At 32.3% G+C, this 126,141-nt stretch overlaps 16 protein-coding genes across 18 annotated transcripts; 5 read left to right on the top strand and 11 right to left on the bottom strand.

The window, feature by feature from the left end:
* Window positions 1–6,276: 6,276 nt before the first annotated feature.
* Window positions 6,277–7,829, top strand: LOC135133480 (uncharacterized). Its single transcript, XM_064061901.1, has 2 exons — window positions 6,277–6,441; window positions 6,490–7,829. The coding sequence occupies exon 2, from the start codon at window positions 6,493–6,495 to the stop codon at window positions 7,723–7,725; it is 1,233 nt and encodes a 410-aa protein (XP_063917971.1). The 5' UTR covers window positions 6,277–6,441; window positions 6,490–6,492; the 3' UTR covers window positions 7,726–7,829.
* Window positions 7,830–12,720: 4,891 nt separating this feature from the next.
* LOC135133826 (uncharacterized) lies at window positions 12,721–13,941 on the top strand. The gene has a single exon (XM_064062346.1). The coding sequence runs from the start codon at window positions 12,721–12,723 to the stop codon at window positions 13,939–13,941; it is 1,221 nt and encodes a 406-aa protein (XP_063918416.1).
* A 4,953-nt stretch (window positions 13,942–18,894) lies between these two features.
* On the top strand, window positions 18,895–20,115 carry LOC135133825 (uncharacterized). Its single transcript, XM_064062345.1, has one exon. It carries the CDS (start codon window positions 18,895–18,897, stop codon window positions 20,113–20,115), a length of 1,221 nt encoding a protein of 406 aa, XP_063918415.1.
* Window positions 20,116–24,952: 4,837 nt separating this feature from the next.
* Window positions 24,953–26,333, top strand: LOC135133550 (uncharacterized). The gene has a single exon (XM_064062004.1). The coding sequence runs from the start codon at window positions 25,010–25,012 to the stop codon at window positions 26,237–26,239; it is 1,230 nt and encodes a 409-aa protein (XP_063918074.1). The 5' UTR covers window positions 24,953–25,009; the 3' UTR covers window positions 26,240–26,333.
* LOC135133551 (NADH dehydrogenase [ubiquinone] 1 alpha subcomplex assembly factor 3) lies at window positions 26,320–27,262 on the bottom strand. The gene is made up of 4 exons (XM_064062005.1): window positions 27,000–27,262; window positions 26,826–26,949; window positions 26,719–26,777; window positions 26,320–26,672 (listed from the first exon to the last, which is right to left on the bottom strand). The coding sequence occupies exons 1-4, from the start codon at window positions 27,050–27,052 to the stop codon at window positions 26,333–26,335; spliced, it is 576 nt and encodes a 191-aa protein (XP_063918075.1). The 5' UTR covers window positions 27,053–27,262; the 3' UTR covers window positions 26,320–26,332.
* A 2,360-nt stretch (window positions 27,263–29,622) lies between these two features.
* Window positions 29,623–30,590, top strand: LOC135133552 (zinc finger protein-like). Of its 2 annotated transcripts, none has more exons than XM_064062007.1 (4): window positions 29,623–29,795; window positions 29,929–30,015; window positions 30,064–30,147; window positions 30,245–30,590. In XM_064062007.1, exons 1-4 carry the CDS (start codon window positions 29,745–29,747, stop codon window positions 30,563–30,565), a joined length of 543 nt encoding a protein of 180 aa, XP_063918077.1. In that variant the 5' UTR covers window positions 29,623–29,744; the 3' UTR covers window positions 30,566–30,590. The 2 variants fall into 2 exon arrangements, with proteins under 2 accessions (XP_063918077.1, XP_063918076.1); XM_064062006.1 differs by having other exon boundaries at window positions 30,242–30,590.
* Window positions 30,591–30,638: 48 nt separating this feature from the next.
* LOC135133549 (zinc finger protein 436-like) lies at window positions 30,639–37,573 on the bottom strand. Its single transcript, XM_064062003.1, has 7 exons — window positions 37,374–37,573; window positions 36,945–37,320; window positions 36,738–36,892; window positions 36,597–36,692; window positions 36,253–36,551; window positions 31,350–31,480; window positions 30,639–31,303 (listed from the first exon to the last, which is right to left on the bottom strand). The coding sequence occupies exons 1-7, from the start codon at window positions 37,518–37,520 to the stop codon at window positions 30,879–30,881; spliced, it is 1,629 nt and encodes a 542-aa protein (XP_063918073.1). The 5' UTR covers window positions 37,521–37,573; the 3' UTR covers window positions 30,639–30,878.
* Window positions 37,574–37,703: 130 nt separating this feature from the next.
* LOC135133824 (gustatory receptor for sugar taste 64f-like) lies at window positions 37,704–46,509 on the bottom strand. The gene is made up of 6 exons (XM_064062344.1): window positions 46,054–46,509; window positions 45,854–46,008; window positions 45,538–45,809; window positions 45,329–45,491; window positions 45,191–45,280; window positions 37,704–37,796 (listed from the first exon to the last, which is right to left on the bottom strand). The coding sequence occupies exons 1-6, from the start codon at window positions 46,502–46,504 to the stop codon at window positions 37,704–37,706; spliced, it is 1,224 nt and encodes a 407-aa protein (XP_063918414.1). The 5' UTR covers window positions 46,505–46,509.
* Window positions 46,510–47,101: 592 nt separating this feature from the next.
* LOC135133823 (gustatory receptor for sugar taste 64e-like) lies at window positions 47,102–62,201 on the bottom strand. The gene is made up of 6 exons (XM_064062343.1): window positions 62,018–62,201; window positions 53,461–53,705; window positions 53,226–53,380; window positions 53,000–53,162; window positions 52,797–52,886; window positions 47,102–47,170 (listed from the first exon to the last, which is right to left on the bottom strand). The coding sequence occupies exons 1-6, from the start codon at window positions 62,199–62,201 to the stop codon at window positions 47,102–47,104; spliced, it is 906 nt and encodes a 301-aa protein (XP_063918413.1).
* A 177-nt stretch (window positions 62,202–62,378) lies between these two features.
* Window positions 62,379–69,168, bottom strand: LOC135133822 (gustatory receptor for sugar taste 64a-like). Its single transcript, XM_064062341.1, has 7 exons — window positions 68,889–69,168; window positions 68,506–68,840; window positions 68,292–68,450; window positions 68,059–68,198; window positions 62,670–62,832; window positions 62,529–62,618; window positions 62,379–62,477 (listed from the first exon to the last, which is right to left on the bottom strand). The coding sequence occupies exons 1-7, from the start codon at window positions 69,166–69,168 to the stop codon at window positions 62,379–62,381; spliced, it is 1,266 nt and encodes a 421-aa protein (XP_063918411.1).
* An 8,962-nt stretch (window positions 69,169–78,130) lies between these two features.
* Window positions 78,131–79,240, bottom strand: LOC135133446 (gustatory receptor for sugar taste 64e-like). Of its 2 annotated transcripts, XM_064061837.1 has the most exons (6): window positions 79,194–79,240; window positions 79,023–79,145; window positions 78,825–78,979; window positions 78,614–78,776; window positions 78,479–78,568; window positions 78,131–78,429 (listed from the first exon to the last, which is right to left on the bottom strand). In XM_064061837.1, the coding sequence occupies exons 1-6, from the start codon at window positions 79,197–79,199 to the stop codon at window positions 78,364–78,366; spliced, it is 603 nt and encodes a 200-aa protein (XP_063917907.1). In that variant the 5' UTR covers window positions 79,200–79,240; the 3' UTR covers window positions 78,131–78,363. The 2 variants fall into 2 exon arrangements, with proteins under 2 accessions (XP_063917907.1, XP_063917906.1); XM_064061836.1 differs by having other exon boundaries at window positions 78,479–78,776.
* Window positions 79,241–89,404: 10,164 nt separating this feature from the next.
* Window positions 89,405–90,769, bottom strand: LOC135133443 (chymotrypsin-1-like). The gene is made up of 3 exons (XM_064061832.1): window positions 90,653–90,769; window positions 90,448–90,601; window positions 89,405–90,392 (listed from the first exon to the last, which is right to left on the bottom strand). Exons 1-3 carry the CDS (start codon window positions 90,696–90,698, stop codon window positions 89,816–89,818), a joined length of 777 nt encoding a protein of 258 aa, XP_063917902.1. The 5' UTR covers window positions 90,699–90,769; the 3' UTR covers window positions 89,405–89,815.
* A 15,009-nt stretch (window positions 90,770–105,778) lies between these two features.
* LOC135133445 (chymotrypsin-1-like) lies at window positions 105,779–106,749 on the bottom strand. Its single transcript, XM_064061834.1, has 3 exons — window positions 106,641–106,749; window positions 106,431–106,593; window positions 105,779–106,381 (listed from the first exon to the last, which is right to left on the bottom strand). The coding sequence occupies exons 1-3, from the start codon at window positions 106,687–106,689 to the stop codon at window positions 105,832–105,834; spliced, it is 762 nt and encodes a 253-aa protein (XP_063917904.1). The 5' UTR covers window positions 106,690–106,749; the 3' UTR covers window positions 105,779–105,831.
* Window positions 106,750–106,892: 143 nt separating this feature from the next.
* LOC135133444 (chymotrypsin-1-like) lies at window positions 106,893–107,910 on the bottom strand. Its single transcript, XM_064061833.1, has 3 exons — window positions 107,803–107,910; window positions 107,585–107,753; window positions 106,893–107,531 (listed from the first exon to the last, which is right to left on the bottom strand). The coding sequence occupies exons 1-3, from the start codon at window positions 107,852–107,854 to the stop codon at window positions 106,979–106,981; spliced, it is 774 nt and encodes a 257-aa protein (XP_063917903.1). The 5' UTR covers window positions 107,855–107,910; the 3' UTR covers window positions 106,893–106,978.
* A 5,618-nt stretch (window positions 107,911–113,528) lies between these two features.
* Window positions 113,529–114,437, bottom strand: LOC135133821 (gustatory receptor for sugar taste 64a-like). The gene is made up of 5 exons (XM_064062340.1): window positions 114,204–114,437; window positions 114,001–114,158; window positions 113,791–113,956; window positions 113,657–113,746; window positions 113,529–113,606 (listed from the first exon to the last, which is right to left on the bottom strand). The coding sequence occupies exons 1-5, from the start codon at window positions 114,435–114,437 to the stop codon at window positions 113,529–113,531; spliced, it is 726 nt and encodes a 241-aa protein (XP_063918410.1).
* A 698-nt stretch (window positions 114,438–115,135) lies between these two features.
* LOC135133441 (protein Wnt-4-like) lies at window positions 115,136–121,556 on the bottom strand. The gene is made up of 4 exons (XM_064061831.1): window positions 121,379–121,556; window positions 120,905–121,111; window positions 120,490–120,848; window positions 115,136–115,654 (listed from the first exon to the last, which is right to left on the bottom strand). The coding sequence occupies exons 1-4, from the start codon at window positions 121,441–121,443 to the stop codon at window positions 115,293–115,295; spliced, it is 993 nt and encodes a 330-aa protein (XP_063917901.1). The 5' UTR covers window positions 121,444–121,556; the 3' UTR covers window positions 115,136–115,292.
* Window positions 121,557–126,141: the final 4,585 nt, after the last annotated feature.

Raw genomic sequence — 126,141 nt, 5'->3', positions numbered from 1 at the left:
CGAATTTGCAAAAAAAGAACGGACAAGTTTGACATTAAACGTGCGACCACAGAGTTGCACCCACAACTCTATGAAAGCTTTTATCCTGTGATAGTAACAAAATACGTATTATTATAATTTGCCAATTTTTTGCGCAAATTTGGACGTTTAGAGAAAAAATTCGTAGACCACAAACAGAGAAATATATTATTGTATATAGGGGCGGAGCCTAATTGCAAAACCCACATTTCCTTACAAAAATTTACCTGTTTAAACGTGTTTTAAACGATACTCAAAAACATGTTTTTTATTTCTTGTAGAGAAATAACGATTTTGCAATTAAGCTTCGCCGTCTTGGCTCACGACGAATAAAAGAATCATCACAATTGAGATAGGGCGGGTGGGCGGGGCTTATATTTTGCCTTTTTTTCTTAATATGTGCAGTCGTCTTTTCACAACAAGAAACTTAAAACATGTTTAAAATGGTAAATTTGTATAGGGAAATATCGATTTTGCAATTACGCTCCGACCCTTGGTCTGACAACGAATAAAAAAAGCCATCATAATTGAGATAGGACGGGTGGGCGGGGCTTATATTTTGCCTTTTCTTTTCTTAATATACATTGCCTTATTTTCACAACAAAAAACTTAGAACATATTGCAATCGATATTTCCTTGTACAAATTTTCCATTTAAAACATGTTTTAAGTTTCATGTTGTGAAAAGAAGTCTACACCCATATTAAAACAAAACGGCAAAATGTAAGCCCGACCACCCGCCCTCTCTCAATTGTGATGATTTTTTTTATTCGTCGCGAGTCAAGGGGGCGGGGCTTAACTGCAAAATCCCTATTTCTCTACGAGTTGGTATAAAAACATGTTTTTCAGTATCGTGTTGGTCAAAGAATGCTATGTATATTACGAAAAAATTAAATCCCACCCATACCTGGTCTGATCTAAATAGTAATGAAGTTTTCATTCGCTGGCAGACCTAGGGGCGGAGTCTAATTGCAAAATCCACATTTAACATTTTAAACGTGGTTTAAGTTTTAAGAGTAAAAAAATCATCACAATTGAGATGGAATGGGTGGGCGGGGTTTATATTTTGCCTTTTTTTCTTAATGTACATCGTATTCTTTGAATAACACGATACTCAAAAATATGTTTTTAATTCTTTGTAAAAAAAATAAATATTTTGCAGTTAAGCTCCTTAAGTTAAGCTTGGTTAACGGCGAATAAAAAAAATCATTACAATTGAGACAGGGTGGGTGGGCGGGCTTATATTTTAACTTTTTGTTTGTTTTTGTGTAGACTTCTTTTCACAACATGAAACTTAAAATATATTTAAAATGGAAAATTTGTATAAGGAAATATCGATTTTGTAATTAGGCTCCGCCCCATAAATGCAAAATCCTATTATTTCTCCACAAGAAATTTGCGTATCTTGTTAGTCAAAGAATGTACTACGTATATTAAGAAAAAATTAAGGCAAAAGATTAGGCCCCACCAATATATTTAAAGCAGATAACATACGGGAAAAATGTCCTCTCAGTAATGATGACATGCTTAACTTCGAGTGTTTATTTTTATAATTCCCAAGAAGGCGACGAATAGCACGGTCATTTATCAAGTATCAGCGGTGTTCAAGAGAAATATGAACTATCTTGCATAGATTTTTTACCAAGTTCGAAGCGGGTTTGCTTATATTTAGCAAATTAATAGAGAAAAAGAAAAAATTAATTTTCCAAAAAAATTTTGAAGAATGTTCCTACTATTATGGAACAAACACTAATACATGAAGAACTCTTAGTCGATTCTGAATCTAAAGTTATTTTATTTTCAAACGTCATATAACTGACACTTATATGACGCTTTTACTTATACTCCGCCGGCGTATAAATATGTGAAAATAATAGTGGTTGTCAATCATAGTAACCATGGTAAGTGAAATCAAGGCAATTCCTTAATGAAGCAAGAAGATAGGAAATAATCATTTCAAAAGAAGATTAATCGTTTGAAAATAAAATATTGTATTTCATTCGGAGTTTAAGTGACTTCATGTGACTCGTATAGACTTAATTAATCGTCCATACTCGACACATAAAGTATCACTTAAACTCCTAATAAAATAAATATCTATTGGCCATATTTTTTCAAATAAATGCTAAAAACTGAACAAATTTTCAAAAATTTTCCAAAAAAAAAAATATATTAAAATCTCTTAGGAAGAAAATGCTGGATTGTCAAGTATTTTCCTTAAATTACAAATTTGAAATTATTTTAAATAAAACTCGTCACCCATAGTCATCACATAGCGAGAAAAATACGAAAATATTAAAAAAAAAATTCCAAACGAACTTGAAACTTGTCTTTATTATCATGGAAAAACACTAGTGCGTGAAAAATTCTTCGTAGATTCCGAATCTCGAAAAGGTTACTTTGACTATATTTCTCCAAATAAATGCTAAAAGCTGCGAAATAAATTGCAAAAGTTTAACAAAAAAAAGGGAAAAAATGTTGGATTATTAAATATTTTCTGTAATTTACAAATTTGAAATCATTTTTAATAAAACTCCTCAATTAAGTGGGAAAAATGGAAAAATATTTCCAAAGTGTTAAAAAAAACTAAATTTTTTGTACACTTCGAACTAAACTTAGTCGTAGTTAGCTAAATAATAGAGAAAAGGAAAAAATAAATTCCGAAAATTTCAAAAAAAAATGTTTAACATGTTTTATTGGCATGAAAAAAACACTAGTAAAAGAAAAATAAATTCTTCGTCGATTCCAAATCTAAAGGTACTTTGGAAATATTTCCTCGAATAAATGTTAAAAACACCGTGAAATAATTTCCAAAAATTATCCAAAAAAAAACTAAATTTAAAACGTGCTACAATCTAAGAGAATAAATGCTAGATTTTTAAATACATATTTTCCGCAAATTACAAAGCTTGGCATTAAACGTGAGACCACAGGGTCGTACAGATAATAATTACCGACAACTCTATGAAGGCTTTTATCCCGTGTTAGTAATAAAATACATATTATTATAATTTGCTAATTTTTTTGCGAAAATTTGGACGTTTAGAAAAAAAATTCGTAGAGCACAAACACAGAAATATATTATTGTATATATAGGGGGGGAGCCTAATTGCAAAATCCATATTTCCTTAAAAAAAATTACCATTTGAAACGTGTTTTAAGTTTCCAAGAATAAAAAAACCATCACAATTGAGATGGGGTGGGTGGGCGGGGTTTATATTTGTTTTTTTTTTCTTACTATACATTATTTTTTGAACAACATGATGCCCAAAAATATGTGTATAATTCTTTGTAAAGAAATAAGTATTTTGCAGTTAACCTTATGTTAAGCTTGGTTAACGGCGAATAAAAAAATCATTACAATTGAGATAGGGCGGGTGGGCGGGCTTATATTTTGACTTTTTTTTTAATATATGTAGACTTCTTTTCACAACATGAAACTTAAAATATATTTAAAATGGAAAATTTGTATAAGGAAATATCGATTTTGCAATTAGGCTCCGCCCCATAAATGCAAAATCTGGTCTGCCAGCGAATGAAAACTTTATTACTATTTAGATCAGGGCAGGTATGGGTGGGGTTTAATTTTTTCTTAATATACATTGCATTCTTTGACCAACACAATACTGAAAAACGTGTTTTTATACTAACTCATAGAGAAATAGGGATTTTGCAGTTAAGCCCCGCCCCCTTGGCTCACGACGAATAAAAAAAATCATCACAATGGAGACAGGGCGGGTGGGCGGGCTTACATTTTGCCTTTTTGTTTTAAAATGTGTGTAGACTTCTTTTCACAACATGAAACTTAAAACTTGTTTTAAATGGAAAATTTGTACAAGGAAATATCGATTTTGCAATTAAACTCCGCCCCATAATTGCAAAATCGGTATTTCCTTGCAAAAATGTACCATTTTAACTATGTTCTAAGTTTTTTGTTGTGAAAATATGGCTATGTATATTAAGAAAAGAAAAGGCAAAATATAAGCCCCGCCCACCCGCCCTATCTCAATTCTGATGACTTTTTTTATTCGTTGTCAGACCAAGGGGCGGAGCGTAATTGCAAAATCGATATTTCCCTATACAGATTTACCATTTTAACATATTTTAAGCTTCTTGTTGTGAAAAGATGACTACACATATTAAGAAAAATAGGCAAAATATAAACCCCGCCCACCCGCCCTATCTCAATTGTGATGATTTTTTTATTCGTCGTGAGCCAAGAGGGCGAAGCTTAATTGCAAAATTCTTATTTCTCTACAAGAAATAAAAAACATGTTTTTGAGTATCGTTTAAAACACGTTTAAAGTGGTAAATTTTTGTAAGGAAATATGGGTTTTGCAATTAGGCTTCGCCCCTATGTATACAATAATATATTTCTCTGTTCGTGGTTTGTGAATTTTTTCTTTAAACGTCCAAATTTTCGCAAAAAAATTAGCAAATGATAATAATATGTATTTTATTACTAACACGGGATAAAAGGCTTTATAGAGTTGTGGGTAATTATCTACGACTAAAATCAGTTCGAAGTGTACAAAAAATTTAGTTTTTTTAACACTTTGTTTGGAAATATTTTTCCATTTGTCCCACTTAATTGAGGAACTTTATTAAAAATGATTTCAAATTTGTAAATTACAGAAAATATTTAATAATTCATCATTTTCTCCCTTTGTTTTTGTAAAACTTTTGCAATTTATTTCACAGCTTTTAGCATTTATTTGAAGAAATATAGTCAAAGTAACCTTTTCGAGATTCGGAATCTAGGAAGAATTTTTCACGCACTAGTGTTTTTCCATGATAATAAAGACAAGTTTCAACTTCGTTTGAAAATTTTTCAAAAATATTTTCGGATTTTTCTCGCTGTGTGATGACTATGACTGACGAGTTTTATTTAAAATAATTCCAAATTTGTAATTTAAGGAAAATACTTGATAATCCAGCATTTTCTTCCTAAGACATTTTAATATTTTTTTTTTTAAATTTTTGGAAATTTTTTCAGTTTTTACCATTTATTTGAAAAAATATGGCCAAAATAACTTTAGATTCAGAATCGACTAAGAGTTCTTCATGTATTAGTGTTTGTTCCACAATAGTAGGAACATTCTTCAAATTTTTTTTAGAAAATTAATGTTTTTCTTTTTCTCCATTAATTTGCTAAATATAACTAAAACCGCTTCGAACTTGATAACAATTCTATACAAGATAGTTCATATTCCTCTTGAACACCGCTGATACTTGATAAATGACCGTGCTAATCGTGGGTTTCTTTGAATTATAAAAATAAACACTCGAAGTTAAGCATGTCATCATTACTGAGAGAACATTTTTCCCGTATGTTATCTGCTTTAAATATATTGGTTTTGCATTCTCCGTAGTGTGAATTGGGGATGGATATAGGTGGGGCTTAATTTTTGACTTGTTTTTTTCTTAATATATCTAGTATTCTTTGAACAACACAATACTCAAAAACATGTTTTCTATTTCTTGTAGAAAAATAGGGGTTTTGCAATTAAGCTCCGCCCTCTTGACTTACGCGAATAAAAAATTCATCAGAATTAAGATAGGGTGAGTGGGCGGGGCTGATATTTTGCCTTTTTTTTTTCTTAATATACATAGCCATCTTTTCACAACAAGAAATTTAAAACATGTTTAAAATGGTAAATTTGTATAGTAAAATATCGATTTTGCAAAGGCAAACACCTTGATCTTGTTTTCACCCCTTATCCCATAAATTCGTAGCATTTAATTTTTTATTCTTTATATTGTTCCATATTCCCCTAAGTCATGAAACCTTTAAGAATGAACTTGGTATCATTAAACAAATTGCCATTAGTATTAGTAGTAAATTTCCCTTACACCTAGTTATAAAAGTTTTCTATAAAACCCTATATCAACATAAACTCTCCCTTAAATTTACGCCGACTTCTAATTACAGGTTATCTCCTTCTTTACTCTCTATCTCCTTCTTTGATTTTCCTTCTGTGTCCATTTTCAAAATTTTCAAAAAACTAAATCATAACATTGCCTTTAAGACCTCCTTGAACCTTTTTTCTTTGTTTGTATTTAGGTTGGCATTAGTCTTGTCACTAATAAGTGTCAAATTCGTACAAAAGTGCATTTTTTACCATTTTAAACTGAAAATTGCCGAGCTATAACAATAACACTAGTTAGGACAATAATTTTTTTATATCAATAATTAATTATTTATAATAAAACGTTAATTAGATCTTGGAAGAGAAATTGCACTTTGATAATGTCATACGCTACTTGTCAATTGTCATTTTCAGATTTGGCAGTGCCAAAACATTTTTTTGTGTGAAATTTTTTCCCACCCGCGCCTAGTGACATTCCCTCTTCAAGTTGGCAACCTGTCGCGCCAATTCTTATCGCCATTGCCTCCTTTGATTTTTTGCGACATCAATTTCACGTAAGTTTCAAACACCTCCAAAGCCCCCCAAACTAACTCCTCTCGTAGAAAATGTCCGCAATGAGCTTCTTCTACTTCTCCGTGTGCCACGTGTGCAAAATCGAGAGCGCCACTTTGAAAAAATGCAGCAAATGCAAGCTAGTCCACTACTGCAGTCAAGAGCACCAGCGGCAGGATTGGCAGGCCCACAAAGACCTCTGCAAGGTGATAACCGACACAAGCACGCGGTTCAGGTTCACCGGGCGCAGCCCCACGGCGTTCAACCGGTTCAAGATCGTCACTGGGGTGCTGTGGCACTTCGAGCTCGGGCGAGACCTCAGCGTGAGCGAGCACGAAATGTGGATGTACCCAAAAGTCTGCGCCGTCTGCTACAAGGGTTTGGTGAACATCGTGTGCACCAAGTGCTGGAGCGTCGTTTACTGCTCCGAAACGCACCGCATGCTGCACGAGACGCAGCACAAGGAGTTCTGCTCCAAGCTGAAGCTGTGTCTGAAGATCCACCAGGTGATGTTCAGCGAAGAGCGGGAGTGGGAGCGGTTGAGTTTTGATTTTGACGACTCTGTGTTGGAGCTGCCGGATAATATTTGCGACGTCGTGAGGATGATAAAGTTTAAGAACGACGTTGACTACTGGAAAAAAGCTTTGGATTTGATTCTGATGACGGAGTTTTTCTGTTCTGCGGTCAATGTAGTCTACGCTTTGGAGACGTGTAAGTTCGTGGAGAGGCGTATTGCTATTAAAACTAAGTTGGTTATTCATACTACAACGACTGAGATTAGCGAGAACACGAGCTGGGGGGTGCTCATGGAGTTTTTGTCCCACTGGATTTATAATCTGGAAGGGGTTAAAATTTACGTCGTCAGTACTGCTTTGCACAAAGAGCGACGCTTGTCGTTTAGTCTCAATTGTGGCGCTTGTAGAGAAAAGCGATTTAACTCTTCGGTGATGTTTATTAAGGCGGAATATCACGAAGTTGTTGGTAAAATTCCTTGCCCCGATTTGATCGTTATGTTTAATCCATGTCTCCCGGATGTGGGTTTGGTTGAGTGGAGTGAAACCGTCCCAAAGCTGCTGGCATACCAAAACGCCCCCATCATTCTCACGTCTTATACTATGGAAGAGTTGCAAAAGTCCGTCGGGAAGTTCCCTCCACCATGGATCAAGTCCTATGTCAAACCTCAAGAAAATCTGTACAGTAGCTTGAGACCTGTCAGGAATTCCGAGGAGGGGTCTGATCCTGTTATCTACCGCAACAATTTCGTCTCAATTATTGCCAAAAATTAAAACATAATTTAGGTTTACCCTGGGTTGGTCTTATTGCATATAATTTTATTTTTGATGTTTTTCAAGTTTTCTTTGTTCATTAAAATACTACATTACTACCATAATTTATTCTTTCATATAAATTTTGATACCTTAATTTAGTCTGTAGTTCGTGACACAAGACTGACTTTAAATAGGAATTATTCCTGTGATACCTACAACTATGAAATTACCTTGGGAATATTACCATTGGACCAAAGATTGTAGTCACTGTTTAACTGAAACCCCATCTAGAAAAGGTTTAATATTATTGTGTCGTTATATTTGATAAGAGTGTACTTGACTGAATTCGTTGATCATTAATATGTCATTAATCCTAGTTCGGTATCATAGTTTAAAATATTCACGGGTGAACATAACCTCTTATTTGCATGCACAAATCGCCTGGAGTTTTTTCACTAAGACAGAGGAAGTCTGAGGAAGAGCATTTGCGACTTAATTAACTCATTAATGTGAGTTTTAGTCGTGTTTATTAAATTTAAAGTGTTTCGAAACATTTTAGAAAAAAGTAGGGTTATGTGATAATTCTCTAAATGACAAGTGACAGATGTGGTACTGTATTGCGCGGGCAAAATTAGTCTGGAAACTGATTTTGGAAAATGTTTTTTGACCAAATAATTTTAACATTAATTTAATTAACATTTTTTGTTAAAATCTCGACTGTTCGTCTTGAAATAAATATAATTGTGTATCTCAAAATATTCTAATTTTTTCCCCAAAAAAAGTCCAACTTGACAGATTTCGATAAAAATAATACGATATCCTAAGGAAAAAATAAAAATCTTACGATACTATCACTATAAATCACCGAACATAGGCCACCAAGTGTTTGCTAGAGTGGAAATAGTTTGAGATGAATACACCATCCGCTTGTATGTTTGTCCGTTTCTTTTGATTGATTGAACGGTCTAGCTACAAAAATACATACTCCTTCTTCATTTCACTGGCTTAATATATCTACAGTAAAATGGGAATTGAATTCTGATTTAACAAGCGGTAGAATCTACACCCTTCTCCGGTTTTGATTACTGATTTATTGGTTTGTAGATTGACAAATAATAGATTTTAGGACTACATTTTTTTTATAAAATTTTGTTTTTTGTTAAAAAACGCCTTTATCGTCACCATTTACATTGAAATAATTAAAAATCTATGAAGTACGCACAATGAAGTAGAATTATAGACACCACCCCTCTTCTTAATAGAATGATTTATTAAGGTGGAGTTTGAGCGAGTGGGAGGAGCATCGGTAGTATTGATTTTTACATATAATTCTCACGTCTGGTATACTTATTTAACACCAGCTGGATACGTTTTAGGTGCTTTGTTCACAATTTATGTATTTTTTCACCAACGGTGTAACAGATTTGTCTAAAATTCTAATAAATTGATAATGTTGTAATCAATTATCAGTATTAAGAGTGGTCACTAGAATCAAGAGGGGGCGGGTGGGCGGGGCTATTCCTTGCTAAGAAGACTGGAAAAACTAAAGTTAGCTCCGCCCACCTCCTTTCTCAATTTCACTGACTTATTTTTATCTACTCTGATAAAATCAACCTCTAAAATTTTTATAGAAGTCACTTGACTTGACCTGACGTAACCTGACCTGACCCGCCATGACGTATAAAATTTTTATCTTTTGACTTTTGCATTTTTGAAGTCTATTTTCGAATAAACATGAATTTTTGAAAAAGAGATCTACTTTGTGTAAAAATGTCCCTCCAAATAAGGAAAAAACCAACTTAAAAGTGGGTTTATATTTAAATTTGCGCTATTATATAGATTTTTGAAATTTTTTTCTCAAAAAATTCAGCAATTCAAAAATAAATAATGCTATAATCTTGAAAAAAAAGAATTATTTGTTACAAATAAATTGGTTACGTCTACGTTTATACAAGTATGATTTTTAATAAACAGCTCGAGTTCGGAGGAACAGTTGAAGTGGAAAAACCCGGCAATCGTTCTAGCTATTGTATCTATAATTAATATTTGAAAAAACAAATATTTTACCGTTAAAAATAATAAAATAGAATTAGCAGTTGTCAAATAATTTACTCTTCAAACAAAAAAGTGATGTAATTCTTGGCTGAATGCTGGTCTCCACTTATTATTCTTTAAACAAAATTTAGTATCCGAACTCAGATTTTTAACCTAGATCTAACATCTAACATACGAGGAAAACCAAAAAATGTACAAATAAATAATACTTCTGGTATTTTCAAGACATTTTTTGAAATGTTAAAATTAGTGGCAACTACGTGGGAAAAATTTTCCGAGATAGAGAATTACTTTGTTCCACATAAATTGATTTTTTTATATTTAGCATCTTTTCTTTTAATGTTTTTTCAAATGTAGATTTACTTTCACCTCATGCAATTTTATATTTTACTTTGTTTTTATTACACGAAGTCTTCTTTTCACAAGAACCTTCAAACGGGTTTAAAATGGTAAATTTTCGTAGGGAAATATGGATTTTGCAATTACGCTCCACCCTTCGGTCTAACAACCAGTAAAAAATTAATCACAATTGAGGTAGGGCGGGTGGGTGGGGCTTATATTTTACTTTTTTTTAATATATGAAGTCTTCTTTTCACAACAAGAAACTTCAAACGTGTTCAAAATGGTAAATTTTTGTAAGAAATATGGATTTTGCAGTTACGCTCCACCCTTCGGTCTAACAACCAGTAAAAAATTCATCACAATTGAGATAGGGCGGGTGGGTGGGGCTTATATTTTATTTTTTTAAATATACGAAGCCTTCTTTTCACAAGAAGAAACTTCAAACGTGTTCAAAATGGTAAAATTTTATAGGAAAATATGGATTTTGTAATTATGCTTCGCCTCTCGATCTGACAACAAATGAAAAATTAATTACAATCGAGATAGGGCGGGTGGGTGGGGCATATATTTTCCTTTTTTTAATATACGTACAAGAAACTTGGTTTTAAGTATTGTGTTGTTAAAAAAAACTATATATATTAAGAACAAAACAGAAATGTTAAACTCCCCTCCCCCAGATCTCAATTGTGATGAATTTTTCGTTCGTTTTCAGACCGAGGGACGGAGTGTAATTGCAAAATGCAGATTTCCATCCCCCAAAAATTTACCATTTTAAATATATTTTAGGTTTCTTCTTGGGAAAAGAAAACTACGTATATTAAAAAAAAGGGACAAAATATAAGCCCCACCCACCCACCCATTCCAATTCTGATGATTTTTTTATTCGTTGTGAGCCGGAGGGGTGGAGTTTAATTGCAAAAATCCTTATTTTTCTACAAGAAATTACCACGTGGAACATGTGTTTAAGTAATCGCGTTCTTAAAAAACAACCATATGGATATGTATGACATAAAAAAGGATGTCAAAGATTAAACCCCACCTGTACCCGCCCCAATATCAAAAATTTACGATTTTGAACACGTTTGAAGTTGCTTGTTGTGAAAAGAAGACTTCATATATTAAACAAAAGGAAAATATGAGCCCCACCCACCCACCCTGTCTCAATTGTGATGAATTTTTACTGGTTGTTAGACTGAAGGGTGGAGCGTAATTGCAAAATCCATATTTCCCTACGAAAATTTACCATTTTAAACCCGTTTGAAGGTTCTTGTTGTGAAAAGAAGACTTCGTGTAATAAAAAAAAAAAGTAAAATATAAAATTGCACGAGGTAGAAGAAAATCTACATTTGAAAAAAACATTAAAAGAAAAGGATGCTCAATATAAAAAAATCAAGTTCTGTGGAACAAAACAATTCTTTATATCGGAAATTTTTTTCCCACGTAGTTACCACTAATTTTAAAATTTTCAAAAATTTCTTGAAAATATATTATTTTTTGGGTTTCCTCGTATCTTAGATGTTAGATCTAAGTTAAAAATCTGAGTTCGGATTTATCATCTACAGAAAATATTCAGCCGTACGATGCTTTGTTTTGGTTAGACATTGGTAAATTTAATATTTAAAACAATTTTTGAAGGATAATTTTTTCCTCAAAAATTACGTGGTCAAAAACCATTTTCCAAAATCAGTTTGTAGACTAATTTTGCTCAGCTGAGTCCGTTTCTGCCACTTATTGTTGAAAATTTTCACTATTTTAACTCATACAAACCAAATTTTGAGTTTGAGTTGAGCGGAGAAAGTTCGGGATTTCTCGAAAATTAAAAAAATTAATAAATAAAAACATCGGGAGCCATCCTACAATTTTTTGAGACCATAATCTTATTCAGGAGGTTCGAATTAACTAATGGAGCAATTTTTAGTCAAATCGGGGTCCGTTTAAGCCAGATAGCTTGTTATGGCTTAAAACCGAAAATTTGGGCAACAGAAAATTTGTCCAAAAAAATTAAAGTTTTCCAGTCTGCCTGAAATTCCGTTTCTTGACTAATTTAGCCCCGCTGAGTCCGTTTCTGGCATCAGTTGTTGAAAATTTTCGCAATTTTAAACGAAATCCTTCTTTAATCTTTATTAAAAATTTAATTTTTTTGTTTGACGGTCCATAACTGCCGAGCGGCCAAAATTGGCGTATTTGGATTTTCCTGATTTATACGAAGATGTCTAGTAAAAACAAGCACAAATTTGTAATCTGTGACAAATATTCCACACGCTACAAAATTATATTGAAAATGAATTATTATCGTTTTCCTCATTTTCTTGGACAAGTCACCCAAGAAACAAAAAACGCAAAAGTGCATCATAAAATCATTCCCAATGGTTCTTTACTACCATAAATGCAATCTAAGTAATTCGTTTTTCCTATTTGGAATCAAAAATATTTCCCTTGCAAAACATTTTGTTTGTGAAAATTTTTCCCACCCGCGCCTGGTTACATTCCCTCTTCAGGTTGGCAACCTGTCGCGCCAAATCTTATCGCCTTTGATTTTTTGCGACACCAATTTCACGCAAGTTTAAAACACCTCCATAGCCCCCACACTACCTCCCCTCGTAGAAACTGTCCGCAATGAGCTTCTTCTACTTCTCTGTGTGCCACGTGTGTAAAAAAGAGAGCACCACTTTGAAAAAATGCAGCAAATGCAATCTAGTCCACTACTGCAGTCAAGAGCACCAGCGCCAGGACTGGCGGACCCACAAAGACATCTGCAAGGTGATAAGCGAAACCAACACGCCACTGACGTTCTCCGGCGAGGGCCCCATCGAGTTCGACAAGTTCAAGATCATCACTGGGGCGCTGTGGCACTTAAGGCTCGGACGACGCCTCAGCGTGAGCGAGCTTGAAATGTGGATGTTCCCGAAAGTCTGCGCCGTCTGCTACAAGGGCTCAGTGAACATGGTGTGCACCACGTGCTGGAGCGTCGCTTACTGTTCCGACACGCACCGCATAGTCCACGAGAAGCAGCACGCGGAGTTCTGCCAGAAGCTGAAGCTGTGTCTGGAGATCCACCAGAAGATGTTCAACCAAGAGCCAGAGTGGGAGCGCATGAGGTTTGATTTTAGTAAATCTGTGGTGACGCTGCCTGAGAGTATTTGCGACGTCGTGAAGATAATGGAGTTTAAGAGTGACGTCGACTTCTGGAAAAAAGCTGTGAACTTGATTCCGATGACTGAGTTTTTTTCTTCTGCAGTCAATGTAGTCTACGCTTTGGAGAAGTCAAAGTTCGTGGAGAAGCGTTTTGCTAAAAAAAGTCAGTTAGTTATTCATACTACAACGACGGAGTTTTACAAGAACATGAGCTGGCGCGTTCTCATGGAGTTTTTGTCCCACTGGATTCTTAATCTGCAAGGGCTTAGAATTTACGTCATCAGTCCTGGTGTGGACAAAGAGGAACGCTTGGAGTTTACGCTCAATTGTGACGCCGGTAGAAAAAAGCAATTCAATTCTTCAGTCATGTTTCTTCAGCGGAAATATCACGAATTTATTAGTACAATTCCGCGTCCCGATTTGGTCGTTATGTTTAATGGATCTCTCCCGAAATTGGGTACAGTTGAGTGGAGTGAAACCACCTCAAAGCTTCTAGCATACAAAAACGCCTTCATCATTCTCACTTCTCATACTATGGAAGGTTTGAAAAGTTCCGTCGGTAAGTTTCCTCCACCATGGGTCACGTATCTCAAACCTCAAGAAAATCTGTACGGTAGCTTGAGACCTGTCAGGAATGGCAAGGAAGGGTCTGATCCTGTTGTCTATTGCAACAAATTCGTGTCAATTATTGCCAAAAAGTAAAACGTAATTTAGTTTCACGCTGCGTTTGTCTTTTTACAAATATTTTATTTTTGACGTTTTTCAAATTTTCTTTGTTCATTAAAATACTAGCTTACAACCACAATTTATTCTCTCTGCAAAATCCAAAAATCGTGAAACAAAAGTGGGAAACTGCCAAATGTGATTTAAAAATTAAAAAAAATAAGGTAAAAGTTTTGTTTCGTTTTTCAGTTGCCATAATTTGTGGACGTGGATGCAACTGCAAAATTCTGCAGAATGCTAAATAACATCTTTGGCGTGCTGAACTCCAGAAATTTTTGAACCAAGAGCACTTATTTCTCTAAATCTGGTGAAATTCATAGTTTGTTCAATAGTTTTTCCGTTTCAAATTACTGCGCTATAAAATTTTCGACGTTTGTAAGGATAAAAAGAGTGTCCATTTTGTGTATTAGCGATAAGATTAAATAAATATTTGTTTTTCGCAATGTTTTTTGTGTTAAGTAGTTGCAAAACAAACATTAATAAGTAACTTTGGCGTTTGATATTTTCCTCTAGTGCAGTTTCCTCCCCCTGAAGTGGCCTCAACTGAACGCTTTTACGTTTACTGTGACGCCAAAGTGTTTCCACTATATAAACATCAACAATAAAAAAATAGCCCTAGAAAAAAATTGCAATAATAAATATACAATAACAATAACATAATATGTATTGTCAGTCTGTCATCGGAAGGCACATTTTATTCACATTTTTACATTACCTTTAGATTGATTTTAACTTTCTCAAATAAAATCTTCACTGAGCCTTTCGATTTTACTGCAATATTCTAAAACTGTTTTTCTCAAGGACAACGAAACGTTGTGTTTTTAGTTTTCCAGCAATTTTTATAACATTTTGTAACATTTATAACTCACATGGGAAAATAAATATTTTGTTCACTTGAAACGTTTTCTAGGTACATTTTTCTAACATTCAATTCGAACTGAGTCAAAACGATAAAGAAAAATTATTAAACAAACCGCTGGCTCCGACATCCCTGTCTCTTTGACTTATGAAATTCAGACCTCCGATGATTCAAAATTTGTACCTTTCGACCCATTTCTTAAAAAAAGCTCCGATATTCCAAAAAATATTAGTATTGATTATTTAAATTACCATTTGAACATGTTTGGAGTATAGGCTGGGTGGGCGGGGCTTATATTTTATTTTTTTAATATACGAAGTCTTCTTTTCACAACAAGAAACTTCAAACGTGTTCAAAATGGTAAAATTTTGTAGGAAAATATGGATTTTGTAATTACGCTTCGCCTCTCGATCTGACAACGAATGAAAAATTAATTACAATCGAGATAGGGTGGATGGGTGGGGCATATATTTTAAATATAGTTTCTTGTTGTGAAAAGAAAACTACGTATATTAAAAGAAAGGGGCAAAATATAAGCCCCACCCACCTATTTCAATCATGATGATTTCTTTTTATTCGTTGTGAGCCGGAGAGGAAAATATAAAAAAAAACAAAGATTAAGCCCCACCTGCTCATATGGAAATTTTTTGTAGAGGAATAACCATTTGCAACTAAACTCCGCCCTTCTGCTCACTATGAATAAAACATTCATCACAACTGGGAAGGGGTGGGTGGGCGGTGCTTATATTTTGTCCATTTTTTCTTAATGTACGAAGTCTTTTTTTCCCAACAAAAAACTGAAAACATGTTTAACTATCCTGTGGTTGAAAGAAAACTCTGTATATTAAAAAAAACGAAGATTAAGCCCCACCCATCCGCCCCAATCTCAATTGTGATGAATTTCATATGGAAATTTTTTGTAGAGGAATGAGGATTTGCAACTAAACTCTGCCCTTCTGCTCACTATGAATAAAACATTCATCACAATTGCGAAGGGGTGGGTGGGCGGGGCTTATATTTTGTCCATTTTTTCTTAATGTACGAAGTCTTTTTTTCCCAACAAGAAACTGAAAACATGTTTAACTATCCTGTGGTTGAAATAAAACTCCATATATTAAAAAAAAAAGATTAAGCCCCACCCGCCCTCCCCAATCTCATTGTGATGAATTTCATATGGTAATTTCTTGTAGAGGAATCAAGATTTGCAAGTAAATTCCTCCCTTCTGCTCACTATGAATAAAACATGTATCGCAATTGAGAAGGGGTGGGTGGGCGGGGCTTATATTTTGTCCATTTTTTCTTAATGTACGAAGTCTTTTTTTCCCAACAAGAAACTGAAAACATGTTTAACTATCCTGTGGTTGAAATAAAACTCTATACATTAAAAAAAAAGATTAAGCCCCACCCGCCCGCCCCAATCTCATTGTGATGAATTTCATATGGTAATTTCTTGTAGAGGAATCAAGATTTGCAAGTAAATTCCTCCCTTCTGCTCACTATGAATAAAACATGTATCGCAATTGAGAAGGGGTGGGTGGACGGGGCTTATATTTTGTCCATTTTTTCTTAAAATACGAAGTCTACTTTTCCCAAAAAGAAACTGAAAACATGTTAAACTATCCTGTGGTTGACAGAAAACTCTGTATATTATAAAAAAAAACAAAGATTAAGCCCCACATATCCGCCCCAGTCTCAATTGTGATGAATTTCATATGGTAATTTCTTGTAGAGGAATCAAGATTTGCAAGTAAATTCCGCCCTTCTGCTCACTATGAATAAAACATTTATCGCAATTGAGAAGGGGTGGGTGGGCGGGGCTTATATTTTGTCCATTTTTTCTTAATATACGAAGTCTACTTTTCCCAAAAAGAAACTGAAAACATGTTAAACTATCCTGTGGTTGACAGAAAACTTTGTATATTATAAAAAAAAACAAAGATTAAGCCCCACCCACCCGCCCCAATCTCAACTGTGATGAATTTCATATGGAAATTTTTTGTAGAGGAATCAAGATTTGCAAGTAAATTCCTCCCTTCTGCTCACTATGAATAAAACATGTATCGCAATTGAGAAGGGGTGGGTGGCCGGGGCTTATATTTTTTCCATTTTTTCTTATTGTACGAAATATTTTTTTCCCAACAAGAAACTGAAAACACATTTAACTATCCTGTGGTTGAAATAAAACTCTATACATTAAAAAAAAAAGATTAAGCCCCACCCGCCCGCCCCAATCTCATTGTGATGAATTTCATATGGTAATTTCTTGTAGAGGAATCAAGATTTGCAAGTAAATTCCGCCCTTCTGCTCACAATGAATAAAACATTTATCGCAATTGAGAAGGGGTGGGTGGGCGGGGCTTATATTTTGTCCAATTTTTCTTAATATACGAAGTCTACTTTTCCCAAAAAGAAACTGAAAACATGTTAAAATATCCCGTGGTTGAAAGAAAACTCTGTATATTATAAAAAAAAACAAAGATATTAAGATTTTATAGGAGTTTAATTGCAAAAATCCTTGTTTTTCAACAAGAAATTACCATGTGGAACATTAGTCTAAGTAATCGCGTTGTCCAAAAAAAACTATATGTATGACATAAAAAAGAATGCTACCTGTACCCGCCCCAATATCAACTGCGATGAAGTTTTCATTTGTTGTCAGACCGAGGCGTGGACCATAATTGCAAAATCCATATTTTCCTAGAAAAATTTACCATTTTGAACACGTTTGAAGTTACTTGTTGTGAAAAGAAGACTTCGTATAATAAAAAAAAGGTAAAACATAAAATTGCATGAGGAAGAAGAAAATCTACTTTTGAGAAAAACATTAAAAGAAAAGGATGCTCAATATAAAAAAATCAAGTTATGTGGAACCAAGCAATTCTTTATATTGGAAATTTTTTCCCACGTAGTTGCCACTAATTTTAAAATTTTCAAAAATTTCTTGTACATTTTTTGGTTTTCCTCTTATGTTAGAATGTTAGATCTAAGTTAAAAATCTGAATTCGGATTATCATCTACAAAAATATTCAGCCGTACGATGCTTTCTTTTGGTTAGACATTAGTAAATTTAATATTTAAAACAATTTTTGGAGGATAATTTTTTCCTCAAAAATTACGTGGTCAAAAACCATTTTCCAAAATAAGTTTCTAGACTAATTTTGCTCGGCTGAGTCCGTTTCTGCCACCTATTGTTGAAAATTTTCACTATTTTAACTCATACAAACCAAATTTTGAGTTTGAGTTGAGCGGAGAAAGTTCGGGATTTCTCGAAAATTAAAAAAATTAATAAATAAAAAAATCGGGAGCCATCCTACAATTTTTTGAGACCATAATCTTATTCAGGAGGTTCGAATTAACTAATGGAGCAATTTTTAGACAAATCGGGGTCCGTTTAAGCCAGATAGCTTGTTATGGCTTAAAACCGAAAATTTGGGCAACAGAAAATTTGTCCAAAAAAATTAAAGTTTTCCAGTCTGCCTGAAATTCCGTTTCTTGACTAATTTAGCCCCGCTGAGTCCGTTTCTGGCATCAGTTGTTGAAAATTTTCGCAATTTTAAACGAAATCCTTCTTTAATCTTTATTAAAAATTTAATTTTTTTGTTTGACGGTCCATAACTGCCGAACGGCCAAAATTGGCGTATTTGGATTTTCCTGATTTATACGAAGATGTCTAGTAAAAACAAGCGCAAATTTGTAATCTGTGACAAATATTCCACACGCTACAAAATTATATTGAAAATGAATTATTATCGTTTTCCTCATTTTCTTGGACAAGTCACCCAAGAAACAAAAAACGCAAAAGTGCATCATAAAATCATTCCCAATGGTTCTTTACTACCATAAATGCAATCTAAGTAATTCGTTTTTCCTATTTGGAATCAAAAATATTTCCCTTGCAAAACATTTTGTTTGTGAAATTTTTTTCCACCCGCGCCTAGTGACATTCCCTCTTCAGGTTGGCAACCTGTCGCGCCAATTGTTATCGCCTTTGATTTTTTGCGACTTCAATTTCACGCAAGTTTAAAACACCTCCATAGTCCCCACACTACCTCCCCTCGTAGAAACCGTCCGCAATGAGCTTCTTCTACTTCTCTGTGTGCCACGTGTGTAAAAAAGAGAGCACCACTTTGAAAAAATGCAGCAAATGCAAGCTAGTCCACTACTGCAGTCAAGAGCACCAGCGCCAGGACTGGCGGACCCACAAAGACATCTGCAAGGTGATAAGCGAAACCAACACGCCACTGACGTTCTCCGGCGAGGGCCCCATCGAGTTCGACAAGTTCAAGATCATCACTGGGGCGCTGTGGCACTTAAGGCTCGGACGACGCCTCAGCGTGAGCGAGCTTGAAATGTGGATGTTCCCGAAGGTCTGCGGCGTCTGCTACAAGGGCTCAGTGAACATGGTCTGCACCACGTGCTGGAGCGTCGCTTACTGTTCCGACACGCACCGCATAGTCCACGAGAAGCAGCACGCGGAGTTCTGCCAGAAGCTGAAGCTGTGTCTGGAGATCCACCAGAAGATGTTCAACCAAGAGCCGGAGTGGGAGCGCATGAAGTTTGATTTTAGTAAATCTGTGGTGACGCTGCCTGAGAGTATTTGCGACGTCGTGAAGATAATGGAGTTTAAGAGTGACGTCGACTTCTGGAAAAAAGCTGTGAACTTGATTCCGATGACTGAGTTTTTTTGTTCTGCAGTCAATGTAGTCTACGCTTTGGAGAAGTCAAAGTTCGTGGAGAAGCGTTTTGCCAAAAAAACTCAGTTAGTTATTCATGCTACAACGACGGAGTTTTACAAGAACATGAGCTGGCGCGTGCTCATGGAGTTTTTGTCCCACTGGATTCTTAATCTGCAAGGGGTTAGAATTTACGTCATCAGTCCTGGTGTGGACAAAGAGGAATGCTTGGAGTTTACGCTCAGTTGTGACGCCGGTAGAAAAAAGCAATTCAATTCTTCAGTCATGTTTCTTCAGCGGAAATATCACGAATTTATTAGTACAATTCCGCGTCCCGATTTGGTCGTTATGTTTAATAGATCTCTCCCGAAAGTGGGTACAGTTGAGTGGAGTGAAACCACCTCAAAGCTTCTAGCATACAAAAACGCCTTCATCATTCTCACTTCTTACACTATGGAAGGTTTGAAAAGTTCCGTCGGTAAGTTTCCTCCACCATGGGTCACGTATCTCAAACCTCAAGAAAATCTGTACGGTAGCTTGAGACCTGTCAGGAATGGCAAGGAAGGGTCTGATCCTGTTGTCTATTGCAACAAATTCGTTTCAATTATTGCCAAAAAGTAAAACGTAATTTAGTTTCACGCTGTGTTTGTCTTTTTACAAATATTTTATTTTTGACGTTTTTCAAATTTTCTTTGTTCATTAAAATACTAGCTTACTATCACAATTTATTCTCTGAAGAACATCACCTGCAAAATCCAAAAATCGTGAACCAAAAGTGGGAAACTGCCAAATGTGATTTAAAAATTAAAAAAAATAAGGTAAAAGTTTTGTTTTGTTCTTCAGTTGCCATAATTTGTGGACGTGGATGCAACTGCAAAATTCCGTAGAATGCTAAATAACATCTTTGGCGTGCTGAACTCCAGAAATTTTTTAAGCAAGGGCACTTATTTCTCGGAATCTGTTGAAATTCATAGTTTGTTCAATAGTTTTTCCGTTTCAAATTAATGTGCTATAAAATTTTCGACGTTTGTAACGATAAAAAGAGTGTCTTTTTTGTGTATTAGCGATAAGATTAAATAAATATTTGTTTCTCGTAATGTTTTTTGTGTTAATTAGTTGAAAAACAAACATTAATAAGTAACTTTGGCGTTTGATATTTTCCTGTAGTGTAGTTTCCTCCCCCTGAAGTGGCCTCAACTGAACGCTTTTACGTTTACTGTGGCGCCAAAGTGTTTCCACTATATAAACATCAACAATAAAAAAATAACCCTAGAAAAAAATTGCAGTAATAAATACATATACGATAACAATAACATAATATGTATTGTCTGTCTGTCATCGAATGGCACATTTTATTCACATTTTTACATTATTTTTAGATTGATTTTAACTTTCTCAAATAAAATCTACACTGAGCCTTTGGATTTTACTGCAATATTCTAAAACTGTTTTTCTCAAGGACAACGAAACGTTATGTTTTTAGTTTTCCAGCAATTTTTATAACATTTTGTAACATTTATAACTCACATGGGAAAATAAATATTTTGTTCACTTAAAACGTTTTCTAGGTACATTTCTAACATTCAATTCGAACTGAGTCAAAACGATAAAGAAAAATTATTAAACAAACCGCTGGCTCCGATATCCCTGTCTCTTTGACTTATGAAATTCAGACCTCCGATCATTCAAAATTTGTACCTTTCGTCCCATTTTCTGAAAAAGGCTCCGATATTCCAAAAAATATTAGTATTGATTATTCAAATTGCCATTTGAACATGTTTGGAGTATATGGTGGGTGGGCGGGGCTTATATATTTTTTTTTAAATACGAAGTCTTCTTTTCACAACAAGAAACTTCAAACGTGTCAAAATGGTAAAATTTTGTAGGAAAATATGGATTTTGTAATTACGCTTCTTCTCTCGACCTGACAACGAATGAAAAATTAATTACAATCGAGATAGGGCGGGTGGGTGGGGCATATATTTTCCTTTTTTTAATATACGTACAAGAAACTTGGTTTTAAGTATTAAAAAATACATATTTCCATCCTCCAAAAATTTACCATTTTAAATAAATTTTAAGTTTTTTCTTGTGAAAAGAAGACTGGTACGTTAAAAAGGGGCAAAATATAAGCCCCACCCACCCACCCATTTCAAGTCTGATGATTTTTTTTATTCGTTGTGAGCCGGAGGGGGGGGGGGGAGTTTAATTGCAAAAATCTTTATTTTTCTATAAGAAATTACCATGTGGAACATGTGTTTAAGCAATCACCTTGTTGAAAAAAAAACTATATGTACTACATAAAAAAGAAAGCCAAAGATTAAACGCCAGCTACACCCGCCCCGACCTCAAGTGTGATGAATTTTTCATTCGTTGTCAGACCGAGGGGCGGAGCGTAGTTGCAAAATCCATATTTTCCTACAAAAATTTAGCATTTTGAACACGATTGAAGTTACTTGTTGTGAAAAGAAGACTTCGTATATTAAAAAAAGTAAAATATAAGTCCCACCCATCCGCCTTATCTCAATTTTGATGAATTTTCCACTGATTGTTAGACCCAACGATGCAGCATAATTGCAAAATCCATATTTCCCACTAAAAATTTACCACGTTTGAAGTTTCTTGTTGTGAAAAGAAAAATCACAAGATAATTGCGTGTACAAAAATGAGAATTTTGCAATTAAGCTCGCCCCTCCATCTCACGACGAATAAAAAATATCATCACAAGCGAGATAGGGTGGGTAGGCGGGGCTTATATATATTTTTTTTGATATACGAAGTCTTCTTTTCATAACAAGAAACTTCAAACGTGTTCAAAATGGTAAAATTGTGTAGGAAAATATGGATTTTGTAACTACGGTTCGCCTCTCGATCTGACAACGAATGAAAAATTAATTACAATCGAGATAGGGCGGGTGGGTGGGGCATATATTTTCTTTTTTTTAATATACGTACAAGAAACTTGGTTTTAAGTATATATATTTTTTATATACGAAGTCTTCTTTTCATAACAAGAAACTTCAAACGTGTTCAAAATGGTAAAATTTTGTAGGAAAATATGGATTTTGTAATTACGCTTCTTCTGTCGACCTGACAACGTATGAAAAATTAATTACAATCGAGATAGGCTGGGTGGGTGGGGCATATATTTTAAATATAGTCTCTTGTTGTGAAAAGAAAACTACGTATATTAAAAAAAAGGGGCAAAATATAAGCCCCACCCACCCATTTCAATCCTGATGATTACTTTTTATTCGTTGTGGGCCGGAGAGGAAAATATAAAAAAAAACAAAGATTAAGCCCCACCTGCTCATATGGAATTTTTTTGTAGAGGAATAAGCATTTGCAACTAAACTCCGCCCTTCTGCTCACTATGAATAAAACATTCATCACAATAGCGAAGGGGTGGGTGGGCGGGGCCTATATTTTGTCCATTTTTTCTTAATGTCCGAAGTCTTTTTTTCCCAACAAGAAACTGAAAACATGTTTTACTATCCTGTTGTTGAAATAAAACTCTGTACATTAACAAAAAAAGATTAAGCCCCACCCGCCCGCCCCAATCTCATTGTGATGAATTTCATATGGTAATTTCTTGTAGAGGAATCAAGATTTGCAAGTAAATTCCGCCCTTCTGCTCACTATGAATAAAACATTTATCGCAATTGAGAAGGGGTGGGTGGGCGGGGCTTATATTTTGTCCGTTTTTTCTTAATATAGGAAGTCTACTTTTCCCAAAAAGAAACTGAAAACATGTTAAAATATCCTGTGGTTGAAAGAAAACTCTGTATGTTATAAAAAAAAACAAAGATAATAAGATTATATAGGAGTTTAATTGCAAAAATCCTTGTTTTTCAACAAGAAATTACCATGTGGAACATTAGTTTAAGTAATCGCGTTGTCCAAAAAAAACTATATGTATGACATAAAAAAAATGCTACCTGTACCCGCCCCAATATCAACTGCGATGAAGTTTTCATTTGTTGTCAGACCGAGGCGTGGACCATAATTGCAAAATCCATATTTTCCTAGAAAAATTTACCATTTTGAACACGTTTGAAGTTACTTGTTGTGAAAAGAAGACTTCGTATATTAAACAAAAGTAAAATATAAGCCCCACCCACCCATCCTGTCTCAATTGTGATGAATTTTTACTGGTTGTTAATACCAAAGGGTGGAGCGTAATTGCAAAATCCATATTTCCCTACGAAAATTTATCATTTTGAACACGTTTGAAGGTTCTTGTTGTGAAAAAAAGACTTCCTATAATAAAAAAAAGTAAAATATAAAATTGCATGAGGTAGAAAAAAATCTACTTTTGAAAAAAACATTAAAAGACGATGCTCAATATAATAAATCAAGTTCTATGGAACAAAGCAATTCTTTATATCCGAAATTTTTTCCCACGTAGTTGCCACTAATTTTAAAATTTTCAAAAATTTCTTGAAAATATATTATTTTTTGGTTTTCCTCGTATGTTAGATGTTAGATCTAAGTTAAAAATCTGAGTTCGGATTTATCATCTACAGAAATATTCAGCCGTACGATGCTTTCTTTTGGTTGGACATTAGTAAATTTAATATTTAAAAAAATTTTTGAAGGATAATTTTTTCCTCAAAAATTGCGTGGTCAAAAACCATTTTCCAAAATCAGTTTCTAGACTAATTTTGCTCAGCTGAGTCCGTTTCTGCCACCTATTGTTGAAAATTTTCACTATTTTAACTCATACAAACCAAATTTTGAGTTTGAGTTGAGCGGAGAAAGTTCGGGATTTCTCGAAAATGAAAAAAATAAATAAATAAAAAAATCCGGAGCCATCCTACAATTTTTTGAGACCATAATCTTATTCAGGAGGTTCGAATTAACTAATGGAGCAATTTTCAGACAAATCGGGGTCCGTTTAAGCGAGATAGCTTGTTATGGCTTAAAACCGAAAATTTGGGCAACAGAAAATTTGTCCAAAAAAATTAAAGTTTTCCAGTCTGCCTGAAATTCCGTTTCTTAACTAATTTAGCCCCGCTAAGTCCGTTTCTGGCATCAGTTGTTGAAAATGTTCGCAATTTTAAACGAAATCCCAAAAATTGGCGTATTTGGATTTTCCTGATTTATACGTAGATGTCTAGTAAAAACAAGCGCAAATTTGTAATCTGTGACAAATATTCCACACGCTACAAAATTATATTGAAAATGAATTATTTTCGTTTTCGTCATTTTCTTGGACAAGTCACCCAACAAAAAAAAAACGCAAAAGTGCATCATAAAATCATTCCCAATGTTTCTTTACTACCATAAATGAGATCTAAGTCATTTAAAAATATTTCCCATGGAAAAACGTTAATTTTGTTTGTGAAAATTTTTCCCACCCGCGCCTAGTGACATTCCCTCTTCACGTTGGCAACCTGTCGCGCCAAATCTTATCGCCACTGCCTCCTTTGATTTTTTGCGACTTCAATTTCACGCAAGTTTAAAACACCTCCAGAGCCCCCCACACCAACTCCCCTCGTACAAACCGTCCGCCATGAGCTTCTTCTACTTCGCCGTGTGCCACGTGTGCAAAAACGAGGGCCCCACTTTGAAAAAATGCGGCAAATGCAAGCTAGTCCACTACTGCAATCAAGAGCACCAGCGCCAGGACTGGCGGACCCACAAAGACATCTGCAGGGTGATAACCGAGACCAACACGCTGCTAGAGTTCTCCGGCGAGGGCCCCATCGAGTTCAACAAGTTCAAGATCATCACAGCGGTTCTGTGGCACTTCGAGCTCGGACGAGACCTCAGCGTGAGCGAGCACGAAATGTGGATGTTCCCCAAAGTCTGCGCCGTCTGCTACAAGACTGCGGTGAACATCGTGTGCACCACGTGCTGGAGCGTCGCTTACTGCAACAACAAGCACCGCATGCTCCATGAGAAGCAGCACAAGGAGTTCTGCCAGAAGCTGAAGCTGTGTCTGGAGATCCACCAGAATATGTTCAACGAAGAGCCGGAGTGGGAGCGCATGAGTTTTGATTTTAGCAGCTCTGTGCTGAAGCTGCCTGATAATATTTGCGACGTCGTGAAGATAATCAAGTTTAAGAGCAACATCGACTATTGGAGAAAAGCGATGAACTTGATTCTGATGACGGAGTTTTTTTGTTCTGCGGTCAATGTAGTTTACGCTTTGGAGATGTGTAAGTTCGTGGAGAAGCGTCTGGGTAAAAAAAATAAGATTGTTATTCATACTACGACGATGGAGATTTGCGAGAACATGAGCTGGGGGGTGCTCATGGAGTTTTTGGCCCATTGGATTTATAATCTGAAAGGAGTTAAAATTTACGTGATTAGTCCTAATTTGAATGAAGAGCACCGCTTGTCGTTTACGCTCAATTGTGACGCCTGTAGGAAAAAGCGATTCAATTCTTCGGTGGTATTTCTTAAGGGGCAATATCACGAATTTACTGGTACAATTCCGCGTCCCGATTTGGTCGTTATGTTTAATGCAGCTCTCCCGGATGTGGGTACAGTTGAGTGGAGCGAAACCGTCCCTAAGTTTTTAGCATACAAAAATGTCCCCATCCTTCTCACTTCTTATACTATGGAAGAGTTGAAAAAGTCCATCAGTAAATTCCCTTCACCATGGATCAAGTCCTATCTCAAACCTCAACAAAATCTGTATGGTAGCTTGAGACCAGTCAGGAATTCTGAGGAAGGGTTTGATCCTGTTGTCTACCGCAACAGTTTCATGTCAATTATTGCAAAAAGTAAAACATAATTTAGGTTCACGTTCGTTTGTCTTATTGCATATATTTTATTTTTATTTTTCAAGTTTTCTTTGTTCATTAAAATACTACATTACTACCACAATTTATTCTCTTTCATATAAATTTTGATACCTTAATTTAGTCTGGAGTTCGTCATCTTGGTCTACTGTGAGAGTCTGTGGTGGAATTAGCGCCCCCGCGATATTCCTTCCTTCCGAACTGAGAAAATTAAAAGTGGCGCAAGCCTGCTCAGTTGGGAGTACTTCAAACGCGATTCTATATTTACGAGAAAAAGGAATAATTTTTCTATAAAAACTCAAGTCTTGTTGTGGGTCACCAGTTCCTACTACCAGTATATCTAATTTGGGTTCTAAAATTGTCAACAAACTAAGGGATTCTTCTGTGATTTCATCACAGTTGGTAACTGACCACGATAAGACTGACCTGAAACGAGGAATTACTCTTATGGTACTTACAACTACGAAATTACCTTGGGAATATCACCATTGAACCTAACACTGTCAAGTCATTGTTTAACCGAAACCCCACCTAGAAAGGGCTCAATATTATTGTGTCGTTACATTTGATAGGGTTTACTTGACTGAATCCGTTGATCATTAATCCCAGTTCGGTTTCATTGTTTAAAATATTCACAGTCGTTTTTCCCTCTGCGTCATAGGCACCGGGTGAACATAACCTCTTGTTTGCATGCACAAGTCGCCTGGAATTTTTTCAGTAAGAAAGAGGAAGAGCATTTGCCACTTAATTAACTTATTAAGGTGAGTTTTACTGGTGTTTATTAAATTTAAAGTGTGTCGTAACATTTTATGCAAAAGTAGGGTTATGTGACAATTATCAAGTTTGTTATTTTAAATTGACAAGTGACAGATCTCAAAGCCATTCGGAACGGTTTCAAATAGTTTGGAAATTTTGGGGATTTTTTTGAACATTTTTCCCGCAGTTCTCAGTTATTTGGAGACAAATTGTCAAAAATATTTTAGATTCGTAATCCGCGAAAAATTATCTACATCTATTATAAGCCAACTATTTTCCGTTGAGTCAGATCGTCTTTTAACTGTTTCAGACAAAAAAATTTTGGAAATTACGAAAAATGTTTCCCACTTTTCTCGCTAATGTTCGGAAATAGTTGAAACATTGTCGGAAATTCAAAAGTGTGAAAATTGGTATTATCTTATCAAAAACTAGCCCCGCCCACCCACCCTCTATTTTCTTGGAAGGTATGTGATTTGCCGAAATCAGTCTTATCTTAGCAACCACTAGCCCCACCCACCCGCCCTCTGTTTTTTTGGAAGGTATATGATATGCCAAAATCAGTTTTATCTTAGCAAGTACTATTTAATTATTATTTAATAATTTATTTAGTTATTTCAATATAGAATATAGTACTTAAAATAAGACTGAAATTGGCAAATCACATACCTTCCAAGAAAATAGAGGGCGGGTGGGCGGGGCTAGTATTTGCTGAGGTAAGACGGATTTTGGCAAATCACATATCTTGTAAGAAAATAGAAGGTGGGTGGGCGGGGCTAGGATTTCATAAGATAAATTTGCGATTAATACCCGATAAAACTAGAAACTCAACGTTTTCCTCTCAAAGCCATTTGGAACGGTTTCAAATTTTTTGGAAATTTTGGGTTTTTTTTTTTGAACATTTTTCCCGCAGTTCTACAGTTATTTGAAGACAAAATCGTCTTTTAAGTGTTTCAAACAAAAAAATTTTGGAAATTACGAAAAATGTTTCTCACTTTTCTCGCTAATTTTCGGAAATAGTTGAAAAATAGTCGGAAATATCAAAAGTGCGAAAATTAGTATTATCTTATCAAATATTAGCCCCGCCCACCTACCCTCTATTTTCTTGGAACGTATGTGATTTGCCAAAATCAGCCCTATCTTAGCAGGTACTAGCCCCGCCCACCTGCCCTCTGTTTTCTGGGAAGGTATTTGATATGCCAAAATCGGTTTTATCTTTTTTTAGCAAGTACTATTTAATTATTATTTAATAATTTATTTGGCCATTTCAATATAGAATATAGTACTTAAGATAAAACTGAAATTGGCAAATCACATACCTTCCCAGAAAATAGAGGGCGGGTGGGCGGGGCTAGTATTTGCTGAGGTAAGAAGGATTGTGGCAAATCACATTTCTTGTAAGAAAATGAGGGTGGGTGGGCGGGGCTAAGATTTCATAAGATAAATTTGCGATTAATACCCTATAAAACAAGAAACTCAACGTTTTCCTCTCAAAGCCATTCGAAACGGTTTCAAATTTTTTGGAAATTTTGTGGATTTTTTTGAACATTTTCCCCGCAGTTCTCAGTTATTTGAAGACAAATTGTCAAAAATATTTTAGATTCGTTATCCACGAAAAATTATTTATAAGCCGACTATTTTCCGTTGAAACAGATCGTCTTTTAACTGTTTCAAACAAAAAAATTTTGGAAAATACGAAAAATGTTTCTCACTTTTCTCGCTAATTTTCGGAAATAGTTGGAACATGGTCGGAAATTCAAAAGTACGAAAATTAGTATTATTTTATCAAATATCATACCCGCCCACCCGCCCTCTGTTTTCTTGGAAGATATGTGATATGCCAAAATCAGTTTTATCTTAGCAAGTACTATTTAATTATTATTTAATAATTTTTTTAGCCATTTCAATATAGAATATAGTACTTAAGATAAGACTGAAATTGGCAAATCACATACTTTCCAAGAAAGTAGAGGGCGGGTGGGCGGGGCTAGTATTTGCTGAGGTAAGACGGATTTTGGCAAATCACATTTCTTGTAAGAAAATGAGGGTGGGTGGGCGGAGCTAGGATTTCATAAGATAAATTTGCGATTAATACCCAATTAAACTAGAAACCAACGTTGTCCGCTGAAAGCCATTTGGAACGATTTAAAATTTTTTGGAAATTTTGGGAATTGTTTTTGAACATTTTCCCCGCAGTTCTTAGTTATTTGAAGACAAATTGTCAAAAATATTTTAGATTCATAATACGCGCAAAATTATCTATAAGCCAACTATTTTCCGCTGAGTCAGATCGTCTTTTAACTGTTTCAAACAAAAAAAAATTTGGAAATTACGAAAAATATTTCTCACTTTTATCGCTAATTTTCGTGAATAGTTGAAAAATAGTCGGAAATGTCAAAAGTACGAAAATTAGTATCATCTTATCAAATACTAGGTGCGCATGCGCTTGATTTGAAAGTTGATTTTTAAAAACAATTAAGTCAATGCTTTTAAAAAGTGTCGACGTATATGATAGTTTCTACGTTTGTTCCAATCAACATTAGTCACTTTTTGGTAATTTATTAGTTTGCATGAAGAACTTTTTCAAATTTTAATAGCGCCATCTGTTACAAAAACTGTCAATTTCATCTGTCAAATTCCGAAAAGTCAAAACAATGTCAAAATGGCACCAACAATTTGAAAGATCTGTGCCTCCATTTATGTTATTTTTATCAATTTATCGTCATTATTCGTAGCAGTTTTACCATGAGTGGAAGGCAGAGCTGCTACGCCGCTTTTTTTTCGGAGTTCTCGGCGGTAAGTATATGTATCATATTGTTTGGTTATAAAAGGGGGCCCCCAAATACCGACACAACCATTTCACCACGTACCCCATTTTGTTAATTAACAATACTCATTGGAATATTTCTTGTCTCGCAACAACTTGAAGAGAGCCGAGAACAAGATTTTGAGTTTTTCTGAAAAAGCGCGTAAGGCTGGAGCCGAATGGCGGTCCATGGACGTAACGGAAAAACAAGTGAGTTTTCACCATCAGTGCGACTTTTACTCATTGCCGTGCTTGCAGAAGTACAAATCGCCGCCCTTTGCAGACACCACAGACTTCGTACACTTACTCCCGAAGGACGAGAGTCTGGAGCTCGTCAAACTGGTATGAAAGTCACTGAATGACGTCAGCCTTTGTTTAAGTAAATAAAAGTTGATGTCATTTGCTGTGAAACTGAGAGTGATTTTTTGTTTCCAAGCAGCTGGTTTGCGCGAACTGCGGACGCACCTTTAAGGAGTCGTTTCGTCTCAGGTACCATTTGAGCAAGTGCGGTGAAGTTAAGTGCGACCTCTGTGATAAAATTCTTAAAAATGAAGACACCCTTAAAAAACACGTGCGGTTTGTGCACTCCAAGGAGAAGTTGTTTAATTGCCCCACGTGCGAGAAGGGGTTTTCGTGTAGGGCTGACTTAAGGGCGCACTATAATATACATAGGGGGGTGAGGTTCACTTGTGATACTTGTAATCAGACGTTTTCAAATACTTCCAACTTGGCAAGGCATTGTAAGAAGTATGTACATTAGTGTAAATAAATCTAGTAACGACGAACTGCGCCATTTTTGTGTCTAATGTAAGATGTAGAGTGAAAAGCGCCGCTAAAATATACTAAAAATTTATGTACTTACATCATACATTAAAAAATAATACAAGCTCTACTACTTAAGACAGACCTGTTTATCCTAATATACATAACAGCTTATTCTTCATCCTATAATTCCTCAAAAAAGAAAAAACGTCATTCTCTCCCCACTCACTCCCACCTTGTGATGCTAAAATTTCCACCCCTCAAACAATCAACAACTTAAGTAACGCCCCTCAAACCCCCATCTCGTAATACTATGACGCATGCGTCTTCATATGCGTCGATAGAGGTCCAGTTTGTGAAAAAGCCTTATTACAAATATTGCAACTGTACGGTTTTTCACCGGTATGAATCCTGAGATGCACTTTCAGCGTCGACGCTTGATAGAAGCCCTTTTTGCAAATCGTGCAAATGTGGTTTCTATCACCCGTGTGAGTTTTTATGTGAATCCTGAGATCTTCGCTTCGCGGGAAAGCTTTCGGGCACAAGTTGCACTGGTACGGTTTTTCCCCCGTGTGGATGCGTCGGTGTTTCTTCAGTTGCGAAGAACTGACGCAGCCCCGGCCGCAGTCGTTGCATACGTAGGGTTTTTCCCCGCTATGAGATCGCGCGTGAACTGTGAGACGGGAGGGGTCGGGGAAGCCTTTGCCGCACTCGTTGCAGACGTAGGGGCGTTCACCTGTAATGCGACTAATTAAACACGAAGGATCTGGGGGGGCTACAACCTGTGTGGGTCCGTTTGTGGATGATTAGGTTGCTGGGGGTCGTGAAACCTTTCCCGCAGTAGGGACAGATGTGGTCTTTGACGCCCGTGTGGGTTTTCATGTGCATTGCGAGCGACCCCGAGCCGCACAACCTGCGAAAATATGCAACCAGTATTACTTAGAGTATCTATTAAATAATATTTTGGCGTTGCTTGTCAAACTTTGAACAGCCAAATTCAACTTGTTTTAAGTGGGATTTATAAATTTGCTGTTGACGTTGAAGTTCCCGCTGATGTTGCTTTTAGAGCTGAAAATTATCATTATAACCTCCGTTGTCAAGTGACCGTCGATAGCAACTTTGATGTTCAACTTTTGCCATATTTAAAGGAGTTATAGTTAAGTTTCTTGTTGTCGAAATAAGTCTACACATATTCAGAAAAAAACGGCAAAGTGGAGCCCCGCCCACCCACCCTATCTCAATTGTGATGATTTTTTTTATTCGTCGTGAGCCAATGGGGGCGGAGCTTAACTGCAAAATACTTATTTCTTTACGAAGTATTCTTTGAAAAACACGATACTCAAAAACATGCTTTTAATTTCTTGTAAAGAAATACGTATTTTGCAGTTAAGCTCCGCCCCCTTGGTTCACGGCGAATAAAAAAAAAATCATCACAATTGAGACTGGGCGGGTGGGCGGGCTAACATTTTGCCTCTTTGTTTTAATATGTGCAGACTTCTTTTCACAACATGGAACTTAAAACATGTTTAAAATGGAAAATTTGTTGGGAAAAAAAATAGACCTAGTACGATTTCTAAAGTTTTGTGAGCTAAAAATAGTGGTGACAACCCCGTTCCAAAATTTCCATAAATAACTGAAATATTGATTTTTTAAAATACGTGATGCAAAAATTTCAACAAAATTAAAAAAATATATGATAATAAATTGTTTAAAAAAAACTGTTCTCCTAGTTATGTAGTGAAAGTTGTAGACAAGTTACATTTAAAATTTCATAATCGTAGGTGTGTTAATAATGGAAATATTACATTCTGAAAACACCATAAGACCCAAACGTAGCGACTCCTCTTAAGCAAAAGGAAGGGAAAATATAAGCCCCGCCCACCCGCCCTGTCTCAATTCTGATGATTTTTTTTATTCGTCGTAAGCCGAGGGGCGGAGCTTAATTGTAAAATCCTTATTTTTCTACGAGAAATTACCATGTGAGACATGTTTTTGAGTAAATATCGTGTTCAAAGAAAAAAATGAAGCCAAGAATTAAGCCTCACCCATATCCATCCTAAGCTCAATTGTGATGAATTTTTCATTCGTTCTCAGACCGAGGGCGGAGCTTAATTGCAAAATCCATATTTCCTTACAAAAAATTTCCATTTTAAACATGTTTTAAGTTTCTAAGAATTAAAAAAATCATAACAATTGAGACCGGGTGGGTGGGTGGGGTTTAAATTTTAGCTTTTTTTCTTAATATACATAGTAATAACAATACTCAAAATACATGCTTTTAATTTCTTGTAAAGAAATAAGTATTTTACAGTTAAGCTCCGCCCCCGTGGTTCACGCCGAATAAAAAAAATCATCACAATTGAGATAGGGCGGGTGGGCGGGCTTACATTTTGCCTTTTTGTTTTAATGTGTGCAGATTTCTTTATACACCATGAAACTGATTTTGCAATTAGGCTCCGCCCCATAATTGCAAAATCTATATTTCCTTGCAACCATTTTAACCATGTTTTAAGTTTGTTGTTGTGAAAAGGTGGCTATGTATATTAAGAAAAGAAACGGAAAAATATAAGCCCCGCCCACCCGCCCTGTCTCAATTCTGATGATTTTTTTTTATTCGTCGTAAGCCGAGGGCAGAGCTTTTATATTTGGCTTTTTTTCTTAATATACATACAATTCTTTGAATAACTCGATACTCAAAAACATGTTTTTAATTTCTTGTAAAGAAATAGGGATTTTGTAGTTAAGATCCGCCCCCTTGATTCACAGCGAATAAAAAAATCATCACAATTGAGACAGGGCGGGTGGGCGGGCTTACATTTTGTCTTTTTGTTTTAATATGTGTGTAGTCTTATTTTCACACCATGAAATTTAAAACATGTTTAAAATGGAAAATTTGTGTAATTCAATTAGGCTTTGTCCCATAATTGCAAAATCATTATTTCCTTGCAACAATGTAACCACGCCCACCCACCCTATCTCAATTTTGATTATTCTTTTTTATTCGTTGTAATCCGAGGGACGAAGTTTTTGTAAAATCCTACGAGAAATTCTTGTTGTCAAAATAAGTCTACACATATTAAGAAAAACAAAGGCAAAATGGAGCCCCGCCCACCCACCCTGTTTCAATTGTGATGATTTTTTTTATTCGTCGTGAGCTAAGAGGGTGGAGCTTAACTGCAAAATCCTTCTTTCTCGACGAAGTATTCTTTGAACAACACGATACTCAAAAACATGTTTTTAATTTCTTGTAAAGGAATAAGTATTTTGCAGTGAGGCTCCGCCCTCTTGGTTCGCGGCGAATAAAAAAATCATCAGAATTAAGAACGGGCGGGTGGGCGGGTTTACATTTTGCCTTTGTATTTTAATATGTGTGGACTTCTTTTCACAATATGAAACTTAAAACATGTTTAAAATCGAAAATTTTTATGTATAAGGAAATATCGATTTTGCAATTAGTCCCTAAAAATAAAGTCAAAAAAAGACCTAGTAGGATTTCTAAAGTTTTGTAAGCTGAAAACAGTGGTGACAACTCCGTTCCAAAATTTCCATAAATAACTGAAATATTGATTTTTTAAAATACGTGATACAAAAATTTTAACAAAATTAAAAAAATATATGATAATAAATTGTTTAAAAAAACTGACCTCCTAGTTATGTAGTGAAAGTTGTAGACAAGTTACATTTAAAATTTCATAACTGTAGGTGTGTTAATAATGGAGATATTACATTCTGAAAACACCATAAGACCCAAACGTAGCGACTCCTCTTAAGAAAAAGGAAGGGAAAATATAAGCCCCGCCCACCCGCCCTATCTCAATTCGGATGATTTTTTTTTATTCGCCGTAAGCCGAGGGGCGGAGCTTAATTGTAAAATACTTATTTTTCTACGAGAAATTACCATGTGAAATTAAGTAATTGTGTTATATAAAGAAATAGAAATGTATTAATTAAAAAAGAAAACTAAGCTCCACCTATTCGTCTCGATCTGAATCGTGATGAATTTTTCATTCGTTGTCAGACTGAGGGGCGGAGCGTAGTTGCCAAATCGATATTTCCCTATACAAATTTACCATTTTAAACATGGTTTAAGTTTCTAAGAATAAAAAAAAATCACAAATGAGATGGGGTGGGTGGGCGGGGTTTATATTTTGGCTGTTTTTCTCAATATATGTACATAGTATTCTTTGAACAACCCGATACTCAAAAACATGTTTTAAATGGTCTTGTAAAGAAATAAGTATTTTGCAGTTTAGCTCCGCCCCCTGGATTCACGCTGAATAAAAAAAAAACATCACAGTTGAGATAGGGCGGGTGGGCGGGGTTACATTTTGCCTTTTTGTTTTAATATGTGTGCAGATTTCTTTTCACAACATGAAACTGATTTTGCAATTAGGCTCCGCTCCATAATTGAAAAATCCATATTTCCTTGCAACCATTTCAACCATGTTTTAAGTTTGTTGTTGTGAAAAGATGGCTATGTATATTAAGAAAAGAAAAGGCAAAATATAAGCCCCGCCCACCCGCCCTGTCTCAATTCTGATGATTTTTTTTTTCGTCGTAAGCCGAGGGGCAGAGCTTAATTGTAAAATTCGTATTTTTCTATGAGAAATTACAATGTGTTTGTTCTTAAGTAATCGTGTTAGACAAAGAAAACTAATTATTATGAATTACAAAAGAAAACCAGAAGAGAAGCCCCACCCATCTGTCTCGATCTCAATCGTGATGAATTTTTCATTCGTTGTCAGACCGAGGGGCGGAGCGTAATTGCAAAATCGATATTTCCCTATACAAGTTTACCATTTTAAACATGTTTTAAGTTTCTTGTTGTGAAAAGATGACTGCACATATTAAGACAAAAAGGGAAAATATTAGCCCCGCCCACCCGCCCTATCTCACTTGTGATGATTTTTTCATTTGTTGTCAGACCGAGGGGCGGAGTTTATTTGCAAAATCGATACCTTCCTACAAAAATTTACCATTTTAGAAATGTTTTACCTATTCTTGTTGTGAAAAGAAGACTACACATATTAAGAAAAAAGGGCAAAATGTAAGCCCTTGTATATAGTTATAATACCTAATCTGTTTTTGAGACGAATAGCTATAAATCTTGTTGATTTAAATGTCGAGAACTATCTTTAACAATGCATAAGTACTGACAGACAGCTATAGTGTGTATCTCTATCAAAATTTGATTTTCGTGGAATTAGTGGTATCAACCAGAAAAATGTCCCCTACTTTAGGGGATTTTCCTTCATGTTGGCAGCACTGCACACCACCGCAATTTGATTGGTTGAAAACCCAACGTCAACGGCAACGTAACGGCGAACAGCAACGACAGCGACAAGTTTATAAATCGACGCAACTCGAAATCACTGGTAATTTAAAAAAACGAACCACTTAGCTCCACATCCAAAACATAACCTCATTTTTTGTAAATTTTCAAAATTGACAAAACCATGGCTTTTTCGATAAAAAAAAATTAACTTTGACCCTATTTCGTTAAAGAAAATGCAGCAGGGAGCACTAGTTAAAATATCTACCAATGAATTTTTGAGGTTAGTGGACTCAATCAAAGATTTACCCAGGACACCAGATTTTAGTTGGCCATGATGCAGGAAAATTGAACAGTGGTGCCAACTCGTAAGTCGCAAATCAAAAACCCCTACTCTAAAAATACAAAGTTACCTCTTCCCACACACTCCACAAGCGTGGCTTTTGATGCCGCTGTGCGTTTTGTTGTGAGCCGCCAGGCTCGTATACCGTGAAAACGCCTTCCCACACACCGAACAAATAAAACTTTTTTCGTTGGCGTGGGCTCTCATGTGCTCTAATAAACGGAACGACTGCGCAAAAGATTTCCCACATAATTTACAAGGAAAGGGTTTTTCGCCAGTGTGCGTCCGTATATGTCGTGTGAGATCATCCGACCTTGCAAACCCTTTACCACACTCGCTACACAAATGTCTTTTGGCACCATCGTGAACCTGAAATTCGTATTCTATAATTTGGCATTCGCTCGAAAAAAGTACCTTCATGTGTCGACACAGCGTGCTGGCACTGGCAAATCCCTGATTACAGATTTTACAAATGTGTCTGCTCATTTTGGGGTGCGTTTTGGCGTGTGCCTGAAATTTGGCGTGATTATTTCCCTTAAAACCGATTCTGTGTACCTTTAAGTCAACCATGGTGGTGAAACACTGTGTACACTCTTCACAAGGGTAAATGGGCTGGTCTGTGTCATCTTTGATTTTCTTTTTCTTCGGAGATTTCTTTTGTTCGTTTAGTTTAATCTCTCCGTCGCTGCCGCAGGATTCGATTCCACCAACTACGACCAAATCACAATTATCGTTACAAAAAACAACCAGTTGAGCGCTTACGCCCCAAGACGTCGTTCTCCGCGAACTCTAGCTTCATCTTCAAGTCCGGCGCCTCGTCCGACTTGAACGAATTATTAATGTGAATACTATTTACACTGATAGAGTCCACAGCACTGTTCAAGACCTCCGAAACTGAAGCCGATACTGCGTGCATGTTCTCGGTGACCGTGTTCATGACGTCGCTGAAAGTTTGATCGTGCGTGTCTGCACTCAGCAGCGGCTTCAGTTCCATTAAGGTGGTCTGCATGGGTTTCCCCAGTAGCTGCCGTAAAGTAGCATCTGATCTCTCACACAACTGTTTGAACGAGAAAGCACGGGTTATGTAATGAACACATTGTAAACACACTTGGCTCGGCAAGCCGTCGTTCTCCAGAACCTGCAAACAGACCCCGTCGAAGCCCCAAATTCAAAAAATGCCAGCCGATTTACCTGTACGGCAGCACACGACATAAGCATTTCAAACAGGCGCATTGTTTCGCCGATGGACTCGTCGATGCTGAAGACGGATCGCATGTCACCTTCCTCTGAAAGACACGTGCGGCAGATTTTTTCTATGTGGAGGGTTTCGAAGGACATTTTAGAGGGGTTTGTTTATTAGTGATTTAGGTTATTATTGTGACAGACGGACATTTTGTGTACAGCATAAGCTAAATGGAGAGGAGGTAGGCAACCATTTATACAGTTTATTGAATGAAGATACATTTTTTTGGTTTTTTAGAAAAGTATAAAAAAATATAAATTAAATGTGGCTGGGGGTGGCTAAATTACGCACTCTGATGTTGTTGAGCCTGGGCGCACTAAGGGACCGAACTGGAGGAACATTAGTTCGAATGTGACAATGGTTGAGGCCATCTGCAACGAAGAATATTTTTTGTTTTTTAAATAATTTAAAATAAGTTGAACATAAATTTAACCATTAAGTACTGGCCAGGTCAACTTAAGTCAACTTGCGGTAGGGTCAAATCATGACAAGTCAGGCCAAGTCAGATCAGATCAAGGTCAAGTCAGGTTCATGGGGGTTTTTGAATTAAAACAAAGATTAATTCAGGTCAGGTCAAGTCAGAGGGAGGGGCTTTTGAAGGTTTCCCCATCCAAATAAAAAAAACTTCAGGTCAATTTTGGAGGGGCTTTCGAAGATTTTTCCTTCCAATTAAAAAGAACATCAAGTCAGGTCAGATTCGAGGCTTTTGAAGGTTTTCCCAACCAAAAAAAAGGTCAACTCAGGTCAGATCAGGTCAGGTAAGGTAAGTTCAGATCCGGGGGGCTTTTGAAGGTTTTCCCACCTAATAAAGAAAGTCAGATTAAGTCAGGGGTTTTTCGAAGATTTTTCCGCCTGATTAAAAAAATGAAGTCAGGTTAGCTCAGATCAATTAAAAAAACTCTCAGGTCAGGTCGGGTTAGGTCCGTGGGGACTTTTGAAGGTTTCCCCACTAAACATAAAAAAGGTCAGGTCAAAGGCTTTTCGAAGATTTTTCCGCCCCATTAAAAAAGTCAAGTCAGGCCAATTAAAAAAAACTGTCAGATCCGGATCGGGCTTTTAAAGGTTTTCTCAAACATTTAGAAAAAAGGTCATGTGAGGTTCGGAGAGCGTTTGAACATTTTTCCCTCCCAATTAAAAAAAAATAGTAAGTTAGGTCAGGCTGGGGCTGGGGGCCTTTTTTAAGGTTTTCTCCTCATACGAAGAGATTAAGCCAAGTCAGGTCCGGGGTGCTTTTGAAGGTTTCCCTATCCAATAAAAAAGACAGGTCAGGTTCTCGGGGCTTTTGAAGGTTTTTCCAACTAAAAAAAGGTCAAGTCAAGTAAGATCAAGTCAGGTCAGGTTTGAAGGTTTCCCCACCCAATTAAAAAAAATGTCAAGTCAGTTTGGGGGACCTTTTGAAGTTTTTTTTCTTCCAATTAAAAAGACCATCGAGTCAAATCAGGCTTGGGGCTTTTGAAAATTTCCCCAAGGAAAAAAAGTCAGGTCAGGTCAGATAAGAAAAGTTCAGATTAGGGGGGTCTTTTGAAGGTTTTCCGTACCAAATATAAACAAGGTCAGGTCAGGTCAGAGGCCTTTTGAAGATTTTTCCGCTCAATTAAAAAACGATAAAGTCCGGTCAGGTCAATTAAAAAACTGTCAGGTCAGGTTGGGTTAGGTCTGGGTGGGGCTTTTGAAGGTTTTCCCAACCATTTAGCAAAAAGGTCATGTCAGGTCTGGGGACCTTTTGAAGATTTTTCAATCCCAATTAAAAAAAGATCAAGTCAGGTCAGGCTTGGGGATTTTGAAGGTTTTTCCAATCAAAAACGGTCTGGTCAAGACATGTAAGGTAAGGTTAGATCTGGGACCCTTTGAAGGTTTTTCCAACCAAAAAGAGGTCAAGTCAGGTCAGATAGAAGATTGTTCCCTGCTAATTCAAAAAAAGATCAAGTCAGGTAAGGTCCGATTTAGGGATCTCCTCGAGATTTCCCCACCCAATCAAAAAAAGGTCAGGTCATGTTCGGGGGTCTTTTGAAGATTTTCCCTTCCAATTAAAAAAGAAAATCAGGTCAGGTCAGGTCCGGGGCCTTTTGAAGGTTTTTTCCAACCAAAAAAAATTTCAAGTCAGGTCAAATCAGGCCAGATCCAGGGAACCTTTTGAAGATTTTCCCACTCAATAATAAAAAAGTCAGGTCAGGTTCGGGGAGCCTTTTGAAGGCTTTCCGGTTCAATTAAAAAAGGTTAGGTCATGTTCGGGGGCCTTCAGAAAAGGCCAAAATCAGGTCAAGTACGGGTCCTTTTGAAGGTTTTCCCAACTAAATAAAAAGGTCAGGCCAGATCAGTTAAGATCAGATCCGGGAGGCCTTTTGAAGGTTTCCCCACCCAATAAAAAGAGGTCAAATTCTGGGGAGTTTTTGAAGTTTTGGCCACCCAAAAAAAAAATCAAGTCAGGTCCGGTCAGGAGGATCTTTTGAATAATAAATAATAAAAAATGGTTAGCTCCGGGGCATTTGGAAGATTTTTCCCAATCAAAAAAGAAGGTTAAATCAGGTCAGGTAAAGTCAGATCCTTTTGGAGGTTTCCTCATCCAAGAAAAAAAGGTCAAGTTAGGTTAGCGGGGCCTTTTTAAGATTTTCTCTTCACTTAAAAAAGAGATTAGGTCACGTCAGGTCCGGGGGGCTTTTGAAGGTTTCTTTATCCAATAAAAAGACAGGTAAGGTTCTGGGGCCTTTTGAAGACTTTCCCACTCAATTAAAAGAAAACGTCAAGTCAGGTTAGGTGCGAAACATTTTGAAGGTTTTTCCTACAAAAAAGGCCAACTCAGGTCAGGTTCGGGGAGTCTTTTAAATATTTTTCCCTCCCACTTAAAAAAACAATTCCCCATCCAATTAAAAGAAAGGTCAGGTCACGTTCGGAGGCCTTTTGAAGATTTCCCCTTCCAATTAAAAAAGAAGGTAAAGTCAGGTCAGGTCCGGGGACATTTAAAGGTTTTTCCCAACCAAAAAAATGTCAAGTCAGATCCAGGGGCCTTTTGAAGATTTTCCAGCCGAATTAAAAAAAAGATCAGTTCAGTTCAGGTCAGCTCGGGAGGTTTAAAGGTTTCCCCACTCAATTAAAAAAAGGTTAGGTCAGGTTCGAGAACCTTTTGAAGATTTTCCCGCCTAGTTAAAAAAAAAGATCGAGTTAAGTCGGGTCCGGAGGACCTTTTGAAAGTTTGCCCACCTAATTAAAAAAAAGGTCGGGTCAGTTCGGGAAGCCTTTTGAAGATTTTCCCTTCCAATTAAAAAAGAAGATTCAAGTCAGGTCAGGTCCGGGGTTTTTTCAAGATTTCCCGATTCAATAATAAAATAAGGTCAGGTCAGGTTCGGAAGCGTTTTGAAGATTTTCTCTTCCAATTAAAAAAGAAGATCAAGTTCGGTCAGGCCCGGCGCCTTTTGAAGGTTTTTCCTAACCAAAAAATGTTAAGTCAGGTGAGATAAGGTTAGATTCAGGTCAACTCAGGTCCGGGGCCTTTTGAAGGTTTTTCCCAATCAAAAAATGTCAAGTCAGGTAAGATAAAATCAGATCCGGGAAGCCTTTTGAAGATTTCCCCACTCAATAATAAAAAAGGTTAAGTTAGGTTCAGGAGCCTTTTGAAGGTTTTCTCGTCCATTTAAGAAAAGATTAGGTCATGTCCAGGGGCTTTTTGAGGATTTTTTCTTCTCAACTAAAAAAAGATCAAGTCAGGTCAAATGCGAGGTCTTTTGAAGATTTTCCTAACCAAATAAAAAGGTCAAGTCAGGTCAGGTAAGATCAGATCCGGAAGGCCTTTTGAAAGTTTCCCCACTCAATAAAAAAAGGTCAGGTTCGGGGGGGGCTTTTAAAGTTTTGCCCACCTAAAAAAGGGTTAAGTCAGGTCCGAGAGCTTTTTAAGATTTTCCGGCCAAAAGAAGTCAGGTCAGGTCAGGTCAAGTCAGACAAGGTCCGGGAAGTCTTTCGAAGGTTTCCCCACCCAACAAATAAGGTCAAGGTCAGGTCCGGGGTGTTTAAAAGTTTCCCCACTCAATAAAAAACGGTTAGGTCACGTCCGGGAACCTTTTGAAGATTTTCCTACCCAGTTAAAAAAAGATTGACTCAAGTCGGATCCGGAGGACCTTTTGAATGTTTCCCTATCGAATTAAAAAAAAAGGTCAGGTCAGGTCAGGTCAGATGTAGAGGACCTTTTGAAGGTTCCCCACCAAATTAAAAAAAAACTCAGGCCTTTTGTAGATTTTCCCTCTCAATTAAAAAAGAAGATCAGGTATGGTTCCCAGCCTTTTGAAGGTTTTCTCAACTAAAAAAAGGTCAAGTAAGATCAGGTAAGAACAGGTCTGGGGACCTTTTGAAGATTTCCCTACTCAATTAAAAAAAAGTTCAGGTTATGTTTGGAGGCCTTTTGAAGATTTTCCCTTCCAATTAAAAAATAAGATTTAAGTCAAGTCAGGTCCGGGGCTTTTTGAAGGTTTTCCAACCAGGTGAGATAAGGTCAGATCCGGGGAGCCTTTTGAAGATTTTCCCACTCAGTACTAAAAAATGCTCAGATCAGGTTCGGGCAGCTCTTTGAAGGTTTTCCCGCCTAATTAAAAAAAGGTCAGGTCATGTCCGGGGTCCTTTTAAAGATTTTCCCTTCCAGTTAGAAAAAAATGTAAAGTCCGGTCAGGTCAGGGCATTTTGAAAATTTTCCCAATCAAAAAAAAAGGTCAGATCAGGTAAGATCAGATCCGGGAGGCCTTTTGAAAGCTGAAATATGAAGTCAGGTCAGATACGGTCAGATCCGGGAAGTTTCAATAATAAAAAAGGTCAGATAAGGTTGGGGGAGCATTTTGGAGGTTTTCCCTTTCAGTTAAAAAAAGGTTAGGTCATGTCCAGGGGCCTTTTGAGGAATTTTCCTTCTCAACTAAAAAAAGATCAAGTCAAATTAAATTCGACAGGGTTTTTGAAGGTTTTCCCACCCAACAAAAAAGGTCAAGTCAGATCCAGGGGCCTTCTGAAAATTTTCCAGCCGAATTAAAAAAAAAGATCAGTTTAGGTCAGGTCAGGTTTGGGGGGAGGGTTTTTGAAAGTTTCCCCACCCAATTAAAAAAAGGTTAGGTCAGGTCCGGGAATTTTTTGAAGATTTTTCTGTCCAGTTAAAAAAAGATTGACTCAAGTCGGGTCCGGAGGACCTCTTGAAGGTTTCCCTGCCCAATTAAAAAAAGGTCAGCTCAGTTCGGGAGGCCTTTTGAAGATTTTCCCTTCCAATTATAAAGAACATCAAATCAGATCAGGTTTGGGGGCCTTTGAAAATTTTCCCAACAAAAAAATATGTCAAAAAAGCTCAGGTCATGTCCACGGGCCTTTTGTAGATTTTCCATATCAAATAAAAAAGATCAGGTAAGTTTCGGAGCCTTTTGAAGGTTTTGCCAACTAAAAAAAGGTCAAGTCAGGTCAGGTAAGGTCAGGTCCGGGGACCTTTTGAAGATTTCCCCACCCAATTAAAAGAAAGTTCAGGTCATGTTCGTAGGCCTTTTGAAGATTTTCCCTTCCAATTAAGAAAGAAGACTAAAGTCAGCCAAAAGAAATGTCAAGTCAGGTCAGATAAGGTCAGATCCGGGAAGCCTTTTGAAGATTTCTCCACTCAATAATAAAAAAAGATTAAGTACAGTTTGGGAGCCTTTTGAAAATTTTCCTTTCCAATGAAAAAAGAAGATTCAAGTCAGCACAGGTCTGGGGCCTTTTGAAGATTTTTCCCAACAAAAAAAAAATGTTAAGTCAGGTGAGATAAGGTCAAATCCGAAGAGCCTTTTGAAGATTTTTCCATCCAATCAAAAAGAACATCAAATCAGATCAAGTTTGGGGGTTTTGAAAATTTTCCCAAGAAAAGAAAATGTCACATCAGGTCAGGTCAGGTCAGGTCAGGTCAGATGTAGACGACCTTTTGAAGGTTCCCCCACCAAATTAAAGAAGAGCTCAGATCATGTCCACGGGTCTTTTGTAGATGTTCCCTCTCAGTTAAAAAAGAAGATCAGGTAAGATTCGGCGCCTTTTGAAGATTTCCCCACCCAATTAAAAGAAAGTTCAGGTCATGTTCGGAGAAGATTTTCCCTTGCAATTAAAAAAGAAGATTCAAGTCGGGTCAGATCCGGGGCCTTTTGAAGGTTTTTCCCAACCAAAAAAAGGTGCGATAAGGTTAGATCCGGGAAGCCTTTTGAAGATTTCCCCACTCAATAATAAAAAAAGATCAAGTAAAGTTCGGGAGCCTTATGAAAATTTTCCCTTCCAGGTCAGGTCAATTAAAAAACTGTCAGGTCAAGTTGGGTTAGGTCCGGGTGGGATTTTGAAGGTTTTCCCAACCATTTAGCAAAAAGGTCATGTCAGGACCGGGGACCTTTTGAAGATTTTTCATTCCCAATTGAAAAAAAGATCAAGTCAGCTCAGGTCCGGGGCCTTTTGAAGGTTTTTCCCAGCCAAAAAAAGAATGTCAAATCAGGTGAGATAAGGTCAGATCCGAAGAGCTTTTTGAAGATTTTCCCACTCAATAATAAAAAAAGCTAAGGTCAGGTTCGGGAGCCTTTGAAGATTTTCCCGTCCAATTTTTTAGAAAAAGGTTAGGTCATGTTCGAAGGCCTTTTGAGGATTTTTCCTTCTCAACTAAAAAAAGATCAAGTCAGGTCAATGTTTTCCTAACCAAATAAGGTCAGGTCAGGTCAAATAAGATTAGATCCGGGACGCCTTCTGGAGGTTTCCCCACCTAATAAAAAGGTCAGGTTAGGTTTTTTTGAAGATTTTCCTGACAAAAAAAAGGTCAGTGCGGGGGCCTTTTCAAAAGGTTTTCGAACAAAGAAAGGTTAAGTCAAGTCAGGCTAGATCAGGTCCGGGAAGTTTTTTGAAGGTTCCTCACTCAGTTACAGAAAAAACTGAGGTCAGATCAGGTAAGGTCAGATCAAGTCAGGTAAGGTCAAATTATGTTAAGCCAGATTAGGTCAGGTCAAGTCAGCAAGTCAGTTCAGATCAGGTCAAATCATGTCAAATCAGGTTAAATCGGGTTAGGTCAAGTTAAGTCAGCTTATGTTATGTCAAATCAGATCAGGTCTGGTCAGACCAGCTTTAAGACTGTTTTTGTAATAATTTAAAATAAGTTAAACATAATTATTACCCATTAAGTCAGTAATAGTCAGGTCAGGTCAGGTGAAATTATGTCAAGTCAGGCTAAATGTCAAATCAGGTGAAGCATCAAATCAAGTCAAGTCAGGTGATATTTGGCCAAGTTAGTTTAAGTCAAGTCAGATCAAGTAAAGTTTCTTTAATAAAAACTTTAGGTCAAGTGTTAATTGTTTACTATTTTTGAATAAATTATTTTGTTGAAGTTATAATTAATCTATTGGTTGGAAAATTTCACTTACTTTATTATTCATTTGATTAGAAATAAATATTTCAAATTAAATGTTTCTGGATTGAGTTTCAATTTATGTTCAATAACGCTATTTATCATCAATTGTAAAGTACAAAATGTCGAACAAAAATGATAAACAATAATTAAGTTTCAAATTAGTTTGTTGTTGTCGTTAAAGTCTGAGTTAATACCTATTAATTTGGAGTATGGTTGAAATACGTTTTTTTAGTACATACACAATATCAAAATATTACGTCATCAGCTGCTTAAGGCTGTTCTTACACCAAAATAGAGAGGAAACGGCAGCGACATTTCATTACCCCTAGTTGATTGATGTTTAAAAAAATGCGTCGTAAGTGGGTCCTCAATTGAATACTAGATAACACTACACTCACTCACCTTTAGGAGAAAGCTTCTAGTTATCATAAAAAATCTCGATCCTGTTATCCCAACAGGCGAAGCGTTAATTTGGTGAATCATGCGAGCAATCTAAAACGACCCATTAGTATAACAGCTCCTGGAAACAAAATTAAGTACCTCTTCACAGTAATATTCCGATGGAATCGAATGAAGAACTTCAAGTGGCTTCCTACTCTCATCGTTAATCCAAGCCCCATACAGCGTCACCGCTATAGTCCTAGCCACCAGAAACCCAAACGAATAAAAATAATAAATAGTCTCCACTGGAGTAGACCGAATCCTGAAATCCCACCTTACAAAACAACCAACCACACCTCGGATCTTACTTCAAACTATTGTACAACTGCACGCAAAGAAAGAAGGCGTTGTTAAAGAAGGAGATGGTGACCAAAGCCGCTAGATGTTTATCCACAACTTGCACCAAATGAGCCACTTTGCTATAATCCTCGCGGATTTCCTTCCAGAATTTCTCGTGCATGACCCGATTTGTCTTAAGTCTGCGATTAATTTGAGCGAAGCGAGCCGCTAGAGAGCAACTGATTAGCATGATGAAGAGGTCGGTGTAGTTCCAAGTGACGGTGCTGATGACGTTCGCCAACTACGACTCTGAGTTAGAGAAAGTCAAGCTTGTGGGGGACTTACCTCGACGAAGAAGGCCTTCCAAGGGGAGTATTCGATGACTTTGAAAACCGACGGGAAAGCTAGCTCGAAGTAGATTTCGTCAGAGGAATCCAGGCTGAAGTTGCCGCAGTGTTGCCCCATGGTGAAGGCGTTGCCTATGAAGAGTAGGTGCTCAGCTGGAAGTCCAAAATGAGGGTTGACCAACTAGACGAGATACTCACCGAGGGCTAGAGTCATCACCACCGTGGTCATTATCATGTGGCGTCGCTTCATGGTGACCACGGAGCCGTAGCCCCGCATGGACATCTCCATCAAGGACCACTCCTTGAGCACGTTGGACCAGTTCTTAGCCAGGACTATGAACTGGACGGCGCCGCAGAAATTGAGGATGTAGAAGGACGTGGGACCTGCTTGATCCAGCATCAAGCCGTGGAGGGCGAACTTGAGGATGCAAAATGCTCCCATTACGAAGGCCCCAGCGATGTTGTAGCAGGCGTAGAGGAAGCGGAAGGACTTCCACTTGAACTGGACGTCTTGTATGTTTTTTCTGGTCATGCCGTAGAGAGGCATGATGCCGAAGAACTGCCCGAACACTATCACGAAGGAGAAGCTTTCGTGGAAGCTGTGTTGGGGGTAGGCCAGGGTGGGATCCGGCTCTATTGTGAGTGCCATGTCTGACTTCATCTTCCGGATTACTCTCATTGTGGATTTTGTCTAAAGCGCATAGTAAAGAAAGCCGGTTACTGGATGGAGTGACGCAGTCGAGCGCTTTTTCTGTACATTTGTTGACTAATGTTATCACTCTATCGGTCAATATGGAAATAATTATAAAAATATCGCTGCTGTTCATCAATATTAAAAGTTGTGTAAATATTGACGAAAGGCGGTGTAAGATGAAGAGTGCTGCGTGGGAGGGACGCGTGACTTTGTTTTGAAGTTTCTGTGATTTGGATATCGATCTGTTTTGTGTAAAGTTGTAGGAACTAATGAGTTGTGTAAATAAAGGAGGAAAATATCACTAAATAAAACTTATTTGCCTTCTCAACCTAATCCAATAAATTATGAATTATGCATAGTCAACAACAGTCATTTGTTGACCTCACGCGATAAAAACACCTCCAACACCTGTTGGTTCCCGCTTGCATTGATTTGTTTTCGAAAAATCACCAATCTTATCGTTACATCACTAATAATGTTTATTATTTGCGCAGTTTTGCAATTAAGGTGGGTGTTTGAAATAATCAAAGAATCGTTTAGTTAGGATTTATTTCAAAAGTAATTAATCGCACCGTTTGATTGGATCAGGAAAAGCTCGTAGGTGACGATGCTTCCAGCCATCTGAAACAAAGGCATTAAAAAATTGGTCGAAGGTTGTTGCGATGGAATTTCCCTTGCTCCTAAAGTGCACTTAATAAAACTATGAAAAATTATAAAAAATGTTCGCGATTTTTTTGTTTCTTCAGTTCTTCGTTTGCAATTTTTCGAGTTTTCAAGTTTAAATTTTTCAGTTTTTTAATTTTCCAACTTCTGAATTTTTCAATTTTTCGATTTGAGTGTCTGAAGTTTTCAATTTTCAATTCTTTATTGGTTAGATTTGCCATTTTCCGTTTTTCATTTTATTTATTTTTTCAACTATAAAATTGAAACATCGAAAAACTGAATAAACAAAAACAAAAAAAAAATTTTGTTTTTTCAATTTTAATTTTTTTCAATTTTTCGATTTTTAAGTTTTTTTTGTTTCTCAATTTGTAAATTTTGCAATTTTTCGAGACTTTAATTTTGCATTTTCATTTTGCAGTTTTAGGTTTCGGTTTTTTATTTTCCTTATTTTTACAAATTTTTCGATTTTTCACTGTTCCGATGTTATAATTTTTGCTTCTTCAGTTTTACGAAATGCATCTTTTCGAGTTTTCATTTTTAAATTTCTGTTTTCTGATTTTACAACTTTTGGATGCTTCAATTTTTAGACTTTGCAATGTTTCTATTTGCAATTTGACGAGTTTTCAATTTTTCAATTTTAAAGTTTTGGATTTTTCAATTTGTCATTTCTTCAATTTTTCGATTTGCGATTTTTCAATTTTTCATTTTTTCTTGTTTCTTCAATTTTTACACTTTGCAATTTTTCGATTGACAGTTTTTCGAGATTTCTTTTAGAATTTTTCTGTTTTCCGAGTTTCGAACTTCTGGATTTTGCAATTTTTCGATTCGCAATTTCAAGAATTCTCAATTTTTAGGTTTTTCATTTTTCCGTTTCTTGAATTTATCAATATAAAGTTTCTCGAATTTTCAATTTTTCGATTGGTTAATTTTTTATTTATTCAAATTTTCGGTTTCCAGTTCTTGGTTTCTTTTTTTCGTTTTTTTTATTTTTACAATTTTTTGATTTTTTATGTTCAGATTTTATAATATTTGTGTTTTCAATTTTTTTAATTTGCACTTGTTCCAGTTTTCATTTTTCAATTTTTCTGCTTTCCGAATTTCGAACTTTTAGATTTTGCATTTTTTCGATTTGCAATTTCAAGAGTTCTCAATTTTTAGGTTTTTCTTTTAATAATTTTTCATTTTTTTAAATTTTCTATTTACAATTTTTTTTCTTTATTTTTACAATTGCTCAATTTTTCAATGTTCCGACTGTACAATTTTTTGTATTTTCAATTGTTCGATTTGCAATTTTTCAGTTTTTAATTTTTTTTGTTACGTCAATTTTTTGATTTGTAAATTTTCGTTTCTGTTTTTATTTTCATTATTTTTAAAATATAGCGATTTTTCTGTTTTGATTTTCTAATTTTTCTTGTTATCAATGTGAAATTTTTAATTTTATAATTTTTCTTTTTTTTAATGTGAAATGTTCCAGTTTTTCGATTTTTTAATTTTTAAATTAAATTGAGTTTCTCAAGTTTTCAATTTCTTATTTTTCAATTTTTCGATTTGCAATTTTTGGTTTCGGTTTTTATTATTTTTATTTTTACAATTTTTCCGTTTTTTAATGTTCCAACGTTATAATTTTCTGTTTCTTCAATTTTATGATATGTGTCTTTCCGAATTTTCATTTTAAAATTTTTCATGTTTCAGATTTTCCAGCTTTTGGATGTTTCAGTTTTCAATTTTGCAATTTTTCCTTTTTTAATTTTTCGATTTGCGATTCTTCCATTCTTCATTTTTTTTTGTTGCTCCAAGTTTTACACTTTGCAATTTTTCGTTTTAAAGTTTCTCAAGTTATCAGTTTGCAATTTTTCAGATTTTCATTATTTTCTTGTTTCTTCAATTTTTACATTTTGCAATTTTTCGTTTTAAAGTTTCTCGAGTTTTCAATTTTTCGATTTTTAACTTTTCATTTCTTCAAATTTTCGATTTGCAATTTTTGGTTTCGGTTTTTTATTTTCTTTGTTTTTACAATTTTTCGATTTTTCAATGTTCCCACTGTAGAATTGTTTGCTTTTACAATTTTCGTTTTTTCAATTTTTCGAATTGCGATTTTTCAATTTTACATTTTTTTTTGTTTCTTCAATTTTTACATTTTGCAATTTTTCGTTCTAAGCTTTCTCGAGTTTTCAATTTTTCATTTCTTCAATTTTTCGATTGCAATTTTTCATGTTTTCATTTTTTTCTTGTTTCTTTATATTTTTCATTTTGTTATTTTCTTTTTCGATTTAAAGTTTCTCGAGTTTCCAATTTTTTATTTCTTCAATTTTTCGATTTGCGAATTTTTAAAATTTCAATTTTTTTGGATTTTCATTTTCTTTTTATTCTTGAAATTTTACATTTTCCAATTTTTCGATTTGAAGTTTCTTGAGTTTTCGATTCCTTAATTTTTCATTTTTTCAAATTTTCGATCTGCAATTTTTGGTTTCGTTTTTTTATTTTTTTATTTTTTACAATTTTTCGATTTTTCAATGTTTCTACTGCATAATTTTTTGTTTTTTCAATTTCTGTTTTTTCAGTTTTTCGATTCGCAGTTTCTCAATTTTTAATTTTTTTGTTTCTTCAATTTTTCGATTTGTAAATTTTGATTTCTGTTTTAATTTTCTTTATTTTTTAAATTTATCGGTTTTTCAACGTTTTGATTTAATTTTTTTTTTCAATGTGAAATTGTTCAATTTTTGTGGGTTTCCAATTTTTAGATTTTGCAATTTTTCGATTTGAATTTCCTAAGTTTTCAGTTTTTTATTTTTCGATTTGTTGATTTGCAGTTTCTTCAGTTTTTCGATTTGCGATTTTTCATTTCTTCAGTTTTTCGATTTGTGACTTTTAGTTTTTCATTTTTTTTGTTTCTTCAATTTTTCGATTTGTAAATTTTCATTTCTGTTTTTTTTTATTTTCTTAATTTATCGTTTTTCAATGTTTTGACTTTTTAGTGTTTCTTTTTTCAATGCGAAATTTTTCAGTTTTTTATTTCTTCAATTTTTGGATAGCAATTTTTCAGATTTTCAATCTTTTTCTTGTTTCAATTTTTTGATTTTGCAAATTTTTCGATTTAAAGTTTCTCGATTTCTCAATTTTCATTTCTTCAATTTTTATATTTTTCAATTTTTCGATTTAAAGTTTCTCGAGTTTTCAATTTTTCGATTCTTTAGTTTTTCGATTTGTAATTTTTCAATTTTTCATTTTTTTTTTTTGTTTTTTCAATGTTTCGATTTGTAAATTTTCATTTCTGTTTTTATTTTTTTATTTTTAAAATATAGCGGTTTTTCAATGTACCGACCTTTTAATTTTTCGTTTTAACACTGCGAGATTTCTCAATATTTTATTTTTTTTGTTTCTTTAATTTTTCGATTTGTAAATTTTCATTTTTGTTTTTATTTTCTTCATTTTTGAAATATAGCGGTGTTTCAATGTTCTGAGTTTAAAATTTTCTCTTTTTTCAACATGAAATTTTTCAGTTTTTGGATTTTTTAATTTTTCGGTTTGCAGTTTTTAGTTTCGATTTATTGTTTTCTTTATTTTTACAATTTTTCGATTTTTTAATGTTCCGACTATATAATTTAAAAATTTTTCATTTTTTGTTTCTTCAATTTTTTGATTTATAAATTTTCCTTTCTGTTTTTATTCTCTTCATTTTTAAAATAGCAGGTTTTTGTTCTGATTTTCTAATTTTTCTTTTTTTCTATGTGAATTTTTGGATTTTTCAAGTTTTCAGTTTGCAATTCCTTAATTTTCCACTTTTTTTATTTTTTCAAATTTTCGATTTATAAATTTTCCTTTCTGTTTTTATTCTCTTCATTTTAAAAATATTTCGGTTTTTCAATGTTCTGATTTTCTAATTTTTCTTTTTTTCAATGTGAATTTTTGGATTTTTCAAGTTTTCAGTTTGCAATTCCTTAAACTTTTAGTGTTTTTTCGAATTTTCGATTTGTTAATTTTCGTTTCTGTCTTTATTTTCTTTATTTTTAAAATACATACTTATAGCGATTTTTCAATGTTCTGATTTTCTAATTTTCCTTTTTATTAATCTAAAATTTTTCAATTTTTGGATTTTTAATTTTTCGATTTGTAAATTTTCATTTTTGTTTTTATTTTCTTCATTTTTAAAATATAGCGGTTTTTCGGTGTTCTGATTTTCAAATTTTTATTTTTCTCAATTTTTTAATTTTTGGATTTTTCAATTTTTCGATTTGGAATTTATCAATTCTTTATTGTTTCATTTCTTCAAATTTTCGTTTCTCTTTATATTTTCTTCATTTTTAAAATATAGCGGTGTTTCAATGTTCTCATTTTCAAATTTTTTCTTTTTTCAACTTGAAATTTTTCAGTTTTTGGAGTTTTTTAATTTTTCGGTTTGCGGTTTTTAGTTTCGATTTTTGTTTTCTTTATTTTTACAATTTTTCGATTTTTTAATGTTCCGACTGTATAATTTTAAAATTTTTTGATTTTTTGTTTCTTCAGTTTTTTGATTTATAAAATTTCCTTTCTGTTTTTATTCTCTTTATTCTTAAAATATTTCGGTTTTTCTATGTTCTGATTTTTCTTTTTTTTAATGTGAATTTTTGGATTTTTCAAGTTTTCAGTTTGCAATTCCTTAATTTTTCACTTTTTTTGTTTTTTCACATTTTCGCTTTGTAAATTTTCGTTTCTGTCTTTATTTTCTTTATTTTTAAAATACATATGTATAGCGATTTTTCAATGTTCTGATTTTCCAATTTTCCTTTTTATTAACCTGAAATTTTTCTATTTTTGGATTTTTAAATTTTTCGATTTGCAATTTCTCAATTTTTCATTTTTTTATTTCTTCTTATTTTCGATTTGTAAATTTTCGTTTTCTAATTTTTCTGGTTTTAAATGTGAAATTTTTCAAATTTTGGATTTTTCAGTTTTTTGAATTGGAATTTTTCGAATTTTTTAATTTTCGGTTTTTTCAATTTTAGTTTTTTCAGTGTTTTGATTTTTCAAATTTTGGTTTCTTCACTTTTTGATTTACTATTTTAAATATGTATGTAATAATAGTTATAATTTTTAAAACATTTCACTTTTTCAATTTTACGATTTTAGAATTTTACCATTTTTCAATTATTGGATTTTAAAACTTTTTCATTTATTCGATTTTTCAATTTTTCGATCTTGCAGTGTTACGGTTTTTCGACTTTACAATTTTTACTTTTTCAACGTTTGAATTTTTCGTTTCTTCAGTTCTTCCGATTTGCATTTTTTTGCAGTTTTTTGATTTTCCAATTTTTACTGGTTTTTTTAGTTTTTTGATTTTTAATTTTTCGATTTTTCAACTTTTCGAAAAAAAAAGGAAAATATTGAAAAATCTAAAAATTGGATGTCAAGAACTTGAAAATTTGAAAAATGGAAAAATTAAAAATTGAGAAACTTAAAAAAATGAAAAATTGCAATATAAAAAAAGTGTCAAACCGAAGAGAAAGGAAAAACGAAAAATGCGATATCAAAAATAAAAATCCGGACAGACGGTAGATAGACAGACAGACAGACGGAAACCGAGACCCATTTCTTCCTATTAACTCACCCCCAAGAGAAGCCCCTTGGTTATAGTAAAAAAATCATTGCCGGTCAACGCCACGGGCTGACAATGTATCTGATAGGCGAACCTCTCGATCTGCAAAGCAGACGTGACGTGGTTAATCCATTACGGGTGAGCGGCACGCGGTCCGCTATGCCACTCGAGAAGCAACCTCACAGCGGTCCGCCGTGCCGCTCGCTTTGCATTACCTCAGAACTATAGGCGTCAGAATTCAGCGACAACAAATAACTCATCGACTTCTTGCTTTCGTCATTGATATTTGAAGCGAATAGAATTACAGCGACGGTTCTAAGCACCAGAAGCCCGAAGGAAAAGAAGAAGTAGATGCTTTCGATAGCTGTCGACTTGTGGCTATTATTACACAATTAATTATTAATTATTATTATTATTTTTTAAATTTATGTATTTAGTTACCTAAGACTCCAATATAGTTGTGACGTGATGAAAAACATATTCGTAGCGAAAGACACTATGATAAGAGTGGATATTTCCTTGTTGACAGTTTTACACAAAATGGAAATTTTGTTATAGTCTTCTCGAATTTTCATCCAGTGGTGTTTTACGTGAATCTATTAATTATATTACGTTTTACTTAGTGTGGAGTTAATTAGTTTTATTTTCTTACTTTGGTACTATAGGCGACTGTGACCCTTCTGGTTACCTCCTGGAACTTTTGAGACAGCCCGAGACTTATTATCATGAGAAAAGCGTCCAGAAAGTTCCAGGAAAACACGTTCAAAAAATTCATTACCACAGCGAAAACTGCCAGAGGGGCGGAAAATTCAAAAAAGTCAAACAAATGTGGATAATTCCGGGAAAAATAAGTCAGATATTTGTCTGGATCGTCGCCAGGTATTTGCGAACAAACGTAAATTATAGACAAAACGTGTTCAACTAAAATTTCAAAAATTTGACAAAAATATTGGTTTATTTTTAAAGGTAAACCTATTGCGGCGGTCATAACTATTATTATTATTGAATAAAATTTCCGTTTTATGTTCCGGTTAGTGTTCCAGCCACCCAGAGATGACTCCACCTGGCTCCATTTTTTTATAAGTTTGGGCCAGTTTTTCGCCAGGTTGAAGAAAATTATCCCTCCTATGGTACTGTTTGCGTTAAAAATAAAACTACCTGAAAAGTTTAAACTGTACTGAATTCAATTAGAGAAACGTCACGTTGTGAAAATAAACGAAGTTTACATTAAGTGTGTGAGCTAATATTACATATTTTTTTAGATAAAATTATGTTAACATTTTTTTTTGTATAACGGTTATGAAAACAGGTTTAGAACCATTCATTATGTGTTTATCTATTATTTATTGAGATTATCTCTTTATCTACACCACACAGTAAAAGATAAACACAAAAACCTATAATTTATAGTCGTAATCAAATACCGTACACTGTAAGTGTGACGGATTACAATGACTTAGCAAAATAAGCAATTAAAGCCGTTAATGTGAAGTCATTCATAAAAGGACAAACAATGTATTATTAAAGAACAAAAACACGTAAACACACACATTAAATAAATAGTAGACAATCAGTAAATAAAAACAAACTCACTCATTCGGTGCAAAGTATACCCGACTAGAAAAATTCTGTAAAGAGACATAACCATAGTAAAAGTCGAACCAATAATGACCACTAAAGCCAAAGCGACTCTTTTGGAACACCACGTAAATACCAAATTCTCCAACTTATGCGAAGTGACCCCTCTAACTGGCAACAGTCCAAAAATCTGTGCCATAACTAAAATCCACCTAATATTGACGTGAAAAAGCGCCATTTGCTTGTTCGACTGCAACATTTATGACAATTTTCCGAAGAATGTCGGATGATTATATCTCTACGGGAAAAGTCAGAGGCATTTCGCCCGATTTTTATCGCCCTGTGTGGAACTTATTGTAATTAAAGAACGGAGAAAATTGTCGATGCTTTGATTAAATTTGTGACAACATATTAAATATTCTATGATTATGTCACGTTACCGTATAATTTTATAATATGTCGTTTTGTGTGGCGCTTAAATAAATTTGTTATTGGACAAATATTTTCGGAGCTAGGCAACACATTTTAATTATGTGACGATTCTGGGAAATGTTTTGTAACGTATGTGTGTTTCAAATGTAGTCGTAAAATAGCCATTAAAATTATCAGGTGTGTAATTGTCAAAACTGTAAATGTTGTGACATTGTGATTGATTTAAAGTGATAAAAAAGGGGATCGATATTAGATTAATATTAAATGGTAATTTAATTTTTCGAATTTCGAATGAGATTTGAAAAAAATTGAAATTATAAGGGTTCAATTTTGAGTGATTTATGGTTAAAAAATGATGAATTTTTAAATTTTAAAGTTTCGATTTTTTTCCAGATTTTTTTCATTCTACTTCAATACTGAAAATTACAATTTGACTTTTTCAAAGTAAAGATTAACATCAATCTCTTATTAATTATCAATGCTTTTGACTTTTCAAAATCGAAATTTCTACATTTTTTGGCAATTTTTCGAAAAAAAAATCTCAATTTTACAATATCCTATGATATTTTTTGCCTTTTTTTTGACCATTTTCCAAATTGCCCAAAAAGAATTTTTTTGTAGATTGCGCTCTCGAGAATTTTTGTTTGGCACCGTTTCCTTGAAAATTCCCTCAGTCTATAAAAATGAAAAATGACAATTTTCGGGATATTTTAAAAAACTCGAATTTGTAACCGAATATTTTGAAAATCTTGATTCTGACGCTATATATTTCGATTTAGTTTGTCGATATCGATGTCCTAGATTTTTTTGTGAATTTTTGGCAACTTAGCCAAATTTTTCCATGAAATGAATTTGGAAATTTCGCTGAGGGAAAAAAGATATATTTTTTTTATAAATATATAAAATCTTGGTCCGGGACCATAAATATGCCACATTTTTCAAATCAGCACGTCGAGATCTACTTATATCCCAGAATATTTTGGAAGTTGGGCAACTTTTCTAAAAATTCAATTTTTCAATATAAAAATTTCGACTTTTTTCGACCACCAGATTCATAACTTCAGCTTCATTTCTTCAAAAATTGCCACTATTTTTCGGGAATATTAAAAATGAAAAATGGACATTTTTGGAGCATTTTAAACATTTCAGTTTGAAATTGAATACTCGGAAAATCTTGGTCCTTGGTGTTTGAAAAATCCGTCTTCAACTTTTTAACTACCGAATTAATTTTAAATTTCCGAGTTTTAAATGCTTGAGAGCTCAACTTAAAAAAGGCAACGATCATTCTCAAAGCGAATTTGAAACGAAATATTTGGAAATTTTAATCCGGTACCATTTTTTGTACATTTTTAGGCAACTTTTCCAAATATCTCAATTTTTCAAAATGTTATGAAATTTTTGACCTTTTTTGACTAAGTATTTTCGAAATTGTCCAAATTCGTCGAAAATTGCTACCATTTTTCCGAATCGTCAAAATAAAAAATGGTAATTTTTGGGATGTTTAAAAAATTCGAATTTGAAACTCAATATTTGAAAATCTTGGTCTGGCGCCATAAACATGTTATATTTTCGAATCAGCACATAGAGATCTATATACCAGAATTTTTTGAAAATTGTTGGGCAACTTTTCTAAAAATTCTGTTTTTCAGTATGAAAATTTCGACCTTTTTCGATCACCTATGAATATTATCTAAAGAGATTTTTCTGTAGATACATACCTCCAGAATATATTTCGACCTCATTTCTTTGAAAATTGCGACTATTTTTTCGAAATATCCAAAATGAAATAAGTTGAATATTTGGAAAATTTTGGTTTTTGGTTTTTTGTTGTTTTTTAAATATCAAGCTCTTTTAACTGTCTAATTAACTTAAAATTTTCAACTTTCCAAAGCGCGAAGACCCAACTTAAAAAAAGTCATAATTATTACATTATTTTCACAGCTTCAACTTTTCAAAAATCGAAATTTTTGGTGGTTTATACCTAGTTTATTAAATAAGTAATTGAAAATGATGATAACATTTTGTATTTTATTTTTTAGCAATTTAAAAAAAAATGTGCTAGTAATACTTATTCAAGAATATTATAAAAATCTTAATTTGTAAATGAGTATTTTGAAAATTTTGGTCCGGGACTGTCAACATGTTATATTTTTCGAAGTAGTACATTGAGATGTATATCCAAAATTTTTAAGTGGATTTTTAGCCAGATTTTCGAACGAAACAAAATTTTTCAATACTCGCCCTTATGAAATTTTTGACCTTTTTTTGACCATTTTCGAACTCGAAAGAATGAAAAATGTCAATTTTTGGGATATTTTAAAAATTCGAGCTTGAAACTGAATATTTGGAAAATCTTGATCCCGAACTCGAGATCTAAGTTCTCGATTTTTGTGAATTTTTGGGCCACTTTGTTAGAAGTTCAAATTTTTGAACGAAATGAAATTTTTGACTTCTTCCTGAGAACTTTTTTTATTGATTTCGACCTCCACAAGTGTTTTTCGACTTCATTTCTTTCAAAATTCGTTTGCTAAGACGAAAAATGACATTTTTTGGGATGCATTGAAAATTGGATTTTGGAACAGAATATTTGGAAAACTTTGGGCCGGGACCATTTTTTTGTAAATTTTTACTCAATTTTTCAAAATCTTATGGATTTTTTTATCTCTTTTTTGACCATTTTGTGAATTGCCCAAACAGAATTTTTGGTTCCACTTCTTTGAAAATTCCTACGCTTGTTCCGTAATCTATAAAAAATTTAAAAATGACAATTTTTGGGGCAATTTAAAAATTCGAGGTTGAAACCGAATATTCTGAAAATCTTGATTTGGACGCTATTTAAGTTATCTAAGTTCATAGAGATCTATGTCCTAGATTTTTTTGTAAAAAGTTCAAATTCTTCCTTGACATGAAATTGTTTCACTTTCGCTGAGCGCCTTCGAAATTTAGCGAAAAAAGATATGTTTTTTTGATTTCGACCTCCACAAGTGTTTTTCATTTCTTCAAATATTCTTACAATTTTTCCGAATCTCCAAAATGAAAAATGGAAATTTTTGGGTTATTTTAAAAAATCCAATTTGAAACTGGATATTGAAAATGTTGGTCCAGGATCATAAACATGGCATATTTTTCGAATCAGAACGGCAAGATCTATATCTCTGAATTTTTTGGGAATTGTTGAGCAACTTTTCTAAAAATTAAATTTTTCGATATGAAAATTTTGACTTTTTACGACCAACAAACTCTTTAGGCAATACGTATTTCCTAAAAAGATTTTTCTGTAGATTCGTATCTCCAGAAGGTATTTCGGCTTCATTTCTTTGAAAATTGCCACCATTTTTTCGGAAAATCAAAAATGAAAACTGGAAATTTTTGGGATATTTAAAAAATTCGAGTTTGAAATCGAATATTTGGAAAATCTTGATCAGAAACTAAAGTATGATATATTTTTCGATTGACCTCGTCGATGTCCTAAATTTGTTTGTCAATTTTTGGGCAACTTTGGCAATTTTGTTATTCTGCTGTCTCATTTGACTAATTTTCTGTATATACATAATATATTCTGTAGAACGTTTATACACACATGCATAATATCTATGGTCATATATTTATGTTTATTTTTATGTTTATGTTACTGTTCCGTGTGTTTTGTTGCTATATTTGACGTGTTCAATGATCTTTATTGATCCTAATGAATAAATCACCATTATTATTATTAAAAGCTCAAATTCTTCCTCAATGAAATGAAATTTTTGACCATTGGCTGAGCACCTTCGAAATTTAGCAAAAGACATCCTTTTGTTGATTTCGACCTTCACAACTGTTTTTCCATTCCATTTCTCCCAAAATTCCTACCATTTTTTTCCGAATCGCCAAAATCAAAAATGGCAATTTTTGGGATATTTTAAAAACTCGAATTTGAAACTGCATACTTGAAAATTTTGGTCCAGGATCATAAACGTCGTATATTTTTTGAATCAGCACGTCAAGATCTATATCCCAGAATTTTTTGGAAATTGTTGGGCAACTTTTCTGAAATTCAATTTTCCACTATGAAAATTTCGACTCTTTTCCACCATTAATCTCTTTAGGCAATATTCGCATTACCTAGAGATTCTCGAGAAGGTATTTCGGCTTTATTTTCTTCGATTATTGCCACGATTTTTCAGGAATATCAAAAATGAACAATACAAAATTTTTTTGGAACATTTAAAAAAATCAGTTTGAAACTATACTTGGAATTCTTGGAAAATCTTGGTCCTTGGTTTTTTAAAAATCCGTCTTCAACCTTTTAACTATCGAATTAATTTTAAATTTCCAACTTTTCAAAGCGCAAAGGCTCATCTTAAAAAAGTCACAACTCTGACATCATTCTCAAAAGTTTAAATTTCGATTTTTAAACACTGTACATTTGTCCAGGTTTTGCTTTTTGAAATCGTCTTTTTTACTTTTTAAGTTTCGACTTTTAATAAAGTGGAAATTATTCTCAAGACGTTTGACTTTTCAAAAATCGAAATTTTTGCTGATTTATGGTTTATTAAATAAGAAACCGAAAATGATGATTTTATTATCAACGTAAGATTTTTTATTTTATTTTGTAGTAATTTAACAAAAAAAAAAAAAACGTTCTGATTGCTCAAGAAAATAAGTACATATTTCGAAAATATTGATCTGGGGCCACAAACATGCTATATTTTTCGAATTAACAGGTTGTAATTTGTGTCCTCCATTTTTTGAGGATTTTTGGGCAACTTTTCCAAACACTCAGTTTTTCAATAGTTCCACTATTTGAAATTTTGACTTTTTAAACCATTTGCGAAATTGCTCAGAGACATTTTTTTCTTTGAAAATTTCTACAATTGTTCCGTCATCTATAAAAATGAAAAATGACAATTTTTGTGAAATTTTATTAACTCGAGTTTGAAACCAAATACTCAGAAAATTTTGATCTGAACGCTATATTATTTATATTTAATTAGTTCGCCGAGATCGATGTCTTGGAATTCTTAATTTTTCAGTTTCTCGATTTCTAATTTTTCGATTTTTGGATCTTTTCATTTTTATTTTATATTTTTCAATTTTTCGAATTGTAGCATCTGTTTTAATTTTCTTCGGTTCAAGTTTTCGGTGTTTATTTTTCGTTCCTAACATTTTTGGATTTTCGATACACTTGATTTTAGATTTTTTAGTTTTCTCGAGCTTCCCTGTATTTCAATTTTTAACTAATTTTAATTCTTGGTTTTCTTAATTTCTTGAATTTCGTTTCTCGATTTTTAATTGTTCCATTTTTTAATGTTAAGGGCCGGTTGCATAAACGCAAATCAAATTTAATCTCTGATTAAGAACAATGGTAACTATGATAATAACAATCGTTACTATGGAGTTAATCAGAGATTAAATTTGATTTGCGTTTATGCAACCGGCCCTAAATTTTTCAATTTTAATTTTCTTTTTTTTGGATAATTTTATCTTTCAATTTCTTGAATTTGCAATTTTTCGTTTTTACGATTAGACATTTTAATTTTTAGATTTTTCGTTTCTCGATTTTAATTTTGCGCTTCTCCAGTTGTTTGATTTTTCAGTTTAGGGTTTTACTTTTACATTTTTCATTTATTTCGGTATTTTAACTATAAATTTATTACTTTCTCAAATTGTAATTTTTCAATTTTCCGATTTTTCTTCACTATTTTTCGATTTTAAATTTTTCATCTACACGATTTTAATTCTGAAATTTATAGTTTTTACGATTTTTGGATGTTTTAATTTTTGCTTTTTTCGATTTTCCGAATTTTTGTATCTCTCTTTTCGGTTTTACGACTTTTAATTTTTTAATTTCTGGGTATTGAATTTTTGATAGCCTTGATTTTAAATTTTTAGATTTTTAAATTTTTTCGAGGTTTCCCCTATTTCATTTTTTAATTAATTTTCTATTCTTGGTTTTCTTAATTTTTCGAATTTTGTTTCTCGATTTTTAATTGTTCGATTTTTCGTCAAATTTTTCAATTTTAATTTTTTTTAACTTTTGAGTTTCCAGACTTTTAATTTTTCGGTGTTTCGATTTTTCAATAATTTCATCTTTCGATTTCTTGATTTTGCAATTTTTCGTTTTTACAATTTATAGATATTTTAATTTGTACCTTTTTCAGTTTTTAGATTTTTGATTTCTTAAGTTTAAATTTTGGTCTGGGGCCATAAACATGTTTTATTTTTCGAATTAACACGTTGGAATTTATATCCTCCATTTTTTAAGATTTTTGGGCAACTTTTCCAAAAAAACTCAATTTTTCAACACTCCCACTATTTGAAATTTTTTACTTTCTTTTTACCATTTTCGAAATTGCTCAAAGAGACTTTTAGTAAATTACGCCCTCGATAATTTATTTTTGGCTACAATTCTTTTATAGTCCAAATGAAAAATCCCAATTTTTGAGACAAAATTTCTTCTTGTCAAAACGAAAAGTGGCAATTTTTGAGAGATTTTAAAAATTCAAATTTGAAGCTGGGTATTTGAAAATCTTGGTCTGGGATCATAAACATGCTATATTTTTCGAATTAGCACTTTGAGATCTATAATTCGGAATTTTTTGGAAACGTTTCTAAAAATCAGCTTTTCAGTTTCAAAATTTCGACTTTTTTAACTACGATACTGTTTTTCGACTTTTTGATTTTTTGATAATTTGATTTTTCCATTTCTCAATTTCTCGATGTTTCGTTTCCTAGATTTCCCGATTTTTCGATTTTCAATTTTTTAGCTCTTCAATTTTCCAATTTTTCAAAATTTCGGCATTTTGATATTGAATTTTTTTCTACCAATCTCCAAATTATGAAAGCCTAGAAAGGGCTTTTCAGTAGAAAAATTGAAGCTTCAAAACCAGTTTCCAGGCTTTGGTTTTTCAAGAGAAAATTTGTGTGACCGAATTTTTTTATATATATTTTTTAAATCTACTTCTGTTTTAAAATACTAAAATATTAATATCCGATATTAATTTTTCCTGAAACTTGAATTTTACTTTAAAATTTTCAACATCAATACTAAAGCTTACAGTTTTAAATCGCAAAGCTCTATTTCGTTAAAAAAATCGCTACTTGGACACTCTTCTCAAAATTTTGACTTTTAAAAGTGCAAACTTCAACTCGAATCTCCTTTAAAATTTCAGTTTAAATCAACATCTTTAGCATTTTTGACAATTATTCTCAAAAAAGTAACATTTTCCACTAATACTTACTCAAGTTGCTCAAACTATACTCAACGTAGACCATTCTAAAGAACGCCACCACGGCCACAAAACACGACCCAAAAATAAGCACCTGCGAATAAAAAACCCTCTTCAAGTACCAACTGAAACTCAAATCGTTGTAATTTTCCCCAGTGACTCCCCGAACCGGCAAAAGCCCAAAGCTCTGCGCCATCACCAAAACCCATCTAACTCTCTGGTGAAAAAATTTTTCATCACCCTGTTTGCCACAAACCCACTTCATTTTTTCCACAACTCTCTCTCTCATTTAACCCCAAACCAGAATTCCCTGCACAAAAATATTTTTATTGAGTTACTACTTAGATTAATCACAATTATTTTATATTTTTATTCAAAAACAAATAGTCTCGTTGGCTGTCATGTACTTGTTCAGCGTGGCTTGGTTAAACTGGATCAACACCAGCTCGTAGGTGATAATGGCAGCTGCCACCTTGAAGAAAAACATTTAGAACTTGGAGACGTGTTTACGTTGGCTACGTACACTTAGCACGAGTCCTTTTGTGACCCGAAAGAAATTGTGTCCTGTCAGAGCCACCGAATCGACGTGTATTTGTGTTATCAATCGTTGTATCTACGGAAAAAGGTGTGAGTTTTTGTGGTGGGTGAAGGGTCGGGGATGAACCTCTTCGTTGTAGAATTCGCTGGGGAGGGAGGTGAGGTATGGCAGGGCTGCTTGGCTTTCCTCGTTGATGAAGGCGCCGAAGATTGAGACGAAGACAATTCGGCTGATGACGAAGCCGAAGGAGTAGAAGAAGTAGATGCCTTCGATAATGGAGCCCATTTGCCTGGAACGGTTTGTTCTAGAAATTTTTCTTTATTTTTTTACTTCCCGAGCGTAAGCTAAGGAGTAAACTGTTTATTTTTATAAAACAAGATACATTTGGATTTTTTTTTGGAAAAAAATGTCAAAATTTTTGGAATTTGACTTTGACACTGCAAAACCGAGTGCTCTGAAATTTTGTAAAAGTTTTGAGGTTATCGGAAGCATGGTAAATCGTTAATAAAAATTTCTTCCTTTATTGCCTTCCAAAAAATGGATGACGTCATTATAAAATTTTGTAATGGAAACTAATTTAAAAAATTACATTGACTGTAACATTACTTTCGAAAACTCTGGATTCATTTACCTTCGACCGATTTTTTGAAATCACAATTTTTTGCTTTTTCATTTTCTTTCATTTTTCAACATTTCCATTTTTCAATGCTTCGGTTTCATAATTTTTCGTTTTCTAAACTAGAATTTTTCTATTTTTGAATTTTCTGCCTTCCAAATTTTTCAGGTTTTCGTTTCTTCAAATTTTTCGATTTGCAGTTTTTCAATTTTGCAATTTTTCGGTATCACAATTTTTCAGTTTCTTAATTTTTACTTTTCTAACTTTCAAATTTTTCAACTTCTTGACTTCTATTTTTCATTTTCTGCAGTTTTTAACTTTCATTTTCTCTATTTAATATCACAATTTTTCGTTTTTTCATTTCCTTTATCGTGTTTCTTTCGATGTTATAATTTTTCGTTTATTCAATTTTTCGAAATTTTAATCTTTGATTCACCAATTTTAAAATTTTTCGATTTCCACATTTTGGATTTCCAATTATCCGATTTTCCGATATCTTTAATTTTCATTATTTTTTTACGATACATATTTTGTTTTTAGATTTTGCACTTTTTCGATTTTAAGTTTCTCAATTTTTAATCTTTCGATTTTTCCATTTTTGGTTTCTTCAATTTTTCAAGTTTTTGATTTCGACTTTTAGATTTTCAGACTTTTCATTTTATACTTTTTCGTTTTTTCATTTGTTACAATTTTGTAATTTTTCCATTTTTTTTAAAGGAATGGAAAAATCGAAAAATTGCAAAATCGAAAATGTGGAAAATCTAAAAATTGTAAAAAAAAGAACTGAAGTAACGAAAGATCGAAATATGATAAATGAAAAAATTGGTAAGAAGAAATTGATCAAGTAGAAAAATTGATCACATGGAAAAATTATTACAGAAACGTCAAAATTTTGAAGTCGAAAAACTGGGACATTCAAAGACCGAAAAATTGACAATTAAATGTCGAGAAATTGAAAAATACAAAATCAAAAATTGAAAAATCAATTAAATGAAAAAGTTTTAAAATCCAATAATTGAAAAACGAAAAATTCTACAATCATAAAATTGAAAAAGCCAAAAATTAAAAAAAAATATACTTAATACATTAAAATCAAAGCTACAAAAATCTCTTATCAGCAATTGAAGAAGCGAAAAACTGAAAAATCGAGAAACTGAAAAATCTAAAATTGAAAACACGCAAAATTGAAGAAATAAAGAAAATAAATCGAAACGAAAATTGCAAATGGAAAAATGAAACTTCGTGGAATAGCAAAATCTAAATATTGAAACATCCAAAAATTGGAAAATTGGAAAACAGAAAAATTGAAAAATAAAAACTCTGAGAGAAGCATACTAAAGAATAAAAAAAAAGAAAAATTGCAATTCGAAAAAATGAAGAAACGAAAAATTTAAAAAATTTGAATTGAAAAAACAAAAAATTATTAAATCGGAAAATTGTAAAAATAAAGAAAATTAAAAAACGGATTTAAATAAAAAAATTGCAAAATCTAAAAACCGAAGAAACAAAAAAAAAATAAAAAATTGAATAATTGCAAATCGAATAATTGAAAAAATTAAAATTGAAAAAACAAAAAATTATAAACTTAGCACCTTTGAAAATCGAAAAATTGTTAAAATAAAGAAAATGAAAAACCGAAATAAAAACTTGCAAATTGAAAAATTGAAGAAATGAAAAATTTAGAACTCATGAAATTGCAAATCGCAAAACTGAAACATCTAAAAGTTGGAAAATCGGAAGAGTGAAACACTTTTTTACAATAAAACTCCTAAAATTGAAGAAACAAAAAAAATAAATATTTGTAAATCGAAAAATTGAAAAAATTGAGATTGAACAAAAAAGAAAACTATAAAATTGGAACACTGAAAAATTAAGCAATTGTGAAAATAAAGAAAATAATAACCGAAACCAAAAATCGCAAATGAAAAATCAGAAGAAATGAAAAATTAAAGAATCAAAAAATTGAAAACTTGAGAAATTTAAAATCGAAATATTGCAAAATCTAAAATTTGAAGAAAGAAAAAAAATTGAAAAATAGAAATCGAAAAATTAAAAATATTAAAATTGAAAAAGCAAAAAATTATAAAATCCAAGCATTGAAAAACCGAAAGTTGCAAATAGAAAAATTGAAGAAATGAAAAACTGAAAAATCTAAAAGTTAGAAAGTCGGAAAACTAAAACATTTTAAAATGAACACTCGTAAAATACCTCCTAAAATTGAGGAAGCAAAAAAAAAAATGAAAAAGTGTAAATTGAAAAACTAAAATAATTGAGATTGAACAAAAAAAATTAGAAAATTGCAACATTGAAAAATTAAAAAATTGTAAAAATAAAGAAAATAAGAACCGAAACCAAAAATCGCAAAATCGAAAATTTGAAGAAATGAAAAATTAAATTTCAAAAAATTGAAAATTCGAAAAATGTTAAATCGAAATATTGCAAAATCTAAAATTTGAAGAAAGACGAAAATATAAAAAATTGAAAAATCGAAATCGAAAAATTGAAAATATTAAAATTGAAAAGACAAAAAATTATAAATCGAATTCAAAAAAAAAAAAATGAGATTGAACAAAAAAAATATAAAATTGGAGCATTGAAAAATTAAACAATTGTAAAAATAAAGAAAATAAAAAACTGAAACCAAAAATCGCAGACGAAAAATTTGAAGAAATGAAAAATTAAAGATTCAAAAAATTGAGAATTATAAATAAAACTGATAACTGAAGAAATTTCAACTCGAAATATTGCAAAATCTAGAAACTGAAGAAAGAAAAAAACTGAAAAAATTAAAATTGCAAAAACAAAAAGTTATAAAATCTAAAGAACGAAAATGAAAAGTTGCAAATGGAGAAATTGAAGAAATGAAAAACTGAAAAATCTAAAAGGTGAAAAATTAAAAATTGAAAATTCATGAAATTGCAAAATCTAAAAATTCCAACATCTAAAAGCTAGAAAGTCGAAAAACTGAAACATTTTAAAATGAAAACTCGAAAAATAAATTCTAAAATTGAGGAAACAAAAAAAAATAAAACAATTTAAATCGAAAAATTGAAAAAATTGAGACTGAACAAAAAAAAATAATACAATTGAAAGAAAACCATTGAAAAATTTAGAAATTGTAAAAATAAATAAAATGAAGCACTGAAACCAAAAATCGGTAATGGAAAATTTGAAGAAATAAAAAATTTAATTTCAAAAAATTGAAAATTTACAAATTGAAACTCGAGTAACGTTAAATTCAAATATTGCAAAATCTAAAAATTGAAGAAAGAAAAAAAATATTATAACATCTAAACATTGATAAAATTGAATAATTTAATAAAGAACAGAAGTGAAAGGTTGCAAATTCATGAAATTGCAACTGAAACATCTAAAAGTGGGAAAGTCGGAAAGTTGAAATATTTAAAAATAAAAACTAGGGAAAAAAAACTCTTAAACTGAAGAAACAAAAAAAATTACAAAATTGTAAATTGAAATATCGAAAAAATTGAGATTAAAAAAAATATATATATAAAATTGGAACATTGAAAAATTAAGAAATTGAAAAATAAAGAAAATAGAAAACCTAAACCAAAAATCGCAAATAAAAAAATTGAGGAAATAAAAAATTAAAGATTCAAAAAATTGAAAATTTAAAAACTGAAAACTCGAGAAATTTTAAACCGAAATATTGTAAAAAATATAAATTGAAGAAAGAAAAAATTTTAAAAACTGAATAATCGCAAATAGAATAATTGAAAAACTGAAATTGAAAAAACAAAAAAGTATAAAATCCAAGGATTGAAAAATCGAATAACTGAAAAATTAAAGAACCGAAAGAAAAGTTGCAAATAGAAAAATTGAAGAAATGAAAAATTGAAAATCGAAAACTTGAAGAATTAAAACCAGAAAACTCCTGAAACTACAAATCGAAAAATACAAAATTTAAAAACTGAAACATCTAAAAGTTGGAAAGTCGGAAAACTGAACCATTTAAAAATGAAAGCTCGAAAAGACTTCTAAAATCGAAGAAATAAAAAAAAATAAGAAATTGTAAAAATAATGAAGATAAAAAGCCGAAACCAAAACTCGCAAATCGAAAATTTGAAGAAATGAAAAATTAAATTTCCGAAAACTGAAAATTTAAAAATTGAATAATTGAAAAACTTTTAAATCGAAATACTGCAAAATTTATAAATTGAAATTTCTAAAAGTTGGGAAGTCAGGAAACGGAAACATTTAAAAATGAAAACTCAAAAAAAGCTCCTATAATTGAAGAAAAAAAACTTAAAAAATTGTAAATCGAAAAATTAAAAAAATTTAAACTGAAAAATAAAAAAATTATAAAATTAGAACACTGGAAAATTAAGAAATTGTAAAAATAAAGAAAATAAAAACCGAAATCAGATTTAAAAAACTGAAAATTTAAAAAATGAAAACTTGAGAAATGTTAAATTGAAATATGGCAAAATCTAAAAATTGAAGAAACAAAAAAAAAGAAAAAATTGAAAAGTCGCAAATCGAAAAAATGAACAAAAAAAAAAACGAAAAATCAGAAGAATTATAAAATCGAAATATTGAAAAATCGAATAATTGGTAAAAATAAAGAACATAAATAAAAAAATAAAATTTTAAATCAAAATATTGCAAAAATTAGAGAAACAAAAAAATAGAAAATTGAAAAATCGATATAGAAATATTGAAAAAATTAAAATTGAAAAAAAAAATTGTAAAATCGCAAATAAGAGTTACAAATGAAAAATTGCAAAATTCAAGAGAAGAAAGTTGAAAAACTGAAGAAACAGAAAAAAAGAAAAATTGAAGAATTGGAAAATTCAACTAAAAAAATTATAATTTTTCATACAGGCGGAATTTATTGGACTGCCCTTTAGAGGCGAGAAAAGTTCGTTTTTTACTAACCTCAAACTGTTGAATAATTGTATCAAGATGAAAGTGAGATTGCACGAATAAGACAAAAGAACCAAATTAGAGAGCAGTTGATCCAGAGAACGCATTATGTTGTTCATGTTGTCGTAGTCTTCACGAATCTGACGCCAAAGCTTATATTCAGTTTTCTAAAAAAAAATATAATTTATCCTCACTTAAACCCTGGTTTATTTACCGGTGTTTGAGGGTACTTTAATAAAACTAGCAGCTTTTCCATCCGCGCTATTATATCTGGTACAAATTTCTTCAGTTGTGATCTTCATTTTGAGATTGATTTGTCGGAATCGCTCGGTCATAATAATACTAATCAGAATGATAAAAATATCGCCAAAATTCCACACCACAGTGGCTGTCCAACTTATAAACTGAAATTCCACTACATAGGTACACAAAATGCAACCAAATTTTAGTTCTACTCACCGTCAAAACGAGCCCAGACACGAAATTATACGGCATATAAGTAAAAATGAAATGAAACTGTTTCTTGAAAATATGTTCCGCACCTTCCGCATCATTCTGACAAGTGGAAGAGTAGACATAGTTACAAACAGACAAAGCGTGCTCTAATAAAGCCACGATAACCATAGCTACCCCAGAGTATTGAATTCTTTTATATAAATCTGCAGTCGTTTTGTAGTTTTTCAGAACGTGGTCTTCGATTTTCGTCCAGTGGGTCAGAAAGTCGGGCCATTTGTAGGCAAGGTTGTAGAAACACAACGAAGTGATAAACGCGTGTATGAAGAAAAGTGGAGAAACTAAAAAATCAAAAACTAGAAACGAAAAAACGGATTTTGCTTACTTACTGAGTTGATTTAGCAAAATCCCTACTGTCATCGACTTGTAGAACGAAAACCCTCCACAAAACAAAAATCCAAACGAAATTAAAAAAGCGTATAGTATTTTCCAGGATTTGAAGCGAAATTCCACTTTAGAAGGATCCGAATTCCTTACATTACCCACGGGAAAAATCCCCACGATTTGGGCAAGCGTGAGGACGTTTTTGAGACAATTATGCGTAATCGGCGCCCTTTCACCCGATTTATTATTGTTCCCGCTGAGCCTCCTCCAAAAATTCAGCCACATTCTGTCCATCAAACTTTATCACCGTTCCTGTCACGCACCCTCCACGCATTAGTCTAATACAATTTAAACACACAGTAAACACGCTTATCAGTCCTTTTATTGTCGATTACCATAATTTTTTTAGTGTCTTTTTGTTTGTTTTGCTGAGCTTTATGACGTTATCGGTTTGAGTGAATTATAATCGGAAAGTTTGTAATTGTGCTAAAAGCCGGACGAGATCGATCGGGGTATTTTTTGAATGTCCATCACTTGAACGCAGTGCTTGTTTACTGTTATTGTTTCCGAGTTAATTTGTTTTCTTTCAATTTAAACTCACGATTCTGGCAGCGATTAAAAAAATATTTACTGGGGGTGAATAATTCAGTTGTTGTGGTAGCGGGAAATTGTTTACGTCGCGAATTGAGGGAAACGAGGAACGAAAACATGGTGGGTTTGACAGCGGACATGATGAACTTGGAAAGTGTAATTAATTATAGGCATAGTACGGGAAATGGAATTTCTAGCACATGATTGTGACGTTTAATAATACGATTTATATAGTGAACTATTTATTACACAGAAATAAAAAAAAATGTATTCGAAAAAAATATGGTCAAAGTAAATCTCTCTAACGAACGAGAAAATAACACAAAAATGGTACTGAGAAATTGAGAAATAATATTATTATTTTATTTGTTAATACGTGTTTTTCGGCCTCGTTCCTTGGAAAATTCCTACAATTTTCTTTGAATGATCTAAGTGAATATGGCAATTTTTGGGAGAGTTTAAAAATTTGTCGATATACTAGATTTTTTTTTATTTTTAGGCAACTTTACCAAAAACTCAAGTTGTTCAATGAAATAACCTCTTCCTGACCACTTTCAAAAATTAGCAACAGAGTTTTTTTTGTTGATTTGCAACCCCAGAAGTGTTTTTAAATTTATTTTTTTCGAAAACTTGTAACATTTAATATCTTAGAATTTTTTTGAAATTTTTAGTCAAGTTTTTTAAAAGTTCAGTTTTTCTTCCTCTTTTGAAAATATTTACTTTTTTCCGAACACCTTCGAAAATTATTCAGACACTTTTTTGTAGATTGGATCTTCCAGAATTTATTTACGCCTTGTTTAAATTTTTTTAAAATTTTCAATTTTTCCGTAATCGATAAAAATAAAAAATGTCAATTTTTGGGTATTTTAACAATCTGATTTTGAAACCGAATAGTTGGAAAATTTCAATTTAAAATTTAGCAAAAAACATTTTTCTGTTGAATTTGACTTTCAGAAGTATTTTTCGGCTTTATCTTTTTGAAAATTTCTAATATTTTTCCGAATTGCCAAATTAAAAAATGGTAATTTTTAGAATAATTAAAAATGAATTTGAAAGTGAACTTTTCGAAAATATTGGTTTAAGATCATAAACGCGTTATATTTTTCCAATTACCATTTTCTGTGATTTTTTCGGCAACTTTTCAAAAAGTTCAAGTTCCTCAATAAAATGAAATTATTTTAGGTCTTCTTCGGTTGCTTACCTTTGGAAAAACAGCTAAATTTTTTAAGATTTTGTCCAGAATCGCAAGAGATATTTGCAACTTAAAGTTGTCGCGTGCCGGTAATCCCCACATGTTAGAAAGCAGAATAATTCAGGTCCGGAAGGGACCATCGTTACGCTCGAATGAAAATGAGCATTATTTTATGAGTACAACTAACTACCTGCTAAATGTTCTCCGACAAATTCAGGTGAACTGGTGTAAGCCATAACTATTTCTTACCATTGTACTACTGTCCGTCTCGTGATTTTCAATAAAATTTTATAGGCTACAATAAAATTTCCAAAACTATACTACTGTTCGTCTCGTTATTTGCAATAAAATTTTATAGGGTAGAATAAAATTTCCAAAACTATACTAGTATGGTAATGTTTGGGATATTTTAGAAATTTGAATTTGGAACTGAATATTTCGAAAATCTTCTAAGATATCCTAGAATTTTTTGGAAATTTTAGGTCAAGTTTTTAAAAGTTCAGTTTTTCAGTACTCCCCCTTTTCAAAATAATTACCTTTTTCCTACCACCTATGAAAATTATTCAAAAAGACTTTTTGTAGATTGGAACTTCCGAAATTTATTTACGGATGGCTTAAAACTTTCTAAAATTTTCAGTTTTTTCGTAACCGATGAAAATAAAAAATGTCAATTTTTGGGTATTTTAAAAATCTGATTTTGAAACCGAATATTTGGAAAATCTCAATATAAAATTTAGCAAAGAACATTTTTCTGTTCATTTCGACTTCCAGAAGTATTTTTCGGCTTTACCTTTTTGAAAATTTCTAATATTTTTCCGAATTGCCAAATTAAAAAATGGTAATTTTTAGAATAATTAAAAGCTCTGAATTTGAAAGTGAGCTTTTCGAAAATATTGGTTTAAGATCATAAACGCGTTATATTTTTCCAATTAGCATTTTTTGTGATTTTTTCGGCAACTTTTTAAAAAGTTCAAGTTCCTCAATGACATGAAATTATTTTAGGTCTTCTTCGGTTGCCTACCTTTGGAAAAACAGCTAATTTTTTTAAGATTCTGTCCGTTTTTTAAGGTGCCAAATACCTTGGTCCACAAGTAACATTTTATATATAGTTTTGGAAATTTCATTCTACCCTATAAAATTTTATTGGCAATAACGAGACGGACAGTAGTAGAATAGCAAGAGGTATTTACAAGTTAAAGTTGTCGCGTGCCGGTAATCCCCAGATGTTAGAAAGCAGAATAATCCAGCTCCGGACAGGGACTATCGTTACTCTCGAACGAAAATGAGCATTATTTTATGAGTACAACTAACTACCTGCTAAATGTTCTCCGACAAATTCAGGTGAACTGGTGTAAGCCATAAATATTTCTTACCATTGTACTACTGTCCGTCTCGTGATTTTCAATAAAATTTTATAGGGTACAATAAAATTTCCAAAACTATACTACTGTCCGTTTCGGTATTTTCAATAAAATTTATAGGGTAGAATCAAATTTTCAAAACTATACTACTATGGTAATGTTTGGGATATTTTAGAAATTTGAATTTGGAACTGAATATTTCGAAAATCTCTAAGATATCCTAGAATTTTTTGGAAATTTTAGGTCAAGATCTTAAAAGTTCAGTTTTTCAGTACTCCCCCTTTTGAAATTAATTACCTTTTTCCCACCACCTACGAAAATTATTCAAAGAGACTTTTTGTAGGTTGGAACTTCCGAAATTTATTAATGATGGCTTAAATTTTTTTTTAATTTTCAGTTTTTTCGTAATCGATGAAAATAAAATTTTTGGGTATTTTAAAAATTTGTGTTTGAAAGCGAATATGTGGAAAATCTCAATACGAAATTTAGCAAAAAACATTTTTTTGTTGATTTCGTTCTCTAGAAGTGTTTTTCGGCTTCATTTTTTTGAAAATTTTTGGTTAATTTTTTTAAAAGTTCAGTTCTTCAGTACTTCCGCTTTTGAAAATAATTACCTTTTTCCCATCGTCTACGAAAATTATTCAAAGAGACTTTTGTGTAGATTGGAACTTCCAGAATTTATTTACGCATGGCTTAATTTTTTTTTAATTTTCAATATTTTCGTAATCGATAAATAACAAATGCCTATCTCTGGGTATATAAAAATTCAAAATTTAGCAAAAAAAAATTGTTTGTCGATTTCGACCTCCAGAAGGTTTTTCGGCTTCATTTTTTTTTTTAAATTTCTAACATTTTTCCGAATTGTCAGAATAAAAATGGTAATTTTTGAGCTGTTTAAAAATTGGAATTTGAGTCCGAATATGTATTTTGAAAATCTTGGTTTTGGACCATAAACACGCTATATTTTTCGAAACAGTACGTCGAGATCTATATCCTCGAATTTTTTGGAAATTCTTGCGCTACTTTTCCATAATTCAATTTTTCAACATTCTTATGAAAATTACGACTTTTTCGACCGAAAAAGTGGTCTCAATATTTTCAAAAAACTCCGGGTTATAAATCCTGACGCGTTGATTCGAAAAATATATCGTGCTTAGGGTCACGGAGCAATATTTTCTAAAGCTAGTACCTGCTAAAATAAGACTGATTTTGGCAGGTGATATAACCCCTAAAAAAGGAGAGGGAGGGTGGGCGGGGCTAGCACATACTAAGGTAAGACTGACTTTGGCAAATGACGTACCCCCTAAGAAAATAGAGGGCGGGTGGGTGGGGCTAGTACCTTCTAAGATAAGACTGATTTTGGCAAATGATACACCCTTTACGAAAAAAGAGGGCGGGTGGGCGAGGCTAGTACTTGCGAATCATAAAACGAAAATATCGGAAAGTTGAAAAATCGAAGAAAAATTAAAAATCGAAAAATTGAAAAATTGAGAAATTGAAACATCGAAAAATCGAGAATTTGAAAATAAAAAAATCAACATCTAAAAATTGAAAAATTGAAGAATTGAAAAACTGAAAAATTGAGAAATCGAGAGGTCGAGTAATCGAAAAGTCGAAACACCAAAAGAGCGATTAACCGAGAAATTGAGAAATCAAAAAATCAAAAATTCAGAAACGTTAAAAATTGAAAAATTGAAAAATTTTAAAAATGGCGAAATCGAATCAAAGAATCGTAAAGTAGAAAAACTGAAAAATCGAGAAATCGAAAAATCTAAAAATTGAAAAATCCAAAAACCGAAACATCAAAAAATCGCATAAATGAAGAAAAAAAAAACTCAAAAATCGAGAAATCGAGGAATTCCAAAACTAAAATGACGAAAAATTAGAGTATCGAAAAATTGAAAATTGGGAACATTGAAAAATTGTAAAATCGAAAAGCGAAACATCGAAAAATCGAGAATTTGGAAATAAAAAAATCGTAACGTCAAAAATTGAAAAATTGAAGAATGGAAACATTCGAGAATTGAAAAACTGAAAAAACGAGAAATCGAGAAGTCGAGTAATCGAAAAGTCGAAACACCAAAAGAGCAATTAACTGAGAAATTGAGAAATCAAAAAATCGAAAATTTAAAAACGTCAAAAATTTTAAAAATCGGAAAACCGAGATGTCAAGAAATCGAATCAAAGAATCGTAAAGTAGAAAAATTGAAAAATCGAGAAATCAAAAAATTTAAAAATTGAAAAATCTAAAAACCGAAACATCAAAAAATCGGATAAATGAAAAAAAAATCCAGAAATCGAGGAATTCCAAAACTGAAATGACGAAAAATTAGAGTATCGAAAAATTTAAAACTGGAAACATTGAAAAATTGGAAAATCGAAAAGCGAAACATCGAAAAATGGAAACATGGAGAAACGAAAATCAACACATCGAGAAATCGATAAGTCGAAAAGTAAAAAAATCGAAAAATTGAGAGATCGAAACGGTCCAACAATCAAATAAACGCAAATTAAAAAACTGAAAAATAAAAAAATTTAAAATAAAAAATCAACAAATCGAAAAAATTAAAAATCGAAAAACTGAAAAATAGAAAAATTTAAAAACAGAAAAATTAGAAAAAAGTCAAAATTTTAAGATTTGCAAAAACCTTTTCAGTCAAAAATTCGAAATTTTCATAAGGGTATTGAAAAATTGAATTTTGGAAAAATACGCCAAAAATTTACAAAAAATTCCAGGATATAGATCTCGACCTACTGATTTGAAAAATATAACGTGTTTATGGTTCAAAACCTAGATTTCAAAATATTCAGACTCAAATTCCAATTTTTAAATATCCCAAAAATTGCTTTTTTTATTGTGGCAATTCGAAAAAATGTCAGAACTTAAAAAAAATGAGGCCGGAAACAATTCTGGAGATGGGAATCAACAAAAAAATGTTTATTGCTAAATTTCGAATTGAAATTTTCCAAATACTCAGTTCCAAACTCAAATTTTTAAAATACCCAAAATTTGACACTTTTGATTTTTATTGATTATGGAAATTTTTTTAAAAATTTAAGCCATCCGTAAATAAATTCTAAAAGTTTTCATAAAAGTCTGTTTGAATAATTTTCAAAATAAATATATATTTTTAAAATACTTGACCAAAAATTTACAAAAAAATTATAGGAAATTTTAGGAGATTTTCTGAATATTCAGTTTCAAATTTAAATTTCTGAAATATTCCAAACGTTACCATAGTAGTATATAAAATGCTCCTCTGGGTTAAGGCCGAAGGGGCAGAATCTTAAAAAAATCAGCTGTTTTTGCAAAGGCAAGTAACCTAAGAAGACCTAAAAAAATTTAACTTCATTGAGGAATTTAAGCTTTTTGAAAAATTGTCGAAAAATTAAAAAAAAATCGAGAATATGCATTGGAAAAGTATAGCGCCTTTATGGTCCCAGACCAATATTTTCGAAATAAGTATTCAGTTTCAAATTCATATTTTTTAATTATTCTAAAAATTATCATCTTTTAATTTGTCAATTTGGAAAAATTTTCATAAAATGACGTCGAAGAATACTTCTGAAAGTCGAAATCAACAAAAAAAATGGTTTGTGCTAAATTTTAAATTGAGATTTTCCAAATCTTCGGTTTCAAACTCAAATTTTTAAAATACCCAAAAATAGGCATTTTTTATTTTTATTTTTAGCGATTACAGAAAAACTGACAATTTAAGATTTTTTTAAAGAAGCCGTAAATAAAGTTCCAATCTACAAAAAAGTCTCTTTGAATAATTTTCGAAAGTGGCTGAAAAAAGGTAAATATTTTCAAAAGGGGAGTACTGAAAACTGAACTTTTAAAAAATTTGACTAAAATTTTCTGAAAAATTCGAGGGTATTTTAGGAGATCTTTGAAATATTCAGTTTCAAATTAAAATTTCTAAAATATCCCAAACATTACCATAGTAGTATAGAAAATGCTACTTCTGGTGTTCTGGACCAGGGTATTTGGCACCTTAAAAAACGGGCAGAATCTAAAAAATTTAGCTGTTTTTCCAAAAGTAAGCAAGCGAAGAACTAAAAAATTTCATTTCATAGAAAAATTCGACCTGAGTCGAAATTTGCCTAAGTGGAAGTATACACAGTGGAAAAATTCATTTTTGAAAGTGTCGTCTAAAAATTCTCAAAAAATTGAGGCTAACAGATCTTGACGTGCGGATTCCAAAAATATAGCGCGGTTAAAGTTACGGCCCGATAATTTTTAAATATTCGGAGTGAAATTCGAATTTTATGAAATTTTAAAAAATTGCGATACTTCAAAGGGCGATTTTGGAAAAACGGTTGGATTTCTCGAAGAAATGAGGCCGGAAGTGACTTCTGTGGCCCGAAATGTACAAGAAAATATGTTTAATTATATTACGAAAATCGTCGAAAATGGACCGAAATTTGCATACATAGTGGAAAATTTCATTTTTGAAAAAGATAAGACTGACTTTGGCAAATGGTACACCCTGTAAGAAAAGAAAGGGCGGGTGGGCGGGTTTAGTGCCTGCTAAAATAAGACTGATTTTGGCAAATGATATAAAAATTAAAAGTTCGAAAAACATAATATATATAATATTGAATAATTGAGGAATCGAGAAATGGAAATTTCAAAAAATTCAAAAAGTCGTCTAAAAATTCTCAAAAAATTCAGGCTTATAAACCTTGACATGCTGATTCCAAAAATATAGGGTTTTTAGGGTCACCGAGCAATATTTTTGAAATATTTGAGTGAAATTCGAATTTTTTGAGATTTTTAAAAATTGCAATTTTCAGTGAGCGATTTTGGAAAAACGGTTCGAGTTATCGAAGAAATGAAGCAGGAAGTGACTTCTGCGATCCGAAATCTATGAGAAAATGTGTTTATTTAAATTTTGAAAATCGTCGAAAATGGGCCGAAATTTGCATACATTGTGGAAAATTTTTGAAAAAGATAAGAAAAGACTGATTTTGGCAAATGATATACTCTCTAAGAAAAGAGAGGGCGGGTGGGTGGGGTTAGTGCCTGCTAAGATAAGACTGATTTTGGAAAATGATATACTCTCTAAGAAAAGACAGGACGGGTGGGCGGGGCTAGTATCTAATAACATGAGAAAACTGATAATTTGAAAATTTTTGTGTTGGCAATTCTGAATTATTGGTATCCGTGCTAGTAGTCAGTTTATAGTCAATTTTGACATGAGCAGGTACGAAAAACGCTTAGATTGGATGAGATGATAGCAGCTCTTCTAAATATTATTTTGACAATCAGGAATGCCATCATAAAAGAAAAAAACAAACATTAAAAATCAATATAACGAATAAATCGAAAGATCGAGAAAACAAAACATCAAAAAACTAAAAAATCTAAAATTTGAAAGTTCGAAAAATTGAAAAATAGAAATATTGAAATATCGAAAAGTCGAGAAATGAAAACATCAAAAAATCCAAAAACCTTTCATTTTTGAAAAAGTCGTCTTGAATGTTATAGATCTTGAGAGTGAAATTCGATTTTTCGAAATTTTTAAAAATCGTCGAAAATGGATCGAATGTGAATATATGTACATCAAATAATAAGATTTTTCTGTAGTATTTATCCAGAATATCCAAAATAAGAAAAAATAGCCATTTTTGGAACATCTTAAAAATTCGAGTCTGAAACCGAATATTTAGAAAATCTTGGTCCGGGACTAAAACACACTAATAGTATGCTTTTGCATTTAGCACGTCTAGAATTTTTTGTGAATTTTTGAGCACTTTCAACCTCCACAAATGTTTTTCGGATTCATTTTTCCGACTCGCGAAAATGAAAAATGGTAATTTTTTGGAATATTTTAACAATTTGAATTTGAAATTGAATCTTCCAGAAATCTTGGTCTGGCGCGATATTTTTCCAACAGGCAAGTCGAGTTTTAGAACTTTTTGGAAATTTTTGGGCAACGTTTCCAAAAATTATAATAAATTGATATACATATAGATAAATAATTATTTAATTTAATTAGTATTACAATTAATGAATATTTTGTGAATTGCAAAATGTACTACAAAAAAATACTTTTCACCCTTAAAAATCATTTTCTCTTTCAAAATAAAACAAAACCAACCTGATTTAATGGTCGTTTAGTTGTACCACAATGAATACTAACACCAATTTAATATCCTGTAACATTTAAAGCTACACATAAACTAACACTGGCACCCTCAGAAACGATAATCTACATTAAAACAGTCTCTAGCGTGAGATCAACTTACACCTAAGAGATTAAAAGCATCGATTAAAAAATTACATGACGCAAATGCAAACACTGCACTTTCTTGCTAATCTAATAACATCTACTGGACTTTCGTGTCATTGAATTGAATGATCACGAGTTCATACGTAACAATAGCACCAGCAACCTGAAAATGCAAATTAATTACAGTTTTCTCAACACCAAAAAAAAAATACATTTAGTAGCAGCCCCCGAGTCACTTTGAACATTCTATTTCCAGTGATTCCAACATCGTTGAAACTAATTTGAAGCAAAAGTCGCCGAATCTGGAACTCAAATTTGGAAAATCTGGCCCAAAAAATTTGGCTTACCTCTAGATTGTAAGTAGCCGACGGGACACAATGAAGAATATTCGCCGGTCCTTTACTCTCATCGATAATCCAAGCCCCGTACAAAGAAACCATCACGACCCTCAAAATCAGAAACGAAAACGAATAGGTGTAGTACAAAATTTGGACTTCGTGGTTTAAGTGCCTAAAAACCTGACATTTCCCAATCACGTTTACAACGTCGCTGATTTACCCAATGACGTTCGACAGTTGGATCAACAGGAAAAAAATGTTCGCCGAGTAGGATAGCAGCACGATGTGGGAAAAGTACTTCTCGAGCTTCCTGGATAAGTGGACCAAGCGGTCGTAGTCAGCGCGGATTTCGGTCCAGTAGTTGTTGGAGTTCGACTACAAGAAAAATTTTATTCGGGAATTGTACAAGTTTTCTCACCTTTTTTTCGTCTAGGCACAATCGATTTGTTATTTGTTTGAAACGCAGGGCCAAGGCCGAACTAATCGCGACTATAAACAGGTCATTAAACGACCAAATCAAATGTCCGAGCAGACTGGTGGCCTACAAAACAACAATGTTTATTTTTACCGACGTTGTAAATGTTTTCACCGTCATGAAAAAGGCTGCCAGGCCATTGAAAGGAACCAATGAAAACCACTCCCGGAAGGCGAGTAAATAGTAATTTTTCAAGCTGAGTTTGTCGTGTCTGATGATAAATATGACTTGGTAGAGAAGTAGGAGGAAGAATTCACCTATAAACAACTTTCTACAACTTGTTTTCGTATTTATGACACCTACCAAACGATAAAATCAGCGCTATGATACTTAGTAGTCTGATTCTGAAGTCCAAATTTTTGGGATAGCCATACACCTTGGACATTTTCCTATCCACTTCATCCCAAAGTCGGGAAAATTTCGGCCACTTCTTCGCCAGACGCAAATACAAAATCATGCATGTAAAAGCGTTAATTTGATTGATTTGTCGCACTAAAAACCCAAATAAACCCAAATTTCGTCAAAAATTTGGCTTACCAAGCACCCGAAAGTTGAACCGGACGGAAGTCCAGTTGATCATGCAAATAATCGTGTTAGCAACGAAAATAGCAGTAGCCAGGATGGTATAAATGGTTTTGAAAGACCTCCACTGGAACTTGATTTCGGCCACCGATGATAGCCCATTTAGGGGCAACAAACCCAACCCATTGGCCACTTTAATCAAAAAATTAAAAGAATCGTGGAACGATTTCCCCGGAATTGGTTTATTTTTGTCCTGACTAACATAAATCATGGCTGGGCAACAAGTCAACAACTTTGAATAAAATGGTTAATGGTCGATGGTCGTGGCGTGGTGATAATCACACGGTTTGAGGAAAAGCAAATAATTGAAAACATTAATGTTCGGGGTGGGTTGATAAATCTAACGCATTTATTTTTTACGAGGTATTTTTATGGAATCGATGAAAGAAAAATTCCACTTTGGCTAAGTAGCGTCTATCTAAAAAAAGTATTAAAAAATATTGGTTGAAATAAATGAAAATAATTACCGTCAGGGGTGTCTTTGGTGGTCCGTTATTAAAAAAAAGTTGGTTCGAAAAAGGAAAACCAACATTAGTCTCGAACATACTGTTTGCTTGTACACCCTGCCACGGTTTAGCGGTAAGCAATCTATTACTCTAAATTTTGTTTTAGACTAATATCGGCTTAATTTATCAATGCACTTGTTGCTATTTAAACTGATATAATTAAAAAAAAAACGCTATCTATTAGATGAACTTTTAGTACGTAGGTATAGTAAGATAACGATATTTGTAAGAGCAGTGTGGAATTTAAAAATTTGTAGCTGAAAATTTTTGACTAATTTTGAGTTTGCAGTGGAGGTGAATAAATTAACTAAAAAGTAGGGCTCCCGTTTCAGTTTGTCTGCCTTCTGTCGTCTGTCAGCGATTTTGTTAGAGGAAGGAGGTTGTATACGTGCAGACAATTTTTTTGTAAAGTAATCGTGATAGAAATCAAGGCGGATTAATAAACCACAAGTACAGGATAACTATTTGCCGGACTTATTAAGTACTGTGTCCACAAATTTTCATTTTAAAGGTAAAGGTTCGAGGGTAAAAACTCAACACGGATTCATAAACTACAAGTGGAGGAGTATGTTATCTTATAAAATTTAAATAACATAAATATCATTTACTGTTGTACAGACAGACGGAAACGACAGACCTACGTTTTCCTATTCTAGGAACCACGAAACGTCGGAAAAACATAAAAGTAGCCAGTCACCTGCACTCGATTACAATACTTCCTTAGCTTATGCTTGGGAAGTGAAAAGGTCCAAAAGCACACAAAAAATGAGAATAAAACCATTATAATAAGTTACTGGAAAAGGGAGGCAAAAACTGTAATATAAAAAGTCCACAAAGAAGACTACAAAAACAAAGGACAAAACAATTCAACAAAAAAAGGCGACAACCAAAAGTGAAAGAGAAAGTCAATAAAAATGGAGAAAAATAATGCAAAAAAAGTGGCTACTAAAAAAGTGACAAAAATACAATAAAAAAGGTTTCAAAAAAGATAAAAAAAGTAAATTAAAAAAGAACAAACAGTCTTCAAAAACGGACTAAAATGGGACAACAGAGCACAGAAAATCATATAAAAATGGGAAAAAAATCAAAATAAAAATGTTTTTATATTTTTTCTTTTTCTCAATTTGAAATTTTTCAGTTTTTGGATTTTTCAATTTTTTTTTGTTTTCAATTTTTCGTTTCTTCAATTTTTGATTTGCAGGTTTTCTAATTTTCATTTTAGATATGTAATAATAATTATAATTTTTATTAGAGTTGTTCACTTTTTCAATTTTTCGTTTTTGGAATTTTTTAATTTTTCGATCTTTGAATGCTAGTTTTTGGACTTTACGAACATTTCTCGATTTAATTCGTTCTTTGATTCATTAATTTTTCCTCGATTTCTAGTTTTTCTATGTTTCTATTTTTCGTTTCTTCAGTTCTACAATTTTGTCAAATAAATGTTATATAAATTAAAAAAAAAGCAACAGTGTACCTATGGTCTATGAATCCGTGTTGAATTTTTATCTTCGAACTCGAAATTTTTGTGGAAAAATAAAGCAAAATTGAATTACAATTTTTCGATTTCTTGATTTCTCGATTTTTAGTTTACTTAATTTTTCGATATTTCAGTTTTACAATTTTTGCAATTTAAAAAGAAAACATTTTTACATTTCTCAAATTCTCTATTAATCAATTCTTTGATTTTTCGACTTTTCCTCTTTACAATTTATTGATTTTTCAGTTTTTCGGTTTCTCAAGTTTTCGTTGTTCCAATTTTGGGATTTTTCAATATCTCCAATTTTTTAATTTAAAATTTTTCACTTTTTTGATATATCGATTTCTCGATCTTTCGATTTTTAAAATTTCTGATTTTTCGAATTTTGAATATTTTGATTTATCGTTTTTTTTTTAGTTTAAATATATATTTCAGTTTTAAATTTTCCGGTTTTTCGATTTCGGGCTATTTCGATTTCTCCATTTCTCGGATCTTTTGATGTCTCAATTTTTTAATTTCGACTTCTCGGCCTTTCCATTTTTCAATTTTTTATTTCTTCAAGTTTTTAGATTTTTAAAATTCTCCATATTTCGATTTTATGTTTTGTTATGCTTCGATCTCCCGATTTTAACCTTTTTAACGTGTATTCCAATTTTTCGATTTTGGAATTTTCGATTTCTTACATCTCGATTTTTCGTTTTTTCGATTTTAAAATGTTTTTACTTTTCGTTCTTTTTTCCGGTTCTGGATTTTTCAAGTTTTCAATTTCTCAATTTTTCAACATTTCAATTTTGAGAATGTCTTATTTTTCAGTTTTTTGATATTTTCATTTTTCAACTTTTTAAATTTTGATTTTTCGACTTACCGCAAATCGATTTTTGGGTTTTTCAATTTTTCGACTTTTCAGTTTTGAGATTTTTCAATTTGTCGATTTTTTGGTTTTTCATTTCTTCAGTTTTTCGGTTTTCAAGTTTTCGCATTTTTAAATTTAAAGTTTTTTAATTTTTCGGTTTTATTTTTTTTACGTTCCGAATATACCCGATTTTAATTTTTTTTATGCTTTTCAATTTTTGGTTTTTCTAAATTTTCATTTTTCCATATCCCAATTTCTCGATTTTTCGACTTTTTGATTTTGTGTTTTTTGTAAATGTTAAATTTTTCGTTATTGTAATTTTTCTATTTTTTAAATTTTAGATATTTAGGTAGATTTTTCGACATATTGATTTCTCGATCTTTTTTCAGTTTGAATTCCTCGGTTTTTCGATTTTCCAAGATTACGATTTTTCAATCTTTCGATTTTTGAAAATTTTCGATTTCTTGATTTTTCAGTTTTTGATTTTCCAACTTTTAGATGTTTCAAATTTTAGAGTTTGCAAATTTCACGAGTTTACAGTCTTTAATTTCGTCAATTTTTCCTGTGGGTTTTTAATTTTCTTTATTTTTTCAATTTTCTGCTTTCAATTTTCCGTTTTTTTAATTTTTCATTTGCAGTTTTTCTAGTTTTCATTTTAATTATGTAACACTCCTAATAATTATAATTTTTAAAGTTGTTCACTTTTTCAGTTTTTCGTTTTTGGAATTTTTCAATTTTTCGGTATTTGAATGTCACAGTTTTTGGACTTTACAATTTTCAAGATTCTATAATTTTTCGATTTTACAATTTTTTGATTTTCCAATTTTTCAATTCGAATGGTTTTTCTTCTTTCCTATTCTTCGATTCATTAATTTTTTTTTAGAATTTTAAGTTTCTCGGTTTTTAGTTTTTCGGGTTTTTAACTTTTCGAATAAACAAAATCGAAAAATTATAAAATGGAAAAATTGTAAAACTGAAAAAGTACAAAATGAAAGCTTCGAAATATAAAAAAATTGGAAATCAAGGACTTAAAAAATCAAAGATTGAAAATGGAAAAAATTGAACAAACAAAAAATTATAAAATCCAAAGAAACATTGAAAAAATAAAGATAATGGAAAAATAAAAAATTGTGATATAAAATCAAGAAAATGAAAATTACAAAATCGGGAAAATGAAAATATCGAAAATCTGAAAAATATAGAAATTGAAAAATTCCCGAAATTGCGATGTTTAAAATTGAGATAGCGAAAACTTAAAAATCGAGAAATCGAAAAATTTTTAAAATTGGAAAATTGAGATATGAGAAATCGAAAATTCCAAAAATGGAAAAATTGAAACACATTAAAAAATTAAAATCGGGAAATCGAAACATGAAGATTGTAAAAGGGAAAAATGAAAAATTTAAAAAATCGAAAATTTAAAATATATACTAGAAATCGAAAACTTGAGACTTCAAAAGATCGAGAAATCGAAATAGGCCGAAATCGGAAAATTCAAAATTGAAATATTTACTTAAAAAAAAGATAAACGGAAAAATCGAAAAACTCAAAAAATCGATAAACCTAGAGATATGAGAAACAGAAAATTCCAAAAACGAAAAATTGAAATACAGATTAAAAAGTTTAAAAAATCGAAGTTAAAAAATCGTAAAAACAAATTCCATTCGATTTTCCGTTTTATCGATTTTGCAATTTTTTGTTTCTTCAATTTTTTCCAATTTTTTAATTTTCCGATTTTTCAATTTTTCGCATTTTCTACTTTCCGAATAAACAAAATTGAAAAGTTATAAAACAGAAAAATTGTAAAATTGAAAAATCAAAATGAAAAAACGCAAAAGTATAAAATGAAGGCTTCGAGAAATCTAAAAACTTGAGAAATTGAAGAAACGGAAAATTCAAAAATCGAAAAATTAGCAAATGTGGTTTATAAATACATTATTGAGATTATTCGGCGTTTCGAATTCTCGATTTGTCAACTTAAGAAGATTCAACTTTTCAATATTTCAATTTTGGACATTTTCAATTTTTCCATTCTTTAAATTTTCGGTTTTTCCATTTTGTTATTTTTCGATTTTTCAATTTTCCGATGTTTCAATGATACAATTTCTCAATTTTTATCCTCTTTTTGAATTTTTCAAATTTTGACGTTTTTAAATTTTCAGTTTTTCCGTTTCTGAAGTAATCTTTTTTTATTTTTCCATTTCTTCCCAAAGTTTCGATTTTTCACTTCTTCAATACTTCAATTTTTCGATTTTTTGATGTATCAATTTTTCGATTTCGCAGATTTTTGATTTTTCAATTTTTAGATTTTTTAATCTTACGATTTTTCGACTTCTGGATTTCCCGATTTTCAGTTTTTCGTTTTTTAAACTTTGGGTTTTTCAATTTTTCGGCTGTTTTATGTTTCGATTTCTCGATTTTTCAACTTTTCGATATTTTAATTTTTCAATTTTTTAAAATTCTAGATTTTTGATTTCTCGAGTTTTCAGTTCCTCTATATTTCAATATTTCAATTTTCGGGATTTTTAAAATTTTCGATTTTCCATCTTTTTTTTTCGACTTTTTAAATTCTCAATTTTTCGATGGTTCGATTTCCAGATTTTTTAATTTTTCTTAGGTTTTTGAACTTCTCAATATTTTAGTTTTGTGATTTTTCAATATTTTGATTCCTCAGTTTTTTGATTTTTTAATTTATCGACTTTTTGCTATCCAGATTTTTCTTTTCTTATTTAGATTTTTCGATTACTCAGTTTTACGATGTCAGTTTTTCGATTAAATTTGTGGATTTTTAAATTTCTCGATTTATCAGTTTTTCAATTTTTGACATTCGTGAATTTTCGATTTTTCAATTTCTCAATTTCTCGATTTCTTGATTTCAGTTTTTCCATTCAATTCTTCGATTCTTGAATTTTTCTTCGATTTTTCAATTTTTCGATATTTCAGTTTTGAGATTGTGCAATGCTTCGACTCCTCAATTTTTCGACTTTTTAAATTCTCAGTTTTTCGATGGTTCGATTTCCAGATTTTTCAATTTTTCTTAGGTTTTTCAACTTCTCGATATTTTAGTTTTGTGATTTTTCAATATTTTGATTCCTCAGTTTTTTGATTTTTTAATTTATCGACTTTTTGCTATCCAGATTTTTCTTTTTTATTTAGATTTTTCGATTTTTCTGTTTCTGCTCCTCGATTTTTCTTCGATTTTACAATTTTTCAATGATTTAGTTCTGTGATTTTTCAGTATTTTAGTTCGTCAGTTTTTCGATTTTTAATTTCTTGATTTTTTCCTTTTTCAATTTTGTTTTTAATTTAAGACTCCACAATTTTTCAATTTTTCCGGTTTTTTGGTGTTTCCAATTTTCGATTTTTCAGTTTCTCGATTTCCAGTTTTTCGATTACTCAGTTTTACGATGTCAGTTTTTCGATTAAATTTTTGGATTTTTAAATTTCTCGATTTATCAGTTTTTCAATTTTTGACATTTCTGAATTTTCGATTTCTTGGTTTCAGTTTTTCCATTCTTCAATTCTTCGATTCTTGAATTTTTCTTCGATTTTTCAATTTTTCGATATTTCAGTTTTGAGATTGTGCCATGCTTCGACTCCTCAATTTTTCGACTTTTTAAATTCTCAATTTTTCGATGGTTCGATTTTAGTTTTGTGATTTTTCAATATTCTGATTCGTCAGTTTTTTAATTTTTCGATTTATCGATTTTTTACTATCTAGGTTTTTCTTTTTTTATTTAGATTTTCCGATTCCTCGATTTTTAATTTTCGATATTTAATTTTTGTGATTTTTCAGTATTTAAGTTTGTCAGGTCTCTATTTTTCGATTTCTTGATTTTTTTGTTTTTTCGATTTTTCATTTTTTTATTAATTTAAGACTCACCAATTTTTCAGATTTTTCGATTTTTTGATGTTTCTATTTTTCTATTTTTCAGTTATCAATTTTTCAATATTTTAATTTTAGATTTCTCGATTTTTCAGTTCTTCAATATTTCTATTTTTTAATTTTTTGAACATCTAAATTTTAGTTTTTTTTTAGTTTTTTGATGTTTCGATTTCTCGATCTTTCGATTATTAATTATAAATTAATTATTTTTAATATTTGGTATTTTTTTTAACAGGTTGGCAACCTATTTAAAATTTTATGATGGCATACCTCAACACTTCAATTTTCTTAGAGAGTACATCACTTGCCAAAATCAGTATTATACTAGCCCCGCCCACCCGCCTTCTATTTTCTTAGAAGGTATATCATTTGCCAAAATCAGTCTTACCTTTACAATTACTAGCCCCACCCACCTGCTCTCTATTGTCTTAGAGGGTATGTCATTTGCCAAAATCAGTCTTATCTTAGGAAGTACTAGCCCCGCCCACCCGCCCTATCGTTTCTTAAAGGATGTATCATTTGCCAAAATCAGTCTCAGTAGTAGCCAAATCCAATTTTTCAGTTTTTTAATTGCCGTTTTTTTGATTTTGGACTACATATTTCGATTTTCGATTTATGGGTTTTTCGATATTTTCGCTTTTCAATTTTTCCATTTTTTAAAATTTTGGATTTCTTGATTTCTTGGTTTTTCGACTTTTCGACTTTAAAATTTTTCGACTTTTAGATTTTTCGATTTTTCGATTTTTCAAGTTTTCAATTTTTCAGTTTTTCGATAATTATGTGAATTTTATGAATTTCTGGATTTTTAAAATTTTTCAATGTTTTAATTTTACGATTTTTCGGCTGCTCCTCCATTTTTCTATTTTTCGACTTTTCGTATTTCAATTTTTCCGAATTCTCCATTTATCCAATTTTTCAATTTTTCGATTTTTTAAATTTTGGTTTTCCCAATTTCTCGGTTTTTCAACTTTTCGACTTTTCAATTTTAAAATCTTTCAATTTTTCGATTTTACGATTTTTCGATTCGATTTCTTAACATCTCGGTTTTTCAATTTTCCGATTCTTAAAATTTTTGAAATTTGGTTTTTACAATTTTTCGGTTTTTAAATCCTTCTATTTTCCAGTTTTTCGATTTTTCAATTTTGTGATTGCTCGATTTCTCGATTTTTCAATTTTTCGATTTACTGTTTTTTTTTATCTTCAATTTTTCAATTTTTACTTTGGATTTTTCAATTTTGGACTATTTCGATCTCTCAGTTTTTCGATTTTTCGACTTCTCAACTCAGTAATTTATTCATATTTCGAATTTCGATTTATGGGTTTCTAGATCCATTTATTCGATGTTCCCGTTTTTGAATTTTTCGATTTTCTAATTTTTCTGAATTCTTCATTTATCCGATTTTTCAATTTTTCGATTTTTTAAATTTTGAACCTCTCGATTTCTCGATTTTTTGAATTTCGATTTTACAATTTTTTGACTTTTCGGTTTTTGGATTTCTCGATTGTTACAGTTTTTTATTTCTCTGTTTTTCAATACTTCAATTTTGTGAATTTTATCATTTTCTGGTTTTTTAAATTTTCCAATCTTTTAATTTTCCGATTTTTCGATTGCTCCTTAATTTTTCGTTTTTTTGACTTTTCGTGTTCCAATTTTTCGATGTCCTAATTTTTCCGAATTCTCCATTTATCCGATTTTTCAATTTTTCTATTTTTTACATTTTGGATTTATCGATTTCTTGGATTTTCGACTTTTCCGCTTTTCAATTTTAAAATGTTTCAATTTTTTTTTATTGAAGCTTCCATTTCTCCATTTTTCAATTTTTTCATATTTTAATGTTCCAGTTTTTAGATTTTTCGATTCCTAAATTTTTCAATTTTTCAATTTTTCAGTTTCTCGATTTTTCAGTTTCTCGATTTTTCAACTTTTCGATTTACCGATTTTTTTAATCTTAAATTTTTCAATTTTTTAATTTTTAATTTTCATTTTTTCGATTTTTCGATATTCCCATTTTTCAATTTTTCGATTTCCTACGTTTTCCGAATGTACTTAATTTATTTGATTTTCCAATTTTTCGATGTTTCGATTTTTCAATGATCCGATTTTTCAATTTTAGATTTTCCAATTTTTATTTTTTTGTTTTTTTCATGTTTGGATTATTTATTATTACTAAAACTTAAAGTAAAAAATAACTACCAAAATTGTGACTAAAAATATGCAAATTTTAAAAAATATAGAACACAATGCTGCTAAAACATAAAAATAACTGTACTTCCCCAAAAAAAATCTATTGCAGGATTACGATTCCACTAGTAATTCCACTAATTTAGGACATTTTGTTCGTATCAAACACAATTAAAGAATTAATTCTTAGTTAACCAAAAAATATGTGCATGTCAAAATCGAGTGAAACATGTGAGATGTGATATATGTTTGTAAATAAAAGCATCTAAATAATAACCATGTCCCGCAGAAATTCTGGACGCTTAGAGTCGAGATTGGCCTGAGCGCGCTCCGGTCTGTGGATCAAACAAGTTCTCGAGGTACGTGTCCACTTGCGAGAAATCGCCTCAAAATCAGCCCTGGAGAGCTCCGAGTCGAAATTTAAACATTTTTATTTGCATTCGCAGGAATAAATAGTAATAGTGGAATAGGTCTACTGGAGATACCATGTAAAAAACCGCCCCTGTAATACTTTACCTCATAGGTGTTGCGGAAAAGAGTATCAAAAAATTAAATTTAAATAAATGTGATTGTTCAGGTAAATAACTGGTTAGTGAAGTGATGCGAATCTAAATCTTGTCAGTTTTTTGTATTGATTCATATATAAAATGACAGATTACAAACAATATTGAAATAATTTTTTGGAAGAAAATATTTTAGTAGAATTATAAAAATTTACATACTTTTAAATCAAATTATGTCAGCAACGAAAGAAGTCGATTTGTAAAAGAGTTTCAACAATGTTCGTCGGCTAATTTAAGAGTATTTATGAGTTCAAACTGAACCATAAATCAAGCAAATATTTTGATAAATATAAATTTTAAACAAAAATGACCGGTTCTTCCCCATGGAGCTCAATACTGTCTTTGCAGTGATATAAAAGTTGAAGCGAAACATGCTCTCTCCTCGTCTAAAAATGCAATTTCCTTCGAAAAATGAACGATTAATTAAACACTAAACAATGACTTATTTTAAAAAATATTGTTTCTTCCCCAGAGATTTAGACATAATCTATCAATTGAAATGTCGATCTTTTTCGGTCTGCTACTGGGCGCCCTTAAGTTTTGTGCCAATACCCTACTCGAGTTTAATCCTTTTGATATCACATTTTTACGAAAGGTTTCTCCTTCAAGAACACGCCGCTCACAAAAACTCTTTAATAATGCCTATAAAAATATGACTTTTAATGATTTATAGAATATTTTGACAAATTAATGTTTCTTAATATAGTCGTGGATCCACTCAGCATAATAAGACACTCTTGTATAACCATCTGGTAATCCTACAGCACATTCATCCGCCCTTCCAGCCACCCAGGAAAATACCCCAACCACAACATCACGGCCATTTTTACTGCAAACCAGAGGACTTCCGGAGTCCCCAAAGCAACTACCTTTTCCCTTTCCCGCTAAAGTACAAATTTGTGATAAAGGATCCACCACGACTTGTGTAAACAAAGATTTGCACTTCTGATAAGGAACGGTGGTCGTTGTTATTTGCTGCAACGTCATGGGGACAGTTTTCTTCGTGGGTGAAAGTAACCCCCATCCCAGTGCAGTGCATTTTCGTACAGAGTTGTCGTATGTCTCTTCGATCGGGATAGTCTTTATGGATTCCGACAGGGTTAGGGGTGTCTTCAATTTTAGAAGAGCTATATCGTGTTGTGTCGTCTTTTCGTTCCACCCGGGGTGGATTCCAATATCTGATATGCGGCTCCTGGATGGGGATCCTTGAGTTCGCAAGTTTGTGCCGGCCGCTACATTGAAAAATCTGTAGACGGTGTCAGTACTGAAAAAGATTGATGATTTTGGGGATTTGGGGGTTTTGTAAGAGCTTGTTTTACTCAAGGACGCAATGGGCTGCAGTGAGCACCCATTTTTCTGTAAGGATAGCTCCTCCACATGTGTAGGAATCGAACCATCGTATGGAAACTATATATGGATGATCCAACGTATTTGAACCACCCACAATTCGCTCACTAATACCTAGTGGGGTAGCTATAAGTTAAAATTAATGAGTTAATGTGTTCTTTACAATACAAATGTTACCTATCGCAGCTGCCAAAAGACCGACGAAGACTAGAACTGTTGTCATTGTGATTCTTCACTGAATGCGTGGACTGAGCGTGAGCCCTTTTATAATCCGAAAATTTGTTTTTGTTTTTTTTTAATTAAGTGTTTATTCTTTCGATAATTGCTATTGTAATGGACTCATAAACGTTATGTTGTCTAGACGATAACCGTCTTAATAATGTTGCAATTTAACAGACAAGGTCTGTCTGTTTTGATTTAGTAATTTTCATTAGTATTATAATTTTAAATTTTTTCAACATTAAAGAATAATGTTTTATTTTCCTGTTTGCTTTTTTAAGGACGATACTGACTGTTCAAAATATTGTCTAGGGAGATTTTAGTGGCAAGATGTGCTATCAAAAAAATTGAGATTTGGTTGATCATGGTGTTCATTCAAAACACGTTTTTTTTATTTTTGTCATGAAATTTCAAATTTGAAGTTGCGTGGTTGGCAAACTTGGATTTTTAGTTGAAGTTGGTGTCATAATTTTTCTATAATTTCCGATGGTCACCTGTCAAGATTAATAGATTGTCGACATTTTTAAATTTGCAAAATGTATCCAAAACGTAACCTAAATTTATCGCATGTCAAGATTGACATTTCTGTCACAGAATCCTGTTAAGCCGATATAAACGCAAGAAAAGTTAGAGATTTCATTGTAAAGATACAGAAGAAGGGGAGATCAGACTAGAAAACAGTCCAAAGAAAGGAAGAACAACATATGATAGTAGCGAAATTAATTGAGATATGAGGTGGAAATAAAAATGATTACTTGACCTCAGAAGAAAAACAAAGGCAGCATCAAAATTCCTGCCTTGTGGATATAAGTAAGCTCGTAATGTTTCCAAATTTTGATCATTTTTTTTTGTAAAAGTTAGTCATTTGTACATGCTAAGGCAGAACTAATTTTGGCAAATGACATACTCCCTAAGAAAAGATAGGGTGGGTGGGCGGGGCTAGTAGTTGTCAAGATAAGACTGATTTTGGTCAATGAGATACTCTCTAAGAGAGTAGAGGGCGGGTGGGCGGGGCTTTTACCAGCTAAGATAAAACTGATTTTGACAAATGAGATACTCGCTAAGAAAAGAGAGGGCGGGATAAAACTGAATATGGCAAATGAGATACCCGCTAGGAAAAGAGAGGGCGGGTGGGCGGGGCTAGTACCTGCTAAAATAAGACCGATTTTGGCAGATGTATTCTCTAAGAAATTTAATTAAATTACTATAAGAAAAAATTGGTCTAAAGAGTTTAGACAGTACTTCCCTCGCTGTCGGAAACTTGACGACTGCATGCCTATTGTGTTTTTTTTCTCATTACATTTTTGTAGTGGGAATTTAAAAAAAAATTGCTATGACGTCATCAACATTTTTGCAAGGACACGTATATCAGTTGAGATAGATGTAGTGTAATACTAAGAATAAAATTATTATATTCTCAAATTTTCGGGAAAATGAATTGGGTCGTTTTGAATATTGATTTGTAATAATCAATAAAATAAACAATTTACTCACGTATACGTATCAGAGGCAACTGAAAATCGTGTATGTATAAACATTCTTAATTTAAGATGACAGGCGTAACAGCATACGTGAGAGTCAAACAGAGAAACTGTAAACAAAACGACCATCGGTTTTATTGCTTCGACTTCCGCTTATTATATAAAACATTGGGTTTTATTTTAATTCTTGACGGTGAAATTCACAATTGGTTGATTATAAACATGTCTATTTCACATTCGCGGAACCAAGTGAGCGCATAAAACAAATGCAGTTCTGTAATGTTAAAGTCGATGTAAATAAGCGTGCTACCCTTATGTTTCAACCGAGTTTTTCCTTTAACAAATTTTGTGTCTACCAAATTGGGTTGGTTGGGGTGTAATACTAATAATAAGTGTTGCCTTTAATTTAATCAATAAAATAAATTGACTTCATTAATTTTTTTGAACCACCTCTTAAGAAAATCTAAAAAATATGAATGGAATGATAAATCACAAGTACAAACTCATCATATTTTTTGCATTTTAGACAGGATTTATTCAGCAAAATTTAAGGGTGACGTCATCAATTTTTTTAGGAGGGATGAACAAATACATTTTGAACAAAAGTTTACCATGCTTATAATAACTTTAAAATATTCCCAAGATTTCAAAGCATTCGGTTTTGTAATTCCTGATTAAATCGATAAAATAAATTCACGCCTTCATTAATTTTTTTGAGTCACCCTGCATATGCAAATCCAAAAATATGAATGGAATGATAAATCACAAGTACAGACTCATCATATTTTGCACATTTTAGATACGATTTATTCGGCAAACTTTTGAGCTGACGTCATCAGTTTTTTGTAGAAGATAACCAAATATATTTTGACTAAAAATTTATTATGCTCTTTATAACCTTAAAACATCTGCAAGATTTCAAAGCATTCGGTTTTGTAGTTCCTGATTAAATCAATAAAATAAATTTACGCATTCATTAATTTTTTTGAGTCACCCTGTATATGCAAATCGAAAAAATTTGAATGGAGTGATAAATCACAAGAAGAGACTCACCATATTTTGTACATTTTAGATAGGATGTATTCAGCAAAATTTTGTGGTGACGTCATAAATTTTTTAGGGGGGACGACCAAATACGTTTTGATCAAAAATTTACCATGCTTATGATAATTTTAAAATATCTTCAAGATTTCGAAGCATTCGGTCTTGTAGTTCCTGAGTAAATCAGTAAAATAAATTTACGCTTTCATTTATTTTCTTGAATCACCCTGTATATGCAAATCCAAAAAATATGAATGGAGTGATAGATCACAAGTACAGACTGATCATATTTTGTACATTTTAGATATGATTTATTCGGCAAATTTTCGAGCTGACGTCATCAAGTTTTTGGAGGGGATAAGCAAATATATTTTGACTAAACATTTATTATGCTCTTTATAACCTTAAAACATCTGCAAGATGTCAGAGCATTCCGTTTTGTAGTTCCTGATTAAATCAATAAAATATATTTACGCATTCATTAATTTTTTTGAGTCACCCTGTATATGCAGATCCAAACAATATGAATGGAGTGATAGATCACAAGTACAGACTCATCATATTTTGTACATTTCAGATATGATTTATTCAACAAACTTTTGAGCTGACGTCATCAAGTTTTTGGAGGGGATAAGCAAATATTTTTTGACTAAAGATTTATGATGCTCTTTATAGCCTTAAAACATCTGCAACATTTCAAAGCATTCTGGTTAGCAGATTAAAAATTAAATTTCAAAATGTTGTTTTATAATTTTGATTTTTTTTCCAAAAATCTGGACGTTTCGGGTGAAAAGTCGATTCAGAGTTGTAAACTACATGTGTAGGACTATGTTATTTTATACAATTGAAAACCCATTTACTATGTACAATTTTGAAGTGACGTCATCGCATTAGTGGTGGGGATGATTAAACAAATTTTGGTTAGCGTTTTACCATCTACATGATATTCTTAATATAAGTACAAAATTTCACAACAATCGGTCGAGTACTTTCGGAGATTATCTGTCTAATAAAAATCCGGGGGCAGACGGACAGACGAACAGACGGACGGACAGACGGACGGACAGACGGACGGACAGACGGACGGACAGACGGACGGACAGACGGACAGACAGACGGAAATGGGAGACCTATTTCTTAGTCTTCTAGGGGTCATGAAAGATCGAGAAAACGTAAAAGTAGAGAGTCGGCCGACGGACTCGATTACAATACTTCCTTTGCTTACGCTCGGGAAGTAAAAAGAAAGACTCCAAAGCACTTTCAAATTATTTCCAACCTAGAATCTCAAAATTGTTAAAAAAAAATTGGTTGAAAGTTATTATCAACTGCGGGAATTGTTTTTTATCTTTATAGTCAGTTTTTCCATATAATGTTTTTTTGACATTTTCGCAAGGGCACATATATCAATGTAGTACTAAAAGACTTCTTATAGTTTTAGCACCCTTGGAATCTTCGAAATCTTTGAAATTCAGAGAAAACTTTTAATTTTCACAGTATTTGGAATATTTTCACAAGTTCACAAGTTCAGTAAAATGTTTAGAATTTCTATAATTAAGTAAATTTTTGAAATTTCCAGAAATTCCAGATTTTCTAAATGTTATAATAACATCAATCTTTGGATATACCAGAATCCAACATTTTCCTCAGTTTTCAAGATTTCTAGGTCTTCCAAATTTTTCATATTTTCTAGATATTTCCAGATTTTCTAAAATTAATAGACCCAAGAGTCTTTAATCTTTGAAATTTTTCGAATTTCTGGAATCTTTAGAATCTATGAGACGTATATGGTAATAATTAGGGTGTTCAAGACCCATAATACTTGTAGGATTTATAAAAATTAAAGGAAGCGTTCTTCAGATTTTTACAATTTTTAGATTTTTTGGATTTTTGTTTGTTCATGCGTTTTTTACAATTTATAGAATCTTTGAAATATTTGAAACATATTTTTAAAAACCTTTTTAACATTTGAGTCCTTAGAGTATTTAGTATCTTTAGAGTTTTCAGAGCTCTTACAGTCTTATCAATCTTTGGAAATTTGGATACTTCAGAATTACTAGAAATACATATATAAAGTTTAGAATTTTTATAATTTCTAGGAACATTAATACTTCCAAAATCTTTACAATTTTTAAGATTCTGTTGGAAGTTTTTTCTATTTGAAACCTAAAACTTTACTTTATTTAGCATCTTTGGTGTCTTTATAATTCGCAAAATTTAGTCAATGAAAACTTTAAGATTTTTAGAATGTGTCGAGTCTTTTATAAAAATATTTCAAACATTTGGAAACTTTGGAATTTTTAGAATATCTACAATTTTAAGATTTTGTAAATTGGGAATTTTCATAGTTTTCAAAATTTCTAGAATGTTCAGATTTTCGAGATTAGATGTTTTCATTGTTTCTTTCGAAATTATAATTTTTTGGTGATTCAATTTTTCCAATTTTCAATCTTCGTTTTTCAATTCCTGGATTCTACAATTTTTAATTTTTTCAATTTTGCAATTTTCGGATTTCTAATTATCCGATTTTCCGATTTTTTTAATTTTCAATATTTCGATTTACAATATGTATATATTTCGTTTTTTCGAATTTTTGTTTCTTCAATCGTTCAAATTCTTGATTTCCAATTTTTAGATTTTTCAAAAATTTTCATTTTAATTTTTTCTTTTTTTCATTTTAGATTGTACTATTTTACGATTTTTCTAATTTTTTGATTCGAAAGTTGGAACATGGAAAAATTGAAAAATTGAAAAATCGGAAATACTGAAATAAAAAAATATAAAAATCGAACTGGACCATAAACAAGCTATATATTTGGAATCAGAACGTCGAGATCTATATCCCTGAATTTTTTCAGAATTTTTAAACAAGTTTTTCAACAATGAAATTTTTGAGTGTATTTTTGCCAATTTCGACCCATTTTCGATCGATTTCGAAATTTAACTAAACACATTTTCTCATAGATTTTGATCCACAGAAGTCAATTTCGGCCTCATTTGTTAGATTTTTCGAACAGTTTTTCCAGAATCGTCAATTGAAGTATCGAAATTTTCAGAAATTACAAAAATTTCGATTTTCACACCGAATATTTCCAAAATATTGCTCCGTGACCATAAACACGGTATATTTTTGGAATCAGCACGTCGAGATCTATATCCCTGAATTTTTAAAGAATTTTTAAACAACTTTTTCAAAAATGAAATTTGTCAATGTGTATACCCCACTACCAATTTCGACCCATTTTCGATCAATTTCGAAATTTAACTAAACACTTTTCTCGTAGATTTTGATCCACAGAAGTCAATTTCGGCCTCGTTTATTAGATTTTTCGAACAGTTTTTTCAATTTTTAGAAATTACAAAAATTTCGAATTTCACATCGAATATTTCCAAAATATTGCACCTTGACCAAAAACAGGCTATTTTTTTGGAATCAGCACGTCGAGATCTATGTCCATGATTTTTTTGAGAATTTTTAACAACTTTTTCAAAAACGAAATTTGTCAATGTGTATACCCCACTACCAATTTCGACCCATTTTCGATCAATTTCGAAATTTAACTAAACACATTTTCTCGTAGATTTTGATCCACAGAAGTCAATTACGGCCTCGTTTAATAGTAGATTCTTCGAATAGTTTTTCAAATTTTTCACGCTATATTTTTGGAAACAGCACGTCAAGATCTATGACCCTGAATTTTTAAAGAATTTTTAAACAACTCTTTCAAAAATGAAAATTTCACAATGTCAATTGCCTTTACGCCAATTTCGACCCATTTTCCACTATTTTCGTAATTAAACTAAACACATTTTCTCATAGATTTTGCTCCCCAGAAGTCTTTATTCGACCTCATTCCTTCGACTACTCGAACAATTTTTTCAGAATCGTCCATTGAAATATAGAAATTTTTAGAAATTCCAAAAATTTCGAATTTCACATCGAATATTTCCAAAATATGCTCCGTGACCATAAACACGCTATATTTTTGGAAACAGCACGTCAAGATCTATAACCCTGAATTTTTAAAGAATTTTGAAACAACTGTTGTCATTGTGATTCTTCACTGAATGCGTGGACTGAGCGTGAGCCCTTTTATAACCCGAAAATTTGTTTTTGTTTTTTTTAATTAAGTGTTTATTCTTTCGATAATTGCTATTGTAATGGACTCATAAACGTTATGTTGTCTAGACGATAACCGTCTTAATAATGTTGCAATTTAACAGACAAGGTCTGTCTGTTTTGATTTAGTAATTTTCATTAGTATTATAATTTTAAATTTTCTCAACATTAAAGAATAATGTTTTATTTTCCTGTTTGCTTTTTTAAGGACGATACTGACTGTTCAAAATATTGTCTAGGGAGATTTTAGTGGCAAGATGTTCTATCAAAAAAATTGAGATTTGGTTGATCATGGTGTTCATTCAAAACACGTTTTTTTTTATTTTTGTCATGAAATTTCAAATTTGAAGTTGCGTAGTTGGCAAACTTGGATTTTTAGTTGAAGTTGGTGTCATAATTTTTCTATAATTTCCGATGGTCACCTGTCAAGATTAACAGATTGTCGACATTTTTAAATTTGCAAAATGTATCCAAAACGTAACCTAAATTTATCGCATGTCAAGATTGACATTTCTGTCACAGAATCCTGTTAAGCCGATATAAACGCAAGAAAAGTTAGAGATTTCATTGTAAAGATACAGAAGAAGGGGAGATCAGACTAGAAAACAGTCCAAAGAAAGGAAGAACAACATGATAGTAGCGAAATTAATTGAGATATGAGGTGGAAATAAAAATGATTACTTGACCTCAGAAGAAAAACAAAGGCAGCAGTTCAAAATTCCTACCTTGTGGATATAAGTAAGCTCGTAATGTTTCCAAATTTTGATCATTTTTTTTTGTAAAAGTTAGTCATTTGTACATGCTAAGGTAGAACTAAATTTGGCAAATGACATACTCCCTAAGAAAAGAGAGGGCGGGTGGGCGGGGCTAGTAGTTGTCAAGATAAGACTGATTTTGGTCAATGAGATACTCTCTAAGAGAGTAGAGGGCGGGTGGGCGGGGCTTTTACCAGCTAAGATAAAACTGATTTTGACAAATGAGATACTCGCTAAGAAAAGAGAGGGCGGGATAAAACTGAATATGGCAAATGAGATACCCGCTAGGAAAAGAGAGGGCGGGTGGGCGGGGCTAGTACCTGCTAAAATAAGACCGATTTTGGCAGATGTATTCTCTAAGAAATTTAATTAAATTACTATAAGAAAAAAGAAAGACTCCAAAGCACTTTCAAATTCTTTCCAACCTAGAACCTCAAAATTGTTAAAAAAAAATTGGTTGAAAGTTATTATCAACTGCGGGAATTGTTTTTTATCTTTATAGTCAGTTTTTCCATCTAATGTTTTTTTGACATTTTCGCAAGGGCACATATATCAATGTAGTATTAAAAGATTTCTTATAGTTTTAGCACCCTTGGAATCTTCGAAATCTTTGAAATTGAGAGAAAACTTTTAATTTTCACAGTATTTGGAATATTTTCACAAGTTCACAAGTTCAGTAAAATGTTTAGAATTTCTATAATTAAGTAAATTTTTGAAATTTCAAAAAATTCCAGGTTTTCTAAATGTTATAATAATATCAATCTTTGGATATGCCAGAATCCAACATTTTCCTCAGTTTTCAAGATTTCTAGGTCTTCCAAATTTTTCATATTTTCTAGATATTTCCAGATTTTCTAAAATTAATAGACCCAAGAGTCTTTAATCTGTGAAATTTTTCGAATCTCTGGAATCTTTAGAATCTATGAGACGTATATGGTAATAATTAGGGTGTTCAAGACCCATAATACTTGTAGGATTTATAAAAATTAAAGGAAGCTTTCTTCAGATTTTTACAATTTTTAGATTTTTTGGATTTTTGTTTGTTCATGCGTTTTTTACAATTTATAGAATCTTTGAAATATTTGAAACATATTTTTAAAAACCTTTTTAACATTTGAGTCCTTAGAGTATTTAGTATCTTTAGAGTTTTCAGAGCCCTTAGAGTCTTAACAATCTTTGGAAATTTGGATACTTCAGAATTACTAGAAATACATGTATAAAGCTTAGAATTTTTATAATTTCTAGGAACATTAATACTTCCAAAATCTTTAGAATTTTTAAGATTCTGTTGGAAGTTTTTTCTATTTGAAACCTAAAACTTTACTTTATTTAGCATCTTTGGTGTCTTTACAATTCGGAAAATTTAGTCTATGAAAACTTTAAGATTTTTAGAATGTGTCGAGACTTTTATAAAAATATTTCAAACATTTGGAAACTTTGGAATTTTTAGAATACCTACAATTTTAAGATTTTGTAAATTGGGAATTTTCGTAGTTTTCAAAATTTCTAGAATGTTCAGATTTTCGAGATTAGATGTTTTCATTGTTTCTTTCGAAATTATAATTTTTTGGTGATTCAATTTTTCCAATTTTCAATCCTCGTTTTTTAATTCCTGGATTCTACAATTTTTAAATTTTTCAATTTTGCAATTTTCGGATTTCTAATTATTCGATTTTCCGATTTTTTTAATTTTCAATATTTCGATTTACAATATGTATATATTTCGTTTTTTCGAATTTTTGTTTCTTCAATCGTTCAAATTCTTGATTTCCAATTTTTAGATTTTTCAAAAATTTTCATTTTAATTTTTTCTTTTTTTCATTTTAGATTGTACTATTTTACGATTTTTCTAATTTTTTGATTCGAAAGTTGGAATATGGAAAAATTGAAAAATTGAAAAATCGGAAATACTGAAACAAAAAAATTGAAAAATCGAACTGGACCATTAACAAGCTATATATTTGGAATCAGAACGTCGAGATCTATATCCCTGAATTTTTTAAGAATTTTTAAAAAAATTTTTCAAAAATGAAATTTTTGAGTGTATTTTTGCCAATTTCGAACCATTTTCGATTAATTTCGAGATTTAACTAAACACATTTTCTCGCAGATTTTGATCCACAAAGTCAATTTCGGCCTCATTTATTAGATTTTTCGAACAGTTTTTCCAGAATCGTCCAATGAAGTATCGAAATTTGTAGAAATTACAAAAATTTCGATTTTCACAACCAATATTTCCAAAATATTGCTCCGTGGCCATAAACACGGTATATTTTTGGAATCAGCACGTCGAGATCTATATCCCTGAATTTTTTAAGAATTTTTAAACAGCTTTTTCAAAAATGAAATTTGTCAATGTGTATACCCCACTACCAATTTCGACCCATTTTCGATCAATTTCGAAATTTAACTAAACACTTTTCTCGTAGATTTTGATCCACAGAAGTCAATTTCGGCCTCGTTTATTAGATTCTTCGAACAGTTTTTCCAATTTTTAGAAATTACAAAAATTTCGAATTTCACACCGAATATTTCCAAAATATTGCTCCGTGACCATAAACACGCTATATTTTTGGAAACAGCACGTCAAGATCTATAACCCTGAATTTTTAAAGAATTTTTAAACAACTCTTTCAAAAATGAAAATTTTACTATGCCAATTGCCTTTACGCCAATTTCGACCCATTTTCCACCATTTTCGAAATTAAACTAAACACATTTTCTCGTAGATTTTGTCCACAAAAGTCTATTTCGACCTCATTTCTTCGACTACTCGAACAATTTTTTCAGAATCGTCCATTGAAATATCGAAATTTTTTGAAATTCCAAAAATTTCGAATTTCCCATCGAATATTTCCGAAATATTGCACCGTGACCATAAACAGGCTATTTTTTTGGAATCAGCACGTCGAGATCTATGTCCATGATTTTTTTGAGAATTTTTGAAAACAACTTTCTCAAAAATGAAATTTGTCAATATGTATACCCCACTACCAATTTCGACCCATTTTCGATCAATTTCGAAATTTAGCTAAACACATTTTCTCGTAGATTTTGATCCACAGAAGTCAATTTCGGTCTCGTTTATTAGATTCTTCGAACAGTTTTTCCAATTTTTAGAAATTACAAAAATTTCGAATTTCACACCGAATATTTCCAAAATATTGCTCCGTGACCATAAACACGCTATATTTTTGGAAACAGCACGTTAAGATCTATATCCCTGAATTTTAAAAAAAATTTAAACAACTTTTTCAAAAATGAGAATTTCACTATGCCAAATGCCTTTACGCCAATTTCGACCCATTTTCCACCATTTTCGAAATTAAACTAAACACATTTTCTCATAGATGTTGGTCCACAGAAGTCTATGTCGACCTCATTTCTTCGACTACTCGAACAATTTTTTCAGAATCGTCCATTGAAATATCGAAATTTTTAGAAATTCCAAAAATTTCGAATTTCACATCGAATATTTCCAAAATATTGCACCGTGACCATAAATAGGCTATTTTTTTGGAATCAGCACGTCGAGATCTATGCCCATGATTTTTTTGAGAATTTTTAAACAACTTTTTCAAACATGAAATTTGTCAATGTGTATACCCCACTACCAATTTCGACCCATTTTCGATCAATTTCGAAATTTAGCTAAACACATTTTCTCGTAGATTTTGATCCACAGAAGTCAATTTCGGCCTCGTTTATTAGATTCTTCGAACAGTTTTTCCAATTTTTATAAATTACAAAAATTTCGAATTTCACACCGAATATTTCCAAAATATTGCTCCGTGACCATAAACACGCTATATTTTTGGAAACAGCACGTCAAAATCTATAACCCTGAATTTTTAAAGAATTTTTAAACAACCCTTTCAAAAATGAAAATTTCACTATACCAATTTCTTTTACGCCAATTTCGACCCATCTTCCACCATTTTCGAAATTAAACTAAACACATTTTCTCATAGATGTTGGTCCACAGAAGTCTATGTCGACCTCATTTCTTCGACTACTCGAACAATTTTTTCAGAATCGTCCGACATAAACGCAAGAAAATTTCACATTATTGTTAAAAAAGTACAAAAAGATTGATTCAGATGAAAATAGAATCGTGGCAGAAAAATTAGAGACTTCATTGTAAAGATACAGAAGAAGTGGAGATCAGACTAGAAAACAGTCAAAAGAAGGGAAGAATAACATGATAGTAGCGAAATTAATTGAGATATGAGGTGGAAATCAAAATGATTACTTGACCCTAGAAGAACAATAAATGCAGCAATGGCTAAACAAGGACAACAAGGAAAACGCCTTACAGGGATAAAATGTATGCCCTTCCACAAAGATCTACAGCTTGACAACGGAATGGTCGACGATTCCAAGTATTCCAGGTTGTTGGAGATTAGAAAAACTAGAAAATAAATTGTAAAGTGAATGACGTTACAGTGGAAGAAGTATTAGAAGAAAGGAAGAAAGAAGCAAAGAATGGGAGAACGGGTGAAAGAGATGTTGACTAGGACTTTGGGGATTTTTCTTCAGACGCCGGTGGACGAATTGTCTTGGTTTAGGCCACTATTATAGGAGGTGACGGGGTAGCTGAAAATGATTTTTGATTTGGGGGATTTGGGGGTTAGTTAACCGCAGACGCAGATCATCAACATTTGTGGGAATTGTAGAGAAATTAGAAATGAAACTGACCAGTGACAGCGTTTAAGCCATCCACACTTCATCCCCTGTTGAAAGTTGAAATTAGTGATTTAGTGTAATTCGTTATAACAAAAATATTACCAATTGAAGCTACCAAAAGACAAGAAAGATCAGAACTGTTGTAGCTGTCATTGTGATTATTCACTGATTGCCAGTGAGTGTGAGACGTTTCTATATTTATATTGAAAAATTGTTTTTCTGTTGTGTTTTTTAATTAATTGTTTATTCTTTCGAAATTGGCGCTTGTTATGGATTTGTAAAAGGTTTTGTTATCTATGTGATAAAAGTCTGGATTATGTTGTGGTGTAAACAAGGTGTGTCTGTTTTGATTGATTTTTTTAATATTGTCGTTTTAAAATTTCTCAACAATTCTACGATATTTCAGGTGATAACTAAATTATTGTTTCATTCTTGTTTATCTTTTTAAAGGTGTTTTATATAATCTAGTAGTAAATGTTTAGAAACATGTTTCATCTGTTATACCGGGTGTCTGGAAAATGGTGGATTAACTCTTCAGTACGTTATGTACAGAGGTTTCGGAAGTCCCAGAAAAATAATAAAAACATTTTCATGATGTAGATTACGAAAAAAACGCAATTTTATAAAAGTAAAATTGGCAACACTGCACGCACCTAATGCGTGAAAACTTCCGGTTTACTTTCTGATTTTTTAGTAACGATGCTGACTAAGGGCTACCTTTTATTTTTTTTAGGTCAATAACCATAATAACCAGCATTCATTTTTTTTGTAAAAGTTAGTCATTTGTACATGCTAAGGTAAAACTAATTTTGACATGACATACTGCCTAAGAATAGCGAGGGTGGGTGGGCGGGGCTAGTAGTTGTCATGATAAGACTGATTTTGGCCAATGAGATACTCTCTAAGAGAACAGAGGACGGGTGGGCGGGGCTTTTACCTGTTAAGATAAAACTGATTTTGGCAAATGAGATACCCGTTAAGGAAAGAGAGGGTGGGTGGGCGGGGCTAGTAAAAACTTTGAATTTTCACAGTATTTGGAATATTTTCACAAGTTCAGCAAAATGTTTAGAACTTCTATAATTAAGTAAATTTTTGAAATTTCCAGAAGTTCCAGATTTTCTAAATGTTGTAATAATATCAGTCTTCGGATATGCCAGAATTCAACATTTTCCTCAGTTTTCAAGATTTCTAGGTCTTTCAAATTCTGATAGAATTTGTAAAAGTTAAAGAAAGCGTTCTTCAGGTTTTTACCATTTTTAGATTTTTTGGATTTTTGTTTTCTTCACGCGTTTTTTACAAATTATAGAATCTTTGAGTTTTCAGAGCCCTTAGAGTCTTAACAATCTTTGGAAATTTGGATACTTCAGAATTACTAGAAATACATGTTTAAAGTTTAGAATTATTATAATTTCTAGGAACATTAATACTTCCAAGATCTTTACAATTTTTAAGATTTTGTTGGATGTTTCTTCTATTTGAAACCTAAAACTTTACTTTATTTAGCATCTTTGGTGTCTTTACAATTCGCAAATTTTAGTCTATGAAAACTTTAAGATTTTTAGAATGTGTCGAGCCTTTTTGGAAACTTTGGAATTTTTAGAATATCTACAATTTTGTAAATCGGGAATTTTCATAGTTTTCAAAATTTCTAGAATGTTCAGATTTTCGAGATCAGATTTTTTCATTGTTTCTTTCGAAATTATAATTTTTCATTGATTCAATTTTTCCAATTTTCGATCTTCGTTTTGCAATTCGTGGATTCTACAAATTTTAAATTTTTCAATTTTGCAATTTTCGGATGTCTAATTATCCGATTTACCGATTTTTTCAATTTTCAATATTTCGATTTACAATATGTATATATTTGGTTTTTTCGAATTTTTGTTTCTTCAATCGTTCAAATTCTTGATTTCCAATTTTTAGATTTTTCAAAAATTTTCATTTTAATTTTTTCTTTTTTTCATTTTAGATTGTACTATTTTACGATTTTTCTAATTTTTTGATTCGAAAGTTGGAACATGGAAAAATTGAAACATTGAAAAATCGGAAATACTGAAACAAACAAATTGAAAAATCGGATTGGACCATAAACAAGCTATATATTTGGAATCAGCACGTCGAGATCTATATCCCTGAATTTTTTAAGAATTTTTAAACAAGTTTTTCAACAATGAAATTTTTGAGTGTATTTTTGCCAATTTCGACTCATTTTCGATCGATTTCGAAATTTAACTAAACACATTTTCTCGTAGATTTTAATCCACAGAATCAATTTTGGCCTCATTTGTTAGATTTTTCGAACAGTTTTTCCAGAATCGTCCATTGAAGTATCGAAATTTGTAGAAATTACAAAAATTTCGATTTTCACAACGAATATTTCCAAAATATTGCTCCGTGACCATAAACACGCTATATTTTTGGAAACAGCACGTCAAAATCTATAATCCTGAACTTTTAAAGAATTTTTAAACAACTCTTTCAAAAATGAAAATTTCACTATGCCAATTGCCTTTATGCCAATTTCGACCCATTTTCCACCATTTTAGAAATTAAACTAAACACATTTTCTCATAGATTTGGGTCCACAGAAGTCTATTTCGACCTCATTTCTTCGACTACTTGAACAATTTTTTCAGAATCGTCCATTGAAATATCGAAATTTTTAGAAATTCGAAAAATTTCGAATTTCACATCGAATATTTCCAAAATATTGCACCGTGACAATAAACAGGCTATTTTTTTGGAATCAGCACGTCGAGATCTATGTCCACGATTTTTTTGAGAATTTTTAAACAACTTTTTCAAAAATGAAATTTTCCACTAGTACTTAACCATGGACTTTGATAAATGACTGAACAATATTAATAGTAGTCACTGGAATGAAGTGGGAGTATGTAGGCTGGGCTATTGCTTCCTTATAAAAGACTCTGTAGCGACCTTGACAAAGTTCGTGCTCACCCTGTTTTTTTTCACAACCCCAACAACCAATAAAAATCCAGCCAAATAAACTATTAACATTTATTTTAATTATTATCCAATCACAAACAGTCCGCGGACTCAAAGATCAAGTCCCGAATTATCCTTAACCCAGTCAATAAACGACGACACTCTCGTGTACACATCAGGAGCTCCCAGAGCACACGGAGCCCCCCAGGACACCAACCCAATCAGCTGTCCACTCTCCGCCGAGATCAAAGGACCTCCAGAATCCCCATGGCAAGCCCCCTGTCCAGCCTGTGTGAACGCGCAGATCTCGGTCTCCACGATGGTCTCAGTGGGCCACGAGTTTTTGCAGCTAGCGTACGTAGTAGTCCTCGTGGGGAGGTACTGCAGGTCGTTGGGGATGTTCCCAGGATAGGACGTTCTACCCCACCCAATCAAAACGGCATCCTGCACATTATCGTTGTCGTTTTTCTCCAGCTGGATGATCTTGATAAGCGACGACTCCTGGATGGGGGTGGACAGACGGAGCAGGGCGATGTCGTTGATGATGAGGTTGGAGTTGTAGTTGGGGTGGACGATGATGTCGGCCACTTTGGCGCTGACTCCGCTGTTGGAGTTGAGTTGGTTGATTCCGGCGACGACGCTGTAGTAGGCGGGGTAGCCTCTGAAAAACAAGAGTGAGTGGTGTGGGGGCGGTGGGGTTGGGGGTGTACCCGACGACGCAGTGGGCGGCGGTGATGACCCAGTTGTTGGCGATGAGGGAGCCGCCGCAGGTGTGGGAGCCGGTGATGGTTCGCAGGGAGATGATGAAGGGGAATTGGCCGGTGCTGGCGTTGGAGCCGCCAACGACCCTCCAGCCGATGTCGGCGGGGACGGCTGAAATGTGATTATCAAGGGGGTGGCACGGCGGTGGTTGGACTTACCTAGGCAAGTTCCGATGAAGAACAGCGTCAGTACAGTTTCTTTTATCATATTGATTTGACTTGTGGTTTTTGGCAAAACGGGATGCTTTTATATTAACTTAAATTTTAATTTTTTTATGAGGGTTATTAACTAATTGAGATAAGGAAATCGGCAATCAGGATGGAAAGCAGTGGCGTATCTATACAGAGTTATTTTGCTTGCGTTTTACTTAATTTTAATTCAGGTACACGCCACTGACAAAAACTCTCTAATAATGCTTATAAAGATTTATCCTTTAATCATATTAAATACAATAGCTAATTCGCCGAAGCAATGATTTATAGAACGTCTTAACAGATTAATCTCCTATCTGGCTTTGGATCCAATCAGCATAAGTAGACACTCTGGTAAAAACATCCGGCATGCCTCTGGCACATGGGGACCCCCAGGAAACTATTCCACAGAGCTTGTCGCTTCCATCTTCATTACAAATCAGAGGACCTCCAGAATCCCCATTACAAGCACCTTCTCCACTTCGGGTTAAAGTACAAACTTGACTATCAAAAACCGGGTTAATGCTTCCCCACAAAGATCTACACCTTGACAGCGGAATGGTCAACGATTCCAGATATTGGAGGTTGTTGGGAATTACCCCCCCAGCTGAAAGTCTCCCCCATCCGACCACAGTGCATGGTCGTTCCTCGTCGAAGTTCTTCACGTCCAGCTGGATGGTCTGTATTGTGGGTGACAGGGTTAGGGGTTCGTCCAGTTGGATGACTGCTACGTCGTTTTCGATCGTCCAGGAGTTCCAGCCGCTGTTGACGATGACTTGGGAGACTTTTCGTCTGATGCCAGTGGGTGAATTGAGCTGGGTTATACCGGCCACTACGGTGTAGTAGTTGACGGGGTAGCTGCAAAAGGTTGTTGATTTGGAGGATTGGGGGTCTTGTAAGGGTTGACTTACCCAGAGACACAATGGGCTGCAGTGACCACCCAGTTGTTTCTAATGAGAGATCCGCCACAGTTGTGGGAATCGGAGGGTGTTCGGAGGGAAACTATAAATGGATATTGACCAGTGGTGGCGTTCGAGCCCCCCACGATTCGTCCACCGGAGTTGAAACCGAGCGGGGTAGCTTTAAGTTAAAATTAGCGATTTAGTATAATTATTAATGAAAATATTACCTATTGCAGCTGCCAAAAGGGCGAAAAAAACTAGAACTGTTGTTGCTGTCATTGTGATTCTTCACTTAATGCCTGAACTGAGTGTAAACCGTTTTTATATGTTGAAAAATTGTTTTTGTTTTTTTTTAATTAAGTGTTTATTCTTATTAGGGATTTCAAAAACGTTTGTTGTCTAGATGATAAAAGTCTGGAAAATGTTTAAAATTTCTCAATAAAGTTATAGCTTGGCTTTTTTAGTATGATTTGTAATATTTTATCTTAACATAAACACGGCATTCATATTATAATTTTGTGTGAAAATGTCACAACTGATAAACGTCCAAGAATTTTTTTATCATTTGGACGTTGCAACGTAGATTACAAAAAAATAATACTCGCTTGTTGTCGTAGGTTAGTATTACATGAGTCATCTGGAAAGTTGGATAAGTTTGAAAAAACATTCAAGCGCTATTTATTTTTCATATCATCTTGATAATCGAAAGTAGCTACAAGTATTTAATAATCACATGGGAATCTTTTTGTGAAACAAATAAATTTTCATTGACCATTTCCTCTTATCTAAATACCATTTGTTATCTTCCAGACATCATAAATTGAACGAAACTATTATACTGCAGTTTTTCTAATCTTATAAACTTGTCAATAAAGGTGTCAGACAATATAAATCAAAAAATCAGCCCATCACAATAAGTCCTTGAGAAAGTATAATAACCTGTGTTAGTGTTACACAATTTGACACCAATTTTCGGTCGATTTAACCAATTTTAACCATTTTTTTGGAAAAATTTTTGAAAATTTTGATTTCAATTTTCGTGTTTATTGGAACAGATATCGTGACGGCGAGTTCAGATTTGTTACTGCCCAAACATTATCAACAGTTTGACACATATTTTCGGTCGTTTGAACCAATTGTAACCACTTTTTTGGAAAATTTTTAACTCACTTTTCGCGTTTATTCGAACAGATATCGTGATGGGGATTTTAGATTTGTAACTAGCTGAAGATTGTCTACAATTTAACACAAATTTTCGGTCGATTGAAGCAATTTTAAAAATTTTTTGGAAAATTTTTGAAAGTTTTGATCTCAAAATAATTCATTAGAACAAATATCGTGACGGCGATTTCAGATTTGTAACTGGCCGAAGATTATTTACAATTTGACGCTGATTTTCGGTCGATTGACTTAATTTTAACCATTTTTTTGAAAAATTTTTGACTTTTCGTGTTTATTGGAACAGATATTGTGATGGCCAGTTCAGATTTGTCACTAGCGGAAGATTATCCACAATTTTGCACCAATTTCAGTTTATTGAACCAATTTTAACTATTTTTTTTGAAAATTTTTGAAAATTTTGATTTCATCTTTCTTGTTTATTGGAACAGATATCGTGACGGCGATTTCAGATTTGTAACTAGCGGAAGATAATCAACAATTTGACACCAATTTTCGGTCGATTGAATCAATTTTAACCATTTTTGGGAAACATTTTGAAAATTATATACTCACTTTTTATGTTTATTTGAATAGATATCCTAATGGCGATTTTGGATTCGTAATTTGTGGAAGATTATCCCCGGTTTGAGACCAATTTTCAGTCGATTAAACTCATCATTTTAAACATTTTTTGGAAACATTTTGAAAATTATTAACTCACTTTTCATGTTTATTTGAATAGATATCGTAATAGCGGTTTTAGATTTGTAATAATTGGCAGAAGATTATTTATAAGTCGACACCAATTCTCAGTCGACTGAAGCCAAACTAACCATTTTTTTGGAAATATTTTGAAAATTTTGAACATATTTTTCACGTTTATTTAAATAGATGCCGTGATGGTGATTTCGGATTGGCAATTGGTGGAAAATTATCTATTAATTTGACAACAAATCTTATTGAACCTATTTTGACTATTTTTTTGGAAAAATTTTGAAAATTGTAAACTAATTTTTCAGTTTTCTTTGAATAAATATCGTAATGGAGGTTTTGGATTTGTGATAAGCAGAGAATTGTCTATAATTTGGCTCCAATTCTCAGTCGCTTCAGCCCATTTTAATGCATTTTTTTGGAAAAATTTTGAAAATTGTAAGCTCATTTTTCACATTTATTTGAATATACGTCGTGATGGCGATTTCGGATTTGGTAATTGGTAGAAAATTATCGACGAATTTGACACCAAATCTCACTGGATTTAGCCCATTTTAATTATTTTTTGGAAAAATTTTAAAAATTGTTTACTAATTTTTCAGTTTTCTTTGAATAAATATTGTAATGGAGAAATCGGATTTATCATAAGCATAAAATTATCTACAATTTGACTCCAATTCTCTGTCGATTGAACCCATTTTAAACCTTTTTTTGGAAAAATTTTGAAAATTGTAAGCTCATTTTTCCTATTTATTAGAATTGATGATATTATCGTGATGGCGATTTCTGATTTGGTAATTGGTGAAAGATTATCTATAATTTAATGCCAATTTTCCACCTATTGAACTCATTTTATTTTTTTTTTTTGGAAAATTTTGAATATTTTAAACTCATTTTTCACTTTTCTTTGAATAGATATCGCAGTGGAGATTTCGGATTTGTCGTAAACGGAGGATTGTCTACAATTTGACTACAATTCTCAGTCGATTGAACCCATTTTAATTTTTTTTTTTGGAAAAATTTTGAAAATTGTAAGCTCCTTTTTCCTATTTATTATTTATTTATGTCGTGATGGCCATTTCTGATTTGGTAATTGGTGAAAGTTTATCTATAATTTAAGGCCAATTTTCAGTCGATTTTCATTTTAATTTTTTTTTTGGAAAAATTTTGAGAATTTTAAACTCATTTTTCATTTTTCTTTGAATAGATATCGTAATGGAGATTTCGGATTTGTCATAAGCGGAACACTGTCTACAATTTGACTCCAATTCCCAGTCGATTGAACTCATTTTAATCATTTTTTTGGAAAAATTTTGAAAATTGTAAGCTCATTTTTCCTATTTATTAGAATATATGTCGTGATGACGATTTCGGATTTGGTAATTGGTGAAAGATTATCTATAATTTAACGCCAATTTTCAATCGATTGAACTCATTTTAACTATTTTTTTGGAAAAATTTTGAAAATTATAAACTCACATTTCATGTTTATTTGAATTGATGCCGTGATGATGATTTCGGATTTGTAATTGGTGGAAAATTATCTACTAATTTGACACCAAATCTCACTGGATTGAGCCCATTTTAACTATTCTTTTTGAAAAAATTTTGAAAATTGTAAACTCATTTTTCACTTCTTTTTGAACAAATATCGTAACAGCGATTTTGGGTTCGTAATTAGCGGAATATTATCCACAATTTGAGATCAATTTTTAGTCGATTGACCCATTTTAGCATTTTTTTTTTGGAAAAATTTTGAAAATTTTGAACTTGTTTTTCGGGTTATTTTGAACATATGCCGTAATGGTGGTTTTGGATTTGTAATTGGTAGAAAATTATCTACTAATTTGACATCAAATATCACTGGGTTGAGCCCATTTTAACCATTTTTTTGGAAAATTTTTAACTCACTTTTCGTGTTTATTGGAACAGATATCGTGATGGGGATTTTAGATTTGTAACTAGCTGAAGATTGTCTACAATTTAACACAAATTTTCGGTCGATTGAAGCAATTTTAACAATTTTTTGTAAAATTTTTGAAAGTTTTGATCTCAAAACAATTCATTAGAACAAATATCGTCACGGCGATTTCAGATTTGTAACTGGCGGAAGATTATTTACAATTTGACACTGATTTTCGGTCGATTGACCTAATTTTAACCATTTTTTTGGAAAATTTTTGACTTTTCGTGTTTATTGGAACAGATATTGTGATGGCCAGTTCAGATTTGTCACTAGCGGAAGATTATCCACAATTTGACACCAGTTTCAGTTTATTGAACCAATTTTAACTATTTTTTTGGAGAATTTTTGAAAACTTTGATTTCATCTTTCTTGTTTATTGGAACAGATATAGTGACGGCGATTTCAGATTTGTAACTAGCGGAAGATTATCAACAATTTGACACCAATTTTCGGTCGATTGAATCAATTTTAACCATTTTTGGGAAACATTTTGAAAATTATAGACTCACTTTTTATGTTTATTTGAATAGATATCCTAATGGCGATTTTGGATTCGTAATTCGTGGAAGATTATCCACGGTTTGAGACCAATTTTCAGTCGATTTAACTCATTTTAAACATTTTTTGGAAACATTTTGAAAATTATGAACTCACTTTTCATGTTTATTTGAATAGATATCGTAATAGCGGCTTTAGATTTGTAATTGGCAGAAGATTATTTATAAGTCGACACCAATTCTCAGTCGACTGAAGCCAAACTAACCATTTTTTTGGAAATATTTTGAAAATTTTGAACAAATTTTTGACGTTTATTTAAATAGATGCCGTGATGGTGATTTCGGCTTGGCAATTGGTGGAAAATTATCGACTAATTTGACACCAAATCTCACTGGATTGAGCCCATTTTAATTATTTTTTGGAAAAATTTTAAAAATTGTTTACTAATTTTTCAGTTTTCTTTGAATAAATATCGTAATGGAGAATTCAGATTTGTCAAAAGCATAAGATTGTCTACAATTTGACTCCAATTCTCTGTCGATTGAACCCATTTTAATCCTTTTTTTGGAAACATTTTGAAAATTGGAAGCTCATTTTTCCTATTTATTAGAATTGATGACATTATTGTGATGGCGATTTCTGATTTGGTAATTGGTGAAAGATTATCTATAATTTAACGCCAATTTTCAACCTATTGAACTCATTTTTTTTTTTTGGAAAAATTTTTAATATTTTAAACTCATTTTTCACTTTTCTTGTCTACAATTTGACTTCAATTCCCAGTCGATTGAACCCATTTTAATTTTTTTTTTGGAAAAATTTTGAAAATTGTAGGCTCGTTTTTCCTATTTATTATTTATTTATGTCGTGATGGCGATTTCTGATTTGGTAATTGGTGAAAGATTATCTATAATTTAATGCCAATTTTCAACCTATTGAACTCATTTTATTTTTTTTTTTGGAAAAATTTTGAATATTTTAAACTCATTTTTCACTTTTCTTTGAATAGATATCGTAATGGAGATTTCGGATTTGTCATAAGCGGAACACTGTCTACAATTTGACTCCAATTCCCAGTCGATTGAACTCACTTTAATCATTTTTTTGGAAAAATTTTGAAAATTGTAAGCTCATTTTTCCTATTTATTAGAATATATGTCGTGATGGCGATTTCGGATTTGGTAATTGGTGAAAGATTATCCATAATTTAACGCCAATTTTCAATCGATTGAACTCATTTTAACAATTTTTTTGGAAAAATTTTGAAAATTATAAACTTATTTTTCACGTTAATTTGAACAGATGTCGTAATGACGATTTCGGATTCGTAGCCAGCGGAAGATTATCTCCAATTAACACCAATTCTCAGTTGATTAAACACATTTTAATATTTTTTTGGAAAAAAAATTTAAAATTATAGACACTTTTCATGTTTATTTGAATAAATCCCATAACGGCGATTTTGAATTCGTAATTAGCGGAAGCTTATCCACAATTTAAGACCAATTTTCAGTCGGTTGAACACATTTTAATTATTTTTTAGAAAAAATTTTGGAAAGTATAAATAATTAAACAATTAAATAATAATTAAATAATTAAATATATTTGTTATATTTTTTAATTTTGTGTTAACTCCACGTAGCTGTTATTATATTGAATAATCATCAATTCATAAGTCACCACTGCACTTATAACCTAAAAACACACACATCAAACAAAGCAAAAATCCACAACCTAGGTTTTACACTCAACAAGAGTTTCTTATTAAGCTTGAACATCTTATACCCCGTCAAAGCCACCTCATCGAAACTCAACTGAAGAAGCAACCTCGAAACCTGTAACACTCAGTTAAAAATTTCAACCAATTAAACAACGCTACTTCAGAATTATATTCTTCCGGTTCCACGGAGTTCAAAATTATGACCGGCTCTTGACTCTCTTCGTTGATCCAAGACGAAGTGAAAGTCAGACAGGTCATCCTCAGAACGAAACCAGTTGCCATAAGGTAGTTGTAAGTTTTGACAAGTGGGTTAGTTTCGGTGTCCCTGAAAATTTGCTTTAGCTTCAGCCAAACTAAAACGAAATCTACCTCAAAAATATTGTCAAGAAGTGTAACAAAAAGAAGAAGTTTCGGGCGTACGAAACGATAATCATTGCAGACATGTGGTCGTCTAGAGTGAACAATAAAGTGCTTAGTTTGCAGTAATCTTTTCTAATGTTTCTCCAGAAGGACAAGCTTGCGTTTGCCTGAAAAAAGAATCAAGAAGAGGATCAACGTAGGGTTTGTGTTACCTCTTTGAACAGAACGGTTTTATTTTCTTTTAGAGTTTTGGTTATTTGTTGGAAACGATGTGCCAGAACGATACTAACTGAGATGAGGAAAACGTCAGTGTATCCAGGCAATACGGAGACTTGGATTTCTAATATCGTTAGAACTATGCTTGTGACCGGAGTGTAGGGGATCACCCAGTATATACTTGGATAGCTGTATTCCAAAAAGTTGTCAAATGACACTGTTCTATTCATATTTTCGCAAAACTGTGTATAGTTGGCTACTCTTCTGGTGACATAGACCACTCGAAAAATATTGCTTAGTTAGGTATTTAATTTTTGAAATTGTCAATATTTACCAATGTTCAGAAGGAGAAAAAGAGTTGCCATTATTGTTATTAGAGATTTTAAATGTTTAGGGTGCCCATACACTTTATTCATAGCTTTGTCTATTTGCCACCACTCTTTCATAATTTTGGGCCACTTTGTAGCAAAGTGGAATTGTAAAAAAGCAGAATAGGCGTAGAAGACGCTAAGAGCTAGACTTTCTATTTTTTGATAAGACACTGGTGTACGAATTTGCTTGATAATCCATGTAATGGTTATTATGTGAAATACCATGGTACAACTTAGAACGACTAAATTGAAAAGTACTTTCCATGATTTCCAAACGAAGCGGGTGTAGAAAACCGGAAAATAACCCAAATATTGGCCAACGCTCAACACAAATTTTAGCGAAACTCTCACTGTCTGAGTAGTCGAGAAGTCGATCATCGTCATTACCAACAAACAACGACTGGAAAATTTTTCAGACCAAATAACAACCCCGTAAATAATTTTTTCCATAATGGAAGGTCACTGTTGTCTTGCATAATTTATTATTTGTCCGTGTATTACTGATAAATTATAGGACAAAAATTACTTTGTTTAGAGTTGGCAACGTACAACTAAACTCAGTGCTAACGACTTTTATTCATACATTTAACACGTGTTAACCACAAACTCTGAATATAAATAGATTAATTATTAATTATAGTGATTAGAAATCAACAAAGCCTGTCTATACTGTTAGAGAGCTATAAAAATACGTATCACAATATATTTTAAAAATTACGGGCATGTCAGGACGGTTTTCTTCTGCATGCAGGGCTCGCAGTCCACGTTGAATTTTTCCGACTTGAAGACGCAGTCGCAGGTGTCGTTCCTTATGGTGACCTCTGTTGAGTGCGGACGTCTTCCGCAGCACACCGTGGCGCAGTTTTCTGTGCTGTTGCACTGCCGGCCGGCGGTGTTGAGGCAGAAGTTCGGGCTACTGTCCAAGAAGAGGAGGTTCTGGGCGTTCTTGTCGCCTTTGAAGCTTCGGATAGTGTTGCCGGGCTTCACCAGGATGGCGTTGTGGTAGAGGATTTTGAGGCGAGCGGCGATTTTCTTGAAGTCGAGCTTTTTCTGGCACACTCGGACGGTGCACGAACCTGAAAGCACAAATTTTGGATTTTTTGTTTTTGTAGATATTTTTTAGTGAGTGGAGTTTCAAAGTCTAATCAGATATTTTTTTTTACTATCTTTTAAAATATTTAGTTTTTTTTTTAATACTGGAGTTTTGTTAAGGACAAGTATAAATAATACTCTTTACCAATTACTGATTAAAGCAAATAAATAAATAAATTATAGCGACTTTTTTTAAACAATCGATTAAGAATGCATGTTTTGTTCTGTAACTTTTTCAGTATCTGAAATAACTTTGGAATTCTACATCAATCGATTTTTTATTTGACGGTAAAACTGCTCTACATTGTTAGGGAAATCACAGAAATTATGTTTTGGTCTACTTTAGGATTTCCTTCATTATTTTTCTTCTTTTCTCTTCAGATTCGGTTATATGTATTCTTCTGGATATTGTTTCTTGCTTTCGTATGTTCTTTTCTTGATAGCAGCTATATTCTACAGTGTCAAAGCTTTTTAGAGTGAATTTCTTTTCGAATGGAACCTTCTATGGAGTTCCAGATGGAGTTCTTGTAGACAATATCTCTTCATATCTGGAATATGTTCCGGAAATTCATGAAAATCTCCCGTTGTCAACCTTTTCTTATTAACTTTATTGATCTTTAATATTGTATACTGGTGTCAAAATTCATCTAAATCTTCATATATTATGTTCAAAAGATTTCTCGATCTTCTATTTGACGCAGAACTGCTCTACATTGTCAGGGAAATCACAGAAATGTTCCTTGGTGTCAAATATTTTAGAATTTCTTAGATTAATTTTCTTTTTATTACTTCTGGATATTCACTCTTGTTTTCGAATGTTCTAGAATATCCTATGTATTATAATTAATTATTTTATATTAATATTAAGGCATTTTTTTACGAATGGAACCTTCTATCCAGTTCCAGATGGCGCTCTTGTCTTCATGATCCTTTTTTACCCTCTGTTTTGAATTATAATAGTCTACTGATGTTAAAATTGATCTAACTCTTCATATGTTCAACAGACTTCAAAATTTTCTTCTATTGAGTGTTTTAGCAGTTCTTAGAGAATTTTTTCTCGATCTTTAATTTGACCGTAGAACTGCTCTACATTATTACAAAAAACACAGAAATATTCCTTGTAGTCAAATATGTTAGAATCCTTTAGTTTATTTTTTTAAAGACAAATTTTTTTACGAATGGAACCTTCAATGGAGTTCCAGATGGAGTTCTTGTCATCTTCATATCGGGAATATGTTCTGGAAATTCATGTCAATTTTCTATTGTCAACCTATTATTGTGTATATTGGTGTCAAAATTGATCTAAATCTTTATGTATTGTGTTCAAAAGATTTCTCGATCTTCTATTTGACGTAGAACTGCTCTACACTATTAGGGAAATGACAGAAATGTTCTTTTGGATTTAGATATCCTAGAATTTCTTAGATTTATTTTTGTTTATCGTTTTCGAAAGATCTAGAATATTGTCGCATTCTTCTTGTCTTAATAGCAGATCTATTCCACACTGTCAAAGTTTTTAGGAAACAAATTCTTTATGAATGGAACCTTCTATGGAGTACCAGATAGTTTTCTTGGAGACAGTCACCTTCACCTCTGGAATATATTTTGGAAATTGTCAACCTTCTCTTATCCGCTTTCTTGTAGAGTGTATAGCGATGTCAAAATTGATCTAATTCTTCATATCTTCACAGAGATTTTTAGAATGTTCTTCTGAGGAGTGTTTTAGCAATTCCTAGAGAATCCTTTCTTGATCTCTCATTTGATGGTAGACTTGCTCTACATTGTTAGAGAAATCACAGAAATGTTCCTTAGAGTCAAATATTTTAGAATTTCATAGATTATTATTTTTATTTTTATCTCTTCTGGATATTCTCTTCTGTTTTAGAATGTTCTAGAATATTCTCGGAGTCTTCTTTTCTTAAAAACAGATTTATTCCATACTGTCAAATTTCTTAAGGCAAATTTCTTTACGAATGGAACCTTCAATGGAGTTCCAGATGGAGTTCTTGTCATCTTCATATCGAGAATATGTTCTGGAAATTTATGTCAATTTTCTATTGTCAACCTTTTCTTATTGTGTATATTGGTGTCAAAGTTTATCTAAATCTTCATGTATTGTGTTCAAAAGATTTCTCGATCTCCTATTTGACTTAGAACTGGTCTCCATTGTTACGGAAATGACAGAAAAGTCCTTTTGGACTCAAATATTCTAGAATTTTTTAGATTATTTTTCTTTTTTATCTCTTCCTATTTGATTATATTCTTTTGGATATTGTTTCTTGTTATCGAATGATCTAGAACATTGCTGCATTCTTTCTAAGAGAAAAATTCTTTACGAATGGAACCTTCTATGGAGATCCAGATAGCGTTCCTGTAGACAATCACCTTCACATCTGGACTATGTTCTGGAAATTGTCAACCCTTTCTTATCCTATATTTTGTATAGTGTATACTGATGTCAAAATTGATATAATTCTTCATATCTTCAGAAAGTGTTTTAGCAAGACTTAGAGAATTCTTTCTCAATCTTCATTTGATGGTAGAACTGCTTTACATTGTTAGAGAAATTACAGAAATTTTCCTTGTAATCAAGTACTTTAGAATGTCTTTGATTATTTTCCTTTTTATCTCTTTTGAATATTCTCTCTTGTTTTCGAATGTTCTAGAATACTCTCGGATTCTTCTTTTCTTGATAGCAGATCTATTCCACAACGTCAAAGTTTCTAAGAGCAAACTTCTATTTAAATTGAACCATCTATGGAGTTTCAAAAGGTTTCTAGAATTTTCTTCTATGATTTGCCGATAGAACAGAAATGTTCTTCTGGTTTCGGACATTCTAGAATTTCTTAGATTATTTACCGGCCTTCTTATTTCTTGAGATTCGATTATATTCTTCTGGATATTGTTTCTTGTTTTCGAATCTTCCAGACTAATATTTCCACATTCTCCTTTTTTAGACAGCAGATCTGTTCCACATTGTCAAAATTTCTAAGAGAAAACTTCTTTGGAAATGAATCTTTTATGGCGTTGCCAAACGCTTTTAGAATACTTTTCTGTAATTTGATGCTAGAACTGTTATATATTATGGACGCGATAAAATTCTATTCTATTGTATTATTATAGAAATCACAGAAATGCCCTAGAGTCTCGCCTGAGATGTTCTAGAATTTCTTAAATTGTCTTCTTATTTCTTCAGATTCAATTATCTTCTTCTGGATATTGTTTCTTGTTTTTGAATGTATTCGAAAATTTCCACATTCTACTTTTCTTGACAGTAGATCTATTCAACAATGTCAAAATTTCTAAGAACAAACCTTCTATGGAGAATCTTTTTCTGTGATTTAATGGTAAATTTGTTTAACCTTGTTGGAGAAATCATCGTTTCTTACATTATTATTTATCTTCTTATCTCTACAAATTTGATCATATTCTTCTGATTCTTGTTTTCGATTGTTTTAGAATACTTCGATATTCGACTTTCCTTGATATAGCAGATCTATTCCACAACGTTAAAACTTCTACAGGAAACTTGTTTGGGAATTAACCTTTTATGAAGTTTCAAAAGGTTTTTTATAATTTTCACTGTGATCTGAAGATAGAACAGAAATATCTTCTGCACTCAGACATTCTAGAATGTGTTACATCATTTACCTCCTCATCTCTTGAGATTCGATTATATTCTTCTGGATATTATTTCTTGTTTTCGAATGTTCTAGAATATTTCCACATTTTCCTTTTCTTAATAGTAGATCTATTCAACAATGTCAAAGTTTCTAACAATAAACTTGGTTGGGGATAAACCTTCTATGGAGTTTCAAAAAGTTTTTAGAATCTTTTTCTGTGATTTGACGGTTGACCTACATTGTTAGAGAAATCACATAAATGTTCTTTTAGGCTCAGAAATTCTAGAATTTCTTAGATTATTATTTGTTATTTTCCCCTCAGATTCGATTATACTCTTCTAGATATTGCTTCTTGTTTTCAAATGTTCTAGAATATTTTCACTTTCTCCCATTTTTTATAGCACATCTATTACACACTGTCAAAGCTTCTAGGAGCAAATTTCTTTGCTGATGGAACCTTCTATGGAGTTCCAAACAAGTTCTTCTTGAATTTTAACAGTGTACTGGTGTCAAAGTTGATCTAAATCTTCATGCATTTAAAAACATTTTTTGAATATTCTTCCGTGGAGTGTTTTAGTTTTAGAAAGTCTTAGAAAGATGCAACTGTTCTATATTATTAGAGAAATCACAGAATTGTTCTTTTGGACTCAAATTTTCTAGAATTTCTTAGATTACTTGTCTTTTTATTTCTTCAGATTCGATTATATTCTTCTCCATATTGCTTTTTGTTTTCGATTGATCCAGAATATTTCCGCATTCTCTCTTTTTTGGTATCAGATTTGTTTCCACACTATCAAAGTTTCTAAAAGTAAATTTCTTTGCGAATAGAACCTTCTATGGACTTACAAATTAAGTTCTAGTAGTTTGTTCTTTTCTCATCTGGAATATGTTCTCGAATTTCATGACAATTTCCCGTTGTCGACCCTTCCTTCATCTCTTTTTTAAATTTTAATAGTGTCAGAATTGATCTAACTCTCTAAGTTTTTTTCAAGAAGATTTTTAGAATCTTCTAGAATAGTTTTTTTCTAGTCAACTGGGATTCTTGGTGAACCAAAAATCAAAATCCCAGGTCACAACAACAGCTCATTTTTTCAATCTTACTAATAGATGCAGTATCGTTTGGTTAAAGATGCGAAAAACAATGAAGAAACAGAACAACAAGACAATGACAATGAAGTACAACCATGAAAAATTACCTGACACGCCATGACACTTGCAGTCGAGTTCTTCGTTCTCCGTTGCCACATTTATTCCAATTTCTGTGTTGTACCTGACGATAGCGTTAAGTCCGTCGCCTTTCTTCTTCATCTGTAGAAACTTCTTGGTGAACTTTTTGGCGAACTTGGAGTTGTCACTGCATCCACCCCATTGCCAGTTAGCACCTTCTGGAAGTTTTCCCGGATCGCCACACTTGCAACCCGGCAAGTGACCTTCCGAACACGCTCTGGCCACCGAGTACGCAACTGCTGAAGAAGCCAAAGAGTACATGAACGCGGTTTCCCTGTACAACTTTTTGAAAAAGAAGTCGCGTTTGGAGCAGTTCCACTGGTCGTACCTAAAACGGGAGATCAAAATCTCGAACCAACCAAAAAGCAAAATTTTTGAACTTACTTGAACAGGCTCTGGCACTGCTCAATCGACTGGGTCTTCGCATGAAGGAGTATTTTCGCCAGCCCTCTACGTTTCCAGCACTGCTTGCTCTGGTGTTTGAGCCGTCTTAGCCACTGACATGATTCTTTTTGTGAAGGTGGTACGTTGGTGGTACTGGAGAAAACCAAAGCCGCGAAAGACTTTTTCCGGGATTTGGGAGTAGTCGCTCTGGAAGGAGTTGAATTTACGTTTTATTCCAAGATGTACTAATTTCTTGAACCAACATCCGCACGACCGAATAACGAAACCGGAAACGTCTCCTTGGGTGTGATGTTTGCTCGAAGGTCGATTTTTACGGGATTCTTTCGAGATTGGTTCGATTTACAGAGGAAAGGTTGACATTAAGGTGCTTTAGTAGGGTTGGACCGGTAAACATTGAAGTGTCAATATGTCAGTGTTAGTCGCAATTAAAATAATCGGGGTGTTTGGACGTACCTTTCTGGTTCTTCGTTGGTACTAAAGACGTTGGTTAAGAGCAGGACGAGAATGAAATAGAACATATTTAAATACTTTAACTTTCATCGCCACTAATTAACGTCCACCTTATGAACAATTGGAGGTAAAACTGACACGTTGGTTCGTTTTCTTGATTCAATATTTGACTTTTGTCACTCCTAAGTATGTAAGTTATTTTAGAGGATTTAAATCTACTAAGTATAGATTTTGCACCTTATGCAATTTTTAAGGAAACGGTGATTAATTCAGGATGTGTACATAGAAAGGACACTAAAATGTACAATTATGGTTGAGATTGCTTCAGACTTCGGCTTAAAAAGGTGGTACCAGAAAAATCAACACCGTCTGGTGTGTGTTGTCTAGACGTTTTTTATATTCGGACTATTATTGACTTTCACATTACAAGACCGACGTCAAAGATAATGATTTAGAGTGTGTTATCATAGTTATCAAGTACTACTTTTACATGAATGCGTCAAATTCGGTACTACCTGTTGCGCGTTTTTTCTTGTTTGTTCTAAATCTGCGACAGCCTTTGAGTGTTTCCGCGGCAATGTTGATCCATTTTTTTCCGGTACTCGGGTGGTACCTCTCACCTACCCGTGAAAACGGGCGCAAATCTTTCGGTACGAAATTCGCTGCCCCTCGATGAATTCGTTCACTTCACAGCTTCATACTACCTGTCAGTACCCTCCTTGTTGACCCAAGAAATCAAACAAGCGCTGTCAAAAACAACAGAGAAACAAAAGCATGGCCAACTAGACCATTGTCAATAGCCTATGCAAATATGTGCTTTACGGATAGTTGTGTTTTATTCTATTTACTAAATGTCACTTTAACCTGTAAAGTAAGCAAACATTTTCGAGTGACAGCATCAAACTGCTTCGTTTTTAAAAGCGCAAACTTCCTACATTACTTTCGTGACAAATCGTCGCAGCTTAAAGTGACGATGTTTAACAAATATAATGCTGAGTTATCTGCTTAGAGCTGGCTTTAGAGTGCATCAAACACTTCCCCGAAACCGATTTGAGACAACCCAGCCATGAAGAAATACAATCAAGTCATTTTCTTCGTGAAAAAGTGTCATCGCGGGATGACGTAAGCGGCTTAGGCGCGTGGGGTGGTCCTTTGGCACAATAGAAGCTTATCTATGCTCATTTAAGAATGCCTTTGTGACGATATCAGCGTTTAATTAGTGAGCGCAGTTGCTTAATTAGGGGCTGATTAGATAAAGGGATCGGTTCGAAGGGAGACAAATTGGACTGTGAATGGAACAGAGCAGAAATGACGAAGTATAGCAGAACTTCTGTGATTCAACTTCGCAGAAAAAATTATGTAACGAGGTAATTTTTAATTAACGAGTGTAAGTTTCCGTCTGGCTGTCTGTCTGCCGTCTGCACCCATTTTAATTATTACACAGATAATCTCCGAAACTACTAGGTTGATTGTGATCAAATTTTATATATGTACATATTATGAATATCATGTTGATCTGTTTAAGTTTTTATCAGAGATATTCAGATTTTTGCAAAAAAATCAAAACTGTATGACGACATTTTGTAATTTAACTTCGAAACTATAAAACTAAAGAATTGATTTCATAATTCTGATTTTTTAATATGATTTAATTGAAAATCTAAAATACCAATAAAAATTGCCAAACCAGTTTAATATTTTCAAAAGTTTGGTGCAGAGATTCTTTAACCATTTTTTTTTTCAAATTCTTCAAAGTCTTCTTAACAATGTATCATCGAACATATATATAATTTTTTCGTCACCCTGTATATTTAAAGCAAAAAACCAACGGGAAATATAATTTCGAGAAATCGAAAAACTGAAAAATCGAAATATCGACAAATTGAAAAATGAAAAAATTTTGAAAATCGAAAAACTGAAAAAACCAAAACTAACGACAGTCAAAAAATCAAAAAATGGAGGAGCAATCGAAAAATTGGAAAATTAAAATATTGAAAAATTTTAAAAAATCGAGAAATTGATAAAATTCACAAAATTGAAGTATTGAAAAATTGAGAAATGGAAGATTTGAAAATTCGAGAAACTTAAAAATCGAAAAGTCTAAACATTTTAAAAATTGAAAAATTGAGATGTCAAGAAATTGAATCAAAAATCGAGAAATCGAAAAATTCTAAATTTAAACGATCGAAAAATTGAAAAATCGGATAAATGGAGAATTCGGTAAAATTAGGACATCGAAAAATTGAAATACGACAGTCAAAAAATCAAAAATGGAGGAGCAATCGAAAAATTGGAAAATTAAAATATTCAAAAATTTAAAAAATCTAGAAATTGATAAAATTCACAAAATTGAAGTATTGGGAAACTGAGAAATCGAAAACTTGAACAATCGAGTGATCTAAAAGTCGGATAATTTTAAAATCGAAAAGTCGAAAAATCGAAAAACCGAGAAATCGAAAAATCCAAAATTTAAAAAATCGGTAAATTGAAAAATCAGACAAATGAACTATTCGGTAAAATTAGGAAAACGAAAAATTGAAAAATGGGAATATTGAAAAATTGGAAGTCGAAATATCATTAATTGATAAGTCGAGAAGTCGAAAAATCGAATAGGTAACCAAGAGATTGAAACAGAACAAAATCGAAGAAATGAAAATTAAAGAACTGAAAAATTGAAAAATTTAAGATTAAAAAATCGATAAACCGAAAAGTTGAAAAATCGATAAAATGAGCAACCGAAAAATTGAAAACAACAAAATATGAAAACATTTAAGAATCGCAAAAAATGAAACACGGAAAAATCTTAAACCGAGATATCAAGAAATCGAATCGAAATATCGTAAAATCAAAAAATTGAAAAATCGAGAAATCGAAATATCTAAAAACTGAAAAATTAAAATCTGAAAAAAATTAAAAAATCGAGAAATGGAAGCATCAATAAAACGAAAAACTGAACAATCTTAAAATTGAAAAGCGGAAAAGTCGAAAAAACAAGAAATCGAGAAATCCAAAATTTAAAAAATCGAAAAATTGAAAAATCGGATAAATGGAGAATTCGGAAAAATTAAGACATCGAAAAATTGGAATACGAAAAGCCAAAAAATCGAAAAATTAAGGAATAATCGAAAAATCGGAAAATTAAAAAAAACAGAAATTGATAAATTTTACAAAATTGAAGTATTGAAAAACTGAGAAATCAAAAACTTGAACAATTGAGAAATCCAAAAACCGAAAAGTCAAAAAATTTTAAAACGGAAAAGTCGAAAAACTGAGAAATCGAGACATTCAAAATTTTAAAAATCGAAACATTAGGAAATCGAAAAATTCAAAACATGGGAACATCGAATAAACGGAAATCGAAAAACCCATAAATCAAAAATCGGAAGATCGATAAATTAATAAGTCGAGAAGTCGAAAAATTGAAAAATCGAAAACTGAGAAATCGAAATAGTTCAAAATTGAAAAATGCAAATTAAAAAATTGAAAAATTGAAAAATTTAAGATAAAAAAAATCAGTAAATCGAAAAGTTGAAGAATCCAGAAATTGAGCTGAAAAATTGAAAAATCGAAAAACTGGAAAATAGAAGAATTTAAAAGCCGAAAAATTGGAAAAACGAAATATCAAAAATTTTAAGAATCGGAAAATTGATACACCGAAAAATCTTAAACCGAGATGTTAAGAAATCGAATCGAAAAATAGTAAAATCGAAAAATTGAAAAATTTTAAAATTGAAAAGTCGAAAAGTCGAAAAACCGAGAAATCCAGAAGTCCAAAATTTAAAAAATCGAAAAATTAGAAAATCGGATAAATGGAAAATTCGGAAAAATTAGGACATCGAAAAATTGGAATACGAAAAGTGAAAAAATCGACAAATTGAGGGGCAGTCGAAAAATCGAAAAATTAAAACACTGAAAAATTTTAAAAATCCAGAAATTCGTAAAATTCACAAATTGAAGTATCGAAAAACTGAAAAATTGAAAATTTGAAAAATGGAGAAATGTAAAAATCGAAAAATCGGAAAATTTTTAATTCGAAAAGTCGACAAACCGAAAAATCTCGACAACCAAAATTTAAAAAATCGAAAAATTGAAAAATCAGATAAATGAAGTACATATTCGGAAAAATTAGAAAATCGAAAAATTGAAAAATGGGAATATCGAAAAATCGAAATTCGAAAAACCCATAAATCGAAAGACCGATAAATTGATAAGTGGAGAAGTCGAAAAATCGAATAATTGAGAGATCGAAATAGACCAAAATCTAAAAAATTAAAATTAAAAACTAAAAAATTTAAAAATTTAAGATTAAAAAAAATCGATAAATCGAAAAGTTGAAAAATCGAGAAAATGAACCGAAAAATTGAAAAATCGAAAAACTGAAAAATTGAAAAATTGAAAAATCGAGGAATCAAAAAATCTAAAAATTGAAAAATTAAAATATGAAAAAATTGAAAAATCGAGAAATGGAAGTATCAATAAAAATAAAATTGAAACATTTTAAAATTGAAAAGCGGAAAAGTCGGAAAACCAAGAAATCGAGAAATCCAAAATTTGAAAAATCGAAAAATTGAACAATCGGATCAAAGAATTCGGAAAAATTCAGGAAAAATTGAAATACGAAAAGTCAAAAAATCGAAAAATTAAGGAGTAATAAAAAAATCGAAAAATTAAACGATTGGAAAATTTAAAAAACCAGAAATTGATAAAATTTACAAAATTGAAGTATTGATAAAACAGAGAAATAAAAAACTGTAACAATCGAGAAA

Source organism: Zophobas morio, unplaced genomic scaffold (assembly GCF_036711695.1).
Source record: "Zophobas morio isolate AGI-343-1 ecotype UQ-CSIRO unplaced genomic scaffold, CSIRO_AGI_Zmor_V1 ptg000022l, whole genome shotgun sequence".
Lineage (NCBI taxonomy): Eukaryota > Metazoa > Arthropoda > Insecta > Coleoptera > Tenebrionidae > Zophobas > Zophobas morio.
This window is presented reverse-complemented; position numbering and strand designations above follow the sequence as displayed.

What these genes read in the sequence shown, in the direction of transcription:
- LOC135133480 (XM_064061901.1), top strand. Translation starts at nt 6,493, where the DNA reads ATGTCCGCAATGAGCTTCTTCTACTTCTCCGTGTGCCACGTGTGCAAA.
- LOC135133826 (XM_064062346.1), top strand. Translation starts at nt 12,721, where the DNA reads ATGAGCTTCTTCTACTTCTCTGTGTGCCACGTGTGTAAAAAAGAGAGC.
- LOC135133825 (XM_064062345.1), top strand. Translation starts at nt 18,895, where the DNA reads ATGAGCTTCTTCTACTTCTCTGTGTGCCACGTGTGTAAAAAAGAGAGC.
- LOC135133550 (XM_064062004.1), top strand. Translation starts at nt 25,010, where the DNA reads ATGAGCTTCTTCTACTTCGCCGTGTGCCACGTGTGCAAAAACGAGGGC.
- LOC135133551 (XM_064062005.1), bottom strand. Translation starts at nt 27,052, where the DNA reads ATGTTACGACACACTTTAAATTTAATAAACACCAGTAAAACTCACCTT. An exon ending in TGATCAACGGATTCAGTCAA is followed by an intron (nt 26,778 to 26,825) that starts GTAAACCCTATC and finishes AGCCCTTTCTAG; the next exon opens with GTGGGGTTTCGGTTAAACAA. An exon ending in TCAATGGTGATATTCCCAAG is followed by an intron (nt 26,673 to 26,718) that starts GTAATTTCGTAG and finishes TCCTCGTTTCAG; the next exon opens with GTCAGTCTTATCGTGGTCAG.
- LOC135133552 (XM_064062006.1), top strand. Translation starts at nt 29,745, where the DNA reads ATGAGTGGAAGGCAGAGCTGCTACGCCGCTTTTTTTTCGGAGTTCTCG. An exon ending in TTTTTTCGGAGTTCTCGGCG is followed by an intron (nt 29,796 to 29,928) that starts GTAAGTATATGT and finishes AACAACTTGAAG; the next exon opens with AGAGCCGAGAACAAGATTTT. An exon ending in TGGACGTAACGGAAAAACAA is followed by an intron (nt 30,016 to 30,063) that starts GTGAGTTTTCAC and finishes CCGTGCTTGCAG; the next exon opens with AAGTACAAATCGCCGCCCTT.
- LOC135133549 (XM_064062003.1), bottom strand. Translation starts at nt 37,520, where the DNA reads ATGTCCTTCGAAACCCTCCACATAGAAAAAATCTGCCGCACGTGTCTT. An exon ending in CCACCATGGTTGACTTAAAG is followed by an intron (nt 36,693 to 36,737) that starts GTACACAGAATC and finishes GCCAAATTTCAG; the next exon opens with GCACACGCCAAAACGCACCC. An exon ending in TGTGGAGTGTGTGGGAAGAG is followed by an intron (nt 31,481 to 36,252) that starts GTAACTTTGTAT and finishes ATATTTTCGCAG; the next exon opens with GTTGTGCGGCTCGGGGTCGC.
- LOC135133824 (XM_064062344.1), bottom strand. Translation starts at nt 46,504, where the DNA reads ATGGCACTCACAATAGAGCCGGATCCCACCCTGGCCTACCCCCAACAC. An exon ending in GGAAGGCCTTCTTCGTCGAG is followed by an intron (nt 45,810 to 45,853) that starts GTAAGTCCCCCA and finishes TCAGAGTCGTAG; the next exon opens with TTGGCGAACGTCATCAGCAC. An exon ending in CGGAATATTACTGTGAAGAG is followed by an intron (nt 45,281 to 45,328) that starts GTACTTAATTTT and finishes GGGTCGTTTTAG; the next exon opens with ATTGCTCGCATGATTCACCA.
- LOC135133823 (XM_064062343.1), bottom strand. Translation starts at nt 62,201, where the DNA reads ATGGCGCAGAGCTTTGGGCTTTTGCCGGTTCGGGGAGTCACTGGGGAA. An exon ending in GTATAGTTTGAGCAACTTGA is followed by an intron (nt 53,706 to 62,017) that starts GTAAGTATTAGT and finishes TTGAAATTTTAG; the next exon opens with TTGAACACGTTTTGTCTATA. An exon ending in CCAAGGGGCTTCTCTTGGGG is followed by an intron (nt 47,171 to 52,796) that starts GTGAGTTAATAG and finishes CCTTTGTTTCAG; the next exon opens with ATGGCTGGAAGCATCGTCAC.
- LOC135133822 (XM_064062341.1), bottom strand. Translation starts at nt 69,168, where the DNA reads ATGTGGCTGAATTTTTGGAGGAGGCTCAGCGGGAACAATAATAAATCG. An exon ending in ATAGCGCGGATGGAAAAGCT is followed by an intron (nt 68,199 to 68,291) that starts GCTAGTTTTATT and finishes ACTGAATATAAG; the next exon opens with CTTTGGCGTCAGATTCGTGA. An exon ending in GCGAATTCTACAACGAAGAG is followed by an intron (nt 62,619 to 62,669) that starts GTTCATCCCCGA and finishes CTTTTTCCGTAG; the next exon opens with ATACAACGATTGATAACACA.
- LOC135133446 (XM_064061836.1), bottom strand. An exon ending in TGTGCCTAGACGAAAAAAAG is followed by an intron (nt 78,980 to 79,022) that starts GTGAGAAAACTT and finishes TTTTTCTTGTAG; the next exon opens with TCGAACTCCAACAACTACTG. An exon ending in CTCGGGGGCTGCTACTAAAT is followed by an intron (nt 78,430 to 78,478) that starts GTATTTTTTTTT and finishes TTGCATTTTCAG; the next exon opens with GTTGCTGGTGCTATTGTTAC.
- LOC135133443 (XM_064061832.1), bottom strand. Translation starts at nt 90,698, where the DNA reads ATGACAACAGTTCTAGTCTTCGTCGGTCTTTTGGCAGCTGCGATAG. An exon ending in TCTTTTGGCAGCTGCGATAG is followed by an intron (nt 90,602 to 90,652) that starts GTAACATTTGTA and finishes TTTAACTTATAG; the next exon opens with CTACCCCACTAGGTATTAGT. An exon ending in GCAGCCCATTGCGTCCTTGA is followed by an intron (nt 90,393 to 90,447) that starts GTAAAACAAGCT and finishes AATCTTTTTCAG; the next exon opens with TACTGACACCGTCTACAGAT.
- LOC135133445 (XM_064061834.1), bottom strand. Translation starts at nt 106,689, where the DNA reads ATGATAAAAGAAACTGTACTGACGCTGTTCTTCATCGGAACTTGCCTA. An exon ending in CTTCATCGGAACTTGCCTAG is followed by an intron (nt 106,594 to 106,640) that starts GTAAGTCCAACC and finishes ATCACATTTCAG; the next exon opens with CCGTCCCCGCCGACATCGGC. An exon ending in GCCGCCCACTGCGTCGTCGG is followed by an intron (nt 106,382 to 106,430) that starts GTACACCCCCAA and finishes CTTGTTTTTCAG; the next exon opens with AGGCTACCCCGCCTACTACA.
- LOC135133444 (XM_064061833.1), bottom strand. Translation starts at nt 107,854, where the DNA reads ATGACAGCAACAACAGTTCTAGTTTTTTTCGCCCTTTTGGCAGCTGCA. An exon ending in CCTTTTGGCAGCTGCAATAG is followed by an intron (nt 107,754 to 107,802) that starts GTAATATTTTCA and finishes TTTAACTTAAAG; the next exon opens with CTACCCCGCTCGGTTTCAAC. An exon ending in GCAGCCCATTGTGTCTCTGG is followed by an intron (nt 107,532 to 107,584) that starts GTAAGTCAACCC and finishes AACCTTTTGCAG; the next exon opens with CTACCCCGTCAACTACTACA.
- LOC135133821 (XM_064062340.1), bottom strand. Translation starts at nt 114,437, where the DNA reads ATGAATAGAACAGTGTCATTTGACAACTTTTTGGAATACAGCTATCCA. An exon ending in AAACCGTTCTGTTCAAAGAG is followed by an intron (nt 114,159 to 114,203) that starts GTAACACAAACC and finishes TTCTTTTTTCAG; the next exon opens with GCAAACGCAAGCTTGTCCTT. An exon ending in CGGAAGAATATAATTCTGAA is followed by an intron (nt 113,747 to 113,790) that starts GTAGCGTTGTTT and finishes TGAGTGTTACAG; the next exon opens with GTTTCGAGGTTGCTTCTTCA.
- LOC135133441 (XM_064061831.1), bottom strand. Translation starts at nt 121,443, where the DNA reads ATGTTCTATTTCATTCTCGTCCTGCTCTTAACCAACGTCTTTAGTACC. An exon ending in ACCAACGAAGAACCAGAAAG is followed by an intron (nt 121,112 to 121,378) that starts GTACGTCCAAAC and finishes AACTCCTTCCAG; the next exon opens with AGCGACTACTCCCAAATCCC. An exon ending in CAGTGCCAGAGCCTGTTCAA is followed by an intron (nt 120,849 to 120,904) that starts GTAAGTTCAAAA and finishes CTCCCGTTTTAG; the next exon opens with GTACGACCAGTGGAACTGCT.